The 138,250-nt window shown below is 38.0% G+C and overlaps 1 protein-coding gene across 2 annotated transcripts; it reads right to left on the bottom strand.

Moving 5' to 3' along the window:
• Nucleotides 1–16,673: 16,673 nt before the first annotated feature.
• On the bottom strand, nucleotides 16,674–113,625 carry CHRM2 (cholinergic receptor muscarinic 2). Of its 2 annotated transcripts, none has more exons than XM_065742705.1 (2): nucleotides 113,305–113,625; nucleotides 16,674–18,427 (listed from the first exon to the last, which is right to left on the bottom strand). In XM_065742705.1, exon 2 carries the CDS (start codon nucleotides 18,386–18,388, stop codon nucleotides 16,991–16,993), a length of 1,398 nt encoding a protein of 465 aa, XP_065598777.1. In that variant the 5' UTR covers nucleotides 18,389–18,427; nucleotides 113,305–113,625; the 3' UTR covers nucleotides 16,674–16,990. The 2 variants fall into 2 exon arrangements, with proteins under 2 accessions (XP_065598777.1, XP_065598778.1); XM_065742706.1 differs by lacking the exon at nucleotides 113,305–113,625 and adding an exon at nucleotides 34,619–34,674.
• Between the last annotated feature and the right edge of the window lie 24,625 nt (nucleotides 113,626–138,250).

Below are 138,250 nucleotides of genomic sequence, written 5' to 3'. Positions count from 1 at the left end.
CAAAACTGCATGTTATTTGGTGTCTGACTTGCATTCAGTTGTCATAACAGCATATGAAAATATATACAAAAATGCTATGAATAAATGATGGATGGAATTATGTTATGCAACATTTTAATTTTCGTTGATTTTTTCATTCCTGATGTTCAATTGCTTTTCTGACTTATGTCACTATGAGTATGATATTGAAAAAAAAAAAATCAGTTTTTTACATTAATACAAATTCCCGACAAATTTATGGATGAGATATATTCTCAAGTTGTTGCTCGACTCATATTTGGTTTGAGCTGAACATGAGACTTGAAGTTGTTTCACATGAACTGTTGTCCTGATGAAAATCAGAATAAATAAAAAATAAAAAGTATAGTGCTCCCTATCAACGTTCTACATTTTTATCCCATTTCTTATTTAAATGCTTTGCTTTGAGGCAGTAGTATTCACAACCATTAACTCATTATGTCATCAACAGTTTGTGGCCACTTTTAGCCACTGAGGATGATTTTGAGGTAGTGACCTAGAGATGAAATGTACTTCATCTCATTAGAAGATAATCAGCACTTTCTGGCTCCCTGAGGAATTACTTTTTCATGATTAGACCAAAAACTTAATGAAAAATGAAACCCTTAGAAGAGACAACTTAGAACAATAGGCAGAAGTTAATATAGCATGAAATAGCCCATGCAACTGAAAAGATTTTAAACCACAGTCTCAGGGCTTATCCTGGCAAATGAAGACCTGCATGGATATTTTTATCAGTGTATTCATTCTTTATATTCATCACAGTCACAGCTTATGTTCAGTGTAACAGGAAGAGCAGCAGCATGTATGGAATGAAATCTACATCTATTAGATTTTTTTTTTGTCCTTCCTGCACAAAATTAGATGTAGTTGAGGGAGAGAATAGAAAAAGTGCAGAAAAACTACAACCTGCCATTTCTCACCTTTTGGGGCTTTGTCAAATTATCCCTTTGCAATCAGATTAGTGGTTTCCTTTGTAAGGCTTGTCTCATTTTGAGTTTGTATTCATATAAAGTAATGCTACTGCAAAGTGACATTCCTAGCACAGTCAGTATGATGCATACTAATAGGGAGTGATTTAAAGGAGCTAACACATTGGGTACATCAGATGATGTAAGCAGAGCAGAGATGCTCATCCTTTTCCAGCTCTTGTTGCACCAGGCAGGAACATCAAGGACCGGAATGTATTTCTTCATTCCCTTCAGCTGAGGAGTCTATGTGCCAGTCATGACTGCTGCAACTGGGACAGGGAAAGAAGACGATTTTCCTATGTTTTTGGGAACTTCATCTCAAAGGTGTCCCTGCTGTGTTGAAGGACATACAAGGCTATACATTGTGTCATTAGCAGTAGCTGTTATAAAATGAATGTGCTCCCAGAAGAACGTTGACCAAATATGCTCTTGAATTTGTTTTCTTCCTTTGTGCAGTTTTCAACTTTGCATAACAGATGTCTTGCCTTTCCTTCAGTTTCTAAGTTTTATTCCAGAATTCTGTAGGGGAAAAAAAAAATCACTGAATTTTCCTACCAACCTTATTATTTTGTAATCATATAACACAAACCTTCTCAGCATTATCTGTAATCCACCAGTTAGAGGACATTTGTGCATCCTTCTTTAAATTATATATATATTTTTCATCTATCATGGAAATGATGCCAAATAAACCAGTGGAAACTTTTAGCATCTTTACTTTTCCCTGTTTAGCTACTTTAGCTGAAGACTCAACCTCCTGTTGTAACTCAGGCAATTATTGTCAGTGTTTTAGCCCTTGTCTAAAAAAGACAAGCTGGGCAAAATACCCAAGAGTATCTCAATTTATGCCTAAGAATGTGGCTTTTACAGATGGTAGCTCTTGCTTTCTTGGGCTACTGGTATTCCTCTGGAGCTATTAGTCTTCCCATCTATAAAGGATGATGACCTATGTCTTCTATGTTTTGACTGCTTTGACCTTGCTCTGTAATCTTTTCTGAGGCTGAGGTTTTGTCAGGAAGAATTTTAAAAGGCAACATATCCATTGTACCCGTCGTGCTCAGAAAATGATTTGGTGCAGCAGCCACCAAAACATTTCCATGTATGAATATTGCTGCTGTGCTATATAGATCCAATTTGCCCTGTTCAGCTCCATTCCTGAGCATTTTCCAACAGCAGGTGAAATCATAGCAGTGATTATGATGGAAGGCAAAAAAAAGCCCTAGGGCTCTAAACTACTATGAATTAGCTCAAGAGCTTTTTGAGGCATTCTTTCTTACCTCTTTCCCTACTATGTTGCTTCACATTTTTAAGACGAAAGCTTTGCTTTCATAGTGATTTATTCAGCACTTTCACCATGCTGTTAATGAGAGTGTGAAACTCAGAGAATTAGCTTAGACAACATAGAGAAAGGAAAGAAAGAAAGAATGAGAGAAGGAGGAGGAGAAAAGAAAGAATGAAATGAAGGAAGGAAATGAAGGAAGGAAAGGAAGGAAGGAATTCAGATGGAATTCGGAAGGAAGGAATTTGGAAGGAAGGAAGGAAAGGAAGGGAAGGAAGGAAAGGAAGGAAAGGAAGGAAAGGAAAGAAAGGAAGGAAAGGAAGAAAGGAAGGAACGAATTCGGAAGGAAGGAATTCGAAAAGAATTTGGAAGGAATTTGGAAGGAATTCGGAAGGAAGGAATTCGGAAGGAAGGAATTCGGAAGGAATTCGGAAGGAAGGAAGGAATTTGGAAGGAAGGAAGGAATTCGGAAGGAATTCGGAAGGAAGGAAGGAAGGAAGGAATTCGGAAGGAAGGAAGGAATTCGGAAGGAAGGAAGGAAGGAAGGAATTCGGAAGGAATTCGGAAGGAAGGAAGGAAGGAAGGAATTCGGAAGGAAGGAATTCAGAAGGAAGGAATTCGGAAGGAAGGAATTCGGAAGGAAGGAAGGAAGGAAGGAAATTAGGAAGGAAGGAAGGAAGGAAGGAAGGAAGGAAGGAAGGAAGGAAGGAAGGAATTCGGAAGGAAGGAATTCGGAAGGAAGGAATTCGGAAGGAAGGAAGGAAGGAAGGAATTCGGAAGGAAGGAATTCGGAAGGAAGGAAGGAAGGAATTCGGAAGGAAGGAAGGAATTCGGAAGGAAGGAAGGAAGGAAGGAAGGAAGGAAGGAATTCGGAAGGAAGGAAGGAATTCGGAAGGAATTCGGAAGGAAGGAAGGAATTCGGAAGGAAGGAATTCGGAAGGAAGGAATTCGGAAGGAAGGAATTCGGAAGGAAGGAAGGAATTCGGAAGGAATTCGGAAGGAATTCGGAAGGAAGGAAGGAAGGAAGGAAGGAAGGAAGGAAGGAAGGAAGGAAGGAAGGAAGGAAGGAAGGAAGGAAGGAAGGAAGGAAGGAAGGAAGGAAGGAAGGAAGGAAGGAAGGAAGGAAGGAAGGAAGGAAGGAAGGAAGGAAGGAAGGAAGGAAGGAAGGAAGGAAGGAAGGAATTCGGAAGGAATTCGGAAGGAAGGAATTCGGAAGGAATTCGGAAGGAATTCGGAAGGAAGGAAGGAAGGAAGGAAGGAAGGAAGGAAGGAAGGAAGGAAGGAAGGAAGGAAGGAAGGAAGGAAGGAAGGAAGGAAGGAAGGAAGGAAGGAAGGAAGGAAGGAAGGAAGGAAGGAAGGAAGGAAGGAAGGAAGGAGGAAGGAAGGAGGAAGGAAGGAAGGAAGGAAGGAAGGAAGGAAGGAAGGAAGGAAGGAAGGAATTCGAAGGAAGGAATTCGGAAGGAAGGAATTCGGAAGGAAGGAATTCGGAAGGAAGGAATTCGGAAGGAAGGAATTCGGAAGGAAGGAATTCGGAAGGAAGGAATTCGGAAGGAAGGAAGGAAGGAAGGAAGGAAGGAAGGAAGGAAGGAAGGAAGGAAGGAAGGAAGGAAGGAAGGAAGGAAGGAAGGAAGGAAGGAAGGAAGGAAGGAAGGAAGGAAGGAAGGAAGGAAGGAAGGAAGGAAGGAAGGAAGGAAGGAAGGAAGGAAGGAAGGAAGGAAGGAAGGAAGGAAGGAAGGAAGGAAGGAAGAAGGAAGGAAGGAAGGAAGGAAGGAAGGAAGGAAGGAAGGAAGGAAGGAAGGAAGGAAGGAAGGAAGGAAGGAAGAAGAAGGAAGGAAGGAAGGAAGGAAGGAAGGAAGGAAGGAAGGAAGGAAAGAAGGAAGGAAGGAAGGAAGGAAGGAAGGAAGGAAGGAAGGAAGGAAGGAAGGAAGGAAGGAAGGAAGGAAGGAAGGAAGGAAGGAAGGAAGGAAGGAAGGAAGGAAGGAAGGAAGGAAGGAAGGAAGGAAGGAAGGAAGGAAGGAAGGAAGGAAGGAAGGAAGGAAGGAAGGAAGGAAGGAATTCGGAAGGAAGGAAGGAAGGAAGGAAGGAAGGAAGGAAGGAAGGAAGGAAGGAAGGAAGGAAGGAAGGAATTCGGAAGGAATTCGGAAGGAATTCGGAAGGAATTCGGAAGGAATTCGGAAGGAATTCGGAAGGAATTCGGAAGGAATTCGGAAGGAAGGAAGGAAGGAAGGAATTCGGAAGGAAGGAAGGAATTCGGAAGGAAGGAAGGAATTCGGAAGGAAGGAAGGAAGGAAGGAAGGAAGGAAGGAAGGAAGGAAGGAAGGAAGGAAGGAAGGAAGGAAGGAAGGAAGGAAGGAAGGAAGGAAGGAAGGAAGGAAGGAAAGAAGGAAGGAAGGAAAGGAAGGAAGGAAGGAAGGAAGGAAGGAAGGAAGGAAGGAAGGAAGGAAGGAGGAAGGAAGGAAGGAAGGAAGGAAGGAAGGAAGGAAGGAAGGAAGGAAGGAAGGAAGGAAGGAAGGAAGAAGGAAGGAAGGAAGGAAGGAAGGAAGGAAGGAAGGAAGGAAGGAAGGAAGGAAGGAAGGAAGGAAGGAAGGAAGGAAGGAAGGAAGGAAGGAAGGAAGGAAGGAAGGAAGGAAGGAAGGAAGGAAGGAAGGAAGGAAGGAAGAAGGAAGGAAGGAAGGAAGGAAGGAAGGAAGGAAGGAAGGAAGGAAGGAAGGAAGGAAGGAAGGAAGGAAGGAAGGAAGGAAGGAAGGAAGGAAGGAAGGAAGGAAGGAAGGAAGGAAGGAAGGAAGGAAGGAAGGAAGGAAGGAAGGAAGGAAGGAAGGAAGGAAGGAAGGAAGGAAGGAAGGAAGGAAGGAAGGAAGGAAGGAAGGAAGGAAGGAAGGAAGGAAGGAAGGAAGGAAGGAAGGAAGGAAGGAAGGAAGGAAGGAAGGAAGGAAGGAAGGAAGGAAGGAAGGAAGGAAGGAAGGAAGGAAGGAAGGAAGGAAGGAAGGAAGGAAGGAAGGAAGGAAGGAAGGAAGGAAGGAAGGAAGGAAGGAAGGAAGGAAGGAAGGAAGGAAGGAAGGAAGGAAGGAAGGAAGGAAGGAAGGAAGGAAGGAAGGAAGGAAGGAAGGAAGGAAGGAAGGAAGGAAGGAAGGAAGGAAGGAAGGAAGGAAGGAAGGAAGGAAGGAAGGAAGGAAGGAAGGAAGGAAGGAAGGAAGGAAGGAAGGAAGGAAGGAAGGAAGGAAGAGGAAGGAAGGAAGGAAGGAAGAAGGAAGGAAGGAAGGAAGGAAGGAAGGAAGGAAGGAAGGAAGGAAGGAAGGAAGGAAGGAAGGAAGGAAGGAAGGAAGGAAGGAAGGAAGGAAGGAAGGAAGGAAGGAAGGAAGGAAGAAGGAAGGAAGGAAGGAAGGAAGGAAGGAAGGAAGGAAGGAAGGAAGGAAGGAAGGAAGGAAGGAAGGAAGGGGCAATAATTAAGGGCAGAAGCCTTTTTTATTCTCTCTCTATTTGTTTTATATCTTTCATGTTGGTTTTATTATTCCCCTTGCTTCTGTGTATTGGCATAAATGAAGCTGGCAAGCTCCAATGAGAAGGCAGTGAAGTCCATTTTCTGGGGCAGCCAAGAGGGCTGCCATGTCTAGACAGTGCTTACAGTGGCTGGCAAAGGGCCAGAAGCAGAGTTAATGGATTTACAAAATAGCAGCATTTCTCTGTATTGATTTCTCAGGGTATTTCCAGAAACCATGAAACAGTAGGTAGTTATTCTTCATAGTGTTTTCTACTAATAAAAGGCCTCATAGAGGATTACCAAATAAATGTGGAACTTAGTCTGAAATTCTCTGTTCAGAGAGGTGGAATCAAAAGCCAATAGGTATTACATTAGCCATAAGTACTACTGTCTGTATATAGGGGTTCAAGTGGAAATGTTCATTGTGTGTAAGTCTGATTCTGTTTTGTTTTTGTTTTTTAAATAAAAAGATGACATAGTTCACATCTCAGTCTTGAAACAATGAACCTGAGTGAGTGAATTCCACAATGAGATGAATAGCTTGATACCATGTAAATTCCCTCTCCCCATGTGTGATTGGCTCAGGCTACAGTTTTCAGATTATGTGTGTTCAGTGAAATGTGCCTGAAACTCCTGTAGAACACAAGAACTTTAACGTCAGTGTTCTGGATTTGCAGGTGTATAGATACTTTTAGGTCATGACCTGAAATGCTGATTGAGCACCTGGCAAAAGGGTTGTAGGCTTTCTGTAGTTTTAAGTGAATTAAAGCCTATGTACAAACAATAAAAAAAGGAATGCTGATTTTTTTTTTCTGAGTACTGCTTTCCAAAATAGATTGAGAATGACGTGGCTTATGGCTTATCATAGAATCACAGAATTGTAGGGGTCGGAAGGGATTTTTAGAGATCATCGAATCCAACCCCCCTGCCAAAGCAGCTCCCTAGGCCAGGTTGCACAGTTAGGTGTCCAGGCAGGTCATCTCCAGAGAAGGAGACTCCACAACCTCCCTTATCAGTCTGTGCCAGTGCTCTCTCACTGCACTGTGAAGAAGTTCCCACACACATTTGTGCAGAACTTTGTATGCCTCAGTTTGTGGCCATTTCCCCTTATCTTATAGCCACACACTGCAAAGAAGAGTCCAGCTTCATTCTTTTGCCACCCACACCATAGATATTTATAGATGTGGATCAAGAAACCTCTTCCATGTGTTGCAGCTGTCACCAACAGCACCTTGAGAGGCCCACCTGAAGCCAAATGTTGATGATTATAGGAAGGCATGAGAGAATTATTTGGATGATAGTGGTAGACTGACAAATTATGTATACGGTTCTGTGATGTGATGGTTAGAATTACAGGATTCTAAACCAGATGTCTGTTTGGGAAGTGATGAAATTGAAGAGATGGAAATGGATTAAAGTGATGGTTCAGGAGTGAATAGATGGTGGCTTGGGTAAAAAAATAGTTCAGATACCTTTTTTACTTTTTTTTTTTTTTTGTCTTGTGATCTTAATGATTGTCTTCTGACCAATGAAGGAGCTGTAATAATATCTTTCCACCTTGCAGCCCCTTTCAGAAGAGTATATAGTTTGAAGAGTGCAAGATATTTAAATACAAGACAAGTGAAGTAATATATTCAAACACAAACTTATTCGATTTTTTTAATAAAAACATCGGTGGAAAAAGTGTACTTTCTGGCTTTCATTGTGTAAAGATTACTAACAGCAAGGTGGTGAAATAGCTGAACATGGTCTGAAGGAATGACAGAACAATGGGCAGTGGAGGGAAGTCTTACACAGAAAGGGCAAAGATAGTGTCCCCAGAAGACAAAAACTGTAAGAATCCTCATATGTGGGTGTTGCGGTTAAAGGTGAAAATATGTGAGAAGCAAAATAATCAGAGGAGGTGAACTGAGGTGGGAAAAAAGATGTGGACAATACAAGGAGGAATTATATGGTTCTCCAGACATCTCAATCTCCACACTTGCCAAGAAGGCCAGGAAAAGAAAGTTAGAATTTTTGTTTCCCTTAATTACTACAATGTCCTGTTCTTGTGGCTACTGCAGGGAAACTATATTTTCTGCACTTATTGTCCCAGTTTTACATTTTATATGGTAGTTCACTCAGTAAAACCAAATGCCACATACAAAAACACTTTTATTATTGTTATAGTTTGCTGTTTAATGCAATGCTTCAACTAGGGATACAGCTTAGCAGAAGTACATACACATATATTGCATGTAATTTACTTGTGTAATTTCAAATGCATATCGCCTCATTCCTTCATGAGTTGTTTGGTGAAGCACCTTCTTCGTTTATTCTGCATAACATTTTTGAATGTTGCTGAATAAGACAGGTGTTCTTTTTCCAAATGGAGCATAACATTACAACAAAATTCCCAGTTAATTTGATTTTATCAAACTTTACTTTCACTGTATGAATATTGTGTATAATATGTATATATCTATACAGAATATATAAATATATATCTATAATTTATATATAATCAAATGGGTCAGCTTTACAATGCTAACCATAAACTTGTGCTTATCGTCTTTATGAGATCAAATGTACAGCATCAAGAATTTGACCAGTCCCCTACTTGTAAGAGCCACAGTTCTCAGTCCTACCATAGGATTTTTGATATATACATGTAATGCATTCCCTTCTTCTTTTCAGTATTTATTTTGAAGAAAAGAATGCAATTGTTTCACATAATATATATATAAACAGATAACAGATTTTCCATATCATTGTTAGAAAAAGTCTCAAGAAGAGATGAGGTTGTTCCTTGTACATAGAGCTTGAAGATAATTGGACATTCATTACAGATATATTTACATCATAACTTAATTTGAATAACACTACACATACTGTTTTTTTTTCTGTACATAGTCAAGATATGCTGCTGGTAATGTTAAAACACACTATCTAAAGGTATTTACAAACTGCTAAGCTCTAATTTACCAACCACCTCTACAGAGTGGCACCAGTGTTAAGGGAAAATTATTCAAAGATCCATTTATTAGCAACCATGGTACACTTTCCAGTGTAGTTTTTTTTATAGTTTTTTTTTTTTTTTTTAATACCGTTACAACTGTTTTGTACTTCAAAGAATGGCTATCTTTGGAGTAAAAGTGCAGGGACAGAACCAGTGGAGAAATAAATCCCTCCCCTACTCCAGCAGCCTACACAATACAGAAGAGGAGAAAAAAGGCAATTGAACATCGATCTGTCCTTCCCTTTAGAAATTCAGAGCATGCTAAGCCTATGCCCATGTTCTTTCTTCAGATCTGACAGATGAGCCAAACCAAAAGTAAATATTCAGTTATTCTTCCAAAAACTATTATAATAAACACCTTAAACACACAAGCTCACACATTATCCATAGCTGGTTTTCCCAGAGAGTCAGAGCACTTTGGGGAACCTAAAAGTGTTGCTATGTGCTTCTTTGCAAGTACTCTTGAACGCACACAAACAAAAAACAAAACAAAAGCCCCAAACAACAACAAATCTAATATACAGTAACTCATTATAAAAAGGTGGGAAAAAAAGTAGCAACCCAATGGAATTTTTCAGATTATGTAAAACTTGAAAGGGGAAAGAACACCCAATTTTTTCCCCCCCTTTATTTCATTAAATGTATAATGAAATCCCTCTAACAAATCTAACCAGTATACTAAAGGCCTGGGAGAAGTAATATGCTCATGTGACCCACTAGTTCTATAATGTAGAAAAAGAGGCCATAGCAAAGGAAGGAACAAAAATAACAGAGAAATAATTGTATTGGTTGAGGTGAATGATCGATGTCCACCTCAAACTTGTTATAATTACTTTCTTAATCATGGGTTTTCAGTGAATACTCTGCTGGTAAGTCTGGGAATAAAAGGGCAAACAAAGGAAGGGAAGACTGCTTTAACTTTGCCCAGGACATAAAATATATGTCTGCATGTTCTGCTTGAACCTCCGTTGTAAGGAGAACTCACTGGTTGCCATCATCCACTGTTGTTTCACATATGGACATAATAAAACTGGGGAGAGAGAAAAATGAATTCATTTCAAGTGATCAATTTTCTTCATTCCAAATTAAAACCAGTGAAGAAAGGATTTATGAATCTTCTTATTCCACATGGTGTTTTGGACTTCAGCAGAGGGGAGAAGACAGTATTTTTTTTGGATTTAAGGAGAATGAATACCAACATTCACAGTGCCTGAAAAGTGAGAAAAACTGCATACCTGTAACTAAAACACAGGTGACAGATACTTCTTAATAAAGTGAAGGAAGAAAAAAGCTTTTTGTCAAGCCTTTGACAAAAGAAGAAAGGCATGCAAAGAAACAAGAAAAGAAGCCACAGCAAATTAAGGACCATCTATTTGCTTCCCTTGGGGAAAGATTTTCTATAAATTAAAAAGATTTCTTAGAAGTGTAGAGCTGTTCATGGTTTTACAGGAAAACTAAATAGGATATTGTCTCCAGTGTGTGTCTCTGGACAAGTTTTATAAAGTATCTGTAGACCCAGGGGGCAAAAAATGCCTATGTCTTTTTAGCTGCTCAATTCCTATCATTTGCTGTCAGCTGTGAATACAGAGCCATCCAGGAGGAGAACTTTAAAAATATTGAAGGCTACTGGATTCTGAACACACTTCCTGTCAGTAAACACCTGCACTCAAAGGTCCAGAGCTTGTTTTCCAGTTGTTTTCTTTCCTAAGTTTGACTTCACACAGGAAACTCCCTCAACTCCATGAGGAGATGCAACATAAAAGTAGTGTGCATGTCCTGCCTCTGTTACAGATGGGATGGCTGGGAGCAACTGGTATACCCTGAGGTCTCAAAAATGAGTGGACTATTCTCACTCGAACCACATTTTCTAAAGAGGGTTCCTCTTGATTTATTTTCCTTCACCAGAAAACAAAAACAACAAAAGCAGACATAAAACTGAGAGCTGATGGATTTAGCTGTTACTTTTGTCTCTTTCAGGCTTCATGGATGACACACAACTGATCCCTGGAGTCCATTTGAACACTCTCATACTCATGGGCATTTGTAAGGCTGAAGAAGGGAAAAAAAAGAAATAGGGAAAAAAAGAGTTAAAGAAAGAGAGAAAAGGGGGAAGAAGGAAGGAAGGAAGGAATTTGGAAGGAAGGAAGGAAGGAAGGAAGGAAGGAAGGAAGGAAGGAAGGAAGGAAGGAAGGAAGGAAGGAAGGAAGGAAGGAAGGAAGGAAGGAAGGAAGGAAGGAAGGAAGGAAGGAAGGAAGGAAGGAAGGAAGGAAGGAAGGAAGGAAGGAAGGAAGGAAGGAAGGAAGGAAGGAAGGAAGGAAGGAAGGAAGGAAGGAAGGAAGGAAGGAAGGAAGGAAGGAAGGAAGGAAGGAAGGAAGGAAGGAAGGAAGGAAGGAAGGAAGGAAGGAAGGAAGGAAGGAAGGAAGGAAGGAAGGAAGGAAGGAAGGAATTAGGAAGGAAAATTTGACTCACGTATATGTGTTGGTTGATTTCAGACTATTTTTCATCAGGTAGCGTTAAAAAAAATGCTGTCTCCAAATGGACCCTCATGTTTTCTGATACATCAAATGAAAATTTCAAACATGACTGAAAGTTTTCCTCAGATTTTGTAATAATTGTAAAACAGACTTTTGAATGTTGCTTCAGATTCTTTCCTTATTTTTTTTAATAATATTTTAATAAAAATTTAATTTTAATATTTAGCCACAGGTAATCTTTAATACTCAGGAATGTGCCAGTAAGACTGACATATCACCAGGCTTTTGCCATCTCCTTAAAGAATGAAGTTAGGTTGGCCTGCGAGAAAGTATCACCCACCATGGGCTGCTAATTGGACATTCTTGCTGCAGCAGAGCTACTCTAAATGGCTGGGCCTTTTTGGTTTTATCTGTTTCTGGAAATGATTAAGAGGAAGAAGAGGAGAAAATGAGAAGTGCTCACTGCAGTATTTGTTCTCTGTGTTTGTTTTGGTGCTTTTTCATGAGTCACACATAGATTTTCCTGAACTTCTGTGTGAAACCAGTGTGACCAGTGTAGCACACTGTACAGAAGAGTTGCTGGGATCCTCTGTCTAAGCCTGGTGTGAAGACATGGCAGCACAAGAAGCAGGGCCATCATGGGCCATGAGGTGGTTGGGACGCAGGTGACAGTCAGAGAAGCCAGAAGAGGTATCCAAGAGAGTTCCTTTTCAAGATCAGCATCTGTATCTTGCAGAACTATCTTTCAGAAGGAGAGTGAAACCTAGTAAACATGATTTGGAACACAAAGCAAAGAAATGAGAGCTTAAGAGATGTTCAAAAGAGCAAAATATTATGTGGCCCTATGAGATTATGCTGTGTTTGGTCTTACTGATCCAGAAACCTGAGAAGCAGCCACGGTCTTAGGGCAGGCTCTGCTGTTCTTTCTACTTCCAGAACAGGATAGACAGTGTTATCAGTAAAGACTGTCTCTGCAACTCCCACCAGCTGCCAGTAAGCACAACATAGACACAATCTCATACAACATCTTGAATGTTAGATGATTATTTTCCATGTATATAAGCCATATTGGTGTCTGTCTTTGCTTTCTTGTGTGTACATGCATAGGTGTGTTGTTTGTTGCTTCACCCATTTTAACAGCTGTGAACATAGGTATGTATATGAAACAAGATGGAAACACACAGGATTATGTTCCTTGCAAACTTCTTAAATATGCAACAGCACACCAAAAATAATTTTATCTTTTAGGAACAAAAGTGTAGGTAACTTAAGGGAAAAGGTATAGAAAACTGTAAACAAGGCAGACTTTTTTTGTTGTTGTTTCATGGATACTGGATCCAAAAGAAATTCTTTCCTTAAGGTATGTTTAGCATTATGAAATCACATGATGAAAAGGTATAATTGTAACCAATAGCTTACACTTCTTAACCTAAAGGAATGTCTTCAGCTATTGGAGGAACTCATAATTTATGAAAAAGTGACAGCTTCAAAGAACAGAATAAAGCATGGGTGCCCAACCTTTTGTCTTCCCTGGGTCTGAATGAAGAGGAATTATCTTGGGCTTCACATAAGATAAATAATATAGTTAATGTAAATAGGTAGCAAAGAGATAGGTTTTATATATATATATATATATTTTCTTTTTTACTGAAACAAAAATAGAGCAACAAAAAATAAAACTAGTTGTGCATTTGACTTATTTTTTTTGTGTGTGTGTGTGAAAATAATGCATCAATGTCTGGTTTGATGGAAGTGTTTGCAGTTCCAAGTTTTCAAGGGGCTCATCAGTGATTTTTTATGAAATTTTGCTCTTCTTGCACTTCATCCTTGAGAATAGTTGTTCACAAATGTATATATTGCCAATAAGTGGTGACATGTATAGGGTATGACTGTGAAGTAAGGGATATTTTTCTCTGGTAAGACAGGCCTTACAAAAGTCTAGTAAAAGGACATCAAATTTTTTAGTTGAATTTTGATTGCAACTTTATACATTGCATTTCAAAATCTGTGGGTAATGTATTTGTTGACTGAAAATGGAGTCACAAATATACATAAAAATTGATTATATATTCTCTTGAGTCTTGAAACCTGTTCTCAAATTCCTTTATCAAGATGGAAATCAAGGCTGCCTATTTTTCATTGTTCAAAGGACTGTGTTCAGCCAAAGTATCAGAAATGTATAAAATTATTTGCCATGTCTTGAATTAGCACACTACTGTGCCTTCTCCTTGCCCTGGGTTCAACTGAGACAGCATTAATAGCATACTGATATTTGGTTGTTGCTAAATGATGGATGTGTGTCTGGTTCATGGCTGGTCTTCTCAGAAGGGAAGAGCCATGACCATGATAGTGTGGAGCAGGGACCAGGCTTCAATTTGAGCTCTTTTGGGGTTTATGTGGACATGCCTGGAATAAAGCATTTGAACATTTGAAGGAAAATTGAAGCCAAAAGATGAAATAATCATAGAATCATGAAAGTTGGAAAAGACCTACAAAATCATCAAGATCAACTGTCACCCCATTGTCACCGTACTCACCAAATCATGTCCCCTCAGTGCCACATCTACTCCTTTCTTGAAATCCTTCAGGGACAGTGACTCCATCACCTCCCTGGGTATCCTGTTCCAATGCATCACCACTCTTCTGGAGAAGAAATTGTTCCTAACGTTCTCCTGGCACAACTTAAGGTGAATGTTCATCCTGTCACTGTTACCCAGGAGAAGAGGTTGATCACAACCCACATTCATATAGTTGTTGAGAGTGATAAGGCCTTCCTGGAGCCTCCTCTTCTCCAGACTAAACAATCTCAGTTCTCTCAGCTACTTCTCTGAAGGCTTGTGCTCCAGACATTTTGCCAGGTTTGTTGCCAGCTTTCAGCTTTTCTGGATAAACTTCAGAGCCTTGATGACTTTCTTGTAGTTAGGGGCCCAAAACTAAACACTATACCTGAGGTTTGGACTCAAGTTATTAAACAAGATAGGCCTAATACTGAACCTCTGAAGAACACCACTAGTGACTGGTTGTCACATGGATTTAACTCCATTCACCGCCACTCTCTGGCCCAGGCTATCCAGCCAGTTTTTTATCCAGCAAAGATTAGTCCTATCCAAACCATGGGCTGCCAGCTACTGCAGGACATTACTGTAGAGACAGATTCAAAGGTTTTGCTGAAGTCTAGGCATATTACTTCCACAGCCTTAATCCACCAGATGGGTCACCTGGTCATAGATAGAGATGAGGTTGATCAAGCAGGACCTGCCTTTCATGAGCCCATGATGACTAGGTTTGAACCCCTGGTTGTTGTACATGTCACATGATTGCACTCAAGGTGAGGTCAGGGTGACAGGCCTCTAGTTCCCCACACTCTCCTTCTGGCCCTTCTTGTAGATAGGAAAAATACTGGCAAGACACCAATCATCTGATACACATTCTTTCCCATTTTGGATGTCTGTACTATTGATACCTAAAATACATGCTGAAATAAAGGAATGGGCGTGTTTCTTTTATCCAACTTTTCTAAAGAAGTAAGATTTAGAAAAAACTTTTTACTTGCATTTGTTTTTAACACTCTAGAAGAATTACATAGAAATGATCATGTAACTCTCTCCCCTGACCTGTCAAGACAAGTCTAGTGGATGTAACTTTGAAAGATTCACTCACTTTTACAGGACTTAGTAGTGAGTAACTGTTTCTTATCCGCAGGAAGATGAAACTTGTGGTAGTAAATATGATTCCATGTGAGTGAGGTTTGCAAAATTAGATTCTTGGCTGCATGGAAACGGATATATCAGGATGAAATCACTAGACGTATAAAATCAGTGAATGCATAGTAAGATATACTCATCCTAAATTTAATGTGGCCTTAATTTACTGCAGTTTAATTTTTCTCATATTTCCTTTCTACTAGAAACTTGTACTTTGAATCCTGAAAATTATCATATTGCTAAAGTGCTTTGACACTCTTCTCCAATAAGCTTGTCAAATGTAAAACTTAAGTCTGCAAGTTTAATATTCCCACAATCTTAAAGGCTTTTATTCAAAGTGCATTTTGGAAGACTCTAATACGGTAACATGAAATAATAGAATGGTTTAGTGTCTCATTTGGAAGGTGGCTTTCACTCCAGAAAACAGTCTTTTGAAAGACTATGCAGCAAACTGCTTTTTTGGTAATAAAATACGTAGGTTTACCTTCCATACTGTCTGGAAGTTAGAGTTATGGAGAAGGAGGCAACTAATATGCAAAATTCACAGACAGTTTCAGTTTTCAGTAATCTGACACTCTGTCCTATCCACACAGTGCTCAGTTGTGCTACAATATATACAAAATATTGAAATAGTGAATTCTTTGCCAGGCAGAAATATGGATTTGAGCTGGTGCAGAGTAGCAGATAATAATTCAACTTTGAGCATTGCAAGCCCACAATCTAGACTATTCTGGTATCTGACTTCATCTCAACCTTTTTGTTCGTGTTATCCCTTAGCACACAGTGAAAATATTGCCCCTATCTAGAACAAAACAAAAAGTAGCCAAAATCTTTTCTACAAAGTAAAGATCTTGTCAAGGGATCCTTGTTTCACGCTATGGGTTTAGACAGAGCATGATCTATGTGGGCACATCAGTTTCTCCCATTCTTTTCCTCAATTAGAAAATTGAGGATTTTGACTGATTAAGAGCATAGCCATTTAATATTAACTATTTGTTCTGTGGTGGCTCAGCTTATTACTTCATCTGCATATCTAACATTAAAAGGACGTAACCTCTATTTTCCAAATAATAAGCTCATTTTGAGTTTTCAGCTGAAGCTCTTCATTTGGCAAGCATGGTGGCTGATTTGATGAGACCTTTGAATTTACAATAAGTGCTGATATTCAGTCTTTGTGCCCTAGAAAGCTAAGGTATGAAAGTGAAGAAGAAGAGGGTGGAAGAAAAAAATAAATTAATGGGACATAAATTAATGACAAACAAAGTGCACAAAATTGTCTCAAATGCTTTGGCTTGTATGAATGCTGAAACAAATCTGGGATGTAGAAAGCTGGAAAGGCTATCTTTTTCTTCACTTTTATTTTGACTTAGTGGAGGGATCATGGGACAAAATCCCCCAGAAGGGGGTAAGTGGTGAACTGAGCCTGATACATGTTAGACAATGGTTACATGTTGAGCAAAAATACACTTTCATAAATGATGCAGGTTTGGAAATGAGATTGTCATAAAAGACATAAAATAAGTTTCATCATATTTTACATAACATTACGATTCTAACGACACAATAAAAAACTTTAGACAATCTTGAGCTTTGGAAACCTGCTATGATTTGGATTATGTAAAATGCTTTCAAACCCCTATGTCTCTTCCACATCATTATTTTTAGAGTTCCCTTTTTTTTTTTTCCCTAGATGAAGACATTTCAAACACACAGCGATGAAGTAGATTTGTTGACCAAAAAAACCCAAACAAATATAGATTGTAAAGCCCTTCTTCAGAATACTCTCAGAAAGTAAGGAACTGTGCCTTCAGTCCATATACTTGAATAACTCCTCAGAATTTATGGATGTTCTCAAGATTTACTGTCAGTGAATAAAAAAAAATGATCTTTAGTGTAGTTCTCAGGGGTGGAGTTGATGCTCCATCTCAATATTTTCTCTAATGTCTTTGATTGCACATTCCATAATAGAGCATAAAGTGCTATGGCATTGTTGTTTGTTTCTTTTATAATTAAGTTTGGAACTTCTTTGTGTTTTCCATTTTATTATTACATTTATTTAGTTATTTATTTACCTTGTTGCTCCTATATTCTTGTAATGGCACATAAGAAGGTGCTTAAATGTCTTCTTGAATGTGGCATTGCAAAGCGCATAACAAGCAGGGTTGATGGTACTATTGATGTAACAGAGCCAATAACCTATGGTCCATACAGTTCCAGGGATGCAAGATGCACAGAAGCTGTTGATGAGCACCATAACATTGTATGGGGTCCAGGTGATGATGAAGGCCAGGAGGATGGCTAAAATGGTCCTTGTCACTTTTTTCTCTCTAGAAGGTGGTGGTTTCTTTTTGGCTGGCTGCTTCGTCATCTTGACTATTTTCCGGGCTACACTGTTCTGTTTTTCATCCCCGTTGGTGCCTACAATCTCCACAGTAGTGTTGGTGGGAGCACAGCAATCACCTTTCTGGGACTTGGTTACTATTCTGATGCATGTCAGCTTGGAGTTCTCCACTTTCAGATGGTCTTGGGAGGCAGAAGTCTGGCTGGCATCTTTGGCAGCTTCATCCTCTTTTATATTGGAAGGGACCACACTCACTGAGGTGGAGTCATTGGAGCTGTCCTTGTCCCCTTGAACACAGTTTTCCATCACACTCTCTCCAGTGGTTTTTCCATTCTGAATTTTGTTATGTTCCAGCCCATCTGAACTAGTTTGGATGTTGTTATTGTTTGGTTTCACTATTTTACCTTGGACAAGGCTGGGGGAAACTGGATCCTGGTTTTGAGAAGCTTCCTTTTTCCCTTTTTTTATCCGACTCTTGCTGGCTCGAGAGATTTGCCAGTAAAGAACAGTCATGATTATAACAGGTAAATAGAAAGCTGCAATGGCAGTGCCAAAAGTGACAGCAGGATTGGAAAAAAATTGGATGTAGCAATCCTTGTCAGGGACAGTCCTTCCCCCTACAATGAACTGCCAGAAGAGAATTGCAGGGGCCCAAAGGATGAAGGAGAGAACCCATGCAGCTGCAATCATCATGCCTGCCATCTTAGTGGTTCGCTTTACAGGGTAAGTCAGAGGCTTTGTGACACAAAAGTATCTGTCAAAGCTGATGATAAGGAGGTTCATCACAGACGCGTTGCTGACCACATAGTCAAGAGCCAGCCAGAGGTCACATACCACAGGTCCTAAGGGCCAGTAGCCTATCACAGTGTAGAGGGTATATAGGTTCATGGAAAAGATGCCTATGATCAAGTCAGCGCAGGCCAAACTGAACAGGAAATAGTTGTTCACAGTCTGCAGGTGCCTGTTGACTTTGATTGACACCATGACCAAGATGTTCCCAATTATGGTAACTAAGCTGAGAGACCCCGCCACCAAGACGATGAAGACCACTTCAATAGTTTTATAGGGGCTCTCCAGAGCTATTACATTTTCAGATGAAGAGTTTATGTACGTTGAGTTATTCATTTCTGTGCTGCTAACAAGATACTCAATTATCACTTAAGCCTGCAGAGGAAAGAAAAAACATATACCATTATAAAATTAGTCCCTTTTCTTTTAGGAAATGGACTCCTGAAAGTTTACTTGGAAAGAATTTAAAGATAAATGATTCTTTATCAATTCATGCTAATGTAACCCCCTTTAAAATGTATAATATCCCCTTAGGAGTAACATAGCAATAAGATTCCCTTAAGCATATGATAAAGATACTAAATTTGAATCAAAATGTTGATTTTTTATTTTCTATCCTTTTCTGTCCTTGTCCAGCAACTATATGTTGATTCCTTCCATTCTAACATAAATATTGAGTTTATTTATTTCAACCCACCTTCAGATAAAACAATCAATTCATGGGAGTATGTCATTCTTATATCCCAAGGTGAAGAAATTATTTACCATGGGTTGGATTATGACAAAATGACGTATGTCTCCTTCTTTCCTTTGTGTTCCTGAAGGGTATGCTTCTGTAAAGTTTATGGGGCAAGTTTGTATCATCCCTCCCTCCTTCTACTTTTCTTAACTTTTTCTTTTTTTTTTCTTTCTTTCCTCTTATGCTAAGCTGAAGTCATCAAAAAAACAAGGCAGACCTGTTGAAGGCAATAGAATTGATAGGCTCTCCTCAGCTCTGTCTCTAGCTCTGTCTAATTAGATGTATAGAAATTAATATTTTTTCTTTTTCATTTCAGTGAAATCAAAACTTTTACAGGTTCTGTTGACTATTTTTGCACAGAAAATGTTAGGTTTTTGTGTTTTCTATATTGCATAGAACTATGACATAAGATACAAAAAGGGTAATATGGAAACTATAAAGAAATAAAAAGACAGAAATCAGTTCAGTTCAAATACAGCAACTCTTTTTTGCTCCATATACCTATCGGCAGTACTCAATAAACATTAATTAAAATACTAGCAATATACATTTGCTAGAAGACCAACAAACAGCACATGGTTTTGCCTTAAGGATATGTACTATCCTTTTGTGCATCCCCTGGAAATCAATAGAATGTGCTGGAATTGTAGAGCCAGTCTCTGAGCTCTCATTATTTATGAGCTGTGCTCAAGGGATTATTGAGGCATGAAGACCAGATGTGACAGAGAAGTTAGATTGTTTCTAATTGGAATATTTTCCTTCTTTTTTTTTTCTTTCCCCCCAGCTAAAAGGCACCACTTCTTTAAGACAGAGCTTTTATAATTGGAGATTCAGGTAAAGGAAGGTAGAAAAAATCAGTTATGTTTGAACCTTCTGTACTTCAAGGGTAACAAATCCTTCTCTGGCTCTTGTGACAAAATGCATACAAATATATAACCCATGTCACTTAAAGAGAGCAGTGCATTTTCATTGTCATTTCAGCGCTGTGTATTTTCTTTCAGATGCAGAAGGAAGGTGATGTCAAATGTCATCACAACAGCAAAAACCCTTATGACCTTCAAGAAAAATAAGTGAGTCTGTTTCTGTGAAGAAGTCAGGATGCTAAACCAGGGTGAAGGCTCTCTGTCTGAAGTGACTTTGTGATCTGGTAATTCTTCCTTAAAGAAATACATCTGGCAGAAGATGGGGCTCATCTTTTAAAAGATTTATTTACCATTTTTATGGTCAAGTACACACATGGATAAATAGAGGATTGTAAGGCTAGACATATTTTTTTTCTTACTAGCTGTTTACAGGTATATCCCTAAAATCCTTGGGATGAGTTTCAAGAAAAAAAGTTGTGAGAAGAAATGCTTTAATTAAGTATGTGTTTTTTATGGTAAGAATATACCATAGGGAGTATAATAGGCATTGTATTCTGTGGAAAACAAAACAACATAAAACAAAACAGAACAGAACAAAACAAAGAGAGATTAGCCCAGGAACCTTCAGTCTATTGGACTGTCATTTCAGCAATTTACTGTGTGCTTTTCACCCAGGGACCCCAGCTGAGCAGCTGACTGTCCAGCTGGGTATGTACAATATCAAATTTTTGTTACTTCTCCCAAGTAGAGTTATGAACATTCTTGACAGAATGAATTTTTGACGAGAAGATGAACTAACTCACAAAAATATATTGATTTTAAAAAAATTTCACATGAAAAACGTTTGTGATACAGGGCTCTGCAGCTTCCTCTGGTGACAAAGAGTTAGAGAAGGAGCAGGAAAGACCGGGAAAAGAAAGGAAGAGGGTGAATCTGAGAGGAAAGCATTATGCTTTACAATAAGAAAACAGATGTTTCTATACAATAACATTGTGACAAAGTGTTCAGATTTTTGTTTTTATTCCACTGGAGAACTGAAATTCATTTTAAAGCCTTGAAATTTGTGAAACCAAATTACTGCTTCCCAGCTAACTTTATTCCTAAGTATTTTCAGATGATTTTTTTTTCCATTTCCAGTGGAAATACTAGTAATTTCCCTGATTTTATTATCTGTGGAGTTGGGAGCTGAAAGAAACAAGAAAGCTAGTTTTACCTGTTAGGAATAGAATTTCACTGTGTTCTTTTGAATGAAAGCAAAGCAGAGGAGTCCCTTGCCCACTGATTTCCCATTGCACGAAGCTTTCCTTCTGTGAAAAAGCTGATAGTTCTGTATTGCAAGTTATATTTACTCCTGTGGCTCTCCTAGCTATGGAAAAACATGGGGGAGAATTCTGCTGTCACATATCTCAGTAAAATCTTCCTTTTCTTATATCAATGTGATTGCAACTTGAACCACATTTTCCTATGTGTATTGATAAGAAGGTACAGGAATGCAAAATTTTTCACTGAAATTGATGTATCTCATCACTGCTGATAATACTACTATTTTGACATATGAGCAGAAGTAGGGGTATTCCTGTTTTGTAATCTGAAACTCTGAATTTACTAGATTGTCTCCTGCTGGCCCCAGTAGGGTTTGTATCATGCTCATAGGGAGGTTTCTCTTCCTTACTGGGACCACTTACTCCATTAGAACAGGATTGCCTGTGGACTACTTTTATTTTCATCAAGCCACAGAGCCCATCTCTCTTGCTGGAGAGACAGTTGTTATGGGAACAAATGTTACTCATCAGGCAGATCTTTGGTCAGAGGCGTTTTAAGGTAATATGACCTCCCATTATGAGAAGTACCAGATCTTTCTCTTGAGAAAACAGAGATCTCTTCTGCAAGCCCGTGGGTATTTGTGTGAGTTGCACAATATGTCACTGATTCCCATGGGCTACCATAATTTATCCTTGTATATGAAGTGCATTCTTACTGAACAGAGAATAGCCAGAAAAGGCAAGAAATTTATCCTGCAACCTGAAAAACAGCTGAGTTCATTTTCTGAGGTATGTTTTAAAATATATGACTTTGTGAACTGTAAACATCGTAGTCACTGCATGGATAACGTACAAATCTGAGAAATAGAAATATAATATAAATATAATATTTAAAAAATGTTTTGATCTCTGGTAAGTCGCTAAGAATCATTTCCTGTGCAGTAGTTTTTCCTCAAGTTTCTTCTCAGTGCTGAAATTCATTATTTACCTTTTTGTTGATCATGTGTTGGGGGTAGAATGGGGAGATTATTTGGGCTACACAGTATGCGAACTTTTGGCATGGTTTGATGCCAGGTCTATTTGCAGTGGGTGGTAGCAGTCAGGCAGCAGCAGGGCACTTGTGGGTTGACCTGAACTATCACCACTCACAAAGAGAAACTCAACAGAGGCTGGAGTAAATTTTTACAGAGTGTGCTGGTAGCCATGGTGTGCTTCTCAATGTTCCAGGTATCTTCCTTGAACTTATTGGGAACAGCAAAACAGAGGTCTGGTGTGTAAATTTGTTCCTACAAACCATTTCATCGAAAAGTGGAATGAAAAATTATGTATTTGAGGGTATTCATCTTAGAAATAGGAGGTCTAGGGGAAGTGGTAAGGACTGGATATCAACCTTAGAATCATAATCTTCCAACAGAAGTTATCATTTACATTCTGCTGTTTCTATTTTCCATGTGCCTTGACAGGATCTGATTCCTTCAGAAATCATCACAATTTTTCACTAAGAACAAATCACTACCATCTGTCACAAAAGAGACTATGGAAATATTTACAAAAAAAAAAAAAAAAAAAAAGACTGATATGCCACACCTGTCAAATTTTGTTAAACAAATCCTTCATTTGTGTTGTATATATTGCCAAGTTAAATGTGGTAAGGATTTAATGGTTTCTTTAAATCCTCTGAAACTGTAGAAAGGTCAAGAGATGAAAGAGGAAGCAAAAATCTACACAAGGAATTCATACTGTTGATTTAAATGGGAATACCTAGCAATGTATGTGCATAGCTACTCTGAGTACTTTTCAGATTTCAACACTCAAACAAAACATACTTTCTAACTTTTATTTCTTTGATCCAGTTCCTCTCTCCTCTATAAACCTATGCAGAATTGATTTGATTTTTGCTGTAGCGAGAATTTTTCCTAAATTGAATTTGATGCTGAACTGCACTGGTTTTGATTCAAAGTTAATTCCTGGCACCATTTAATACCACACTGTGAAAAAAAGAGGAAAACAAAAACCCTAAAAGAGAGATGACAGAGCATGTCTGGGCTCTTGATTAAAAGAAAAAAAAACATTTTAGAAAACATTTCAAATATGAGATAACTAAAATCTTCACTGTATATGTTACCTTCTGCCATTTATCCAAAACTAAAACCATCTCTGCAAAATGCTACTGCATCTATGTGGTCTATTCTTCTTATTTTCATACATATTTTTTGTTCTCAATCAACATATGTCGTACAAAAATTACACTCTTTAGGACTGTCTGGATCTACTCTTGCCCATCTCTTCATTAAGAGTATCTGAGGGCAAAATAATCAGTTCCTGCTCAGGTCTTGTAATGGTGTCATAGAGTATTAACAAAAGCAAACTAGCACCATGCCACTAACAACTGAAATGAAGCAGTAATAAGAATAATGAAAGAAGCAGGGAATAGTGTATGAGTAGGTGACTGTCCTGTCATCAGCATAACTGTCTCAGTGCTATTGCTAGGACCTCAGGATTTGTACAGTTCTTAAACACATCTTGCTCATCTTGCTCACTGCTTTTCTCTTTGTCTAAAACGGATGAATATGCCATGAGCTCAACTAGCTTGTATTCAAAATTTCACAATTAAAAGTATGGGCAGTATATACAAAAATTCAATCTGTCTTGTTTCAGATAATAAAAGAAGCAGTTTTTCTCAAAGTTTTGGATTATTATGTATTTCTACTGAATAGGTACTCTTGTTTTTACTACTGTGCTGATAGTCTCTTACTAGCACACTCACTCTTTTTTTTCTGTATGTGTAGCTTTGGTTGTAGATATGACTTTATTTTTCAGGACTTAGCTTATCAAGAGAGCATTTGCATTCTGTCTTTGGGCAGCTGACATCACTCCAATTGAAACTCTGCTTCTGAATGAACTGTGCAAACTTGAAAAAATACACTTAATGGGCATAGTATTAAATATCTGATTTTTATTAAAGAAGAAGGATTTTTGCCTCCTGAACTAGAAGAGATGCTTTCACTCGTGTCTCCTTATTCTTGCTAGTATTTAATATAAATAATCTTTACTCATAAAGAAAGCAAATAACCAGGACTTGTGGCAAAGTCTTATGGTAAGGTTTTTTTCTGTGTTCTGGTGGAACCACAATGAAGTACACACATATGATACAGTTATATATTTAGTAAGAAGAGTGGGATATGGTAGGAATTCCTTCTAAGTCCCACCTACAATACCCTGCAGCTCATCATGGAAGAGTATTTACATACTAGAGGGAATTTGCAGAATGACAATTGAAAAAGACAGCACTTAAGAGACAGTAAAATTTCAGGTCCCTTTAGCTTTGGAAAGCTAAAAAGGGTAGAATAGCCTTTTGTTTTCTTTTGCAGGTAATCTGCATAGTTGGGGAATGGAAATGTAGTTTCTGCAATCAATATAATTGTATAAAGCATGAGAGAATGAAATAACTGAATATGAAATGTAAAAGGAAATGGTTATTAAGGGGAAAGGAAGAAGCTACTGCTGTTATCCTTGGTTGCTCAACATTGACTGGTTTATGTGGCATTTCACCTGACATTTACTCCAGCTGAAAGTACAGGATCCTGGAAAATGAGGCTAACACCTCAGTGCATCCAAATGGATGTCAGTCCTTCTCCTGTGTACATGTCCAAGGTGGAGTAAGAAATGGCAACATAAATGAAGAGAAAGAATAGGAAAACTTATTTGGAGCATTATAAATATTAATTACCAAGCTCCTTTACAGTATTAGATAAGGAAGAAAAAAGCCCTTCGAGACCTACCAGATGTCATATCAACTGAGGACAGGACAGATACTGTAGGAATCTCACAATATGTAATGCCGGTCTGTGTAAAAAGAGAAGATATTGTTGTGTCACAGTGATCCATGACTAAAAGTTATTTTTAGTCCCTCTCTGTACTGTATCCATGTATAGACTAATCTACATCCCCAGTGCACACTGCCAATTAAAAAAGTACTGGGGTTCTCAAGTTAAAGACAGAGTTCAGAGTATTTCTGCAGCTGCAGACAGCAACAGCTCTTTAACACAAATTTTAAATCTAAGGAGTACAGAGCTGAAACAGTGAAATATTCCTCAGAGACTTAGATATGCAATACTATATGTAATAAATGGGGAATTAGGCAAGAGCAATACAAGTTAAAAGATCTTAGGGATCTTAGGAGATTAGATATCTCAATTTATCAGATGAAATGATGCTTAGATTTCAGAAAATGTTACCCAAATTTCAATATTTTATGAATAAAGCATTTATGAAAGTCATGACTCCATCATCCCCTATTTAGAATCATCCGACAAGACTACACCTTGCTGTGTCCTTGTGTTAAGACTCGTCTCTTTAATCACTGACTAAGGAAGGAAAAATATCAAAGCATAACAAAAAAGCTTAAATCTAAGAAGTATGCCAATGTACCATGTGTCATATTAGCCAACTCTGACAGTGGAAATTGTGCAGTAGTTGCTGGTTACTGGCATCTTATAGCAGTGAGTCTCTCCTTTCCTGTTCTCCTAGGTTCTGGATATTTGGGTTCCACAGAAGTTGCAGGACTCAACTTGAAATATGAATAAAATAGAGTAGAATATGTACTACATGCATGCATGGGGAGAAATCTCTAACATGGACGGCTGGTCCAACATACATTAAATATCAACAAACATCTGCAAATATTAGAAAAAATACATTTTAAAATGTGATCCATGCATTTTCCTCATGTAATTTGTAACATAAGTTTTTTTTTTTAAGCAAGTGCCTTCATATTCTATTTAGTGAATGAAGAGAACCACTCACTTTCTGAAGCATCCTACTGTTCTCTGTGGAAGGCTGAACTAAATGGATAGGGTCTCCACCTAGAGGCACACAAAGGCAGTTGCCACTCAAAGCAGACGTTCCCAGCAGTATGATGGCCTCAAAAACTTCCTGGAGATTTGCTTGCAACTGAAGCATCTCTTAGGTGGAGGAGCACCACATTTTATTATAATTTAAATTTTATTAAAAATTACGTGTTATTATAATTAAGGAACATAACAATAATTTAATTAAATTGGGAAATCATTAGATTTTGATTTATTACTAGCAAATAGACTGACTACTGAGGTATTATTAGACTGTTCTTCACTGCACAGACACCCATGCTCAGGTCTGAGCAAGCAGTTTTAGTTATTACTTTGGTTATTTTTCAGTTCAAATTGTTGTTGCAAAGTAAGTTGTAAAAGGGTCAGAAGAGTGACTGGTGTCATCAAAAGACAACAAAACTGTGGTCTAGCTCACACCTCACACACATTTCATCAGTAGACCTATGCTTCTTTTCACTTGCAGAGGCTTGCTGGAAAATGGAGATAAAAGCAACAGAATGGAACAAGTCGCTTACTTTCCCCACCCTGTACTGTGCCACTGTAGTTGGAAGCTGACAGAAGTTCGTCACACAAGTCAAACTGAACAAGATAAGTTATATCAGACTCCAACTATCTTCTCCAAGCACTTTGTTAAAATATCCACCCCAGAACTCAGTCTAAAATTATATATATCTGCTGCCCTGATAAATGTTCCCTCGGCAGAAGAGTTATTTAAGCTTCTGTTAAGATTGAATTGAAGATCATTAGATTCCAGGATGTATAATCTGAAAGAACAGAGCTGTGATAGGTAAGTACTCCTTCTGCAGCCCAGTATAAATCGGAGGCACAGTACTTCATTATCCTCATATCAGCCATCATGCCTATGCTATTAAATAGAAAAACCTTTTGAGAGATACTCATAGTCTCCAGGTGACAGGTGATAAAGCTGGGGAAAGAGGATGGGGTTCAGAAGGCTGAGTGAAACCAGCTCATAATTTTGTCTGAATACCTGGGCTTAGTACATCTCTTATTTAAACTGTATACTTGTAGACTTAAAATATAAAAAAGGAAAACTTACACACAATTTTTTTCCTAGTTTAAATTCTATCTTTCTGTCAAAGCCCGAGAGAATGTTGTTGATGAAATAATAGTAAAGAGTTATAAGACAGTAGAGGGGGTCTTGGAAAGATCTACTGATTAAATCCTTCATCCTGCCAGTGAGTCCAGTAAAGACATTGTGACATTTCAGTGAATCTCTACAAATCCCTTCAAGTTGTGGATGTCCTTGTGGGACCCTGAATAAGTCCATGGAGACTCTCATTGTTCCTCAGAGATTTTGTAACACACAACTGTGTTGCTGACAGAATTAATAGCAAACTGTAGGCCTAAAGAGACTCCTCTTGTAGTTATAAATGAAACTCCTTTTCCCATGATTAGAGCTGGTGCTAGCCCACTGCCTTTCATCAAAGATTTCCTTATTGACTCACTTAAGATCTAGCACATTCACACTGGAAAATATCTTTACTCAGCAAATACTTTTCAGACATCTTATCAGGCCATTGTAGTCACTCTTTCGTGCAGTCTTGTAGAGCTTTACAATCAAATCCCTTCAATTTCTGTGTCCGCTAATCTGGGGTTATTTTTACACATATTCTGTTTTACTTAATCAATTGCCTTTGACACAGATTAGAAGTATAGAGTACAGATTAGAAGTATAGAGAAGAAAGCTGACTCAGATATAAAAGGATTTGGCCCAAATGGGACCAAATTCTTTGCAAGAATTTAAGCATATATTATACCTAAGTTCAAACTTGTTTCTAAGAGGACAACTAAATCCTTTTTTATGACTGTATTTCTGCAGATCAATTTAATGTAATTGTAGAGAAATAGTGAAAGAACTTTGTTAGTTTGTTACCTTATCAGAAAAGACTGGTACCTAAATTCCTCAAACAGAATCTACATTTCCAAGCCCATTTTGCAGTCTGAAAGACTTTTTTTCCTTTTTCAAAAGGTAGATATGAGATCCAAAGTATACACAAATTTGTGTTCCCTGTTTTTCTGGAAAGATATTAACAGCACTTACACTTTTAAGATGTTTTAAAATCTCAGATGGAGTGATTGCTATAGCTAATTATAAACATAACTAATTGCAGCTAATATGGTTCCGGTGAGTACATGATCATCTCCCCTTTTGTAGACAGAGAATCTTGAAAATTACATATTTCTTGCCAAAGCAGGTAATATTTATCTAGAGATATTTTTTTTCTGTGACATTTATATACATCTACTATGTTATTATAGGCTCTCTAAATCTGACTGTGTCACATTCCACTTAATGACTGCTACCTACTTTAATTGCACAAGCTGTAGCCCCAACTAATATAATTTTTATTCCACTGCAGGTTTAAAAAATCCATGTCTAATTCTGTCTCTGATGCATAGCTCCAGATATTGGTCTCAACACACTGCAGTTACACTTAACACGGTAAAATATCTTAGCTTTGCCTATGAATAATTCATCATGGCATTAAGAGAAACCCCTATCCTATGTTAAACAATAATGTAACATTTAACAAGGTTAACTTAATAGCAGGAAACTGGGGGACTCGTCTCTGACCATGTACCTTCTGTTAGAATTATATTTAACATCACTGGGCCAGGAAGACTGTAACGCATAAGCAAATGGTTTCAATCTCTTTACTTATTTTGTTTTTTAGAGAGATTTTGCAGAGCTTGAACACTTTGTATTCTGACCTCTCTTGCATGCTCATAAAATCTACAAAAACAAAAAAGAAAAGAAAAAATGTTTGAAATGCGAGCTTTTAAACATGCTAAATGGGATTATTTGAAATCAGAATTGTTAATAGCCTGAGGAGTAATACTGATATGGTACAGAAAAAAAGGTGGCGATCATTTTGTAAATAGATTTGTACTGTGAGGCATGAAAAGGCTATAGAGGAAAACATGGCTTCAGGTCATCCTCTCTGCCGTAGCAAGCAGTAGTCAATGATTGCTAAGCATGATAACTTATATCCCAACCTGCTGTCAAAGGAATTGCTTGAAAACAAGTAAGTAAAAAAAATAATTTGTTTTTCCACATAGGATATTGCAAATTGCTCTTATCACTTCTACAAGGAGGACTGAGATACAAAACTGCCACAGAGTCATGGTGATAAATATATTATGTCCCTTTAAAATCTAATTCTGATTCTAAAATGAGTTTAAAAAAAAACTAAAACACATACACATATACAAAGACTTCTGACACAAATAATTCGATTTTGAAATTCAAAGACTGTGTTTTATCTTACTGCATGATATATTCTACTTTCATGACAAAGGCACTGTATCATACTCACCAAGACTGTTACTAGAATGACATGACTTGTATGAAGTCAGCATTTACCTCATTTCTGATACTGAGGACCTCAAACTGTTTTTCTTAGTTTCCTGAAATTTTGTAATTGTGCTGTAGATTATTCACTCCCTTCATTTGGTAGACTTATCTGTTTCGTTTTTTTTTTTTCCATGTTTTGATCTATGCTTCCTCACCTTAGACCACAGCAAACATATCTGTGGAAGAAGAGTACTAATGCCTTTTATTTCCTGAGGTTTATTTTACCCTCATCTTCTACAATGTCACTTACATGGCCCAATTCCCTCTACCCAGTCCCATCTTTACCAAAAAACATTTAAATTGATACTTGTTGGTAAAGCAAGCTGATGGGAAGTGAAATACTATCTAGATAGGAGTGCTATCTAGTAAAGTACTTTGGGAATAATCTCCTCTATCAAACTGCAGAGTCTCTTGGTCTGAGATTAAATCCCTCCCACTGTGTTGTACCACTGCAGAATCTCTCAGTAGCAACTGCTGCACTGCAACGTGCCTCTCTGTAGCACAAATCCATCTGATGGGCGCCAGTGCATGCCTAAAGAAAGGCCTATCAGGAGATGTGGGGGGAGAGAAAAGGGAAAATAAATGAGTTGAAAGCAGGAAGAAGAAAATTATAGAAAAAAAAAAAGAGCTGAGTGTAAGACAGAGGTATGAATGAAGAAGAAAGGAAGTAAATGAGGAGAAAGCAAGGAAGAGTGACTGCAAGAGAAATGTACAGTTATGCAAGAGAATTCACCTAGGCTCTTTGAAAAATATAAATGTATTTCGACAACCTCTGGATGATAAGAGATTTTAACTTTTTGGTTCTCCCAAAATTTCCTATTTTTCTAGGAAACAATTTTCATCTGTTCTGCTAAAACTGAATTTTGTAACAATGAAGTGAATATTTCTTAAGATATCTTTGAACACTGGTGTACATTCTAACACACAAATATAGGATCAAAACCTCCTAAACAAAATCCCGTCAGTTTTGTCTGTTAAATTAGGTCAATTTACAGTTTATTTTGAACTGTTTCCTTGGAACAGTGGAACATTTTAGAAAAATAGCAAGGGTGTTTATAAAATTTTTTTGTAGATTAAAAAAAATGTTTTCTTTAATTGCTGACCCTTATTGTATGTTTTCATAAGAAATTCCTTATTGAGCCTATTTTCAGTGCCTGTATTATTCCATGACAGCCCATGGTGATGCTGGCTAGTAGTTCCTTATGTTTCTTGCATATTGAATAAAGTCTGAAAGAGTTGAGTGAATTGTAGATTCAAAATCTCATGATCAAGTATCATTCAAACATTTGATTTCTTAAATCCTGCTGCCATTTACTGAAATATGGCCTCCATAAACTCTTTGATGAAGTTGAAATGATTTTTAGATATGTATGTCCAGATAAAGCCTGTTTCATAGGAGCAGAAGCCATCACAAATTGCATTTCTTTTAGGATTTCTGTATCTTTGCCTGTGATCCCTAGTAAATAGTACAAAAATATAATGTAAAGAAGTAAACAGCAAAGGAGAAGTGCATCTGAACTTCAGAAACCCCTGGAGCCTGGAGTCCAGAACACCATGTCCCTGATATATCAGATGAGTTGGCAGAGGCACAGTTCAACATCATAGAACAGCTGCAGCTCTCTGTGGAGTCACGCCCTGAGGATTTCAATTGTCTTTGTATCTTCCCCAGCACCCTTCCCTCCTTGCTGTACTACTGCTGCCACTGCGTCTCCTCTCCTTAACAACACTTCTCCCTCAAATCTGAACTGTGGCTTATGGACTGAGATAGATGCACATCACTCTCCTCTTGCTCTTTCCTCTTTTGTTTTTTTTTCCTTTCTGCCTAGTGAAGCACCTTCAACCTCTCTTGTCTTTCTCATCTTGTTCTGCAGCCTCTTGCCATTCAGATCAGTCTCTCTGCTGTCATGTTTTCTTAGGTTAGACTGTTTTCATCATCTTCTCATCTTTCTTTATTTTCTTCCCAGTGCTCAGCTCTCGTTTCTATGAACACTTTCAAATACAAAAAGGCAAAAACATTCATGCAGTCTATAGTAACCTTCTAGAGGGGTCTAGCAGGAAGTGATCCTGAGATTGAACACTATTGTGCTGGCCTCTCACTCAAGATGAGTACTGAACTACTGTTCTACTGTATGTTTACAGAAACTATCCTAACCTTGATCAGCTTTTCTCCAAAGTTTGTAAGAAACTTCAGCTCTGGTTATTCCAAAATCATATGTCAGTTTTGCTCCCTATTTAATAATTAACATTAGAGCACAGTATCCTATATGCAATATTCTTTATGTAAGAATCACAGCGTCATTTCGATTGGAAAAAAGCACTAACATCATCTAGCCCAACCTTCTGCCTACCACCAATATTGCCCACTAAACCATGTCCCTCACTGCCACATCCACACATTTTTTGAACACCTCCAGGGATGGTGATTCCACCATCTCCTTGGGAGCCTGTTCCAGTACATCGCCACTCTTTTTGAGAAGAAATGTTTCCTTATTTCCAACCTGAACCTCCCATGGCACAACTTGAAACCATTCCCTCTCATCCTATTGCTGTCACCTGGGAGGTGACCCTCACCTCACCACAACCTCATTTCAGGTTGTTGTAGAGAGCCAAAAATTGTCAGGATGAGAAACACAGAAGATCTGTGAGTGGAGAATAGGCAGATATAGCCAGTCAGGACTGAGATGTTCTGCCAATCCATGTGTTTGTCTATGAGTCGAATCATATCCATCTGAGCAAAATGATTTTTAGTAAGTACAAAGAACATCATATTATGAATGTACATTAAAGGGACAACCATAAAATGGCAGAGAAGTGACAATATACAGTACTAGTAGTGATTGGGCTAAAAGGAACTTAAGGTGGTAACCTCACCTAATTTATGTGTATAAAATAAGTAATTATTTTATATATATAGAACATATGTGTATGTTCAGCAATTTCCTCAAAAGCAAATTATACCAACATAACTGCTGTGCTCATTAGCAGTGAGACTCCCAGGTGGGGAGGCACAATCTTAATGGGAAGAATGAGAGAGGCATCTCTATCTAGTTTTTCCTTGTGGAAGTTTTTGGTTCTCTGTTGCTCTCAGTCTGAGGCTGAACAAAGCCTCAGTAATGCCATGCTGATTTGCAGATGTCATGTACCACAGTCATATATGCCTTGTGATAATCTTTGAGAAGTCTATGGCTCAAAGGCACATTTCACAGCTTCTTGCTCTCAGTCACTCACACTATAAGCCTGTGACTTCAAAGGAACATCTGAAAGGAAATGTTTGGAGGAAAAAAGAGAAAGATTTTCTGCTTGTATCTTCCCTCCCCTCCTTTTTTCTTTTTTTTCTTTTTTTCTTTTTTTTTCCCTCTGGCTCATGATATAACAGGCTTAGGATACTTTTGTGTAACTGTTTCTCAGTAGTGCTTATTTTAACTTCTTACTTTACAGAGAATGCAAAAAGAAATTGACAGTCAGGGAGAAAGGAGCTGCATGATCCCAATACACAAGTTGTCATTGGGCTTCTCAAAGTACTGCTAGATAAGTTCCCATGTTTAAGAGATTGCCTTTGGACAAGCTTGGATGATGTCCAAAATAGTGAGTCCCAGGCTTTTTCACTTCAGGATTCTCATTACTGGAATAAAAAAAATCATGTAATGCTCCCTGCTGCATATTCAGCCGTAAAATAATTGAAAAAAGTCTGTGAGAGTGGGTGCTTCCAGCCTATAAGCAACACCACTAACATTTTTAAAGATGTTATCTATAACACTGATGATCTCCACACAGAGCTCCTAATGAGTGACTTTCATGAAGTGTCTGAAGTATATCTCTTAGGGTGGAGGCATTATGTTATAAATACAGTAGGATAAGGTTTTCTAATATTTTTAATACAGTTTTAAGTTTGAGGGGTTTTTTTTTGTTTGTTTTAGTCTGTGATACACAATGCAGTGACATCAAATGGTTGATGCACAAAATGACACTGAACGGTTAAAACAGAGACACTCTTGTTTGTAGGGAGACATAATGGAGAGGTTTACAGTCAGGTTAATGTTTAACCTCTTAGTCTTTTTGATGTTATAGTTGGAGAATGCCCTTTAAATTTAATTATCTGCTTCTTTACATTTGCTGTTTCACAAATGAGCCTTTAAAAATGCCAGTCACCTCTCTTTACAGACATCTATAATAATTCTGTACTACTCATAATGATGTTGGTCGTCCTAAGTAAATGCCACTCAGCCCACCATGCCACAGACAGAATCATTTATTCTCTTAATTGTTTGAGGTTTGCATATCTCAGATCATGTAGTCCAAGGGTTAATGTTCTTTCTCCTTTCCCCCTCCATATGTTAAAAATATTTCAAATCTTAACGTATTATGATTTTTCATTTCTATGATGAGTCTTTCAGTGAAACAAGTAGTAAAAATGTCAGTAGCTAATCAGCGATGTGTTACATTGTCCAGAGGAAATAATTGTTCCAGAAAAAAGGTATAAAATAAAAACTCATATTATGCATTTGTTAATGCTTTGGCAAATAGAAATCTAAGAAAGTAACAGTATGGATTCTACATAAGGTACAAAGTATCTTTTCTTTAGCCAGCTGTTGCCAATCCAATTTCCATATTGTCATAATGTTTTCTCAAACGCTTGGAAGAGCAAGTTTAAATTTTTTTACTTTTTCCATAGGGGATTGTGAGGGTCCGCTGTGTTTATAAACGTGAAAACAGTATTGGTTTAATTATGTGATAAGGATAGACCCTGTAGGAATAGATGGCAAGGAAGTATTTATCAACATAGAATCTAACTCCCTGTTTCCAGCTAACTATCCAGGCTGACTGTCATCATCAGTGGAGAATGAAAGAACAACTAGGTAAAAAAACAGATAACTTCCTAATTCCCATACTCCTTCTTACAAGAATGAAATGGTCCTTCTCACAAGAATGATATGCCTCTTGGGGGTCTGGAACAGAAAGAAATGTGAGTACTGATACCATTGCTTTTTTTTATTTGAATTGGTGTTCTTATGGTTCTAAGACCTCACACAAAAGATGTCCCATGTAACCACACAAGGCTGGAAACAGTCAGAGGACAAAAAATGTAAGAGATGTGGAAAAAACAGCACAATTCCTTACTCACATGTTATACAGAAGTGCATTAGTTCTTTCTTTTATTATGTTCAAGGCAGGTATTGCAAATATGGAATCCACTAAGATCAAAGGTATCATATTTTTAATGAATTATCTATGTAGATAAGGTTTCTTCCACAAAAATGTATCTCCAAATAACACTATTATTCTGAGTAATAAGATAAATATATTTTCTAGCTACTCCTAGTGGGTCTTGTCATTGACTATGTTTGTAGCCTATGCTTTTGCTACTTTTGCACAATCTGTTGGTAAAAAAAATATGGTAACATATATAACGATTAATTTCAACTACCAATTTGTCAAAGACAAAGACAACTCTTACACTGCTCCTGGGAGAATCTCTCTGTGCTTCCTTGTTGTCTTCACAGGTGAAGGAGGTTTGTTGCTTAACATCAATATACTGGCTCAATTCTCCAGATACTGAGAAACAGATGCAATTTACCCTGAACTAAGTAGAGCCAATATGCTTTAAACTTCCATGTAAATACGGACTTCAAACACAAACAGAAATTCAAGTTTTGGACATTATATTGATTTTTTCATAGTCCTGTTGGCCACGGCTTGCAATACATTCTGTTCTTTCAATACTGGGAAACGGTAATGTTAGAGAACAAGCAAATAGTGAACCAGTGTATTCTGATGAAAAGAGTGTACAGTATTTGGCTAAGAGTAGACAACATACTAAAAAGAGTAAAAACTCATGGATCTTTTGGAATCTTCTGTGGTCAGAAAGTGGTTCAATCTAACTGCGTTTGTTACTTCAGCATAAAAGTCAAGCTTATATTTTGCATGTGGATGGGTGAGGCAGAAGTTTTTGTTTTACAAAGCTGATTGCAGGAAGTGGCAAGAAGTATTTGAGATTCTACTCTCTGAAAATGAAGCTTACAACATTTTTCAGACTTACAAGCAAACTTACAAAGGATTAATCATTTTTATTAACTGATCACAGTTAGGACGCTCACATATAACTGTCTTAAGCCTTTGCATTCAAGACCACTCACAGGAATATGGCATTTCTTGCTTGTGGACAACCGTAACACACTCTTTAGGGCTTCTCCCAGTTCATCCCCTTGGATCCCAAGAAAGAAAAGTGGAAAGTGTCCTGGGAGAAAAGCTAGATGAAATCCTTAATTTCATCTAGAACTTTAAAGAACAACTTGAATTATAGCTTGTCATGAATAACGTATGTTTGTCTCCCTCTATCCAGGCAGGTTAAAATGAAGACTGAAGTTTAAGAAGTGTTTTGAAACCTTGGAAAATTTTTCAATTTTTTTTTTTTTTTTTTTTACTATGGAAGAATCAGTCCACATGGTCTTGCCTCACCAGTCTGAGTGGTTAAGCATGTTCTTACTCTGACAGGACTATTTCCTTCAGAATGAGACACTGGTGATAGAAGTCAAATGCTTGCTGCTGACATTTTCCAAACTTATAGAAGACTTTTCTGTTTACCACACCAGGGCTGACAGTAGCTCTAACAAAGTGTTCCTGTCCCCTTCCCCCTTCCCCCTTCCCCCTTCCCCCTTCCAACTTCCCTTCCCTTCCCTTCCCTTCCCTCCCTTCCTTCCAAATTCCTTCCAAATTCCTTCCTTCCTCCCTTCCTTCCAAATTCCTTCCTTCCTTCCTTCCTTCCTTCCTTCCTTCCTTCCTTCCTTCCTTCCTTCCTTCCTTCCTTCCTTCCTTCCTTCCTTCCTTCCTTCCTTCCTTCCTCCCTTCCTTCCAAATTCCTTCCTTCCTTCCTTCCTTCCTTCCTTCCTTCCTTCCTTCCTTCCTTCCTTCCTTCCTTCCTTCCTTCCTTCCTTCCTTCCTTCCTTCCTTCCTTCCTTCCTTCCTTCCTTCCTTCCTTCCTTCCTTCCTTCCTTCCTTCCTTCCTTCCTTCCTTCCTTCCTTCCTTCCTTCCTTCCTTCCTTCCTTCCTTCCTTCCTTCCTTCCTTCCTTCCTTCCTTCCTTCCTTCCTTCCTTCCTTCCTTCCTTCCTTCCTTCCTTCCTTCCTTCCTTCCTTCCTTCCTTCCTTCCTTCCTTCCTTCCTTCCTTCCTTCCTTCCTTCCTTCCTTCCTTCCTTCCTTCCTTCCTTCCTTCCTTCCTTCCTTCCTTCCTTCCTTCCTTCCTTCCTTCCTTCCTTCCTTCCTTCCTTCCTTCCTTCCTTCCTTCCTTCCTTCCTTCCTTCCTTCCTTCCTTCCTTCCTTCCTTCCTTCCTTCCTTCCTTCCTTCCTTCCTTCCTTCCTTCCTTCCTTCCTTCCTTCCTTCCTTCCTTCCTTCCTTCCTTCCTTCCTTCCTTCCTTCCTTCCTTCCTTCCTTCCTTCCTTCCTTCCTTCCTTCCTTCCTTCCTTCCTTCCTTCCTTCCTTCCTTCCTTCCTTCCTTCCTTCCTTCCTTCCTTCCTTCCTTCCTTCCTTCCTTCCTTCCTTCCTTCCTTCCTTCCTTCCTTCCTTCCTTCCTTCCTTCCTTCCTTCCTTCCTTCCTTCCTTCCTTCCTTCCTTCCTTCCTTCCTTCCTTCCTTCCTTCCTTCCTCCCTTCCTCCCTTCCTCCCTTCCTCCCTTCCTCCCTTCCTCCCTTCCTCCCTTCCTCCCTTCCTCCCTTCCTCCCTTCCTCCCTTCCTCCCTTCCTCCCTTCCTCCCTTCCTCCCTTCCTCCCTTCCTCCCTTCCTCCCTTCCCTCCCTTCCCTCCCTTCCCTCCCTTCCCTCCCTTCCCTCCCTTCCCTCCCTTCCCTCCCTTCCCTCCCTTCCCTCCCTTCCCTCCCTTCCCTCCCTCCCTCCCTCCCTCCCTCCCTCCCTCCTTCTCTATTCTGCAACAGACTGAAAATCAGAAACCCATGATGCTGGCAAAATATGTTCTTTCTATCTGTGCATGTATGAAATGCATATTTTTGTTGCAGTATTTCATATCATTTTTGTCCTTTACTGGATTTATTTCTTGATATAGTTTATCTGTAATGTATTCTATTAGTGTTTATCTGTCTTCTTGTCATTATGTATATGAGGAGTCTTGGATGTTAGACAAATGACAGTAAATCCAATATGATACAAATTATACAGGCTAATGAACAATAACCTGTGTTTCCATTAGAAAATGCATGCCTGTTGAGTATGCAGCATCTCTGATACGTTTTTCTATGTTGTTTGTTTTTCAGATTCACAGAATCTATAAGCCTTTTCTGTACCTAGCAGAGTTCTCTATCTGTGAAAAAAAATGAACAGATGATATTTGCTTGTGTTAGATTCATTTAGTCTAATCTGTATAGATGCCATTTTTTTTGTACAGGTTTATATCCTTAAGAATGAATTAAATATGAGAGTACTCATGAAAACAGCAGCCATCAGGAGAATGTTACTCAATTTTCATGAAGTGAGTTGTGAATTTCCACGCATCTGCATAGACAATGAGGCCTGTCTCAGAGAGCGCCGAGAACAGGGGTCCACAGTATAGGCTACATTACTCATCCAAACTCCAATTTCAGTCTAAAGTACCGTGGCAAATTGCTCTAAAAAAAAATCAATAGGTCAAAAGCCCTGTGCATACCAATGACAAATCTTCTGTTGCTCTTGGTAGGTTTAGAACTTTACTGAAAAAAAAAAAAAAAAAGAAAAAAGAAATAAAACATCACTGACATCTGGGACAAGTCCCAGTTCATTTTTTTATTGGGTCCATAATCATATCCCTGTGTTCCCTACTGTAAAATATCCCAGGATTGTGTTTACTATTCATCGCTCAGGAGTAGTAGCCCCTTTGTAACATTCATTGCTTCCAACCAAGTGTTTCCTTCTTCCAGAAGACTGCACTCCTTTTTCTCTCCTTTGTATAAGGTCACGCAAACCTACCTAGGGCTCTGACAATTGCCAAGCAGTTGTCACACAGAACTGCATGCAAAACAAATCTGCAAAGTAGAATACTGAGATGAGATTTGGATTCTAATGTGCTCCTGTGTAACCCAAATCTGTAGATGCAGTCTGTTTTGTAGGCTTTTTCTCAATTCTTCCCTGTTTTTATGCACCTGCTGAAGATCATCCATCAGGCAACTGTATTTTGTTTATAGTCAAATGGATTTCTGTGCAATAATCAGTTTAAGTTGTAAAGTGGGATCTTTAGCTAAAAAAGCTCTTTGTAAATGACAGAAAACATCATAACAAAGGTCATAGAAATTAGATCATGAACATGCATGATAAGCTGCAGAACACCTAAGGAATAAAGTATCATCTTTATCATTCACCTTTTCTATGGAGATGATAGATAATGAACATTCCTTTATAAACTGGATATTAAGACTAAGGAAATAGCTGCAAGGAGCAGAGCTACTGGAATAAAACAGAGGTTGTTCTGGTGAAGATAGGGTCATCATACTGCAAATAAGGGGGAAAAATGATATGACTATCATGGATGTTTCTCTGAATAAAAATAATTTTTAAAAAGCCTCATCATCATGTTATTTATCTCTTGATACTGAGTGAATTAGACGAAATAATAACAGAAAACCACAGTGAACTGCTCCACATCCTCCTTCCCCCTGAAAGTAAGGTAAATAAATACTCCTTGTAATATGCAGATTGCTCCAAAAGTAATGTCTCCTATTTATTTCCATGGAAACTACAATATATACAAAGAGCACAATAAGAATATTTGATAGAGCAAATTCACAGATATAAAACACTATTTTTGGACATAGTCATCACCATTAGCTGTGCATTTTTGACAGCAGCGAACAAGATCCTGCATGCTGGGCTCATAAATACTGGCTTCACCAGTGGAAGTGAGCCACTGTAACTGTTGCCACTGCTGAACTGCACCACCCATAAAATATGTTTGTGGTCTCCATAAGGGCTCAGCAAGTATTAATGAATGTTAGTGGGTGAATCTTTTTCTGCCTGGAGGAATTTAGTTCCTCACCTTTTCTTCATCATCTCTTCAACGTCTTTATCAGTGACATAGACAGTGGGATTGAGCTTACTGTCATCAAACCTGCAGACACTAAGGTGAGTGGTCCAGCTGACACAATAGAAGGGAGGGCTGGAGAACTTCTCATGAAGAAAGCTTGAGGGTGTTAGATTTGTTTAGCTTGGAGAAGAGAAGGCTTTGGGGAGACTTCATTGCAGCCTTCCAGCACTTGAAGGGAGCATACAAGCAGGAGGGGAATCAACTTTTTACGTGGTCTGATAGTGACAGAAGAGGAGAAAATGGCTTTAAACTAAAAGAGGGTAGTTATAGGTTGCCCAGAGATGCCATGGATACCCCATCCCTGAAGGCATTCAATCCAGATTGAATGGGATTCTGGGCAGCCTTATCTAGTGGCTGAGAACCCTGCCCATGGCAAGAGAGTTGGAACAAAATGATGTTTAAAGTCCCCTCCAATCTAAGACATTATATGATTCTATCATTCATATGCGCTTCCATGACAGGCACCATTTGTTAGATTGCTCCTGTGCTTTTTGTGCACTAGGCAACAAAATGTAACAGAATATCCTTGGGAAGGTTCAACCTCTACTGCCATACCACCACCATATATCTCTGATGTCACAGGCCAACATAATAATATAGAAGGTATTACTTTTGAATCAGCCCTTGTAGAAACATTATTACGAGATTCTGAATTGTCTTTAGCTCTTTTTTGCCACTTCTGTAGAGAAAGGTAATAGAAAAGCTGCCAGGAAACTAAAAATTCTCTCCCTGTTGAAAAATCTCTGGGTGGCTTAGACTCAACATTTAAAAACACTTAAAAATGTGATTAACTTCAAGGTTTCACAGGTGGCCACTTCTAATAGTTTATCAGAAAGGGCACTAATTAAAGTCCTCTCTGTGTAAAAAGAAAAGCAAAAGGGAGTTATATGTTTCACTCTTTCTCCAAAAAATCAATGGAAACAACAGGAAATTTCTAAGGTGCCTGATGGATTGGAGACGGGTTCTTAAAGTTCAGTCTCTGAACATATACTGAGTAGATGTAATGCAATATTTCCAGCAGTAACAGCACTCTGCCCTGAAAGATGCAGAGGGAAAGAATCACTACTGGAGGAAATATGGTGTTTCCTCCAACTTATGTTGTTCTGTGCCACTTTTGGGGAGTTACCAATGCAGTGTTGGGGGCTGCAATTAGACACTGATTCAACAGTAGTGTATCAGGTTGCACAGAAGTGTTTTAAAACCTTCATCTGTGGAGTTTTTCAAGACAAAATGAATATAAATCCTGAGCAACCTGATCTGAGCTTGATAATGAGTTTGCTTTGAGCATGAACTTGGAACAGAGGCTTTTGGAGACTCCTTCTATTTGAACTGTTTGGAGCTTCTGTAGTTATGCGATGCCTTGAAATTCACTGTTACAAAGGGTCAGGGAAGCAGGAACTTATTTGTTCTTATTTAATAAGTAGTCAGATAATATGAACAAAGCCTACATGACTGTGCATAAAACAGTTTGGGAATGTGGTGAAAGTATACTAGTGAGGAAAAGGAGTCAGCATAATGCAGATCCTCTGCTTCTTACTCAGAAGAAACCTATAGAAGTCAAGGCTCCCATTGAATTTGAGTTATGTGTGAACAAACTGCCATCAGGTTTGCTCAGGGGGACTCACTGGCCTGTAGCCTCCGTTACAAGATGCATGCTAATTCCTTGGGGCTGGAACTAGGAGGTTATCCAATAGAATCAGAAAGAATGCCTGTGTGTCCTGAGTAAAAAGTCTTTAAACATAGATTAATCTAGCCACAGGTTTGCCCTTAACCCTTTCTTCTTTCTTTGACCTACCACAGATTAACATAATAAAGCAAGCTCCACTATCTCCAAAACAAGAACTTGCTTACATATAAGCTAGAGAAACTGATATTTTAACAGTCCAAGTTTATACAAAAAATACTAGTTAATGGTATCACAAGGAGGTAACTCTCTCAAACTCCCCATCTGTATCGTATGATGTGAACGTTTTCCCTTTCCTCCCTTTTGCTTTTACCAGTAGCAATAGCAGCTACTAATAGGGCTCTCTGATCCCAATCCTACAGGCCTTGAATCTTCTCCTCTTTAAGTATAATGGCCTTTATGTGAATGTAGTCTGCAATGATCGTTATACTTAGTTCTGTTTTCCCTTACAAAAACTCAGTACAGAATCAACAGAAATACTGGCTTCATATAGTGCTCCCAATTTTCATTTATCATTGAATTGGATGACAGAATAACAATTCAATCAAATTAAATTATAGTCCAAAACCAATACTGATATCCAATGAATAGTTACCTCCAGAGTTAATCCAACTCTGATAACACCAAGGGTAGATCAGTATTCTCTGTCTACTTCTTTTTTTTTTTAAGCTATCCAAATAGTATCAGAAGTATAACTTGCAAAATACTTGCATATGAAAGAACTTGCAGGATGCATCAAGGCAGAACTACTAGAAGAGATGATGACATTATAGACAGTGCCACAAAACTTTGATGGAACAAGAGTTTTACAGTAAAAAGCAAAGACAGATTGAGTTTGTCTGGAGTCAATTTCCAACACTGAAAAATGTGGGTGAAATGCATCACATCTGACAATAAAGGTACACATGTCACCCAAATACTACTGGTTATGGCAATATGTTCTTCTATTTCATTCTTCTATCTTTACATTTTGTTTTTTTTTTTCTCCTGCTCCAAGTATATCTTGCAACAGGGCATGAGGGATATCTCACTCGAAGTTGCACAGAGCCGGATAGAATACACACTATAGCCAGTACATTGCATGCAGTTAGTTTTGCATTCTTGTCTGTTTTGAAGCAGGACACCAAGTGAAATGTGCATAGGTTGGTTTTATTTCTAGCTCTGTGGTATACAGAGCATTTTCTCGCTGAGATCTTGTGAGATTTTTGAGCCTGTTATTGATGGCAGATATTTTTGTTTGCACAGACACTAAAGGAGGGAAAAAATGATGATCAAAAATAAAGGAAAAAGCAAGGCATGAGAGGGCAGAAAGATAAGAAGATTCGTTGAATACAATGGAGCTGAGGTAAAAACTGGATCAAAGTCTCGAAATGATACCATGAAGTTAATGTGAACCTGGCAGAACTGGCCCAAGCAAGGCTTAAATAATAAGTGCTTCTTGCATATCATTCCCACTCTCCTTCATTTTTATGAGCTGAATGTAAGTTAACCCTTATTCCTTATTGCTATATTCAGTGAAACAGTGAATAAGGAAGTGTTGAAGTCCAGCTATCCTAACAAGAACTGGCAAGGGCCTGACAGGTTTGTGGTGTTTTTCCAAAAAGAAAAGCAACAAAGCCTAAGAAGCCTCCAGCTGCTATCACCTTCCTCTCTTCAGTTTCTATGTTATTGCCTCATCTGTCATGACATGGGAGACATTGGTAATTTGATAAATGGACTGCAAAGTAGTTGACGTTCACTGTAGCCTCATTAAGCACTCTTGCATCTTCAGACAATGTACAGTTTTGTAACTTCTGAAGAAATTTAATTCCTGATGAATCACAACAAAGGGAATTCGGCTCCCTGCAGGGTTGTCTCTTTCCTCTCTTGCGAGGGAAAAACTAGGCCAGTGACATGAGTGATTAATTCACTGGAATATGGAATCTCATCTAGTTTGCTTTTAAAGACGAACTTCTATCCCAGAGCCAAAATCTAGAATCTCTTAGCTTTTCTCTGTTTTAGATGCCTATCCTGCTTAGGTACTTTTGAAAGTGCCATTAAAATACAATGTACATCTTTAGTCATATGTAATTCAATAAAACCTGGTCCTGAGCCTGAAAATAAATACAGTGCTATCAACAGAACTGCTTACAAGCAGAGTCTAATTTCAGATGATCCCATAGGACTTGTGTAAACCATAGTATCTACAAAAGTGTAAAGTTTTCTAGAGTAGTATCTTCCAGTCAATAAGTACTGGGAAATATCAAACGGAGGATAGTATGGATAAAAAACAGACTGGAATATTATTCTCCTTTTTTTGTTCAAATGCTAACTGAAGGCTTCTACACATGACTGTATATTGTTGGTTTATTCTCTTTTAAGCATTTTAATTCATCTTCAAACCATGGACTGGGCAAAAAATATTAGCATTCAACTTCTGAATACTGAGAAAAGATTATTTCTGAGCATTTGCAGAATTAGGCTACTTAATTATTAAGGTTTCATTTTGAGGATCCATTTGAATATTATTGTAATAACAGGTGCTCACAAACCCAGAGAAGGTTTTATTCTCTGATGACAGCACATTTCAGATTCTGTTTTAGGTCAGCTCCTGATTTATCCAGAGTCCTCATTACTTTATGCCTTTCCAATACTATTTTCATAAGTGCTCCATAAGATGATAGCTCTGATGAAAACAAGGATTAAAATATTTTTTATTGCATGTTCACCAGTAATTCTGTATGATGTACAGGTGTTTTAAAATGCAGTTTCTTCTTAAAGTCTTTTAAATTCTCTTCCAGTCCTTGTCAAAATTGCTAATAAGTTTTTAGCTAAATCTTATATTTCACTAAAGAGTTTTGAAATTGCATGAGATATTCATATGAAGAAGAAAAAAGAAAAGCATCAAGGCAATTGATAGGATATATACATCAAGAACATACAACCAATCTTTTAAGAAAATGCCAGTGCCTGAATCTTTTTGCTGAAGAATCGTACAAGTGTTGCCAGTTTGAATGTTCCATTTATGAAAATATAATGTTTCACTGTTTCAGTCTTGAAAAAGGTAAAGGTCATTGCTTCCAGATGAGATACATTCTTTCAAAGATAGACAGCTGCAAATAGAGGTGGTTTCAGCCAACAGCCATGGTGTGAGTGGATCATGCCATACACTCCCACACACCACAGGAGACTTACAGACTTTGCACTTCAAAAAATTAGTCTTGCATTTTCTACACTATCTTGGATTTACCAGATCTCATTTATTTTGAGAAGGTGGTCTGTGCAGGGCAGTTTCTATGGAAAAAAGTGTCTTTCTTTAGCACTGAATATTATCTACAGCCACAGCTTGTCCCAGTGATTTGCCTTCCTACAGCATCTTGTGCACACTTTCCTGTCTTGCTTATGTACTTTTGTCACTGAATTGTTTGCTCATAAATCATATTTGGTGGGAGTGGTCTAGAGTACAATGGAATGTATTTCTTACCAGTGTGCATTCCTTCACTAACTTCCTGACAAAATTAAATCTTCAGACATTATTCATAGTGTATGTATCAAGCAGTCACGGGTGATCAGACTGGAACAAAAGATGGAGGCAGAAACCTGCTGGACGGAATGTGAAGAATGATTATGCCTCTATGGTTAAGAGAGAGCTTTGAATTGATTCACTGGCAGATCTGCAGGAAAGAGTCTGAACTTTCTGAAGGAGGGGAACACAGGTAAAGAGGCAAAGCACAATTATGTTTGGATGAAAGGTGAAAGAAATAGTAAGGATAATGCTGGACATCAGAAAAGAAGTAGGAATGTTGTAGAAGATGAAGAGATGTAGAAGTATAATAGAAGACAAAGAAATGAAAGAAGGAAAAAAAAAGTGGAAAGAAAAGCACAGTAAATTACAGCTGAAAAATAGAGGAGGACCTTGTGATACACAGAACAGAGGAAATAGGTAGGTAAGAGTGCAACAAAGCTGTGACCTGGATTTTTGAACTGTTAGTGCTTCATGACTAGTTTGTATTGCAAGAAGGATATGCTGCTATTTCTAAGGCTACATGTATCAAGTATGATGCTTGCAGTGAAGAGGGAATCAAGAAGTAAATTTTCATCATTATTCATTCACAGCATTTGCTGTCCTCTACAAAAATACTGCAAAGCATAATGCACTTCATAGAAGGAGAACAAAAAATATCTCAAAGAATTTCCGCTCTTCTTGATCAAATGTTATATGTTATGACAGCAATTGTTTAGTAGTTTTTAACATGAATACCAGCTAGAATGTCATCACAAACACCTCTCTTTTGCTTTATAAAATCCAGCAAGGAATCTTGTTACAGAAAAACTCACATGAATATCTATACTTCCTAACCCACTGATTCATCTATTTTCATAACTGATCCTCTGATGACATTAGAAAGAAAACTGCTGAAAATATTCCAAACACATTTGCTTCCCCAAAGATTGTTTTATACACACGACGGTGATTTCCACCCTTTGTACCACCAAGCTGTGCACCATCTCTCTCTGTTCTGTCATTTGCCATCCTCCCTGGATATCTCATTTAGGGTTTGAAGACTCCACAGGGCTGTGTTCAAAGTAATATTCTATGTTTTTTTCATGGACTTTTTTTTCTACTTACAAGAAAAGTCTTCCCTTCTGGAGCAAACTTCAGAAACACATTCTGCCTGGTATTGCTTTTTCACTGGGTCTCTACTTGCAGTTTCTTAGATATTCAATAAATGAAAGGGAAAGTTTTGAGACTTGAATAGTTGTGGTGCTTAAAAGATTTTTAAGAATTTTCTTGTCAAATGTTTCGTGTTTTTTGGTTTTGGAACATTTGTCATCATGCCACTCCTATTCAAACACTGTCTCCACCTTTTACATAAACAAGTAAACTGAGAACCAGATATCTGAGATCAAACACTTGTAATTCTAACTCATTCATGAGCACATGGCAGCAGCACTCAGCAGTGAAAATATTGTTCTCTGATAACTGCCCCACTCCTTTAAACTTTAGCCACATGTCTGGTGAAAAACTACAGGGTTTCAGTAGGCTTTTCAGGTACTGTGTAAGCAGGGGCTCTACCATCCCTTGCTCTCCTGCTATCTATTACTCATCAGTCTGCTAGACTGTGCTGAAGTCTACTAGATGAAACTCTTTAACGTATTCATCATTTATCATTCATTTTTTATACTACTTGATGAGTGAGAAGGATTTTAAGCAGCTTGTGTCATCATCACGTTTTTTACCTATGGCAACCACAGGTCCTATTTGTGCTATGCTTATTCACATATTTGATGTATTTTTAGGGTTTCAAGATTAGCTCAAGTCTATAATCATTTCATATTATATATTCTAAAACTATTTGATCACTTCCTGAAAGGCAAATTGTTACACTCTTGCTCTGAAACCTTCTGTTTGATACTTGGATTATTTCATTTTTAAACAACTTCATAAATACTTGAAATATCACTTTAAAGTGTATCTTAAATGGAAAAGGTGACATCTTTAAGGAAGTCATCTTTATTGAAATACTTCTTTAGCAGCCTCACATGATTGCATGACAGAGATTGCTCTGTTTTATTACTGGGATCAGTGTATCACCAACTTAAGAAGGAACAGAAATTGTATCAAGAAGTGAAAAAAAGGAAAAGGATGGATGCTGGATCAACAGCCTCCACAGTTTCTGGTTCCATGACAACACCTATGACTATCCACTATGCACAAGAATGATCAGAATAATTTCTTCTAGCACAATTCCATGGGAAATATCAGAGAAATTCAATCATTCCCCTCTATTATTATTTTTTTCCCCCAGTATGGTAGACTTTGGGATCAAAAGCCCATTCTGGATTGTCCCGACTGTGATGTGCTATGCTGATCATGTGCCTTCTAGTATGATTCATATTTTTCAGTGGTATGGTAATTCCTATCTTCAGAAAAATCCAAGCATAATTATCTAGTGATAATCTGTGTCCACTGTTACTGTCAGTAGCACGCATTGACTGGCATAAAATTGGAAACATTTGTAATGGAATAATGCTTATTAAGGGTTTTTACCTGTAATGAGCATCTGACAAGCATCTAGGACTTCTGGACTCTGACCTGATCAAGTCAGTGTACCTCGTTCAGGTGACTTGCATTTCTTGTTTGCCAGAACTGCATACAGATTTTTAACAATGGCATTGACATTGCTTTCAGATAGGAACATATAGGGCAGGATACTGCAAATGAGATGTGGGATGCATGGTAACCATGATAACTGTTTTATGGACATTTTTAGCCTTGTGAAGTGTGAGAAATATGTAGTTCCTTTTTGAGACATTTTATGAACCTATTCAGGATTCTCCATTCAGGAATGATACAATTAAATTGTAGAAAGTAAACAAATGAAGAGTCAGATGATGCGGAAGTCAATGAGAGGACAAATCAGGAAAAAGTCCTTGTTCATGGTTAGGAATAGAAGCCATGTATGTGGAACAGTATGATTACAGGGGAATACAGACTCTAGTATGTCAGCATACTGTTCAGTAGCTGTCTGCCAGCAAGAGTTACTGGTCAATTACTGCAGAATAAAAGAAAAATGGGAGGGGTTTCATACCAAGACTGGCTGATGTTAAATTATGTTAGCAGCGTTAACATTAGCAGCGTTATCTTCAGCTTTATAGTGAATGAAGGTAGAGAGGGCCCTTCACAGTGATTTGTCTTTTCAGAGTAGTCAGCCCCCTAAAGCCTTTATCTCCTCTGTCTTAGGCTCCTAATCCAAGGATCTCAGCTGAGTGTCTATGGATCTAAAGCATGAATCTTCAGCATGACCAAAAAAAGAAAAAAGAAAAAAGAACGGTGTTGTCTAGTTTCTGCTATCCAGTTTAATTTTATAGTATTTCAATTTCTCATCTTTGTTTCACTCCACTTCACAACTTAGTGTGCAACCTCATGTGGAGAAAGTTGACATTCAATCAGATATGCCATAAATATTTTGGAATGAGCAAGGTAAACTGCATGGCAATGGAACTGGCCAGCTAGCCTCCCTTATGAAATGCTTTTCATTATGTTCAGCTGCCAGGATCATTTCCCTAATGCAGCCCATTTCTCTTGTGCTGGGTTACAAATAAAATCTGCATACACACATGCTCTCTTGGGGTTTATAATAGGCCTAGCAATGGATTCATGGCAAATACAGTGTTACAAAACTGCAAGGGGTTCTCTGTAATTTATCCTTCCAAGTTTTGGTTTTTATGTTATGAATGAGACAACTACCACTAAATGTTCTTCATACACATTGCCTTGGCATGTCAGGCAGCCATGCATCACTTGTTTGAGATGCTAAAACAATAGCAGCAGGACTTGGCAAGAAATAAAATCTGTGGTAAGATCTAAACATTATGCAGTGTTAACATAGTTAAGGATAGATATGGGAAAAAGGGTTACTGCTAAAGGAAGCAAAGTACATTTGCTGGTACTCCACTAGCATGACAAGTTTCACCTGGAAGAGATAAATGTATGTTTGCATGTTTTGTGAAGAGTGGAGAAAAAAAGAAATGAGAAAAGCACAACACCGTAGAGAATAATAATAGAAGTTTCTAAGAAAGCTATTGCTCAATTTCTCACCCTGAGCCAAACTGAGTCAAGAAGACAATGTATGGAGTGATGGCAGCCATCATACAAGTTCAGTATTTCCATCAGTAGCAAAGTGAATTTGTTCTCTACAGTCTTCTGACATGAAGAAAAAACTGCCTTCCAGCACTTACTAATACTAACCCATGACAAGCTCTACAAAGATGAATAAACCTTTCTCATTAAATATAGTTCAGAAAACCCAAATCAAATTGTATGTCTGATCTCAAATTCTAAAACACATATTTCTAAAACTTCAAGATATTTATATTTTCTAATCCAGGCACAATAGCAGGCAGAAGGTTTTTCCTTTTTACTACAGAATAAAGTTTTCTGGTTCTTGTTTCTTGAATCATGAAAGATTTCTTGCTAGAAAAGGTACAAATGCAGCTTACATTTCAAACCTTTTTGAATTTGAGATGTTCATTACCTCAAAATATGGTGATTGAATAGAGAAATAATTGATTTCACTAGAAGGAAAAGAGCTTCATCAAAATGTTTTCAAAAAGTACTGTAAGCAATTGTTTAAAATCTACATCATGTCCATACAGAATTAATATTTTTTCTCTAAAATCTCTTATTGAAATTTCTTTCATCTCTTCTGCATCTACCGAGTTTTTTTTTCAGTTGACCTAGTGAGTGATCAGAGACCAACACTTATTAATTTGGAGAAAAAATGCAATGAATGTGGTGATCACATGAAAAGCACACAGAGGTTAAACTGGACTCTTAGGTTTCACCACCTCTACAAACAGGAGGACTTGAGGGAAATTTGAAAGTACACAGTCATGAATGTGGTATAAACACATAGATGTTCATGCACTGTACATATAGTTGCAGAACTTGCTGGCACAAGAGTAGTTAGAGATTGAAAGTTTAAAAGTGTTAAAAAACAAAACAAAACAAAACAAAACAAAACAAACAAAACAAAACAAAACAAAACAAAACAAAACAAACAAAATGAACATATATACTCACAAAAGATATACCTAAAATGTTCATAATATAAGGTTATAGAGTGCAGGGGAAGGGAGCATGCTGGCTGCCTAATTCACCTGTGTGTAGATTTGAGGCTTTAGAATCATCCAATCATAAAATCACTAAGGTTGGAAAAGACCTCCAAGATCATCCAGTCCAACAGTCCACCTACCAACAATATTTCCCCACTAAACTTTGTCCCTTAGGATAATTTCTAAACAATCTGACTTACAAATATATATTTCTTCATTTATTCATTAATTCAGTCAGTCAGTCTTTTATTTTGATTATCTATCTATCTATCTATCTATCTATCTATCTATCTATCTATCTACCTACCTACTACCTACCCACCTACCTACCTACCTACCTACCTACCTACCTACCTCTCTATCTACCTATCTATCTATCTATCTATCTATCTATCTATCTATCTATCTATCTATCTATCTATCTATCTATTTTAAAGTAGTGACAACTGGTCAGCCTGGCATTTGTTTAGAAGTATCTGATAATTCATCAAGATTCTTTGAAACACTATAGGCCAGGACTAAACTGATACTACAAACTTTTTGAACAAATCCTATCTTCCCATATGTCATCACTGTTTGATTGGCACAAGTTGTGCTGGGGTCAGTCTTGAGCATGCACATCTTTCAACCATTAGATCTCCGAGAGATGTAATTCTCTTGAAAAAAATTTACACCCTCTATAAATTCTTTGGTGTTTTATGGACTTTACTTGGTCTTGCTCTGTGGATGAGGTAAGAAGGCTTGGAGGAGATAATGTACTGCTTTGTTGCTAAGCGTACTTACACTAACAGAAGTGTAATTATCCGGAGTGCTAAAAGGACATACCCTATCTATAATTTCAGGTAATGTTTTGCAATTTCAGAATATGAATCATGAATCATTCATTAACTGAATAATGCTTTAATCAGTTAACACTGATATTAAAATGTCCTTTGTTATTTTGTTATGTGAGGTCACCAATATTATTTTGTGTGTTATAATTATATTGAGTTTTATATGGAATTCTCACTAAAACAAAACACATTATTAGCTTTGGTTCAAACTGTTCATATACTTAGGAAAGAGAACGTGGAAATAGAGGAATCTTAAATGTGCAGCCTATGATATGTCCCATTTTTATATGAAGTACCACTCCTGTGCTCACAGGTCTGAGAGACAGAATGCTGAGATATCAAAGGATGAAAAAGAAGTTAGTGATACATTTGCTTGCTTGATGTTTTATATCCTCTTTTGCTGTAAATTGGCATGCTACTTTAAAGCTAGTAGGGTTTTGGTTACCACATAGAAAAAGGAAACAACCTGACTTTGAGCGGGTCTTCATTCCTCAGTCATTGCATTTCCAGGCTGCCTATCAATCAGTCAGTCACTACAAAATTCAAATAGTTGCAGTGTTTACTGGTTACTCCATCAGTGTTTCCAAAGATAATGCAGCCCCAGGATACATTCTGATCATGCAGTGTCAGCACAGAATAAAAGGGCTCAGGCAGGGGGACCCATTTTTTCAGAGATCTGAATAGGCATTTTTTCTACATTTAGTTTTCTTTCTTTCTTTCTTTCTTTCTTCTTCTTTCTTTCTTCTTTCTTCTTTCTTTCTTTCTTTCTTTCTTTCTTTCTTTCTTTCTTTCTTTCTTTCTTTCTTTCTTTCTTTCTTTCTTTCTTTCTTTCTTTCTTTCTTTCTTTCTTTCTTTCTTCTTTCTCTCTCTCCTCTTTCTCTCTTTCTCTCTTCTCATCTCTTTCTCTCTTCTTTCTCTCTTTCTCTCTTCTCTCTTTCTCTCTTTCTCTCTTTCTCTCTTTCTCTCTCTTCTCTCTTTCTCTCTTTCTCTCTTTTTCTCTCTTCTTTCTCGCTTTCTTTCTCTCTTTCTTTCTCTCTTTCTCTCTTTCTCTCTTTCTCTCTTTCTCTCTTTCTCTCTTTCTCTCTTTCTCTCTTTCTTTCTCTCTTTCTCTCTTTCTCTCTTTCTCTCTCTTTCTCTCTTTCTCCTTTCTCCCTTTCTCCCTTCTCCTCCTCCCTTTCTCCCTTCCTTTCTTCCTTCCTTTCTTTCTTTCTTTTCCAGAATATCCAAACAAAGAGTTAAGAAAATTCTCTCTTTTTTCACAGTCACATAGCTTACATTTTCTGGAGATTGTCATCCTGTGCTTTGTTAACAGCAAAATGAAGGCAAAACTTCAGCTTCTTGAGAGAGCACTAAGACAGCTTTAACTGCATAATAATTGATGCTTTTATGGAGTTCAGATCATTTATTGATATCAAACCACTTCAATGGCTTAATCCTTCCTCACACAAGATGGAGACAAATAATAGCTTGATAGACTTCACTATTCATGAATGCGGAGCAAGCAAGTCAGCATGACAATATTTTAATTATATTTTGTCAGAAGGATATTGAAACACAAAGTAGCAGTCTTCATTTACTACTTTCAGTTGGAGAATTTACACAAATCTAGATTTGTTTATTATTGAAAATTGCACTTGGGTCCAAAGAGTGGACATCCAGAAGCTAAGGAAGGGAACAGTGATTGGGAAATGTCTCAGAATGAATACTGTCAGAACACCATGGACACTAAAAGAGATTCGTTGCTTGTTATCAGGCTTGGAAAAGAAAAATGTCTTAGAAAATGTTACTATTATTTGGGGTGGGGGTGGGGGGACGGGAACTGATTCTTGTGTTTCATTAGCCCTTTGCTTTGTTCAAGTTTAATGTGGAAATATTTTGTGCAGTACCGGCAGGCACATGTCAGAGCAGTTAACTCAGTACAGCAAAACTTTCCATTGGTAGATGTTCTCCAAACATACTTTCTCTAAATATTCCTATCTTTCACAAAATACATTTCTAAAGGACAAGCATCTAAAGACACAAATAAACGGCACTTGATGGGGATTAAGAATGCAGAAACATGGCTTTTTGACAAAATTAAAAGATTTTGTAATAAATTAACTTTTTTGAGTTGAATGCAAGTTCTCTAAACTCAGACATTTTCTCATGATTCTATGATTCTAAAATTATTTTTGTTATGTGGTATAAAATTACACTTGCCAAGGGTTGTAAGACTTAGCGTATCTCCACTGAAAATGAAGTTATGATTTTACATTTGAGTGCTAACCTTTTACTTTTTATCTCCTAACAGTATGTCAAGGTATGTCCTATTACAATTCTTGGTAGCAAACTGAAGTATGCAATATAAACAATTATTTTATTTTATTTTATTTGCAATTTACGTTGTAGACTGCAGAGTTCTGATACTGCTAAGGTGGATTCTACTGAAGGAATAAAGATGAGAAGCATTTAAGTGGCCTTTGGTGCATGCTGGAAAAGGTCAATGGCTTGTTTGCCACCTTGGTTGGCAGTGAATGTCTCAGTGTGAGAATTAAATAAGGCTTTTCCTAAAAGTGCTTTGAATTTGCTTTTTTCTGTTGCCATTTAAAATCTATAATAAAATACTCTTGGCATTTATAGCAGTGCAGTCATGGTGGGACAGCAGCATGAAAATCTTGCCATCCTAAAAGCTCTCCACATACTTTGCTGACAATAGGATCATACCCCAGGTTTCCACTCAGGAAAACCAGTACCTTTTTCAACAATAATACATTTCCTCTAATCAGACAGTTTCCAAAACATAGGAATGGACACTCCATGCAAATTCATACAAATAAAATCCTTTTGTAAATCTTGCCAAGCTTTTAGAATCATTAAAAATCCCTGCAGTGAGAAGCTTCAATTTAATTAAATGCTGCGCAAAACTATATTTCTTTTCCCCTGTTGTACATTTGAGTCCTATTAAAGCATCCTGCATTACTGAACTCGAGGTAAACAGACATTTCTCTTTGGTGTTCTCTAAGCAGTTCATTTGCTTTTATAATATTATCATGACTGACACAGCTCTTTCCTTTTTAGACTAATCTCCCAGCATCTTCACTGTCTTCTTATGTTCCCACAATGACTTTAGACAGTAATGGCTCCCATTTCTGTATTATCTTCCCAAAGAAAATTGAAAGCAGAAATGAGAGGACTGAAACTGCTGTTGCTGAAACACTACACATCAGAATTTATTTATTTCCTCCCTCTTCTTGTTTCTAGTTTTTGCCCCCTACAAGATAAATTAGAGATCCTTGCCATTTTGTTTTACTTTTTTTCTCCCCTAGGAAAGTTACTTTGATTTCCAAATCTTCCAGTGTACATGTACAGTCTCAGGTGAAGTGGGTCTTTATTTACCATCCTGGAATATAATATAATTCATCTGGAGTACCTTGTAGTCACACATATACCATCTTAGGTAATCTAATCATTGTCACCCTGTAATTTTGCCAACTTAACATTTCTCTCTAGCCTATTGATTTTTTGGTTGCTAGCAATTGCAACTAAGAGCAACTAATCCAGGTGGCAGTCCACTCATGAATCTGACCTTACATATAGTCTTAAGAGTATGTTCTTTCTGTCGGCTTCCTGTCTCTTTGAGACATATTTTCATTGCATGAATGAGCTCTGAGGAGAGCTGAAGGATGGATGTTTAAAGTCCTTTGTTTATCCAGGATATACATAAATCAAGTCTTAATATGATGTGCAGATATTTTTGTACTTCAAAGCCTGAATGCTGTAAAACCACACAGTAGTCTGAATAACTTCTCAGACTGAGAAATAAGGAAAATTAAATTGTCTTCCTATGGGGAATATTTATAACTTGTTTTCAACCCACACTGATGAAATTTTGACATCTTAACTATTTTCACATAAAGGAAAGTAGAAAACAATCTCAATTTATAAATATTGCACTGCAAAATATTTAGTCCTTTGATCAAAGAGAAGAATAATAATCTCATTATATGTTTGATATTTGAAAATATCTGCAACATTTCTGACAAATGTAAGTGGCAGTGTTTTTTTGTTGTTGTTCATTTGTTTGTTTTAAATTGTACAGAAGACTTACTTAAAATGTTCTGGAAAAGTTCTGTAACTGTTACTATATGAAAACATTGTTTTCTTATTTTTTCTTTGATATTCTAATATTTTTAAGGAAAAAGTTTCTCCCTCCCTCAGAAATAAAGGGCAAGAAACCTCTGAGAGAGGACTTTTACTTGTTTTCCTGGTGGTATATAACACATCCATGCAAGGAACATTCTTACAGAGCACCAGGGAAGGGGCATTTGAAGAGATGTCAATTACAGAAAAGTGCAATGTCTTTCTACATTAACTCATAAATTCCCTTAATTTCATTTAGTTATTCATCTTAGGTTAGGGATTATTGATGACACTTTTCCTTAATTGTGTCTAGTTTTAATTTTCATTAAAATATTTCAGATAAATTATGATGGTGCTGTCTTTATTTGTTGTTATTGTTGTTAATTTAATGTTGGGGGATTAACTGAGAAGAAAATTGTGTTTAGACGTGGAAATGGAGTCTATTATTCTGGTAATTGGAACTAAGTTTTGGTTTTGAGTTCAGGAAAATATCTGTAATATATTTTTAAAAACAAACAAGCAAAAAAAAAAAAAAGTCGTAGGATTAGATTAAATGCTCTGATTACATTGGTTTACCTCACTGAGAAAGTTCTATGGCAAAATACGTGCAACGGACCACATTTCAAGAGGGATTCCTCTCATCTTGGCCACTGTGGTCACACACACAGCTCATCATGCTCTAGCACCTCAGTTCATACCTGCCTATCTGGAGGCATGGAGCAAAAGCATCTGAATCAGCTAACAGTGTGTATTAGTGTGCATTAAAAATCACACAAGTGTCAAGATGCTCTATGTCACTGCAGTCTAATCTTTCTCTAAGGAGAGTTTCTCCTTAGCATAAGACAACTCCAGCATTGTTACTGGCTGAAATCCCGCACACGCACAGCAGTCCCTTGCTTGAATTAAGCAGTGATTAAAATTTCTTTATTTTATTTTGCTTCTGTGCCAGTATACCAAATGTAGTGTCTGGTGTCTTGCATATCTAGATATGGAGATTTGCTACTTGCTGGCTGGCAGTCTGCTGTACTGCATCAGAGTTGAATTAGATGTTTTTTTTGCAGGCCTAGGCAAAAGGCTGAGCAGTGCTTATTTTCAAAGAAACAAGAGGGAATCCAGTCTCTTCCTGTTAATCCCTACACAGAGGATGTCACTAGCCAGTCTTTCCCTACAGTTTCAATGTTTGCAGCATGACCATTTTTGCCCAAGGGAGGCCAGCTCCAAAGGAATCAAGCTGCTTCTAAGGGTACGGGCACATGACTGGAGTCAATTAAGTTACTGAGACTTAACAAGTTGCCTCCAATCAGTTGATGAGCTATAACTCAATAAGGCACAGAGATTTTATTGCTTTTAATTGCATATCTCCATCTTTGGTAACCTGAGTTAACCCTGCACTAGCAACATTCCCTGAGAAAATACAATGGTATATACGAGGAGAGAGACATAAAAGGGAGGAGGGAGATTCATTGGTCCCAACTAGTGACACATTATTTATCTGGCTCATTGCTGCAATATTCCTTAAAGTCAGGGAAAATGGAGCCTCTAGGAGGTGTATTTGAGCATATAAATTAGGCAAGCTTACTTGATCACAAAAGCCATTAGAAGGAATAGCCAGTCAGTTCAGCTACAAATGCTTCCTCTGGACATAGTGCTTACACAAAACAAAATAGGGGTTTGGAAGACACTGACATGTACCTTCTTGACCAACAAGCGATAGACTTTTCCCCCATGATTTGCTGTTGATGCCAGCAATGGGTACAAACGTATATGTTCATAGATTCTGGTTTAATTTCACTATCCATATGCATATAACAAAAACTAGTACTTCAATCAAAAATTTTGTCTCTCTTAATTTTTTTCCTCTAAATGTGTTCTGTAAAAATATCTGTGAGGTTTCTTGCTAGCAGAGAATTTATCACTTATCTCTGAAGCAGTAGTCTTATGCTGATAACTAATGTAGGAATTAAGAGCTCCAGGTGAGGCATGAGGGTTACCTCACACTACTGAGTCAAGGAGGCCCTCTGACAAAATGAACAGGCATCAATTTTAGTCTTTTTGTGAAGAAATACAAAAATGTCACAATGGGGAAAAATGATCAGATGTTGGCCAGTTTTGTTTGTTTGTTTGTTTGTTTTCAACTGCAGTTATGGCACTTTTAGATGTTACCGATCTGTAAAGTAGAATACCATTAGAGGACATTTCATTTCAAAGTTAGCACCAACTTTTGATTCACTTTTCCATCTTCTGTGTTATCCAGCCCAATACTAGGGGTGTTTACCTTGTTTTCATCCTCCTTCATTGTTCGTGTAATAGGAGAGAATAAGTACAACGGTGCCTACCTAGGTAGAATATTGTTATATATTATGGTTTAGAAAATCACTTGTATACAAATACCTTCACTAATATCTGTTCTAAAAGTTCTTCTGTAGCTGCGTGGAACAGATTTGTTTAAATTCACACATCCTGCAGCCAAGTTAAAGGTGTTGGTGAAGGTTATGGCTGCCCAGGATGGATTAGAATTTTCGCAGCATCAGTGTAAGCATTTCTCTTCAAAGCTCTACTCACACAACATACTTCTGACTTCAAGTTACATAGGATATTCAAATATGGTTTTCTACTCATTATTTCTCATACAGCTTTTTGGCAAATAAGGAACCTGTTTCAAACAACCTATGCTTTCCAATGAAAACACATATTCTGGGGTAGTTAACGCTCAAAACAGGTTAGATCAAATACAAGTTGACAAGTTCACTGTATGGGAACTGCTGAATCACAGCCTGAACCACTGATGTGAGCACCAAGTCAGCCACAGGGGTACAGATGAAGGTGATATACCTGTGTGAGTGGAAGGGGTGGAGCCTGGCTCCACCTCTCCCAAACCCCACTTAAGGGCTGACCACCACCAGGGATGGATCTCTTCTTGGAGATCCCTCCTATGTGGAGTCCCCTGTGAGCCTTTGTCATCTTAAAGGTGAGCTATCTTCTTTTGCATATTATTTGTGTACTATCTGTATAGACCTACTCAAATATACTGTCATCTATGCTATTTTTTTAAGTACCATCCTTGGGAATTATTCATCTTATGTTCACTATTATTACTAGTGCAAAATTCATTGACTGAAATCCCAAGTCCCGAGTTTTTGTTATTTTCTACTCCTTTATAATAAATAATTGTATCTCTGAGAGCTTTGCAACCAGAGAATTTCCACCTTTAGCAGCACAGATAAAAGCTGTTGATATGCAAAAAAAAAAAAAAAAAAGTATTCCATCTCTGAATCAGAAATAAATTCACACCTTTTTTTACAATTAAAACTCAGGCTATATTTTCCTTTATGGAAATTTGCTTTATGAAAAACTTTGCAAGTTGGCCATCTGTTGGACTGCCCAACTTCTTAATTCCCAAATCCTTGCTTCTCCCAGTGTTTCCGTCTGTCTTACTTTCCTATAGTTCTACACAGTACACTGCAAAGGCTAAGAAAACATGAGATAACCTATTCACAGAAATTCAACAGTATGTCCTGAGGGGGAAGTTTACTTGGAGGTAGTAACTTCAGTTTTACCTCCAATACACATTTGTTTTTTTCTCTTCTTCCAAGCTAGGAGTAGATGCTGATTTTTTTATTATGTCTCTCCACATGTTATCCTTGCTCCACTTTTTAAATCTCAAGTGCTCTGAAGCAGATGTGAGAGCCTCAGGCTCACTTGGCCTCTGAGCCATAGAGAAATTCTAATTATACAAAATCAGATGTTATGAATCAGCAACAGGCATTGGAGGATGGAGGTGTGTTTCTAACAACAAGTACTAAACTTGTAAAGATTTCTAATTGAATTGCTAAAATCCCGCAAAGGATGGCTGGTACAATATAGTTCCCTCCAAAGATGTCTTTCTGCTCCTAGTGTTGCTCTCTTTAAAACCTGTTTACATTTTCCTGGCAGCAGTTCTATCCTCTAACTCTATTACTGAAGTTTCTCTTCAGCAGTTATTCAGATTAAGCAGTTTGATTAAAATTCTTTGCTAAGCTCTTGAGTTTTCAGCCATATAAATGGAGGGGTTATTGAGAGAATGAGAAACTACTGCAGTCTCCAACTATGTGTCCTGTGTCTCATCGTGATTATCAAGAGAGAAATGCAAATTCCTTATTCTAAATAGTGCACTTCAACACGTGAACTGTTTTTAGTCAAGGGCCATACTGAGAACAAATGTATGCTGCTCCCATTGTCTACAATCTATGCCTACAGTTTCACAGCATTAAATATAGTGACTCCTACCTCCTGGCACTAACCACTGTTCTGTTATGTGTTGTGGAGATCTGCTGGTTCTATGAATGTCCCTGTCATGTCAAATTCCTAACAAAAACCTGAGATTGATATAAAGACATTCAAACTCCAGAAGAGAACTCTATTACCTCTATAGTCTGACATTGTATCTGCAGTGTGTAGTATATACACATTATTTGCACTAATTTGCCTTTATAGTGATATGTCTACATGAAAATAGATTATATCTCAGCAGCATAACACTGTAACAAAGCCCTGGTGAGACAGGTTTTGTACTTGTTAACTCAGTTCACTCATACCCGCCCTTCAAGTATGATAGTGTGTGAACATACATGTGTATCTATGTGTATTTGTCTTTGTTTTTAGATGTAATGTTTTTTGAGTTAGGAAACTTGATTTGGAAAAAAATATGTTCATCTGGAACAATCCCTTTATGAAATACATTTAATTGCTATTACTCTGTTGGATCTGTTTGTTTGATACGGGACTATAATCTGTTTCCCCTATACTTCTCTTTTCCTCTCATTTAGGATGAGTGCAATTTTTTTCATATGCGACATACTCACATATCACCAGGAAAGGTGCCAGATAAGTGGATCAAAAGTTCTTTAATTTTTGATGCTTACATCTGAACAAAAAAGATATAGTTCAGAATTATTCCTTAATAGAAATTAAATGTACTTGGACACTGGTAAACAAATCCTACAGAAAATCTCATGAAAATTGCTTCTATTTTTACAGTAAACCAAGTTCATTTACAGAGTAGCTTCCCCTTTTGTTTAACACAATTTGAAATGGTACTGGCTTAATCCTTTGAAATTTTAACTACTTCTTGGCATTTAAGAATTATTTAACATAACTTGTGGAGAGAACAGTCATTATTTTGTTCTGTGAATATTTTTATGTATGGGTACATACCTAAAGGACAAATGTACACACAAACCAATTTTTTTTTGTAATTGAAAATGGATTTAGTTTGAGCTTCAGGTTAATACTAAGGTCATTTCTCATTTTAGTTTAACAGCTTATTTCCACTAATCAAACACAAATCTTAGCCTGAGCGAAAACCTAATCAGAATGTGAGCTTCTTCCTCAGTAAGAGTAACTTCCCTATGAGGTTTTTTTTCCCACAATTATTTGTTACGGATTGAGAAGGAATTGCAGTTCATTAGCATTCTCCTTCATTCACAATCACAACTTTATACAAATCTCAATTACTTATGGATAAAACAGTTTAAAGCCAAACATGATTCCAGTGGGAGTTTAAGCTAGATCTCCAGTGTATATAGACAGTACTCTTGTTCCAGTGAAAGTGAAAGAAGGCAGAGGACAAGTGTAGAAAGTGACATTGTCTAGAAACTAAATGATTGCATTGAAAGTGCTATTATCTTTTCAGAATCTAGTGGAAGGAAACAAGATGAGGAAGTGCAGAGTAACTGCAGAAGATTGTATGAAACACATCAAGAACCAGGGGAGTGCATTTATCAACATACTGCTTGTCTGAAGTGATGGTGGTACTTCTCAAATCAGTTTCGGGGCAGGTATTCCCTTCCTCCCTGTGGGATGAAATCTAGCACGAAAAGGATGTGTAAAGGATCAAAAAAGACAACAGTTAAGATCTACAAGACAAAATCATCAGCTCTTATAAAGCCGTATAACTTTTCTGGATTTAATCCCATTATAGCTCCTGAGCAACAATGATTTAGATTGGAAGGAAACTCTCTAGATCATCTTGTCCAAACCTCTACTTGAGGATCAGTTGGAACATGTCATCTAGGAACTTGTCTAGACAACTTTTGAATATCTCCAAGGAGGATATTCACACTTCTCCACAGCTTCTCTGAGCAACCTGTTCTGTTGCTTCCATTGCTTTCCCCCCTCAGAGAGTTTATCAACTACACAGAGATGGAAGAAAGTAAAAATGTAACTGTATGTAATATATCTTCCCAATTGCAAGTAAGTAAAGGATAAAGTTACATAGAGAGATTTTCCTCTTCACCATACAATCTCTGCAGGACAGTTAGTGAAAACAGAAGGGACATGATTACAGTACACTAATTTACATGATCAAATCACAGACAAGTTGTATTTTAGTTCTTGCACTTGGAGTCTCCTAAAGGACTTTCTGTGGCCGGAAGGCTGGCATAAAAGACATATGTTGTCTGTACTTTCTCCTTGAAGTGGAGAAGGAAGGTGACAGATGCAAAATCCCATTGCAGTTAATTTGCACTGAGGAATTCCCTTGGGGAATGAGCAGCAAGGACATGTCTTTTTCACTGATGGTGTAAAGTGAAATAAAAATAAGAAAACGTCTCTCAACTAATTTTTTCCAATGGAAAATGTATGAAATTGATGGAAGAGTATGGTTTTGAATACCATTTTAAACTTTAATCTAACACTCCTATCATGTAATTGGACATACTCTTTATTGTATTTTTTATGTCCTTGCTTCCAACTATGGAAGCAACATTTAATTTCTGAGAACATTTTCTTTAAAATCAAAAAATACCTGAGAACATTTTGTCAGTCAAAATCAACTAGAGTGAAGGGACCAGATGTTGCAAGGATTTTAGAAACTTCTTAGGCACATTTGCCTGTGCAAATTGATATTCTTCATTGCAGCTTTTCTTCAATTGAGATCACAGGGACATAGAGTTTAATTTCCACTGCATAGTACTTATTAGTATCTTTGTTGGTTTTGTCTCTTTAAATAAAAAAAAGCCTCTTCTCTGTAGTTCCTCTTTTAAATTTTTTCTTGGCTTCTCTTTACCCCTCTATTTTCAGTCATTGCCTCAAATTAACCAATGATGTCACTTCATTCATTGATAAATAACTTTGTTCACAGCTTTCTGAGATATCATTACTAAAAAGATATCATTACTGAAACCAAGTTGCATTTTGAGTATTTCTCTTCCATACAAGCTAGGTCCTGCCACAGTATCTTGTGCTGTAACATAGGGACTTATGGCAAAGAGAATGACTCTCTGAATTTTAGTTCACTTGCTTCCATTTACTATGCACAGGGCCTGTGCCAGGGATGTTATTTCACAACTGTCAGAAGAAAATCATTGTGTTTGATAGCAGTTTTGAAGTTCTTAATATTGTCTCTTATTCCTCACTGAAACCAAACTAAGGCTCTTAAAACATTCCTACAGAAATGAAACAGTACCAATTAGCTACTAACTGAACTAGATACATTTGATTCTGGAAGCAACACTATTTCATCAAACTGTCTGAACCACATACTTTGGAATTTGCTGGCAAAAGATGTGCAGACATTCTATGTAAAATAAGAGGTTCCATTTCCAGCATTCTCTTTAAAACATTAGCAGAGATTTGGAAATTTCAAAACTAAAGCACTTCAAGTGCTTATGGCCTGCATAACCTGCAGCAATACCCTGGGTGCATTCGACCAGTTGTATAGCAGTCTTGCTGCTGGGCACTCTGAAGGCCAGGTTGGGTCCACCAGATGAACACAGAAAAAAACACTGACTATATATTTTTCTGGACAACTTCCTAATTCGTATTTGCAGGGAAGTGATGAGCAATTCTGCTGTTCCCAGATGGCTTAGTTTGGAAGGTGAATTCCTCCCAAGAAGAACATGCAACTGCTCTGCAGTAGTTGCCATGAGAGATAACCCTGTGACACTGCTTGATTTAACTACCAGTATCACTGGAAATCTCTGTTAAACTGCCACTCCCAGGGGAGAAATAAAGAGGCCAGAAAGAAGAATGGAAATTTCCAAGCTCAACAGCACAGGTGAAATAATTACAGAGAATGTTAAAAAGATCTAATTAAATGAGGTTTGTTGGATGATTCATCCGAAGTCTACTCAGTGAAAATTTTACACTTAGAGGCATGGGACAATGCCAAAGTTAATCACCAGCATTGCTTGTCCATAATAAACATTACTTGCAGAGACATTTACAAGTCTATCTGCTTTTTGAAAATTAGGAAACTGTAGAGTACAATCAGAGAATAAAAATAAAAGCTCAGACCATGTGCATTTTATATTCAATACAAAAATTAATATTTTGCATTGCCACATGATACTAATGAAACTTTGAAGCTAATATGGCAGAAGGACATAATCTCCTACATAAGGCTTGCACTTTAAAGCACCTGAGGGCATACATTTACGCATAAGAAGTTTTATGGCACTTAACTAAAAGCCAAAAATGTTTCCATATCATTATACTGATTGTTCAAGATAAAAAATACTCAGCTGTTCTTCCATACTCTAGGATTTCTTGAAGACTATTTGTTGTCATCCATTTATGATCAGTGCCATGTTTATAGGGAACTAGCCAAAATAATTTGAATGATAAAAAATCAGCTCAATTTCAGTCAACATATTTGGTCAAAATTGACAAATGTGTTTCTTTGATTCTTTTCAGCATTAGAGAAATTGAGAAGTTGCATGCAACCCATATCGCTGACACATTCATGTTAATCTCATTATTCACAGCAATCTTCTAATTCATTTCTGGTTTAAAAAATCTTTAACATTTGAAATAATTATGCGCCTGCAGCTACTTAAGAGATATTTTGCAGGTTGTCTTGCCTTCAGAAAAATGAGTTTAATAATTGACATTTTTTTTTTGCATAATGTATGTTGATTTTAGAAGGATAATTATCATTCAATAAATGACTGTCCAAAATATTCATTTGACATTAAGAATCAAAGAACATAGGAATGTAAGAAGAAACAAAGAAGAACCTGTATAACACTATGACACAATTATCTGAAAAATTCTGAAAATATTTTAAGTCATTTTCAGTTACGAATGATTAAAGAGTTTAATTTAGTAGTTTGAATGTGCATAAGAATTAACAGAATTATTGTGTAAATACCTTGTTTAAAAATAAACAAATATAACATTCCAGCAACCCAACTTTTTATATTTTCAATAACATCAGAAATGTCCTTCCCTTCCCTTCCCTTCCCTTCCCTTCCCTTCCCTTCCCTTCCCTTCCCTTCCCTTCCCTTCCCTTCCCTTCCCTTCCCTTCCCTTCCCTTCCCTTCCCTTCCCTTCCCTTCCCTTCCCTTCCCTTCCCTTCCCTTCCCTTCCCTTCCCTTCCCTTCCCTTCCCTTCCCTTCCCTTCCCTTCCCTTCCCTTCCCTTCCCTCTATTTTATTTATTTACTTATTTATTTATTTTCATTGAAAATCCTAATGTAAGATGTCCATGTCAGTTTTTTTTTGTGTTAGTTGTGAGCCCTTTCAGACAATATATGGATAATAGAGGGTTGTAAGGATATAGGATGTATCTATAACTGACATGTATTAAATGCATGCACATGCAGTGGCTGACCACGATGAAGTTATATACAAAAACCAAGAAAGAAATCAGGAACAATCTGTAAGCTTTGTGCCACAGAGGATGATAAAGAAGGTATTACTATGGGAACATTTGATAACCAAAGATTCTTACATGGATTATGGTCCAGCACACTTTATTTTCTATGTATCCCTCTCAGTTACTGATTTGTTCCTAAAATTGAAGTTAACCAAGTTTAAACCATTAAAGTGTTAATAACATCTAAAGTTTCCAACATCTTTATTTTTTTTCCATTAACCATTAAAGTTGACCAAGTTTGAGTATATCAAAACAAGTTTATCCTTACAGATTCTAGCATAACCCTGACATTTCCTTCTGTTTTTAATATTCAGAGGGATTTCATCTGAACTGTTCATCCTTCCTGTCTGCATGTAGGAGGCTGAAGGCTACCTCTATGCAAAGCCCTGCACACTAAACCTCAGATGATAAAACAGTATTTGTGCTGCAGTGCACATACAATATATAAAGCTAAAGGTGGACGTACTTTATATAAAGCTAAAGAAACAGCCTTATATAGATAAGACTTCATTATAAGCATCTTTGCTTATAATGTCCTTAATAAATCCATTCCTTTCATTTAGGTGACTTCAAAAGTCATAAAAAAATGTGACTGCAGTTAATAAAAACTTTAAATAGAGAAAATAATTGCATTTTTAATGAATAACACCTAGATAAGGCAGCTTTTAGCCATTCCTTGAATGAACACATTGTATTGCATCATATCTGAGCCTAATGTTTGTGGTCACAGATTCCTTTCTCAGGAAAGATGGGTAATTAAATATCTAATTACATTGTTTTCTCTATACTTAGTATGCCCTGTCCTGACAGGAGAAGACTAATTTGTTTAAGCAAATGAAAGATATCTGTCCCAGCTAATTTATATTTGGCATCAGTGCTGTAGAATTCTTTCAAAGAAAACAGTCTTTCCTCTTGCCAGAGCCAGGTAGATGTGATGTGAGTGACAACCTGATTGTGGGTTAAGAATGAAATGGGTGAGGCTAAGATGCTACAATGAAAGCACAAGTGAGAAAATATCTTAGCAGTAACTAGTGTGCAGCAAATTCTCTGCACCACCAATGTCAATGTTTCAAGGCTACATGAAATTCAAGGTAAAAGACAGCTAGGATGAGCTAGATGTGGAATTTGCATTGCCCTTTCTTGGGAAATTGATTCTCAAAAAGAAAACAAGTTTAGGTTTACATCTGAGAGATTGTGAGTGAGATGAAATTGAATCTTATAGCTTATATTTTTTCTCCTCCCCTCTTCTTTGACAATAAATACGAGAGAAGTTTTTTTAAATTCCATTATGGCTTCTCTCTAGATGAGGCAACCTGACTCTCTGCCAAATCTTCTTTTGGCAGAATTCCATTATGCAGCTGAAGAAATCCACTGGTTGTATGAGCTGAAAGCTTGGATCAAAATCTCCAGTCACAAACAGATGTAATTGCAATTTCGGAGGTTTGCCTAGGGTGAGGGAGGTTATCAAAGTACAGCACTAGAAGTAATATTGCTGTTTTAGTTAGGAGTTTTAATATCTTCTGCCTATTATAGATAGTCAGGAGGAAAGAAGGATGCAACACTTTTAATTTCATGAACTAGGACAGGAAAAGGAGACCTTACCAGAGGGAGTGAGAAGGAGGGAAACATTAGCTATTTTGCTTAGAAATGGAAACTATAATTTTTAAAAACAGAAATGCTGTGTGCATGAGAAAGTCCTTTCATAAGGTCTACATATGTTGAAGTAAAGATTTGTGTGCTAAATTAAGCTGAAATGACAGCAATAATTTCAGCTGCACTACTAAGCAAATAAATCATTTATCTATAGCCTTTTCAATATCAAAATGCAATAAAGATGTTGGGTATCTGTAAATCTAAGGAGACAACTTGAAGAAAAATATAGTCTAGGTACTCCTTATTCTACTATTTTATTGTATTATGCCCATTAAAAGGAGAGAGATGGAAATAAGCAATAAATACTATCTGTGTTTGAAGATTTGAAACCAAGGTTTGTTGCAGGGAAATTTGGATGTGTTCTTTGCAAAGGTACTTTGAATGTTCTGTCTACAGGGCTGTGATGAGGCCTCTCAGTGTCACTAAGTGGCATGGTCTCTTGCACAAGCCTAGTGCCTCCCAGTAAGACAGCGTTGAAAATAACAATAATTTAGCCTCCAACTGAAAATTAGCTGAACTGTATGAGCAGCAGGGAAGAGAAAATTATAATCTGCCTGACTATTTAAGGAACTTGTGTGTTTAGAAAGGGCAGCGGTATGTCCACAGTTCTCCTAGAGTTTCAAAAGACTTTTGGGTTTACATTTTTCCATTACTGCAATGGGACTCATGGAAACGTTACTCAAGTTTTGCACAAGAATATAGCTAATTCCCAGCAGTTACTTTCTTTAAGCAAATGTGTTAGTTTAAAAGGATTTATAAGAAGACAGTGCAGCTAAGAGGAGGCTCCCAAAACGATTTAGCTGTCTCACACCTTACTCTTAGATCTACTCTCTGAACTCTCATAGATCTAAATTGTAGGCTGGGTTAGTTCTAGTGATTGATCATGCCCTGACTGAGGTGGAGTGTCCTCTCTAAAGTACTTGAGCTCAATAAATATTTTCTGGAGTAATTTATAGTATATCATATGATATAATCATAGAATAGATTAATTTGGGAGGGATCTTAAATTCCATCCATTTCCAAGCCCCTGCCATGGGCAGGGTTGTCACCCAGCAGATCAGGCTGCTCAGGACCTCATGCAACCTGACCTTGGTCCTCATCCAGTGATGGGAAATCCACAGCTTCTCTGGGCAGCCTGTGCCAGAGCATCACTACCTTCTGAGTAGTAAATTTCCCCCAGCACAACCTGGGGGGAAATGTAAATCTTACATCTTTTAGTTTAAAGATATTCACGCTTGTCCTTTCCCTCTCCTGCTTTTAAGCTCCCTTTAAGGAGGCTGCAATGAGTTCTCCCTGGAGCCTTCTCTTCTTCAAGCTAAGCAAACCCATGTCCCACAGCCTTTCTTTGTAAGAGAGGTGTTCCATCTCTCTGATCATCTGCATGACCCTCCTCTGGATCTGTTCCAATGGTTTAATGTCCTTGTGCTGGGGATCCCAGACCTGAACACAGTACTCAAAATGGGACCTTAAGAGGCCAGAGTAGAGGGAAAAGGTCACCTCCTTTGCTTTGCTGGATACTCCTTTTTTTAATTCAACCCAGCGTACAATTGCCATTTTGAGTTAAAGGTGCACAGACTCTTTTGTTTCAGCATGTTTAGAAGAAAAAAAATCATGCTTTTGATTAAATGAACCTCAGAATATATTTACCACCTATCATCTATAAATCTAGACAAAGAGATTGCATTTCCAAACTCTTTGTATGTAGATTACTCCAAAAGTTTTTTTCCCCCTGGAAACTACAGCAGATACAAAGAGCACAATAGTACTAGTTAATAGAGAAAATTATTGGTTATAGAACACCACTTTTCAACATAGTCAATACAATGAGCTGTGCCTTTTCAAGTAATGAACAAGACTGCATTTTTTTCTGCATGGTGGAATTTGGTTACACGCCTTTGCTTTAGATACACTTCCATGACATAAGCCATTCTCTCAGACTGTTGCCTGCTGCCATCTGTCGCATGGTAACAAAATGAAATGGAATATTGGTGGGAAGATTCAGCTTCTATTGCCACAGATCAACATCCTCCTCTGATGTTGTGAGCTAACATAATAAAACAGGAGGCATTACTTTGTAAGCAATCCTTGTATTTCTTCTTTGTACAGCGTTCTTTTATGTTTCAACTCATTCTTGTTGAAAACATCAGGGCAATGTTTTTAAAGAGGTTCTCATTTAATCTGTCTAGCCCAAGACCCAACAAACTTATCAAGATTATCACTTTAAATCAGCTGTATGATCCTTGCACTAACTGACTGATATTACTCTCTCAAAACTTGAAAGTATCTCTTGAAAGTATTTCTAGACAGGCAACTTAAGTAAAGGCCTGTGTCCTTGATAAATGTTTATTTGATTAAAATTCCTAAGGAAGGCTGTCCTCCAGTCTCTGCTCAAAGATAGGTTGTCTGCTTACTGATGGGGACATTCAACATAGCAAATGAACATTTCCATCCTTTCTGGCAAAGAGATTCAAAACAGAAAGAAATGATGATCTAAAGGACTGTATGGATATTATGGACTGCAAGTATATGTAGCACCATAGCAGTGAATCTTTTCATTATCTGGAATAGAAGAACTGAAAATTATAGGTTCATAGATTCATAGGTTCATTAGGTTGGAAAGGACGTACAAAATCATCTAGTCCAACCATCCTCCTATCACCATCCCTACCCACTGAACTACTAAATCAAATCCCTTAGCACCTCATCTAAACGCTTCTTGAACAGCGCTAGGGATGGTGCCTCAACCACCTCCCTAGGCAGGCCATTCCAGTGCCTGACCACTCTTTCAGAGAAAAAATGTTTCCTCAGGTCTAATCTAAATCTTCCCTGGCGCAACTTGTGGCCATTCCCTCTTGTCCTGTCATTATTTATCAGGGAGAAGAGGCCCACCCCCTCCTCACCACAACCCCCCTTCAAGAAGTGGTAGAGTGCAATAAGGTCTCCTCTGAGCCTCCTCTTCTCCAGACTAAACAATCCCACCTTCCTCAGCCTCTCCTCATAAGACTTGTGCTCCAGACCTCTCACCAGTTTTGTTGCCCTACTTTGAACACGCTCCAGGGCCTCAATGTCCTTCTTGTAGTGAGGGGCCTAAAACTGTACACAGTACTCGAGGTGCAGCCGCACCAGAGCTGAGTACAGGGGGATGATCACCTCTCTGCTCCTGCTGGCTACACTATTTCTAATACAGGCCAGGATGCCGTTGGCCTTCTTGGCCACCTGGGCACACTGCTGGCTCATGTTGAGCCGAGCATCAACCAACACCCCCAGGTCCTTTTCCTCTCTACATTCTTCAAGCCATTCTGCCCCAAGCCTATAGCATTGCATGGGGTTTTTGTGGCCAAAGTGCAGGACCCGGCACTTGGTCTTATTGAACCTCATCCCATTGAGCTCAGCCCAGCTGTTCAGCCTATCCAAATCCCTCTGAAGAGCCTCCCTACCCTCAGGCAGTTTGACACATCCTCCCAACTTGGTGTCATCTGCAAACTTACTGAGGGTACACTCAATCCCCTTGTCTAGGTCATCAATAAAGATATTAAACAAGATGGGCCCCAATACCGACCCCTGGGGGACACCACTCATAACAGGACGCCAGCTGGACTTAACTCCATTAACCACTACCCTCTGGGCACGGCCCTCCAGCCAGTTCTCCACCCAGAGAAGAGTGAACCTGTCCACACCACGGGCTGTCAGTTTCCTCATGAGAATACTGTGGGAGACCGTGTCGAAGGCCTTGCTGAAGTCCAGGTAGACTACATCAACAGCCTTTCTCTCATCTACCAGTCTGGTCACCCAGTCAAAGAAGGAGATGAGGTTGGACAAGCATGACCTGCCCTCTGTGAAACTGTGCTGGCTGGGTCTAATCCCCTGGTTGCCATGCACGTGTCGTGTGATCTCCCTCAAGATCATCTGCTCCATAACTTTCCCTGATACCGAGGTCAGGCTGACAGGCCTGTAGTTCCCCGGGTCTTTCTTACAGCCTTTCTTGTAAATGGGAGTCACATCGGCAAGCCTCCAATCTTGTGGGACCTCTCCAGATAACCAGAAATTCTGATAGATGGCAGAAAGTGGCTCGGCAATCACCTCTGCTAGCTCCCTCAGCACCCTTGGGTGGATCCCATCTGGTCCCATGGACTTGTGGCAGTTCAGATGGAGGAGCAGGTCTCTGACCATCTCTGCTTGGATCACAGGGGGTGCATTATGTGCTCCGTCCCGGACTTCCAGGTCAGGGCAAGTACCCTGTGGACAACTGCTCTGTCTATTAAAGACAGATGTGAAGAAGGTATTGAGAACCTCAGCCTTTTCCTTATCATCTGTGGTTACATACCCTGCCTCATCAAGTAAAGGAGAGAAATTTTCCTTAGTTTTTCTCTTGCTGTTAATATATTTGTAAAAGGATTTCCTGTTCTCCTTTACAGCAGTAGCCAGTCTAATTTCAAGCTGGGCTTTAGCATTTCTAACTTTCTGCCTGCAAATCTTGGCAAGTTCTCTGTAGTCTCCCCAAGTAGCCTGTCCCATCTTCCAGAGGACATAGATTCTTCTTTTCTCTTGGAGTCTCAACAAAAGTTCCCGGTTCATCCACACTGGTCTTTTTCTCCTCCAGCTCGACTTACGGGATTCCGGGACAGCCTGCTCCTGTGCCTTTAAGATTTCCATCTTGTCAACTTATGTTGCCCTTGACTTTGGGGACTGTGACTGGAGGAGGATTTTAACTGTTTTTTGTCATGAAGTGCTGCTAAGCATGCAAAATCTTTTTATGATGACAGTACATACACCACTAGTCAGAGGGCTTTGTTCCTCAGTCACCAGTCTAACAAAATTCTATACACACTGAACAACCTTGAAGAAGTGTCTTTTTTTTAGTTAAAAAAGTTAAAGTCACCTTAACAGTGTCTGCCCCTTGTAAACTTCTTTCATAGGATAAGTGAAAGGTTGCAACCAGACAAACTTTGGGGACATGACCACTTTTATTAAAATACTTATTAGTGTGGACCTGTGGTCTTAGAACCATATAGTCAGTATAAATCTACTTGCAACATAAAAACATTCTTGTTGAAAACATTCTCTATCTTCTATCAGGTTTGAACACAGGGTCTCCTACAAAAGGTGGAACATTATTTACTCTCAGGAAGTTTCTATGATGAATGAAATCTCATTGTGATATGATGAGGTCTCCATTTGTGCCTTGATTGATCCCCACCACAGGTACAGGTACTGAAATCCCTGGGGGTCTCTGTGGGTGCAGGTACTGAATTGCAGTGTGTAGTTATCCTGTACTGTCTGAATACTGATAGCTGAGTGCTTTTGCATTGTAGCACACTAAATACGTGCTATGAGCATATTCTCCATTACTGTCAAAGGACTGGAGCTTTCACATAAAAGAGAGAAGGCAATAGGAATTATGTGATGACAGAACTGAAAAAAAAGAGAGAGAAAGGAATGTAAAGGAGAAAGCGAGGAAAAAAGAAGAAAATGAAATACATGACAAAAGGTGAGAAAAGTTAAAAATTGGGAAAAATGGAAAATTAGGTATTCTACAGCTTTTATAGTCATAGCACAGATTTTCCTTGGGGGATTTATATGGCAATTCTAGTTGGTGAATTACCCCATGTTTAACGTTTCAGTCCATTTCTGGCAAAACTATTTCTGGAAGTAGTCTAAGACTAGTGATCCTCATTCTTTTCATGCGCAGGAAGAAAGTCTTCAACCTTTTGATAGAAACCTAATGATATTTTTTCCTTCTCTTTTTTTCAAAATAACAAAAATTAAAGACAAACATTGCTGTTGCTGATGCATAGTTAAATAACAGAGCTCTGTCATCTATCTCCACTTTCATCGGATCAACATTAGCTCTACCTCAGGAAAGGTATACAGTAGATCTTGATAGAAGATACTGATGGAAAAATGAAATAACATTAAAAGCTCACTTTCTCACTGTGCTTCAGGATGTTTCTGCTCATTCTGATGCTTTTAAATACAGTTGAGTGTAGTATCATTTTAATATCAGATAGTAATTCTAAGAGGAGACTGCATCCTTCCCCTAGAGCACTTAGTGATGTTATTTTCTGTCTGTAACTGATACTAGCCAGCATACAACATGAGAGTATGGCATTACACCATGCCACCGTGACACTGCGTTGCATCACCAACCCAGAACTGAGATGCAGCTTGATGGTGTTATATTTTCCTTAGTTCTCAGAATTACTTTCTAAAAGTTTTGGTTATAAATAGACCTGGTATTCTGTCTTATCACCTCCACAGCCTGAGTTGAAAGATTGCATCTGATGATCACACTGGAATGAGACTTACTGCACACTCCCAACCTCCTAAAGCACACCACATCAGTGCCACCAAGGCACTGTGTTGTGCCAGCTGTGTGAGAAGTTGAATGTAAGGTAAATGAACAATAGATTGCATTTTTTTCTATTTCCATTCATATCACACACTCTATCTGCACCTTAATTTTGCATGTAATGCTCTAGAAGAGGTAATATCAAGCAGCTCTCCAAAGTGAAGGAAGATGTGGTGTTGTTAAAGTACCCAAAGCAGATTCCTATGAAATATTGTTCTCCTCAGAAGCTCCATCTGACTTAAATTGGAGTACTTGCAAATAGACTAGGGAAAAACAAAAGACTGCAAATAAGAATAACACTTCTGTGATAAAAACATTTTTTCACGTGTCCTGGTGTGTACACTTTAACAAAGGATCAAGAGGATGGGAGGAACTACTTTCCTGTTAGCTATGAAATCTGATGCTGTAATAAAGACTTATATCATGGGATTACCATTAAGGAACAATCTAAATACTTTCATTGGAGGGTCATTTTCAATAGCTGGTTCTCAGGAGGTTTGGAACAAGAAGAGGAGAAAAACAATATCAGTTTTCAAGTCAGAAGAACAATGGTTGGAATATAAAGACACAGTGAAGAGGGGGAAACAAATATATTAGGAGAGATTTGATCAGTAAATAACCATAATGAGGTTTGAGTCATTGTCATTGTTCATGACTAAAAGAAAGGTCTAAAATGATGTCTGCATCCGCGTATATTTACATACATTTGTGGTGGTATTAATTTCATCCAACTGTTACAAAGAATTAATTTCACTGCTTCATAAGCCTAGATGACTAGGATGAATATCAGTATGATAAAGTAGAACTCATCCTGACTATATCAAGAAATGGACTAGTATAACTACACGAAGGGAACAGGATGAAACAAAGAAAACAAAAACTATGTATTCTTAGAGCATCCCTTGAACCAAACTGGGAAAGGTGTATGCACCTTGCAGTGCAGAGAGCTCTCCTACATTTGATGCATTTTAAAATTTTGTTTAGTGTTTTAGATGGTGAAAAATCATTTACAGTGTTTACCAATGTTAGCAAGTGTGTAACAATGATAAGCACTTAGAATAAGGATCAGAATTTATAGAGATCCAATGGACTGAAAAAAAAATCTGAAATCAATAATATAAGATATAATAAAGACAAGAATTAAGTGTTACACAGAGAAAATGAAAATAGAAAATGGGGAATAATGGCTCTAATGGAGAAGAAGATCGGAATACTAGGAAGAACTAAGGAGCTGTGTTACTATGAAAATATGAATTTTGTTCTAGCTGTATATGTGGTGGTGGTGGTGACTGTTAAAGTGAGGAGAACAACAGTGACAAAATACTGTGGGGGTATGATCAAGTTCGTTATTCATGTTGACGTATTTTGGGTAAGTTCATTGTTGCATCATTTTGATCTTCTAAAAATGAACTTTAATGAATCAATGTCATTGAAAAAGTCTGCACAAGGATCCCTGCAGCTTATGGGATATTATCTTGGTCACAGCAAATCACTGTTGTATTGATTGTAATGGAACTGTGTCATGTAACAGTTGCTGAGTTCAGCATAAGATCTGGCTGAATATACAAGGCCATTTTGACTTTACATTTCTCCTTTCAGTCATTTGTCTTTAGATACAATCAAGAAGTACAAGCATTCATCTACTTACTGTTTTAAATCAAGTCCCAATGTACTTTTACTTGTATCCCTTAATATTTTTGCCATGATAACATATAGAGCTTAGGGAACTAAAGGGTAAAGGAAATAATGTAAAACTTCCTGCACAAATCCTTGGAATCTAAAGACAAGTGTTAATTCCAGTACTTGTAAAATGCCACAGGGCATGACAAAATGAATGATCTCAGAATAAAGCAAAATCCTCCAGTAATTTATTTTTTTAAGATTCAATTTTTTTGGCCAATAAAACATCTAAAATCATATGCATACAGGTATCACATTCAAATATATATCCTTTTTGGAAAGGTTATCAGAAGCATTAGGAATTCAAAGCCATTTTTTTTACAGCAGGAGAGAAACTATGAGCTCCAGAAATTGTCAGTATGCATACAATAAAGCTGTTAGTGAAAATTAACTACACTATAAAATAAAATCTGTCTGGTTTTGTGGAACAAAACTCACCTACTATGAATTATGCAGAAAAATCATTTTGTAAATTTTAATAATTCTTCAGTATTTTTATTATAGCCTAAAAACACATGGAGAAAATATAGCCTGAGGTAAGCTTTAGCTAATTCAAGAGGAGGAATTGATAAAAATGGAAATATGCAGACCACTGGCCCAAATGAATAGCATTAAAAAAAAAAATCTGCAACTTTCAGTAGTCATTTTCTCATGACTCAGAGATTTTGTATCTTTCCTCAGAAAAAAAAGAAAAAAGAAAAAAGAAATCTCATTCTTGGGTAGATTTATTTTAAAATTAATACGTTACTAAAATAAAATAATTATGCAGTACTTAATAATTTGAAAGATAATCCTTTGAAACATGTGAGTTTTATACATAGGTAAATTAAATTATACCTGATAAAAAATGCAAATGAAATGCATCATAGTTCTTTTTATAAAATTATGAGTTAGGAAACAAATTAAAAAAGCACGAGCATTACCCTTTCTTCCATCTTTGAAAGATCAGTTTCCACGTTAAACATTTCAGAGGCACAGAGATCACTAAGTTAGAAAGGAGGACCAAGATCACCAACAGCACTATCTCAGTGGGACATCAGTTATCTGCTTATTTCTGAGTGTAATTTCCTTGTGGAGCTTTAATGTCCAGGTAATTAAGTTGTCTGGAGCTGAGCTGGAACTATCTGTTGCTTCAGCATCCAGTACATGGGAAATTTTTGTTTGAACTTTGAATGGAAAAATAAACAAACAAACGAACAAAAATTAATACCTAGTAGCATCTTGTAGCATCTCTGTACCTCACAACACAGACTGAGTATGAGCAATAGTTGTGCAGGGGGTTTGGATATTTTCCTGGCTCACAGCCCCAGATCACAGACACTCTCAAAAGCAGTAGTTACTAAAATGCTTTCCACTGTGCATAAAAGTTTTTTGCAGATATGCTTTGCCTTGATAATAGAATTCCTGCTGAAATCAACAAATCACCTCCAAAAAACTTCAACAGAACAATCTAAAGTCTTCACAAGGTGGCAAAAGAGAAGAGCCAGCACAATATCTCCTGTTCAGTTACTAAGGTAAAGTTGTATATCCTGCACATCACCAGAACAACTGTTCCTCTGACAATATCCTATGGAAACTATCATACCGAATTTAAGATGCAGTAGAAAATATTTCCCCTCACCTGTTTCTAATAGCCATCCTCACAGTTTCTTCTCAAATTTTAAGCAGTAAGGCAGGACAAATCTTCTTCAGGAACCCATATGCATCACCTAGCTGGGTACCATTTTGTATTAATAACCATGTAAGAGAAACTTCTCATAGCAAATTGGGAATAAAATTCCTATGCTACATACACCAGTTTACTTTGTCCACTCAGTCAGTGAGCACTGATTTCTCTAAGGTGAAAAATAAAAGCTTTTTGGAAGTTAATTAGTTTTCTTCTCCACTCCTATCAAAATCCATTGTTTTCTGAAGCAAGGAGGGCACTTTCAGATGACAGCAGGGACAGTTAGTTAGAAACAACAGCATAAACAAATTGCAGGCATGCAGGCCCTATTATTTCGTTACATTAGGAAGCCCCAGGCAGTCATTCTGTCCATGAACCAATTAGATTTCAGTTGCGAAGCTTCTCACTACAATCAAGAGACACTACAATCGTAACACAACTGTGTTATGAAAGTCTTGGCACTTATTAAACAGTAAATATATTATTCATTTTCTTTGACATTAGCAAAGGCACTTAAAGCACACAGATTTATTTGGCTATTATCAGGTAAAATGTCAATCCTCTAGCCTGTGATTAGAAAGCTTTCAAGCAAAGGATTACATATGCAAGACAGAACTCATGGTGGAAATTAGATGGCAGACAGCTCTGGAAACAAAACAAAGTAATAATGGGTCTTTTCCTCCTCACTTCAAACATTGGTAATAACTACAAAATCCATGTAATAAAAGTAACATGAGGGGAGTTCTAGTCAATGTTTACTGGTTTATGTGGATTTGCATACCATGTTTGCTCAGCATACAAGTAAAAAGGCAATCTGAGTGTCTCCAAGCCCTACAAACTTAGCCTCACTTCTAAAAGTTCCCATAATAGAAGTGCAGTGACTAAGATGTAGCTGGTAACTTTGCTGATGATGCATGCATCAGAACAGAACATAGCTCATTCTTTCAGATTGCAATAGCTCTGCATTGCTAACAATAGAAATTCTTGGTTTGGTCAGTACACAAAGCAGAAATCTTCAAGGACATTAACAAGGATCAAAAAAATGCCTATTTCACACTTCAAACTACTTAGTGCTGACGTGCTATTATTTAGAAATGGTATTGCTTCATCACAGCACATCAAAAGCACTGAGGAATCCTTGTAATAAAAATCGTTGAAACAGAGAAGCAAGAAACCTCCTCCTGTACAACTTCAGGAAGGCAGCAAGCATGAATGGACAGGTATCATCTCAAAGGGCAAATTTAGTGCAGGATCTCTTCTGTCACCTTCAAAACCTTCAAAACCTTCATAACCTTCAAAAGAGTAATCTGTGTCATGGATGCTATAATATGCAGTAGAAAGAAATATGTGTGATGATTACAGTTGCTCTCTGAGCAGAAAACACTTGAGAGAGCAAAGAAATGGTTACATCCCTCATGAAACTATGGAAAGAAAGACAGAGTAATAATCCATCTAGTGAATATATTCTGTTCCTATCGAAAAATGACTGCTCATCAAAAAATGACTTCTCATCTCACTGAAGCTTTTCAAAAAACTATTAATGATCTTATCCAATAAAGTAATATTAAGCAACAAATAGAATTTTAATCTTCTCAAGAGATCCAGCTGGTGGAAGAAGTCATTGCTGAGAAGTCATCTTTATGTATGTTTTTTCTTTCCCTTCTGAAAATGATAATAATAATCCAGCAGGAAAAAAAAATCTTTATAAATCAGATGCACAATCTAGTACTGTCAGATCCTGCACTTGTAACATGAGTCATGTATTTGCTCTTCCCCCACCCCACTCTTCAAATCGTAGCTCTGAACTAGGTAATAATAGCATCTAGTATTTTGAAAGAAACTTTCAAGTCCTCATTCTGCTGCATCAAAGCATTCCAACATCTGGAAGGAACTGATCAGAACTGAATGCTTTATTTTAAAAGATGCTTGGTGAGTGACCATCTTCAACAAGACTGATTTTGGGAGGTTCCTGGGCTGAGGAAAAGCTGTTTTTATATATGATGTCTGTAAAGAGGAATTTAAAAAGAACCATCCAATACTAAGTAAATCTTTAATGCTTATGTGAAGGTTTCTGTGTTATCTCACATTTACGAAGTTATGTGAAGGTTTCTGTGTTATCTCACATTTACGAAGTGGCTTGTGATTCCAATGAAGAAAGACAACAAACCTTACTGTGGTGCTAGTGGCATAACTAAAAGCCTATACCTTACCTGCCAGAAGATGACAAGATTTCAGTCATCTCTACACCTTTTCCTCTCCATCTTTCTACAAGAAAAAGAGGAAAGAGAAAAAGGGAATTCTAACCCCTATTAAGGTTCATTATGCTGGAAAGATTTAGGAGCATTCTTCTTGCCATAATAAATTGTTGTAGTCTGATGGAGTATTTTTACTTTGTGGCGTACACAGCCAGTTTTGGACCAGTTTCAAATTGTTGGTGTATTGTTTATTCAGCAATACCAGAATGGAAAGGATGGATTTATAAACTTTATAAAATCAGCAGGTTGAAAAGGGCAACTTGATTAGTCATTTTTAGTATGCCTTACACTTTGCAAAATAAACACACCAGCTGGAACTATATAGCTTGCTCACAAATATCCATATGCCATGATATCTCATAAACTATGAAAATAGTAATCTTTTTTTCCCCTTTGAATCAAAATGTAATTACTTTTTAAGTATGATTGCAATTTTAAAAGATCATTGTAATGAAATGGAGAGCAAACGGAGCTAAAGCTACAGCTATAACGTGAATATCAGCTGTCATGTTGCATTGTAATTCACCATCAGTCTAAAAATAAAAAAATCATAAATAAGAGGAAAAAAAAGACTTAAGCCCATAAAATTTAGAACAGAGTTTCTTAACATAATACATTTTCTTCTTCAGAAGACAAGAGGAAACAATTTTTGCACACTCTCAAATAGATCTGTACAGAGAGATACAGACGGATCTGAGCCCCTCTGCCTCAGTAAGATCATACTCCTCTCTGAAGTTGTTTGAGAAAAGTGAGACATTAGTGTTTCAACATTATTTTCAAAGCATCGAGGATCTGCTTGAGTATAATCAATTCATGCAGTCAGAATTTAACACACTACCACAATGTTCTTTTGAATAAATGTGAGCACTTATTTGTTCTTGATTAATACTCAACTTAATAACAATAATCTTGGGACTGGTAGATACTTTGGAGTCTAATTTTCTTTTATGACATTAGGTCAGCAGCAAAAACTTGACACTCTGTGTGCTTTTTTGCTCTCCATCTGCCACTGGCAAGTGAAACTACTGGAGATTGCTTTGGAGAGGGCTCTTACCTCTCTGTCAACTCAGCAGTATGCTAATTCAACACTTGATAATGCCTACATCTCCATGGTTATCAGCTCCCTCCTCTTCCCAAACATTACCATGAGCTTTAAGGGCTCAGGTAAAGGAATAAAAGAAATAGACGCTCAGCTGTGGGTCACATACCAATGTATGACACAAAGAATAGCCTTAGCGAAACAGAGAGCAAGGCAGCTTACAATTCAATGTAACTCACAACCATATCACAGTCAACATCATATATTATAAATGTCCTGCTCATCTCTGAAAGTCATTTTTCTTTTTTTTTCTTTCTTTCTTGCTCTTTCTCTCTTCCCTCCTCTTTTTTTTCTTTTTTTCCCTAAAGAAAAGTGGATAACCTTATGAAAAACAAAGAAATCAGCAAAAAATCCATTGCTTTTAAATTGTTCGTTAATGGCAGCCCAGATATATTTAAATTGCAGTTCAGTGCAGCATGCATAAGAATTCATCCTGTATTGTAGAGTTCTTGCTCATGTTTATTCTCCTCCTCTGCTACTCAATCCTTCAGATAGAAATGCTGTATAATGAATACAAAATATAAATGATTCCAGTAAGCATAGCTTAGGCTTTACCACTGACTATTCCTGAGAGAAAAAGTGGTTTGCTGGAGTTCCAATGTACTTGCCTCCTTGAAGTGACTTAGTGCTCCCAGTCACAACTTGTGAGTAACTCAACAGCACTAAGGTGCCTGAACAGCTGTCTTCTGTTCTTAACTAATTACGTTCTTACTGCATTAAATTTTCCTTTCTCAGGTGAACAATCTAGGAATCAATAATGAATGATATCAATGCAGATAAATATTTTCTATCAAGCAGAAGACATGATCTTCCATAGGTATGTCTACACAGCCAAATGAAAAGAAGTTTCAAACGTGGATGTAACGTTACCCATAACTTCAAAGCTTTCCATCCATGCTGGCTTTTATAACATAGAGGTCCATATTATCCATGGAAAAAGCTGTACTTCATTCATCTCCTGATGATGTGGGAGTGTAGTATGCTCAACTTCACCACAGCCTAGTCTGCCTATGTCACTTAAATGAGGGTTTGGGTCTATGCAGAGGCTGGGACTTCGGACTTTGGACTCATTCATAAATTACTCTAAATCTATTATTAACCTAAAATCATAGATTATCCTCAATCAAGAGCTTCTAACATCCTTAAAGTTAATCACTGTGGATGGAAGGCAGGTACGAGTTTGAGAACAGACCTGTATCCATTACTTTTTAATAGTGTAGGCATACCCTTTTCAGAACATGCCTGATCAGTTTGCTTTAGATAGCTATCCAAAAAATATTTAAATTCTGTCACAAAGGACACCATTTGCCCATTCAGCTTCTTTCTTTGACAGTGAATGGAAATTTACAGCACTCAGAATAAAAAGAAAGAAACTCCATTGCAGAAACAAGTGCTCACTGGCACACACATATACACACACCCGCTAACATCCTGGAAATTCCTTTAGCTTTATATCAACTGTATATGTATATTTATTGTACATTAATCCTCAACAGAGAGTTTGTCTGATCCTTCTTGACAATTGTGGAAGGCTTTTACTTTTCTCCATGAGTGATTTCCTCCAAAGTGAGTGCAAACAGTGCAGACAGAACTGCTCCAGAGGTAGACAGAGAAAATAACCTGGTAGCTGAGAAGATGTTATTGACTTCCGCTGCTTGTGAACAGCTCAACAGCATGGAGTCCTCCAGGTTGGTGTATCTCTATAATCTTGACCCACCTGGAGATCCATGGTGTCGAACCATGAACTTATGTAGACACTACTGCCTTCAGTGGGTTGGGGAGTTCCACTTCATCCTCAGTGTGATGAACAGTCCAGGACTTGCTGATTTCCTTTCCATTTCTTCCATGACAGACAAGATCCTTTGTTTCTTTTACTAACTCTCTTCAACCATTGTACATTTTAATTTACATGGTGACATATGCCTTTCATTTAAGCATATAATACGTAGTATTCACTTTGCACCTTCCATACTCATTAACTTCTCTGTCATTTGGAAAATCAAGGCAGAGACTCCCAGAAGAAACTGCAAAATCTCTAATTCTTTTCACTTCTTAACCATCTTGGGTTGAATTTGAAGGATGACTGTTCTGTTTCACAGGGATGGTGAAGCAAGTAGGAAATAATTATGAAAGTCATTCTTGGTTGGCCAAGAAGGCTTTATTAAAGAGGGAGACTTCATAGTTTGTCTCAGAGACTGTCAGATTCTGGAGTGCCTGCTTTTGTGCTGTGCAAGAATCTTTCTAAACACAAATCATGTATTTATTTCCTAGGAAGATTAGATACTATGACAAAGTTATGATGATCATCCAGTATAATCTATTGTCATTGTTAAATGTGCAAGAACAGCATCACAAATTGTTCTTTTGTTCCAATGTCTGTACTTAGTTTTTGTGTCTCTAATGAGACCACTCTCGCAGGGTATGGCTATTATTTTCCAGCTTTCTGTCTTTCCCATTTCTTTCCTACTGATTGGTTTTGATGTATAAATAATAAATAGCCAGCATGATAGCTATATAAGCTTTATAAAAAAACTATTAAGAAATCTTCTTCCTGTAAAGGTTTAGATAAATTAATTCCACTGAAAGAGCAAATTTAAGCTGACTGCTTGACATTAATTAGCTTAGCTTTAAAAAAAAACCCTGCAAAGAATTATATGAATTTTACAACATTCTATGCATTTTACAGATGGGTATGCTGAGGTTCACAGAGAAACTAAATGCCACATTGTTCTTTTATGTGAACAACTGACCTATGTGTTGACTAAATTTTGTGGTGATATACTCTTGGCACGAACCTTTAACTTGCTCCACTGGGAAGAGATAGCAGAACACTTTGAACAGATGATTATCTGTTTTGGAACTCATCACCCAACTGATTTGCAGCCTAAGTTTGTTAATTTTTTTCAGGCTCTTTGCAAAAGTAATCTTTTTAAACTGAGATTGTCTGTTTTCTTATGGGTGAAGGGTAATTCTTAAATATATAAATATGTATATGTATATATAAAACACCCCAAGGTATAGATCGTGAATAATGGTGCATCCAGATATATTAACACAGCTATCTTCTGAAGTTATGGATGCAGGTCTGGAGAGATAAACCCTGAGAGGAAGGCTTAGAACAAATTGTGCTTAGACAGGTCAACTACGTGTTGAAAAAAACAGGCACTACTGAAAAGCCCTAATACCTAGAAGTTGGCAGATAGATTGGCCATTCATTATTTTGACCTGAATCATCTTTTTTTTTTTTTTTTTTTTAATTATTATCTTCCTCTTTGGTGTGAACAAAATGCTCATCTTTCTCTATTGACACATAAAGACAACATGACAATATTCTGTGGTGGATAGAGAAGTGGAAACAAGATTCCTTACACACGCCTCATGAATCTGTCAAAAGGAAAAACACACACAGCCAGATCACTCTATAAAAGATTGGAAAACTCAGGAAGGGGTGAAGAGGAAATACTGCATCCATTTAGGATCCTGATCAACATCAGAGCAAAAGTTATTATTTTCTTTTTTTTTTTCCTGAGCTATAAAAAAAAGTGTTGTGATAAAATTAAAGAACAAAAAACAAAAAACAAACAAAAAAAAACCCAAGAGGTAACATTTAGAATTGATAATGTGCTAAATGCAACTAAAAATGTAAAAAAATAAAAAGCACCACTGAAAACTATAGTGTGTCAATAAAGTACTACCTTAAGGTAGATAAATTAATGCTGCATTTTGTACTGTATCCCCATAAAGATACCTCAATTAATGTTTCAATGTATTTGATTTGAAGAAATATTCAGTTTCTACAAATGATGTGTTTGAACTTTGTTTTCTTTGATAACGTGTTGAAAAGACAAATTGAGGTAGGGTTTAAAGATCTTGGGGGTGGCGTCTGTTCTTGCTGCTTATTCTTCATTTGGAATTACAACACTATTTTTGACATTAGCTTCAGCTGCAGAGCAGGGGCAAACAACATATATAAGCAGAAAGAATGAACTCCTATTTTGTGCTTTCATTCACATTCCAATAGTAATCTTAAGTAAATATAAATGTAGCAATTCCAGTTATGGTAATGATATATACTTAGTCTATATACCTAATAGCACTTTACTTCCTGAGTTGCTGTACAGAAATATATGGGATTCCTTCTTGCTAAGTCATTCCTGCTCAAGTAGCTCATTAAAGATATATGGATTTCTGTCAAGTAAATCCCAAAATATTTGGGAATCTGATGTAGACAAGAGAACTTAGAATAAAAGAAAACGTGGCGGAAACTGACTGCAAGGTAAAATCCTGACACTATCTGATAGATAAACTAAATTACTACAGTGTGTGTTTCTGAAAGTTTCCTATAAAGCATTAGTAGTTTCTTGATCAGCTGATTATACAATGGCAGTGTAGATTTGTTTTTCTCTGTTCTCTTTCCAACAAGCATGAATTTGACCAACGTTTTTGTAAAGATTTTCTCAAATCATGTTCTTTAAGGAATGGTGAGTGAAAGACATAAAAATTGAATCTGTGTTCCCATTTTCCAGTCCTCTTTTCATTTTCACTTAGATCTGCTTCCTTCACTGCTCTTGCAGGACTGTAAACCTATATTTCAAAAACACTGCAGTGATGATTGACAGTAAGATACTATAGTACTGCAGAAAGGTAATGGTTGTTGCATTCAGTTACTCTCTCATGATTTTATCACCAAAATCACAAATTCCAGTGAAACAGCAGAGAAAGTTTGTTAAGCATTTTCTGACCGTTAACAAGACAGGTGACAGAAAATATTTATCTTTCATTTCTGCTGGAGTCAAATATTCTGGCTGCAATTTTCCTTCAGGATTTCTTCAGCACTCCTAACTACGTATAATAACTTCCGGTTTACTGATCACTGTCTGTCTCAAATATAGAAGAATTTGCTGCTATGAAGGAGGGGACAAAGCTCTTTTGTATATCTTGTAAGATAAACGAGTCTCTGAATGTCTTCCTTCTCAGAAGATTAATATGATTTTAAGGCAATTTGTTCCTTCAAAATATATTCATTCTGTTAGTGGTTTTTCTTTTGGAGTAGAGTGTTCAGGTATACTATTACGCCACTTCAAAATATTTTTGTCTGCACAAGTGTGATTCAGAAATTGAAGTGATGTGAAAGACTTTCTTCAAAGTAGGCTTTCTTTTATTCCTTTCTTACTCTTTTAAATGATTCTGTTTTGAATCTTTCTCTTCTAACATTACTATCATCTTCTAACATGAATAAAACTGCCCCCAGAGACAGGTAATATCATCAGCAGTTAATTACTAACAACCGTTCTTGACTCAGAAGTCTCTTCTCCCAAATGATAATTAGTTGGATTAAAGGAGATAGAGAATTGCTACCCTAACACAACTTGGGTAATTAAATTCCAATACTTAAAATTCTACCTGGTATTGCAATGGGATACCATGTTCTGTTTTCTATCCTTTGATAAAACATAATTCTTCTAAATACTCTGAACCAGATAGCACATTTCAGTCCAAAAGTCTATGGAATAAAAGGCAACAGGGAGTTTCCAAGATACCGCAGTCCAATAAATGAGTAAATATATGATTACTTGCTTAAGGTAAAACATGAAAATACAAGACATTTCCAGAAGCACCCTACTAAACATAATGGAGAATATAATGGAGTTTCTTGAACTGTTGAACTGTAACAGCTCCAACTGAAGGCTATGAAATCAAGAGATTCCCCAAATCTCTGACTTTCTATCAGCTTCATATGCTTTCCTAAAATACTGCTTTGAAGACTCCCTTGTAATTATTACTAGTTATATGAGGGAATGCAACAAGATAATAAAAAATAAATAATATCTGCCCATGTAAAAAGTCAGTCTCACTTCTGTTTGTAGGCTCCCTTTAAAGTAGTGGAACGCCAAAATGAGGTCTCCTGGGAACCTTTTATCCAGGCTGAAATGCAGCCCCCTCAGCCTTTCTTCATAGGAGAAGTACCCCAGCCCTTTGATCATCTTTGTGGCCTACCTCTGGACCCCCTTCAAAAAGTTTGAACTTATCTTGAGCTGGGGACCCCAGGCCTGGATGTTATACTGCAAGTGGGGCCTTATGAGGACAGAGCAGAGGGGAACAACCACCTCCCTTGCCCTGCTGGCCACCCCTCTTCAGATATAGCCCAGGATACAGTTAGTCTTCTGGGCTATAAGCACATGCGACTGGTTCTTGTCAAGCTTTTGATGCACCATGGGCGCCAAGTCCCCTGCAGGGCTGCTCTCAAGGAGTTCTCCCATTCTAAAAACAAATTTGTGACTGTCCTGACCCAAATGCAGCACCTTGCACTTGACCTTGTTGAATCTCAACAGCACTCTTCCAAGCTTGTCCAGGTCCCAAGAGGGTAAAGTTAGCCAGAATTTAGCAAACATGAAATATATACTGTGTACTATTGAACTAAAGAAGGGTTGCTGATGGTTATAATATTTAAAGGGCGTTTCTCTGTGCTGAGTCATAGTTTTTGCAGTATGTCAAAAATTAAATGTTCTTCCAAGGTCCAGTATTTTTCTGCAGAGATCAACATGCAGTTAAGATTTTTTTTTTTAAGTGACAACACAATCAATCATTTCAGATATTATTTTGACATTTTTCAATATCAAAAACTGAGCACTCAAACTGCTTGGGCCAAATACTGCCATAAGACCTCTTCCATCAAACAGTTATAAGCAATACTGAAATGTTTGGTGCAATTGTTTTAAATGCCTTAAAAGACTAAGCAGCTATATGGCAACACTGTGATAGAAAACAAGAAGTGAGAAGTAATTTTATCCAGGCTGAGATGGGTAATAAAAACTGCTCAATTGTGAAACAATTGGTTGTAATTTTGTGTTACAACAATTGGTTGTGACACAACAATCTACGTATCCATCAAAAGAAAGAGAAATTGGGCCTTGAAGTGTATTAGGTAGAGCAGTATTCTCAATAAACACCTGCTAAATGTTATCCACAGGAAAACCAGAGGCTTCAACCCTAGAGAGAGGAATTTGGTTGTAAAGAATAGAATACTTGTTCACATATAAGAGACAATCTTGTCCCAAGCTGTGGGTGGTCACTTTCTTTAGGGATTTCAATCAGAAAGCCCTTTGAAAAAAAGCTAAGAAACAAACAAAGAAATAAACAAACTCCTATCAGCTTTATCATTGTATATTGAAAACTACTAATCTGCAGGGGGTCAGTTAAAAAGCCTCTCAAGACTCTTTAAAGACTTCAGTTTCTGGTGTGAGAATCATGGGATGTTAAATCTTGATCATGAGGAACAAGGAAAACCCCTGTGTCCCTGACATTTTCATATCATTCACACACAAGATTTTTAACACTTAGCTCTGTCCTCAGTTGGCTAGTCGTTTACTGAATGTATGTGATTATTATATGGAAAATGTTCTAGTATGGCACAGGTAATTTTATGTACTAAAAGTCTGAACTTCAGTCTCAGTATAGACACATGGTATTTTAACAAACTGTACTCTGTTATGCTATCAAAAACTTTGTTCTGATTGAAGCAACTATTTTTCATAAAGCTGTTATAGGAATACTATATTTTATTACTGTATTTAGGTGGGCCATCTATCCTCATGCCTAGAAGATAGATTTTCGCTGTAATGCAAAGGTGGAATAAGATCAGACAGGATTTCCACAGGATTCAAATCTGCTAAGAATTCAACTATTTTATGGAAAGATACGATCCTGCTTGTAGAGACTTTAATTAAATTAGTTGTATTGGATCTTTTTATTCTTATGCTACTTTTGATGTTGGATCAGTGTTTATCACTATTATTGTTGTTTAATTATTTATTAACAGAGCAAATAAGTATGATGCCTGAACAATATTGGTGAAAGCGAGGGGAAGGCAAGAGAGCACATCTGTCTTTTTTTTTTTTTTTTTTTTTTTTTTAAATCACAGCCCTGTGATTTTCCTGTTTAGCCAAGCTCAGGAAATAAGTTAATTTGCAGGAGGGCATGCTGCTTCACCAGTGTCTTAAATCTCCTAAAGTCTCTAAGTATGCTATATATCATTTCTGACAGGTGACAAGAAGAATACTTCAGAAACAGAGAGTGCGATGTTAACTAGAACAAAAGCAATAAACCAAGGGACAGTAGTCCTATTGAGTAAAAACAATATGCTGCTTACTACAGAGGGCATAGGATGAAAAATTGATGTGTAGAATAAGCTTTTTCCTCATTAGTGGTACTAGATATACTAAATAGAAAAGGAAACACTTATGTAAAGGGAAATTTGCTCTTTCAAATAAAATTATCTCCATCTCATTTATGGATGTCTCATTTATGGCTGGTGTTGTTTGAGCCTTAATTGAAAATCCAGCTTTGCTTTGACATGTTTTTTCTTTTGGTTTTCCTATTTTGTATTAATTTTGTCTAAATATAAAATGAAAAGACAGACAGGATGAGAAACGCTGTAGTTAGACAGATGATAAACTGATTAAAATGGAGAAAACAAAATTGCATTAAAGGACTGATGTGTTGCAGAACAAAAAAGCCAGAAGAAGAAAAAAAAGTAACACTGAAAGAAGCAGCAGTTTATTACTTTTTGCTTTCTGAAAATGATTATTCTTTTTTCCATTTGGAATATTAACATAATTTTCCTAGTTGGATGGAAACTGGATTTCCTCTCTGAAACTTCCAATGTATATGGTGTTTTAAAAAATTGCTGCTGTTCGTATCATAAGTAACTGGTTATCCAGGCTTTTCTACCATGTATGATACTACCAATAAACCTTATAAACAGCTCAGCTGGTTTTCAGTAACATAAAAATGAGAGCAGAGGTTCACAGTTTCTACGACTATGATGTTAGCTCCTAGAAATGCACTGCAGAATTAGTTAACATTTTGCATCTTGACACAAAACAAGTAAAAGATAGCAAGCAACCACAAGATATTAACACTGGAAAAAAAAAAAAAAAAGAAGAAGAAAAAACCCTCTAAAGTACTTTGATTACCCATGTTCTTGTGAGACTTTTTTGCTTTCCCAGACTTCAGCAATTTTCTGGACAGACACAAGCTTTTTTTGCTTCAATGAGTACCAGGATAGCACATCACACAGAAGCTCTTCCAACCTCTCAGCATCCAGTCTGTACATAAACTCAGGGTTGCCCTGTCCCAAATACAGAATTTGGCACATGCTCTTAATAAACTTCACACAGTGATTACCCAGCCCTTCAATTTCTCAAGATCTCTCTGCAAGACCTCTCTACCCTCAAGAGAGTCAACAGGTCCTCTCAGTTCAGTGTCACCTACAAGCTTAGTATACCTCTAAGTACCGTTTCCAAGTTGTTTATGAATACATTGGAGATAACTTCCCTTAAAATGAGTCCTGCAGAATCAGACTAGTGACTAGCTGCCAGTGGTGTAACGCCATTCAATATAACCATTTGAACCTGATCCATCAGCCAGTTTTTCACTCATTGTATAATTTTTTTTTCCCTAGCTGTATACTAGATATTTTGTCCAGAAGGATTTTGTAAGAAATGATATTGAAAGCTTTGATGAAATAGAAAAGGATTACTTCAGCTGACTTTTTTCAGACAACTAGTTGAGTTACCTTGTGGTGAAAGGAAATTTCCTTAAACAGGACTTTCCCTTCATGAACCCTTGTTGGTTGTGACCAATTACCGCGTTGTCTTTCAGGTATTTTTTAATAACTCCCAAAATGATCTCCATAATTTTACCTAGTGCTGAATAAAGACTGACAGACGTGGGAAACAAAGTAAAATTCTCCTAAGCTTTAATGAATCTTCCTTAGTAACACTTGAATAAAATCTATACATATATAAAGTGAGAAGAGAAAATGAGAAAGTAATAATAGTGAGCTAAGAGTTAGTGAGTTATTTCTTTTTTACTTTTGCTTTACAGAAAGCAAAGGCTAAAATAGATAAAAGCTGAAAAATTGTAACTATGTTTTTAATTTTCAAAGCATCTAGAGTCTTGAGAACTCCTCCTTCTATACCTCTACAGCTGGAAGATGTTTCTGCTCACTCCAGGAGGCAATGACCAGGGAGGAACCATACTGTCAGTTCACTCTGACAGTTCTGTCATGGCAAAGTCTGAGTAGGCAAGTCATTGTTTTAAGATAACAGTGGCACTCACAGAGGCATCATCAGATAGTTCTAACACATAAGGGCAGCCCAGGGAGCCTGAAAATAGCCTGGACTCAAAAGCTCTACTAAGGCAATGGCAATGTGCTGCAAATAGAGCAGACACACATATGCTCTCATTTCTTTTCTACTGCTCCAAGGCGACCTTTGAAGTCTCTCTGTATAATTTAGTGTCCACAGAAGAGTTGCAACTGCAGCCACCACTGGTAGAATGTTCTTTGGAGGTATAAGGGTGTTGAATCAGGCAAGAAATATTGATTATGTGGAATCTGATGTCCCTGGGATAATTACTGTTGCAGGTAGAGGACAATGCGATAAAGACAGATCACTTCTACATTCTTACATTCATAAACTTGTAAAAGAAATACAAATAAAATCTCCGTAGATCTATAAAGACTGTCACAACAGCACAACATCTGATGTACAAGAATTAGCTGTGCCATGGAGGTTAACAGCATCAGTGTGTTGGAGACTTGACTCTTTGCCAGAACCTAACTCTGAAAGTAATGCAAGATCATGGCATATGTAATGGACATAGTATAATATACAAAGGTAATGCATCTTTGCTGGGAACTGAAATAAACATACTACAGAGATATACGTTTCCTGGAGTAGCAGGACCTGTAAAACTGAAACCTGGAATGGTTGTACATAAAAGAGCCAGGAAATGAACTTTGTATTTTTCTTTCAAGAAAATGTATTAAAAGTAAATTAAAAATCAAGACTCAGAACCACAAACCAAATCCCAGCTACCTTTCTCAGTTTTAGAACTGCAAACCAAAGTCAGTTACATCACTTACGTCTCCTCATATGACATTCATAGCTTACAAAGGATCAGAGGACAGAATCGTCACACTTTTTTCCCCCCATCTTATTCGCTCTGCAAAATTGTTGCAGCTGAACTGGCATCCCCAGGGAACAAGAAATGAGGTAGGAAAGTGAAAATACAGTATGGGGAGGAAAAAGTAGCAAAATCCATGTTTGTGAGTATAAAACAAAGTCCCTGAAAAATGAAAGAAGGATGGAAAAGAAAAAGAAAGTTGTATTGTAGAAGGTAACTTGAGCATGTTATTCAAACTCAGAATGATATAAGCAGGAATCAATACAAGTTAGTGCTCACGGAGAACAGGAAAACAGTGTAATAAAGTTATGACTCCAAAACTCTGGAACCCCACCCCATCAAGTCCTATCTGGTTAGATATTCCGAACCCAGAAATCTCAAATTTTGAAAAAAGCTATTCCACGATGCCATTGCTTGGTAGGCAAAACTGACACAGGCCATCACAAACATCCTTCACAAGTACTTACTTCTTGTGTTGATATTAAAAGAAAGTTGATCAACTTTTCAACAGTGAAAAAAAGGAACAAGGGTTACTGACAAACACATATAACCATCTTTCCCAACCATATAAACTGCCCTATGGAAGACTGGAAAAAATATTTATGTTCAAAGTTAAACATGCAGTTTTCAAGTTCAGGAAGTATAGTTTTAGCAAGTCTTTTCTATAACAGATTGAGCTTACCCATATTAGACTATTCACACCAGCGTGCACACGAAAGGAAATTACCTATTGCATAGGAAATTATATCCCAAACGTAAATTGATCCAGACAAAATGAGTGCTTTACTCATCAACATATTAGGGTTTTGGATCATAATCTTATTCTTTAATGGCCTATATCACAGTACTAATGAACACATTTTTTTAAAAAATTACCATTTCTAATAAAAGACATATGACCTTATTATCTTCTGTTTTTCCTCTACTCATTTGATCTTTCATTGTCTTTGTTGTCTACACATACAGCTTCTAAGCTTTTGAGCAGACAGCAATTTCTCAAAATGATATTAATAACAGTGTTATTTTTAAAATGTTAAGAATGTAGAGAAATTAAAATCAAACATCTGTAGTGAGAAGGCAAAGAATGATAGAATGCATTGCTTTCAATTCCTAATATATATATATTTTTAAATCAAGGCAGTTATTTTGTACTGCAATTCTTTAACTAACAGAAAGTGAACTATATTATTGAGAAGTCTTTAAAAATAAATTAAGGATTAGCATTTCTGTGCTTCTGTATTTTCATCATTTATTACTTTTTAATACAAATAAATAAGTAATTAGCTGTTTAACTTTTATCTTCCTCTTAAGTGTTGCCTAGTGTTTATATATAAAAAATTAATGCATCTGAAAGGAAATAAAGCCTCTCTGCTTTAAAATACCTTCTTTCATTAGAGGCAGCAATAATTCTATAATACAATAATTAGTAAATGCAGTGTATAAAGAAAGACTATAACGACTGAAAAAGGAGACAGACTGTTCACAAAGAACTGAATTTGAAGTGGGAATCTACTTCCACTGTAGCATTAGCGTAGAGTCTTCAAAATGAATCAGGGAGGTAAAACAGGGATAAAAATGAACTAAAGTGATAAAACAATTAAGCTGGAGACTCAACAATGATAAGCTTGTATTTTACTTTTTATTTCCATTGAGAGAGAGAGAGAACACGTCTCATACATTATGTACTAGAAGACTGATGATTTTTTTTGGCTGCCATTGATTGTTGCCATAAGCTCTGAGTTAGACAGATCCATTCAGAGCAACTACCCTGTCAATGCCATATTGTCCTGAATTAACACTGTATTGCTGCCTTAAAGCATCAAAATTAGATTGTTATTGTCTCACACAACCTTTTTTTTTAATATTTAATCAAAAAATTGCCTTCCAAGACTAGCTAAGGAGTAAAAATATTGTGGCTAATAGGCCAGAGGAAAAAACTTCAGCATCAGTGCAAGCCAGCAGAGCTCTCTTTACTGTAGTGCCATCACAGCAATATGTAACTAATCTAGCTTGTCTGTTCATTACCAATCTTTACAGTGAACTATTACTAAATACTAGTTGATTTTCTCATGTTTATGAATGCACAGTAAGATTAGGCACTTTCTGTGAGTTTCTTTGAAGTGTCATTTGCAGCCTTCCTCCACAGATGTGCATTGGGTCATCCCCTTGCCATTTGGAGGTAGTGACTGTTAATAAAAATAAGTACCATTTTGGAGTAAGCTGTCCAGTTTTGCAGTCCTCACTTAAAGTGCTTCAGCAAACTCCTGCAGGTCTCCTACTGACACTCATGGAACCTTTGTGAGACGGTGAAAACTGCCAGCAGGAGAAAAACAGCCGCTGTATTTCAAGCTAAGGATGTTGAAGCTGCTTTAAAGGCTGCAGCGACTTGAGAAGTATAATCAGAAGCATTTTATTCTTTTCAGAGCATAGGAAGAATAAGCTTTGACACTAATTCGTGAGCTATACTGCAAATGTTGTTACAGTTATCAGCAAAAGCAGCTTCTTACTAACACATACAAAGATACTGTGCTAGTTGTTCAGGCAGCAGGTCTAATAATTACAACGCCTACTAATACAATGATCAAACATTGTTTTATATGTAAGTATTAAGATGAAAAATATCTTTTCCTTGTTTAACCCCCAAAAGGCAGTATGGAGATCTGTTCTCTTACAAAATAAGGAATAAAGAGTAGGCATCCAAACAGCCAGCATCATTTTTTTTTATTAAAAAATTTTTGCTCCAGGTATTTTTTTACTGCACTCTTGAAATATGAAACTCACAACAGTATGCTGCTGAAATCTTTCAGTTATGAAAAAGTAATAAGAATATTAGGAAACTGCTGGGAAAACACTGCTTTTTTTAACTGCTATGTCAGTTGAAAGATAGTTTTTAAACATTCATAACTACAATGTTTGGACAACTCATATAATTTGTTATGTCAAAATCTGACAGAATAAAGAAACAGTTTACTCTGAGAACTCACTGTGTGGAAGACCCCACCAGAGATCATCCTCCTTTTTGAAGTACTTGAGTTTGTTCCCACCTCCACATGGGTCACTAAGAGCTCCTGCGCAGCCCTCAACCTTCAATTTGCTGATTTACAGTAAAGATATCACAACTATAAAATTATATTTTATTCAAAAAATGTGAAGATCTGTAAATGTTAAATGCAAGTACAGTGAATAGACTTATAAAATGGATAGGTGGTATTTATTTCAGATCAAGCTCTGCATCACTCAAGATCTGGAAAATAAAATCAGTCTGTGACAGGCAATAACCTGTTCTGATGACACAATGGCCCTCATAATGAAGCTACAATCACTCTTCTGGATGTCCCACAGTCATGTTTCTTTCTTTTCCCTCTTGAGGAGCTGACACTTCCAATCTATTCTAATTTTCCTCATTCAAGGCTTTGATTTATGCTGCTTTGGCTATTGTGCATCGCGTTAGCTAAGGATTTGAGGCAGAGAGTAACAGCACTGACATGAGGGTGAGTTACAAGAATAATATCAGAGATTAAACAATTCTGATAGGTAACAGTTTAGCCTGTGCAGCTCTGCAATTCTACACAACACTTCTCTTTCAGTCCTGACTGACATGAACTACTACTGTTACTAATGAATTGCTGCTATTATTACTAATAATAAACATTATTAATTATTAAATCTTCATCAACATTATGGTCCAATTTGGAGAGTATGGTGCTTTCTTATGTTCTCTCATACATAGAAATAAGTTTTTGTAATATCTACTTTGCAGTGTACCAAATTAAGAATAGACTTTACAAATGATGTATTGTAATTCTCCTAACTGTGACAGCTGAGGCATTCTTCTGTCAGTTTACAGGTCAGTAGCAGCCCGTGTGTATTCCATGCTCCTTTTGGTCATTTGATTATAAGTCTAAGATTTTTTTAAAACACATATCTTCATGAAGACAGAGACCATTGAAGCCCTTACCAATGAGTGTAGTGTTTATACATGCTGACATAAGGTATTTATATTTCTTACTTCAAAGGAAAATCATGAGATTTGTCCATTAATCAGCTGTATTGTCTTAAGTGGAAGAATACCTCTTTGAACCCTGACATGGTAATTTGCATAAGCCAGGCATATAGATACTGATACCAGCAGCAATTTTAATCACAGTGTGTGTAACAATCAGCATACGTGGAGGTGATACTTATTTCCACATGGCTGATCAATGCTTCTTTAAAAAGCATAACAGTTTAGTTCAGTAACTGCCAAAAAACTTCATCTGACAACAGGAGCATAACTGAGTAAGATATTCCCTGTACACATTTTCAAATCTACTGCCCTGAATTTTCAGCATACATGAATAAATGTTATCTTTGAGGGAAGTGTTATAAAATGTAGCTAGGATAGATCAGGGGGGCCTGGAGCACAAGTCTTATGAGGAGCGGCTGAGGGAGCTGGGATTGTTTAGTCTGGAGAAGAGGAGGCTCAGAGGAGACCTTATTGCACTCTACCACTTCCTGAAGGGGGGTTGTGGTGAGGAGGGGGTAGGCCTCTTCTCCCTGATAAGTAATGACAGGACAAGAGGGAATGGCCACAAGTTGCGCCAGGGAAGATTTAGATTAGACCTCAGGAAGCATTTCTTTTCTGAAAGAGTGGTCAGGCACTGGAATGGCCTGCCTAGGGAGGTGGTTGAGGCACCATCCCTAGCGCTGTTCAAGAAGCGTTTAGATGAGGTGCTAAAGGACTTAATTTAGTAGTTGGGTAGAGATAGTGATAGGAGGATGGTTGGACTAGATGATCTTATAGGTCCTTTCCAACCTTATGAACTTATGAACTTATGAACTTATCACAGAAAATTTATCAGCTTTTTTGCTCAGACTGGATTCTGCTTTGTTCTGTTGGTGTTTTGTATCAGAACTGGCGACCCACACTCACAGGACATAGCAATTGATTTGGCAAATGTTTCTGACATTTCTTCAATAGTATGTGCTATTCAATATGAATAAAAGAACAGTAGCATCTGGCCCACAACGAGCTGAGGAGGCAGAAGTGCACGTAAATAAATAGTATACTAAAACATCAGAAATTCCATGAGACTGTAGTCCCTTTCGTTCACACTGCAGGTCCAAAGCTTTCAAGAGAGCGATGGAGTAAACAGGTGCTTACATGAAGGGAGTCATGAGACAAAAACTAACATCCTAGGGAAGCAAGGCCTGTTTGGGGATCAGATATATTGCCTTATAATTGTATTTAGGGCTGGACTTCTGGAGAAGGTTGAACCCACTATCAGCGCAGAACAACTTCTATCCAGTGTGATAGCAGTCCCAGTGTAAACAATGAAAACACCTTTAATAGTTGTTTCTAGTACTGTCCACCATTGCTCAAGAAACAGACATGACCCAGACCTGCACCTGCCTTAATTGATTAATTCTTTAAAAAGAGAAGTGCATTATGTGAAATAACAGTTTCTCTAGCCTTAACTTTTGTAACACGCCAATACTACATACAGAGATAATTGAACCAATGATCCTATTCTAAGTCATCATCAAGGCAACACTGATATGGAGTGAAACATCAAAGGTTTGTAATAATTATCTGATTTAGGAAAAGGGACAATAAATACAGTCTCTGCTGAAGAGCATATTACTGTTTTTTTCCTTTGTCCATTCTGATATCTCTGATCTAATATCTGTTCTCTCTACTATGCCACACTTCTGCCTTTTCTAGCGCAAAAGGGACCAGTTTCCAGCAAGCTTTTCTGCCTGCCCCACCATCTAGAGCACCTTTAACTTTTGTTTATAAATACCAAATCATTAAATTAAAGGTGGGAAGATAGGTCATATGAATTAAGTACACACATACAAAAAACACTAAATTCTTAATACTGAGCAGAAAATACTTAACAGAATCTCTTGACCTTGACATGTGCATTCAATCTGAAAATCAATATACAATTAACAGATTGAATAACGCCAAATAGTACTGTAGCCAAGATAGTTTATGGCGGGTATAGTTAGAAAGATTACCATGATGGCCATGATGGAAAGAGACAATCAAAACAAAGGAAAATGCTCACCCACGTCCTAGGCTCATGGCAGGAAACTCCAAAGGAGCAACCTCCAGAAGGAAATTCCTCCTGTGGTGGTCAGCCCGTAAATGGGGTCTAGCAGTGGTGGAGCCAGACTTCACCTCTTCTGCTCACACAGGTGAGTTATCTTCACCTGTGCTCCTCCAGCTGACTTAGTGCTCACCTCAGGTGATCAATCAGTGGTTCAGGCCATGATTCAACATTTCCCATACAATCAGACAGCTATGTTTAGCACACTTGCAGATAGACAATTCAAAACACAGAGAAAAAAATATGCATTTGACTAATTATTGACAATTAACAGATTGTTTAGCATTGTTTTATACTTTTTTCTTTGTTTCAGTGATCTGAAAATGGAAGATACCATGACCTATTTGATGGGAGCAGTGACCAGTTATCACTCAGGTCTGAGGGAATAACTGTTCTCAGAAAAGCTTGTCTTCACAGAACTGTTTTGAACTTAAAAAAAATTCCTCCATCTTTCAGGTTATGGATCATTTACTGCTATTTTCACACATAGGAGACTACCAATTATGTTCCCATAAAAAATATTTATTTTGACATTATATTCCATCATAACAAACCTGAACCTAGTTGCTTGCAAACAATTTTTTTTCAACGCAGATCCAAAGAATCACAGATATGTAATGGTTGGAAAGGGCCTCTGGAGATCATCTAGTCCAAAGCAGGTCACCTACAGTAAGGTTGTGCAGGAAAGCTTGTGCTGTGCTCACAACAATCTATTGTCAGCACTTGGTATAAAAAGCAAGCCTGACATAGAGGTTGTCTCCGATTCTTAGTGCATCCAAACATGAAGGCAAAAAAGTGTCTTGCTAAGTTTCAGAAAGTGTAAACAGTTCACAGAAGATAGATTATTGTGGAGATAGTAAACGTTTTTATTTTTGCAAATTATCACCTTTACAAAGAAAAGCCACTGAATGATGGAGGGTGATGGAAGCTCAGGCTGGTGCCCAAATATGTGAAATCATGGACTGTAAAGTCACTGAAAAAAGGGTTGTGACGTCAGTGAGAGATGACCGTGATCTCAGTAACCTTTGCTGTATAAATTTGGACACTGGCAAAGTTCAGTGGAGTAGTGCCTGGACTCCAGTCAATCGTATCTGCAAGACTTGGACCACTGAGTGAGGACTTAGTTGGATTGTGCTATTAGACTGCTGGCAGCAGATCTCAGCACCCATCCCACAGCATCGCCAGCATTTCCATGGCCATGCCTGGTGCAGCTGGGCCGGGCAGGGTGTGAAGAGGTGCATGGTGCAGTCCTTGGAATGGTTGGAATGAAGCAAAACATTACCTCTGAGTGTGACTTGGATTTTCAGGTGATCTCATAAACCATTGACTCAAAGATCTAAACAACAGATTACACCATTTGTCTGGGTTGTATCTTTTCAAAGAATAATGAGAAGTTCATGCTAAAAGGAAAAGGTGAATAAAGAGGGAGCAGTAAGAAAGAAAGAAACCTGAAGAATATTCTGTTTTCAGGTTAATTCCGAATGGAGATGAAAATTTTAATAAAAGAAAGAAATCTTAAGATAGACACTTTCTTCTCTCTTCTCCCTACCCTGCTCTCACTGTCTCAAATCAGGTTACTTGTTTTCAGAAAAAAATAAAAAATAAAAAGGAAAAGAAAAAGAAAAAAAAAAGTATTGGTCTCTTCAGTTAAAGACAGAATTATTAGATTTTTTAAAATAAAAATGCAAAGGTGCAGTAATATCGACAAAATATATTCTTGAAGAAATGCTTTGAAAATAATGATTTGATTTTCAGATTATTTCTCCAATTAAACCCTTCATTCCTCACTGTGTGTCAGATACCATAATGAACCATATATAAATAATAGTGAGATCAATTGAATGACATGATCTTCTCTAGCTTTGAGAATGTGAGACTTCTTAGGGACTTTTTTATTTTTTCCTTATATGGCTGTAGGTAGCAATTGCAAAAATAAGTACAATATATATATATATAGTTGTAGTTGTTTGTCATGGTTTTGTCTGAGATAAAGTTAATGTTTCTTATAAAGGCTTGTATGATGCTGTGGTGATTGATGCTTTGGATTTTTGATGAAAATACGGGTGATAACATATAAATAAATGAAATATTTCAGGGCAGTGCTTACACAGTGACAAGCAAAAAAACACCAAACTTGTATAAAGAAGGAGGAAAGGAGGGTGTTTGGAGTGACCTGGCTTTCCTGAAAGTTAATGAATATCTGGCTGACAATGGAAAGCAGCAAATGAATCCATTATGATTTGCTTGCATGCAGAGCTTTTTATTTAGCAAATAAACTATATCAACCCGAGTGCTCTCCCACTTTTACATAATTCTTTTCCCTGTCCACCTGAAGAGAGTGAGCAAGTGACTGTGAGGTCCCTGGGGTTAAATCATAGTAGTATTATACAAGAAGTCAGATATTCAAGAGCTGAGCTTGCACCCACCATCATGTAGGACTTCAGGACTGAAACTAAAACTGGGATTGCATGTACATCATTTTCTATAGGAATGCGAACAACTATGTTATCATGTAAATTTTCTTAGAATGTGCTCATTTAAGTAAATGCAAGCTTTGGTTTTCCTCACTGTGCAATTCACCTTGGAGTGCAAGCTCTCAGCAATTCTTCCTTTCTCCTCCACTATAAAGGAAAATCAGTGCAGTTCCCACTGTCTAGCTAAACAGCTCTACCCAACAAGGGACTGGTAGACAGGCTGGGAGCATGTTAACAACAGCACTGGAAGGAAACCTTGGGCAGTGGACCCGGGTAAACCTCACAAGGTTCAACAAATCCAAGTGCAAGATCTTGCTTCTGGATCGAGGCAACATCCACTTCCAGTACAAGATGGAGGATGAAAAAATTGAGCACAGCCCTGCTGAAAAACACCTGGGGGTATTGGTGGGGGTACTGGTGGATGGCAAGCTGGACATGAACCAGCAACTTGCCCTTGCAGCCCAGAAAGTCGACTATATCCTGGGCTGCATCAAAAAAAGAGTGGCCAGCACTGTGAGGGAAGTGATACTGCACCTCTACTCTGCGCTGGTGAGGCTTCACGTGGAGTACTGTGTCTAGATGTGAAGTCTGCAGTACAGGAGAGACATAAACCTGTTAGAGTGCATCCAGAGGATGGCCTCAAAAATGTCCCAAGGGACGGAACACCTTCCCTGCAAGGATAGGCTGAAAGAACTGGGGCATTCAGTCTGGAGAAAAGAAGGCTGAGAGGTGACCTGATAGTGGCCTTTCTGTATCTGAAGAGGAGCTACAAGAAAGAAGGGGACAGACTCTACAGCAGGGTGTGTTGTGACTGAACAGGAAGAAATGGCTTCAAGCTTAAACAGAGGAGATTTAGGTTAGTTATAAGGAAAAAATCTTTTATAGTGATGATGGTGAAGTGCTAAAACAGGTTGCCCAGAGATATGGTTGATGAACTGTACCTGGAGACTTTCAAAGTGAGGCTGGATCAGACCATGAGCAACCTGATCTGTCTGTGGTAAATTGTAGGGGAGTTGGACTAGGTCACCTTTAAAAGTCCCTTCCAGCTCTAAGGATGCTATGATTATATGATCAGATCATACTGGAGCAACTGAGTTCAGATGGGTTCCTGATGAGAAGCTGTCTTAATACCTCTCTTCTCCCTCCTTTTGTGTCTCTCTCCTAAACACTCATCAAGACTCAGCTTGCTAGGTCATGCTATCAGAGGAAGTTGTTGCCAACTGACAAGGACTGAATTAGACTCCTGAGGCTGTACTTTAAGCACCCAGAGGGGTCCACTGCAGAGCAACAGGAGGTCTGCACTCAGGATGCAAATTAATCCTCTCAGATCATGGCAGGGAAGTTTGTGTTGAGCAAAAGATAACAGTCTTTAAATTGCTTTTGCCTGTATGAACGAGATGAAGCTATGTACTCTTTTAGTATCCACAATGCAGTGCAGAGTGGAATGTGCACACTCTGAATGTCTGCCCTACACATGCCTAATCACTGCAGCAGAGTAGAATGGGTTAAACTAGGATGCAGAAAAGAGTTGGCATGACGACTGCAGAAGTCTTCTATGTGGCCTGTGCAGTAACTAATCATTACATAGTAAAGGATAATAATTATTTCTTAATGCTGCACTGCAGGAACTAGCTTCATAGAAGAGAGCAGTAGATTGAAAGGATGAGATGCTTGCAAGTGCAACAAAAAATGAATAAACTGGTGCAATTCCTACCACAGAAGTCCCAGTGGACCTTCAAAATAAGAAAAATGATTCCCCTTCAGTTAATTATTATCTGTTTTCTGTCTGTGTGCTCAGATACAAAAATTTCTTCCTTCCGGGATGTTGTGCTTTTATTTTTTTCTTGGATTCTGAAGCAGTAAGATGCAATACACTGAACACTGACAATGAGCTCTTTTTGTGAAATAAACATAATTCTTTAACAAAAACAAGCCAACAACAATAATAGCAAAACCAGGAGATTACTTCTGCATTTTCCTCTGTTTTCTTTCCTGTGTTAACATTGTCATAGGGTTAGTAAGCAATCCCTACGACAGCCAAATTTTCTCTCGAAGGAAAAGGATGAAGAAGTTTTTGTGGTTGTTCTTATCTACCTTAAGTGATATGCAACCAGGAATTTTTAGTACTCCCTCATGTCAAACTTAACAAAGCATCAAAAACATAGCAGAAAATTCAGGAAATGCATTTCTCTTTTGCTGTTATGCTGTAGGAATCTGTTTTCCTATCAACTTTAGCACAGAATCTCTACATCTTCAGCTGATATAGTTTGCTAAACTGCAGAGAAACTTGGCCACCATAGGAAGGCAAGTTCTCCTTTCCTTTTTCCCTTTTGTCTCCTTTCTTTCATTTTTCCCCCATTTATTTCTCTTCCCAATTTTCATATTTGAGATAAGGAAGGCCATCATCAATGGACTCCAAAAATAAATCTGAAAAAAAAAAACCAAAAAAAAAAAACTATCTCAACATTGCTTGTGCAAACTAGTTGTACTGTGAAGGAATTTATCATGTGCCTACCTGTATTGTATATTGGTTTACATAATTGATTTGATTTATAAACTTATCAACAAGCATGTTGAGGAAATCATCAAACTGAAATGGGTCAGGAAAAGTAAAAATATCAGATCGGGTGATAGATTATGGAAACAGATAACTCTTAGAGAGGAGTTTTAAATAGTTTTAAATTACTGGAAACAGTGTTTTCTCCATCTAGGCCTGGAAAAAGAAGGATGTATATTCCCAGGCCTGGCTTCTTTCCTTTATCTTTATTTTTTATTATTTTATTTTTGTGAAATGATTTGAAGAATGACAATGAAATATTTGTCCAGACCTAAAAAGTTGCCCACAAGTTTCTAAAACTTACAAAAACTTCCTCCAGAACAAAATGCATTGCTAATTTGTGTGGTGTGGGCATGGTTGTTCTTTGCCTTCAGTGTTTTTCAGTCATCTCTATGTATATAAAACAGCTCTGAAGCGTAGCCCTAGCAGAGCTACAGTATTTTATAGTCCTGTGGGCAGCAAGGAAATAAATTCAGTTCCAGAATGGAACCAAGCCCACGCTTTTCTTAAGAGATTTATTTTGTTTTGCTTGTTAAAGATTTTGGCTTAAAGTTAAAAATATTGTACCTAAACTTGGGTTTCTAAAGCTATAGCCAAACTCACACAGTAACAGCTAGATTTTTAAGCTAGTAAAGCACACAGAAATATTTTTTATGGTTGTTCAATGACAAATGTGGGGGCCTAAGCTATTATGAGCTTGGAAATCTAATCATAACCCTGCTGTTGTGTGGGTTTCTTAATAAAGAGAAATCTTGGCTTCTCTTCCCATTTCAAAGCTGTTCAGCTCACCTTTAATTTCATGCCTTTAAATTGGCACTTAGCGGCAGTATGGAGCAATCCCATATTGGTGAAAGAGCAATGTTTTCATTCCCACAGGACCATGACCATAGTTACAAAACTCTAACCTAAAATGTTTTGCAATGAAGCCCTGACCCATTATTTTTAGATATAAAAGATAGTAATAAAGGAGAGTTCATCTTCAGAAGTACCTCCTTCATTGTAGCCCTAATTTTCTGTTCTGTGATCTTTGTGGGTTTTTTTGTGGACTCACTCATTAAAAAATGTTGATACAGCACACGAAATGATGCAGGGTTTTGAGAAGGCTTATTTTGGATCTTTTAAGTGAAAATTAACAGGAAGAAATAATTTCTCTTTTGGCATTTGAGAGGTATTACCTCTTCTCTAATGAAGTAAAAAACTATATACATTCAACTGCTGAAGGAGACGTTCTCCTATTATGTTTGAGAGGATGGAAAAGTCTCTGTGCTTATCACTTCCTTTACAATTTTTGGTGTGTGAAAGCTGTTGGTTCCAGATTACTTACTGGAAACAGAAAAGTGATTGAGAAGAGAGATTAACAGAGCTGTAATACATTTTGCCTTTGCTAACCCACTGTTTCCCTATAAAGGCAATGTGTGTAAAGGGAACACAAAGACATCAAGCTTCAAGAATTGAGTCTGCAAGAAATTGATCACAGTCTGTTGTATCAGAGTTACAGACAGCATGGTAGGAAAGCACATTCTGTAGCTAGCATTCAGAACTGCCTGGTAACCACATGCACATTAAAATTCTCCAATTGTTACAATGGACAAATAAAAAAAGTCTTTGAATTAATTTGTAAGAGGTATTTCTAGGGATCCAGGGGTTAATTATACTAATCTTTAATGTGTCTTGTGTTTGTTTTGATAAGGGCCTAGCCAAGAAAGGCAATACATTTCTAGTGAGCAGCACAAGTAAAACAGTTGGAGAATTGTCTGATGGAGACATCTACCCTGAAAACTTCAAGTGATTCTTTGAATGCAAGAGCAGCTGTCACTAGCCATCTTTCTCACTGTCCTCTCTCAAAAGTAGCCAGCAGAAAAGAGCTGGAGAAAGGAAAAGGTGCACAGTGGAACCACTACAGCATGCTGTTACAGTGTTGAAACAGTTGGTGATCCTGTGGGTTTATTTTCATCACAAAGCTGTTGAAAATGTAGATGGGTGTATTTTAGGATTCTGTTCAGTTTTATCATTTATTTACTCATTTAGTTTTTTGAAATCTGTAAAATAATATAGGACAAAGAATACTACAGCTCAACCACGCTGCTTTTTAAACTCACAGCTGTTAAGATCCACCTGAGAACTTTCGGTCTTGTATTGTGAAAGAGCTTAAGTAGACTTTTATCCATCTTCTCCATTTATTTCACAAATGGTTAGACCTATATTTGTTCCTCATCAGTCACGTTATTTCAAGGACGACAAGTCCTAGTCTATTGAACATCTCTTTAAGTCTAGTAATTCTAATCATGTTTACCGCCTTCCTGTGTATCTTACCAAGTTCCTCTGTACCCCTGAGACAGTATCATAGGCAGAATATTTTATGTACTCCCTCCAGATGGAGGCTGCAGAGAAATGTTCTATGAACACTCAGGTTCATGGAACTATAACAGCAAGAACCCCCAGGTGTGAGTGAAAAGGATCTTGTTATCCACAGAAGAGAAATATTAGATCTGTGTTATAAGCTTATGATTTTTATAAGTGATGAGAAGAAACCAACTGTTTGAAAGAGGTGATATCATTACACTGTTTCTATGGATGCTCAGATTTGGGAAAGTTCATCAATGTATGCTGTTACATAACTGCTACCAAACTAAACAAATCTGAAGAAGGGCAGACAAAACGTGGAAGAATGCAGATGTTATTTCATACAATTCCCATCTGAGAATCTCAGGCACAGGAGGTTGCTGGTTTTGTCCATGGCCACATCAGTAATCTGCAGTGAAGCTAAGAATTCAGCATCATCACTATTGCCCAAAAGATGCAACAAATAAATTGTTCCTCCTCTCTTTTGTTATGCATCATTCACACTCCCCACTATAATTGTAGAAGAGTTTATAAAGAAAATAATGTGGACTATTTATTGTCAAGTTTGATATTCAGAAGAAGACAGATATTTTGCATTTCCTTCTGCTCCAAAGAAAGTAATATATAGTCTCCATGATAAAGAATGATAGAAAGTTAAAAGCTTTCTTCAGTCAAAAAGGCCAAATGGTTTTCTTCATCTTTGTTCATTTTGCTTTCCTGCTTCTAAGTTTGTATGTGTGTGTATAATATGAGGAATTTTTATTTTTTCACTTCACTGAATTGCATTGCAAAATGAATAATAACACTGAGATATTCCTTGCAGGGAACTGTTTCTGATGTCAAAATCTTTCAGTGAAGATCTCTACATTTACTCCCAGTGGATAAGATTGTGAAAATGGCTTGCAGACATCAAACAGACATTTTTAATGAGAATTTAGCAGTGAGCCCTTCATATGTTCTCTCCTTCTAGTGACAGCTAAGTGCACTGGCTATCATAAATGTCAAAAGCAGAAGGGTAACTAGTGTTACCATTCTTATTCTCTGCTTTTCTTTATATTTAAGAGCCTTTTTATGTTTGGCTAAAGGAAGAAACTTTAGAACCAGTGTGCCCCGTTCATATCTTCACTGATAGAGCTCAAGGTCAAGTATGAAGAGTTGTGGCATTGCCAAGTTAAATATAGCACTTTGTTTGGTGATGGTCTCTCTTCACGTCACTCATGTTCTGACAGCTTTCATCAGCTGAGAATTTGCTGTTAGAAAAGTGAAATTAGTGTGGGTGAAAGATTCCAGCAACAGATCAAGAGACCACTTTTCCGTTTAGTCTCAGCATGGAAAAGCAAATAGCAGGGAAGACATCTCACTGCTAGTTCTCCTCTCCTAAAATCTAGTATTCCCTTGCCACTGAAATTTGGAAATAAAACTCTCCTACTTGAACGACAGGTTAGAAAGCTGACATTACTTTAATGCAGTGCTGGGTACATAGGAAATCACTCCCTCCCAGCAAGTAAACATGCAATTGAAAGCATGCAGATTTTGTGCATTTTAACATATGAATGAATATTCATACTGTTTCTATGAAGTACTTTCCTATCCCTAGGATTGCTATACATATTGAAATTTTGTAGTACGCATGTGCTGCATTAATCTGGGGTTCTAGGAAGAGGTCTTTGGTTGTTGTAACCAGGCAAAAGTTCATATGTTACATAAGCCAGGTCCTATACAGAGTCTATTTACAAAACATATGACTGTTAAAAACTAAGTTTTTTTATTGAAATTTTGATTTTATTATGACACTTATTATCAGCCCTTGCAGGGTAGAGTTTACCTCCAACTCAAAGTTGGTGGAGTGTTTAAACTCTGCTTTTTTTGCTCCAAACGTCCTTACCTACAAACAAAAACTGTCCTAAGTCTCTGCTGAGGCATTTGAATTAATTGTTGTCAGCCTTGAATTTATGGACAGGTATCATCTCTATCATTCATACTGAACAATTTCAAAGCTTGGTGAGGATCACATTGTCCATATGCTTACTCCAAACCAAGATCAAGTTAAAGAGTTAATGCTCCAGTTCTGTGGAGTGCTGAATTTTTGGGTACCTGATTCTTATAAGAGAAGAAGAGCTACATACTCCAGAGGACTTTCCTGTTTACCACTCAGAGGGAAAGATAAAATTGCACGCAAGACCCAGGACTGCTTTTTTTTGCTGCTTGTCTGCAGCGTATGCTCCCCAGCCATCTCGGCTTCAGCTTTATATTAAGGCCTTCAATTTTGGACTCTCTCTTCCTCACTTTATTTGATTTATTAGCTCCAATTGCAATTATATTGTATTATATTGTGCTATCTTGCATTCCGATATCTTATTTAGTAAATTAGCTTTCTTCCTCAGATTGTTCCCACTATTTTGTTTTTAGGCCAATATTTTTCTCCTTTCCCTATTTCCCCCTTCCGCTTTCCCAGGGGGTGGGCCCATGGGTTCCCCACCCTATTAGTCACAGAACCAGGATGAATCAGCCCCATAAACCATTGACATACAGTCAATATTATATTGACTATATATATATATATATATATATATATATATATATATATATATATATATATAATATTGACTATATATATATATTGATTATATATATATATAATATAGACATACAGTCAGGCCACCAAATAGTAACGAACTAATTAATAGATTAAGAGTGACATTAAAACTGATAATAGTGAATGGCTTAATAAACAAAATAGAAAGAAAAGAAAAAGACGGAAGATGAGCAAGGAAAAGTAAAATCTATAGATTCAGATCAGCAGATATTAATAACCAGTTTCTGATTAAAGGAAGTCATGTAGAAAGCAAACTGAAAGACAAGAGAGGGGAAAAAATGTTTTTGTGAAATGTTTAGATCCAAGATGTTGTTTGAGCCAAGCAAAAAGCTTTACTTCAGTTCTGGCGGAGTCCTCAGCTAAAAGAGAGAGAAAAATTGTAATGAAAAATGAATAAAATATCATCTGTAAGTGAAGAGGTCTAAGGATGAATTGACAGGAGTTGGTGGAGGGGGAACACTGCAGGACATTTCTGAAGGATCTTAAATTCACTGAGTTTGGGAGAGAGCCAGTGGGGATCTATTGGACATTCAGGAGGTAATGAGAAAAAATAATGGTCAAAAGAACATGACAGAATTTCTAAATGATCTGTTGGGATAAGCTTCCACATGAACAATGCAATACAAATGTGCACACTGGACCTATTTTTTTTTCAAGACAAGAATGGACGTGAGCTGTCAGGATGTGAAATGTTGAAAAGGGAACAAACTGATAAACTAAACAGTAGCATGCCACAAGGTTCTCATGGTTATATATGTAAAGGTTTGGAAGGCATTTGAAAATGGAGTGGATGAACTGATAGCAAAAATACGCAAGCTGTCGCTGAAGTAAGATATGCTACAGAAGGACTGAAGTGTAACAATTAATGTACCTATCTTTAGGACAAGAGATCATGGGTATTATATAATGAAAAGTCTTATTTCAATTCCAGATAGATTTACTAAAGCTAATGAAAACTGGAATTACCTACGGGAGGTGAAAATACCAGTTTATTTTCAATGAAATATTGTATCTCCTATATATTATTTGAAACATCAAGTGAACAGACCAAGAAACAAACACAATAGATACATATATGTGAATATGTATCTTCTTAAGTTACTTGAGAAATTTCCTTAGAAAAAATTAAGTCATTGTAAAATTAGTAGTATATTATTATAACTTAGGAACTGGAATCTCGGAGAGAAAACGGAGACTACGTACAAATTGTAATTTTACACTCCAAAAGATTACAGAAGCTGGGCTGTCCATGACTTTATACCCAATATATCATTTTTACTGAAATTGCTGATGTTAGAAAAAGTAAGGACTGAAGCATTTCAGAGTATACCAATTATGCTGGGTGAGCTTGCACATTCTGATAGCAAATGGAAGTGTTAGCTTATTCAGAACAAACATGGATAGAGTAAAACAATAAGAAACTTTCTGATTGCGTAAGGAAGGATCTTGATGTAACTGCAAACAACTCACTAACAAAATCTCTTTAATCATGACAGTAGTCAAAAAAGTCAAAAAGTAAAAAAAATATATATATACAAATGGAATAAAAAATGCCAGTATGAAAACTATATGAGTGTATGGTTCTTTTCTGGAATATAGTGCCCATGTTACCTAATCCATCACAAAAATAGATGAAAGCACTGGTAGTTTTAGGCCATGCAAAGTGACTGGGAAGCTTGGAATTTTCTAAATGAGTGAAGTAAAGAGCTAGAAGGTTCCTGGTTGAGAAAACTAACGGCAATGAACTGAGTTCTCCTATTGGCATTTTCACATTGTATTACAGAGAGGTAATGATAACACTGAATGACAACTAATTAAAATAGATCAAATTTATTTGGAGTGTGATTTTCCCAAGAAAGTGTGTAATTAACCTACTGAACTCACTCCTGCATGCTATCACTGAAGTAGCAAGCTTACTAAGACTCAAAACTGCATTAGCTATGTATCTGTCTGGCAAGAATATCCGCAGTTTGTCTAGAACTGTCTAGATTTCCATTTGATGGGGAATGTGTGTATCAGTTTTCACTGGGAAGGGGTTTCAGAGCAGCAAGGAACCACAAATCGGTAGGTATTAAGAAAGCATCTAACTTAAGGACAACAAATTTATCTAAGATGGGATTTTCCACACCTTCGTCTGAAACATGTGGTAAAGGACATTGATAGAGACTGGACAAGACAAAACAACTACCCGATCCAACAATGATTATGTTCTAATGCTCCTTAACTGAATGACTGCTGCCTTTTTGAACAGAACAAAAATGAGTAGTGATAGCAAATAACACAACTGCCATTAATTATTCATGCTATTGTTCATGAAACTTTCGAGATGTATGAGTATTTTCATGAATAAATCATTGGTTACCCACTTGTACAAAATGACCTCAGAAATCAGTGGAATGAGCTTGTGGACATCATTCATGAACAAAATTGTGAATCATTTTCAATATATGACCTCTCTAGTTTCTAACTGACTAAATAGGAGATAGATTAGCAAAAAATAGACTTCAGTCTACTTAGTACTGCTATGCTAAGAGAAAATTTCTCAGGTAACAATGAAAATGCAACTGCTGACTGCAACAGAAACTTGTTTCTTATGGACAAATTGTGCTGTGTATTTTTTAATTCCAGCCTGGAATGGATTCTTAAAATGAAGGGTCTGATCTTCATAGTTTGCAGATCTCAACAAAAGAGATTTATAAGTTCAAACTACCTAAGAATCCCAACCCAGAAATTAGCAAGATAATTATCTTACATGACTACATTTATCTCCTTGGTTTCCAACACTAATTTTTGCAATAACTTTGAAGGGATCTCTCTCTCAAAACAAATTAACAAAGAGAAAAGTCCCATACCTGGCCACAGTTTATTCAGTGATTTCTAAGAGGGTGAGGAAAACCTTGGAAGATACTGGTTTACATAAATGTTCACCTCTCTGTGTTATGGCTTATGTTAGAGATCTATATTGTCAAGATTTTCAGAGGTGTTCGTTCCATCCAATTCCCAATGTCCATTATCTAATTTCATTTCCCTTTCAGCAGAGTCTGATGACTCAGAGCCATTCCATGAACAGCTGTCAAAACATAGGCATATTCTAATTACAACACTTACTATGTGTCCATGAGAGTTAAATCCTGAGCTCCATTGCACTAAAATAAAACAAAAGTAATTAAAGCTAAGTCAGTCACCTTTGATTTCCAAGAGTATAAATGTGATCAGAATCTAGCCCAAGCAGTCAATAGTGGAGTTAAGCAAGATGCTGAAATGCCCAGAATCCATGGAGCTACTTGTAAAAGGAAAACAGGCAGAAGGCTCTTAGCTAACTAGCTGGCCCAAAGTGATGGTACATTTCATTCCGTTATTGCCATTTTCTTAAAAATGAATATAAGAAGCACATGGACTACTGAAGTCCCACTGTGTATTTAAGTTTCAATGACAAGCATTCTTTAGGAAGGGCTTGATAGAAATGAGATAAAACTCACTTCACTCTGTCCCATCCTCTTGGGACTTAAAATTGTGTTATATGAGACATGTCTCTTTGAAACATCTGCTGATACATATCTTTCTGCACAGGGAATTGACAGTGTTAGATACAGGTAATGATATAGCTTTAAAGTTAAAATAATCAGCAGCTCCACAGCCTAAAAGCATTTAAGTGGAAACAAGCTCTGGGGCCATGGGAGAAGGATGCAGTCTTTTAATGCAATTTCAAGGATGCCCTCATCTTTTAATTCTGCATGTTTGTTTAGTGAGATGTAGAAATTCAGTGAGATAAGTGAATAAGCAATCCTCATTCTGTTTAGTTCAGAATGGGAATGTAACCTACTAGGCATAAGAGATTGGCATTCAGCTAGTGGGACAAGGACAGGTGAACAGAAAATTCCCAGCTTATCTTGGGCAGGTTGAACTCAGGAAATGCTGTGGAGATCCTGACAAAACTGAACACTGTCAAAATATAGAAACTGGTGAAGACAGAGGTGGAAGGTGCTAATTGTTTCATTTAGTGACAGCTTTTTTTGTAGTTCTCTGTGCTTGTTCCTCTGTGCAGCTTGGCTCCTAGAGAAGGGAATCCAGCCTCAGATTTAACAGGGCTTGAAATGCTACCATCCAGTGTAAGCATTTTTAAGGCTATAAGCATTTGTGAACAAGTTATCCCTGTCTTTCATACGAGCTGGATTTAAGTCCCTTCAGCTTTTTTAGACTGATTATTGTTACTCACTCATCCACCTATCCAGAGTCCATACAAGTTCAGGGCAGCACTTTTGCATGTGATTAATCCTTTTCCACATGTTCAAATTTCCAACCATTAACTGGAAGTTGCTGCAAGCTGTGAAGATCAAACTCAGAATAGTCCAAAATACGTGAATCAATGGTTCTGGCCCTAATTTCTTCCTATCAAATGCTTTATAATTTAATCCTCTTCGTGAAACCTTCGTGCTTGATAGAACCAGGGTCAGCTGAACCCCATTCTGCCTTTTTTTTTTTTTTATTTTATTTTTTAATTTTTATTTTTTTGCAGCTTTGGATTTAGAAGATGGGATAGAAGGCTGAAAATAGATACCGCGTGAAATGCCCTTGTTTTGTATCATTCCCTTTTCTCTGCCCTCTGTTATTTTTTTACCATGCTTCACATCCCCTGTGCCCGGGGATGCTCTCCTTTGCCTGCCTCTGGCACTAGAGGGCGCAGAAATCTGCGCGTTGAACTGGAAATTCAACTTGCCGTGGATTCCTACTTTCCTTTAAACTGCGCTCAACTTTCAAAGAGATTTTGATTTCAGAGGAAGGGAATCTGCTTCGTTATCGCTGGTTTGTGTGCATTTCCCATGTTGCACTGCTATGGAAACAGGACCAGAACATAACTCTTTTGCATGTAGGTCATGATATTACTGGAGCAGAGGAAGCCTGAGTGAATAGGTTAGTGGGTTATAGAAGCAAAATGGGGCAGAGTAATTATCTGTGATTATACTGACAGCAGTGGGGGGATCTAACAGTAGATCACCCCACAAGACTATTGAATTAGAGACCTGATTGATGGAAGATCCAAGCAACTGAGGGCCATGAAACACACAGACTCAGCCCAGAGGTGGAAAAAAACTAAATGACAGTTGTGCACAGGCAAAAACAAACAAACCAAGCTTTCATTCATAGATGCAGTTACTCAGCAATGACTGGTTTTCCCCTTCTGCAACTTGGCCTCCTTCTGAGGCAGTCATGGAACAGCAAAATGCCACCCCTTCCATCTCCTCAGGACACTCCTGACCATGGATGGTCCACATCTCCCCAAGCTCTGGCCAAGTTCAGAGTTGTAAGTGGCTCTGTGTTATTTCCTAAGAGCTTGGTTTTGGATGAGAAGATTGTGACCTTTTCTTTTTACTATTTCACTGTCCTTCCAAAACAACTGAAAAGGGACAAGCCCACCTTCCTATGTACTAAAACCTTTTCCCTCATAGACTACAATGCAGAAATCACTGAACACTTCAAGCTGGCACAAAGAAGGCAGCTCAGCAGGATTCAGGCTTGACAAGTTGGCAAACCTATGTTACGCCTTCTCACTCTCCAGATGCAAAAGCAAACAGAGCTGCTTTTGCAATCCAGAAGTCTAGCAAAAGAGAAGCTCAGCTAAAGTTATAATCAAAAAGAGCCTGAATGAGAGAGAGCAGACTCTGTGCAGCGTAACATGGTTTATATACGAGTCATTGAAAATGGCTGGTGTCATAAACTATGTAATTGAGGCTGGCATGTATTTAGACAGAGCTGAGATTGCAGGCAATGTAATACCATAAAAGCAGACAGAATGCCTACTCCTAATCTCCCCTGTTAACCTTCCTCATTGACAATCTCTTAAAAAAAAAACCTGCTAAAATTTTCTAACAAGCAAAGGTCGGCCCCTCTTTTTTATTTCCCTCACCCTTTTCTCTAATGCAAAATAACAATGTGCAAACACACTGATTAACACATAACTTGGGAGACGTACTTCTCCAGCTGAATTTTCAGCAAGAAGTACCCCCCTCCCCATCCTCCTGTTCCAGCTGAAGAAGAAAGAGATCGCCTAAAGGAACTTTAAGCACGTGAAGAAAAGATGGACAAAAAAAAAGAGCTTTTCTGGAGTGTGGGAAGAGTCCCCTGTGGATTCTCCACCGAAGGAGTGGAAGGATCACCCCGAGATGCCTGGAAAGGACCTATACCTCTGGCGGCTCTGCGGGATAGCGTCCCCACGGAAAGTGAAGGAGCGCTTGGGAGAAACTCATCAGTGGGGCAGGGCAGCAGCCCAGGGAAGCACTTTGGCCCTCCAGAGCCCCAGAAATGCCTGGACTTCGAGGGGTAGGGGGATGACGACGACCGAGACCACATTTCCCGGGCAGTCCGGGTGGCATTTTTATTTCTTCTGCCTGAGCAGCACCCTCTCGAGGCTGGCTCCTCCCGAGAGCAGGCACCCCGTGGCGGCAGCACGGAGCAGAGGGAACCCGGAGGAGCAGCCGGGACCGACTTAGCCTTCCCAGGAGATCGGTCGGGTCGTGGTAGCGGATAGCGCTGAGTCCGACCTTGGTGCATCCTCACTGCCTTCCCCGGTCCCACCGATGACCGGACCCCAGGGACACTGACCCATAGAAGCGAGGTCGGAACCAGGAAAACCCCCCCTCCTTCTCCTCCTCTGGCGGCACTCCACGTCCGCACTCCCCCTCCCAGAGACCTGAGGCCACGGAGATGGGCGCTGACCCGAAACAGGTGCACGGTCCCCAGGAGGGGTGCTGAGGGCGAGGAACCGCACTGATACGTAAGAATCCTCCTCCTCCTATTGCCCCCTGCAAGGGCAGGGATGCCCCAGCTCCGTTTCTGCCCTCCCCACTCCTAGGGCAGGCTCCGCTCCCAGCTCCCGAGGACATTTTGCAGAAACACTAGCAAACATGTCACAGTGAGATATGGGAAGAGTAGCTCGGGAGAAGTCCCTGTGTCGGAACGCAGCATTTACATTATTAAAAACAGACAAACAAACAAACAAAAACAAACAACTTGAGGAGTGCTCGGTAAATGTAAAGATTTCCCTAAATCAGGTTACCGCATCTCTCCTTCCTGGCTCTACCATTTAGCCTCGGTTCCGGGATGAGTATCACAGCGGTAACTCAGCAGAGGAAAGCTCTGCTGGGGCTTTGCCTTCTCTCCCTTCGCTCCTAGCCCGCACTGGTCATCACGATGGACCCTTTCAGCAAAAGTTTCCCCTTGTTTTGCTCTGCTCCTTCTATCAGGAGGCAAAACGTAAGCTCTTTTCTTGGACATTATTTTCTTGTCGGGAGCTTTCCTATGACAGCAGCATATGAAACTGTAGGTGCGGTGTGGAAGGGGAGGAGGGTGGAAGGCGAGAAAGAAAAGGGTGGGGGAAAAGGAGACTAAAATAAAGAGTGAAAGAACAAGAAAAAGGAAGGGGGAGAAAAAAAAAAAGAGAGAGAGAGGAAACGTCAATTAGAAAGCGAAGCTTTCCTACCTGTGATCCAATCACCAGAAGTTGCATCCCATCCCACGGCGAGCGGATCTCTGCGAGCGGCGGCTGCGGAGTGGCCCCGGCTCTGGCGGCAGAGACATGAGAGCTGCGAGCATCAGCGCCCGCAGGCAGCCGCTTTATCTTTCTCTTCCATATCTTCCAAGAGTAGGGGGGTTGGAGGGGGAGGGGAGGGGGGAAGACAGATTACTTGGTGCTATGTTAATGAGGGGAAAGAATAACAGTTGGGAAGCATTAAACGAGAGGTGGCATTGTCCGGGTTGATGGAGTTTTTGTCTCTCCCTCGCTCGCTCCCTCCCTTCCACATGCGCAGGCACACACACACCACACACACGCACAGCACTCTCACCGTGGCAGTGGCCCTTGGGAGTCTGCTTCAGCTCAGCCAAGTTCAGCTTTTAAATACGTATATATGTATGTACACACATATATACATAGAGCTATCACAGCCAGCTTAACGGTTTAAACAAAACTGGACAAATTAAAATAGCAGATACTGTGACTCGTAAGTGAGCTGATGATAATTCATATTTTCCCCAGCACTCCTAAGGAAATGAGGACAAGCTGCCACCTTCATGAGGGTTGCAGCTGGGAGGAGAATGGGGCGCTCAGGTGAGCATCTCACAGTGCTGGTGGCTGTGCGGCTGTGGGTCCCGCTGCTGCGTGCTCTGTGCGGGTGTGTGAGTGCCAAGTGGGCTTGATTAGCTGCAATGGGCAGGCAATTTCTGCAAAGAACGTTTACAATTTTCTTTCAATGTGACAGGATTAGTTGCTGTTGAAGGCTCTCCTCCAATAAGATCAGCACTGCTCTCTGATTTGGTGGCTTTGCTGAATAGAAATTACTGATTCTTGTTATCTCTCAACACACTCTCCCCTCTTCCTCATCAGACACTCCCCTCTTCCTCATCAGAAGTCTTTATCTACAATTTGCACATCTGATTTTTTTTGTGGTTACCTCTTCCCCATTTTTTTCAGCTCCCCACTTTATTTCTGGTTACTTTTTTCTTTTTTCTTTCTTTTTTTTTTTTTTCCCACAATTCTATGATAGCTCTTAAGTCCCAGTTGGTATATGGGAGGAGAAAGAGAGAAAAAGATCTGGGTTTTAGATTATTGCAGTCACCAGAGTCTCTGTGCACTGTGGGGAAAGTGTACTAAATCCAGTTTAGTTTCTTAAACTGATTATTGTGCTGAAATATTCATGGGATGTTGCTTCCCCAGCACAATGACAAACCAATTAGGGGAAATGGATACATTTTGTGAACAACAGTTAATTCTCCTTGGGTGTAAAACACTCCCTTTTAATTAATAGTCATTAGGTTGAGAAGTATTTACTTTGCTTAAGGGAAGTTGCAGATTCTGTGGAAATAATCTAGATCAAAACATCTTCACATTTGTTTTGTCTTTGCTCTGGACCAGAACGGATTTTTGGGCTGGGGTGATAGATTTTTTTTTTCCCTTAGACTCAGGACTGCTAGGGTGGCAAACAGGAGAAGGGAGTTCACCTGATGTATAGCATGAAGAGTGAGAGGGGAGAGGTGGAGAAAAAAGAGGAAAGAGGGGAGCACTCTGTGAAGGTGACCTCAGTTTCTGCCTGAGAGCTGCATGCCCTGCCTTCCTCACCACAATTCCCTTCTGGAAGGACCACTGGCTGCTCACTAACTCTTCCACAGCTCCCCTTCTCCTTCTCCCAGTTCACTTTGTAGAAGTTATTGTAACAGTTTTGCTCCAAGCAGAGAAGCTGTCTACTGTACTTACAGACATTTAGCTGCTGTTCCTGGATAGATTTCAACATTGGTTTTACCCTCCAAAAGAGTGGTATACCTTCAGGGTACCAGGATTCTGGAATTCTCTGCTGGGCCCCGGGGTGAGTGCATCTCCTGTCCTGCATGATGGGGCTAACCTACAGGCAGGGAGCTCTGAGATTTGAAGGCATTCATGTGTTACACAAGTCTGTGTTTCTCTACCTGAGATCACTTTCACAAGGCATGCTTGTTGGATCTCTTGTAACTCTTCAGGACCCCCAGGGCAGCTGGGTCCTGTGCATCTTTATTTATTTTCCTGGCCATGCAGAACATTTTGCTTGGTTTTCACAGGAGAGTTAATAGATAGCTGTCTGGTCACCTCAGATGAGGTTCCAGAAATGGAAACAAGATTTAGCACCGAAAGGTCTGAAGCAAGCTGTGGGCATGCTGTGGTCCTGTGAAGCTGCTTCTCTGGAACAGAGAACAGCCACCCCAAAGCAAAACCTCCCCCTAAGACTCCCATGAAGACAGACCTTGGCACTTGAATGAATATTTTAACATTCATTAATCAACAACAGCAGCAGCTTTAAAAGGGAAAATGCCCACCCCCTCTTCCCCTTATTATTATTGTTATTATTATTATTGCCTCCCAGGAATATCTTGAGTGTTTGATTAAGGACGCTGATTTCCGGAGATTTAATTAGAGCTCAGTAGCAGCCTGCATGGATCAGTCCTTCCCAAAGTGAAGGGGAGGGAGGGGGCAACGCCGCTCGGCAACAAGCAGCCCGGCAGCACTTTTTGGGTGCTTGGCAGTAAGGGAGTGGGGGGAGGCAAGCTTTATCCCTGCCAGCCTCCAGCACTCCGCTGCTTTCCACGGTGCAGCAGCCAGGCAGGAGGCGGCTGAGGCTCGGCTTTACCCGGCTGCAGGGGGCTCCCCAATGCCGCTCTGCTCGGCACTCGGCTGCGGAACTGCAGGGCATTCCCGCCACGCAAGACTGCCACGCCGGGGAGCATCCCCCTTCCCCGTACTTATCCCCACACCGTGATTTCCCAAGGAAATATGAGGTCGATAATGGAAAGCCTGCAATAGCTCCCTCCCTTGCCTTGTCTGCAGCCCGCCCGGGGAGAAGAGAGATTTCAGCTCCCCTGGAAAAGCGCTGTGTGCGCAGAGCTGCCTTCCTGCGTCCGCAGAGCAGTGCTCGTAATCAATCTCAGCCGCTACATCTTGATGGCACCCGGCAACTCCGTGGTAAGCAGCGCCTTTTGAGTTTGACAGAGCCTCTGTTATTAGCAGCTCCTCTCTTTAAAGCGCTACGTGTTAGACACACCTCCTAAGGGAAAATAAAAATAAAAATAAAAATGTTTCTCCTAAGCTTAAGGCATTTAAACTGCACACCCCACCCCGTTTATGTGCATCTACAGTGTGATAAACAACTGTAGAGATAAATCCATTGGGAAATCACAGAACAAAGTGTTTAACCCTTCACTCATAGGAAAAAAAAAAAAAAAAAAGAAGAAGTGCATGAGGATGAAAATATTTACCAATGATGATTTTCACCTCATGCAGAGGAGTAGAGAGATGCTCCCAGGGAGAGGAAGTTGAGATAACAACTTTCAGCAAGACTTCCAAAAGAAATTACTTCCGTATCCAATGCTGCCAAGTGATGTCTAGTGAGACTTAGCTGCAGACTGTTTCCTTCCTTTATCTTCGCATCTTCCATATATCACCTTCTCTCTGGCACGGAGCTGCCCTGTTGGGGTGAGCTCTGAAAGTACAAGCCCAGAGTGTTTTATAGCTTGGATGATCAAGGGGTGGACAGGGAGGAGGGGTGGCCCTGTTGACCATTTCCATGATGATCTTTGCTGTTATACTCAGGGTTGTGGTACCTCTTCTGTTCAACCCCTTCATGCACCCAGGGTCAACAGAAACATCTGTAGGGTTCCCTCAATGGCCAGAAAAGTTACTAGTGGGTTTGGGACAAAATGCCAAGGTAAGTCCTCCCAGTGCTTTCACAATGCCCCTCCCTCAGCAACCCCAGTGCCTGCTTCATCCCTTTGCTGGAGAATTGGTTAAGGGGTTACAAGAGAAGGGCAGACCCCAGGAAAAAGTGCTGGCTTCCCTTCCAATCCCCTGAGGAACTCACATCCATCTGGTACAGGGACAAAGGAGAGCATCCCCTTTTCCATCCCCAGCTGCAGAGACTGAAACGCCTGATTTTCACTCAGAGGTCTAGTCCTCTCCCCAGTTCCTGCTGAAGGCAGGCACATCTCCTCCTGGGGGAAAGGAGTGGCTCTGGGAGCATAGTTCTCTGCTTTCTGCTCCCTTAGGCAAGCAGTCACAACCACATGTATTCCAAGGCACCTCTCTCCTTGGAGATTTTGCATGTGTTTTAGGTCCACAGGACTGGGATGACCAACAAAAAGCTTTAATTTCTCTGTAGGAAGTTCCTGAAAATAAGGATTTGCCCTCAGGTTAGTGAAGGTGCAAAGTGTGAGCTGGGAACCCAGTGCTCACCTAGCAGAACTAGGCACATCACTCCTGGCAGGAGAATGCTGCCACAAAACCTGCCTTTGGGCCCTTGTTATACTAGCAGGATCTGTCACACTCTTCCACTACTGTTTAGCCCTCTCCGGGGAATCCACACTCACTTACCTCCAGCATTACAACAGACAGATAACTTTAATGATTTTGCATAAGGGAGGCAGGCATTTGACAGATGACAGGCAAATACTGGAGAGAATGAGACAATGGACCAGAAGATGATACTATCAGTGCAAACCACAGAGAGTGAAAAGAGAAGTAACAGATACAAACCAACACAACAGCAAACAAGGCTCTGTGCAAACAAATAATTAATAGACATTTACCAGCGGATATTAAATGAGTTAAACAAACGGATGGTCAAGCCTTTAATAGAAAAATGCATGTAATCACTTAACCGTGCCCAGAGTAGTGTGCCCATAAAAGTATTATAAAACACAGAATCTGATGAGGGATGGCGCTGAAATATTGACAAATCTCAGCTTCCACCTTGCTAGTGCTAGGGATCAAGGAACATCTTGATTTCTCCTTCTCAGGTGAAATCTCTGAGCCCTCCAACACAGACAGCAAAGAGATGCATTGTTTTTACTGGCCAGCAACATTAACCACTGCCTTTCTAGCAAAAACTACCAAACATCAATTATTTCCCTTGTTTTTCTACATGGCCCCTTTTCATCTGAAAGCAGAACATACTAAGAATTATTTAAATCAAACCACAATGATGAAATTGAAATTCCCAGCAGGCTGAGATGAGGGTCAGTCTAATGATCAAAGCCAAACTGATTTCCTCTTGTGCAGAGCAGATATGTGGTGAACTGGACAAATCAAACCTACTGTTTTATTAAGGATAAACACAGTATCTGGAAGAACATCCCACTAGGCACTGTAAAGCTGAGGAGGCATTTTCAATGCAAACATGCACATAGTATGTCTACCAATAAAGCACCAGAAAATGCAGATCTGCACTTCTGTGTGTAGGACTAATTTCTATTTGCAAATGTTGCAGGGTTCCAGGTGAGTGAGTAACTATAAAGTTGGACAGACCTGAAAGCTGTTTTAAAGCAATCTACAAAATATATTTGCTGATAACCTTTGTAGTCTTTGTCCAGTCTTGGAAAGACAGCTACTAAAAATAAAGACTCCCGGTAGAGCATATGTTTACTAATGACAGAAATATAACCGAGTGCCTACAGGAGTGTGACTTTCAGGAGAAAGCAAAAGAAGAAAGTACTTGAAGGTATATGGCCTTGATTTATGTGATCAGGGTGTTGAATAATGTGAAAAAGGAATCAAGCATTGGTATTATTATGTTTTTAAGAGGATATGTATTATAGCTGTGATATAAGATTCTTAAAAGGCCAATATTTAAATTAAATTCTCTCCAAAGTGTTTGTGTGTGTGAGGGGGTGAAGGGGGGGGATTCCATCGCAGAAAAGTTTTTCTTAATGTTGCACATAGAAGAAAAGAACATTTTTGACCCGAACCTCTGGGCATTTTATATCGAAGTTCCTCCAATCGCGAAAAAAAATGAAAACACAGTAAAGCAGATCTAAGGGAGTCTCTGGAGGAGCGCAGGGCAACCTCATGCAGCACCCTGGAGAGCAGCCGGCCCGCCTTGGGATGTCTGCTGGTGTTTATGTGGCGTGCCTGCGTGCCCGCTGGTGTGTATGTGAGAACACACACATCTACGAGCATAGGTGTGAGCGTGATTGCAACTTTAAGTAAGTGCAAACCAATAATCAACTTCACATCTGGTGTCTTGTTCTTTGAGGCCACATCTGTTGTTTTTAATGCATCCCTTGGAAGGTGACTGCAGCAAACCAGAGAGGGCTGGATCTGTGCACTGCATATACCCATTCGCTGTACTCAGTGGCTTTAAATGAGGAAGGTTTCATCATGCCCTTTACAAGTGTAAGGGAAGATAGAACACACCCTGAAGAACAGAGTAATATGAAACTTGGGATTATGAATAACTCATTTCCATCCAGGCTTCAAGCAAATAGCTATGTTATCACAAAAATGTCTGTGGAACTTTTCTGCACAGATTCTCAGCCACTAGAAACCTACCCACTTCACTCCCACTATACACAGGGCTAAAGTCTGGTCATAGGAAGTCAGGTGTTAGGGAAGTCACGTGTTTTTTTATTTTATTTTAATTACCCAGGAAAAGACCAGGGAGGATTTCTAATGTCAGCTTTTCTCAGGGAAACTAAATCCTTGTCAGCTTTATGTGCAGAGCTTCAGGTACTCCAGAGGAACACTGAGGACTGTTGGGTTAGTGGAGGTTTAAAGAGGGCCACTGTTCTGTTGGAAATATTTTCACACAAATATTACTTAATGAACAGATTTATGAATGCATCTTCACCAGGCATGGTGTCAAGGGCTCTTCTGCTCTGTAAACACTTCAAGCCCATGAACCAAGACCTCCTTCAGGGTAACTCTGTAGGCACTTCCTCTTGGTACTAGTGATTTTGTCATAAAGCTTGTTCAAAGTCACTGGTACTACTCACCCAAGCCCACATATAGAGTGAATTACTGTCTTTCAAAGCTTAGGTATCTTGATACAGAATTACTAAATTTCACTTTCCTACATATATATATATGTATATATATATATAATTCTAATTCTGTAGGCAGCTTGAATCAGTTCTGATAGAAACTAAAGCAGGAAAATGAATATGATTCTTCTGGGGGTGTGGCAGTTGCAGTCCACACTCTCTGTGTTCCCAGTAAGAATTTTGCCTTGAGATGCTCATTTTCTCTAACTTTCTGCTCCTGAAACTGTTCTCTTCGTGTTTAGTTACACTTACTGAAGCAGTGACTTTACAGGAGAAGCATTCGAAACTTCATTGCCTGTTTAAATTACTTAAGATTGTGACACGTACCTAGCTGAGATGAGAATTCAGACAGTAATAATAATACTAAAGTTTATTTAAAGCAGATATAACAAGAACAATTCATTAACTATCCTGGATATCACCTTCTCCTTCTTAGTGCCGAGTGAACTGTTGATTTGAATCGGAATTACAAAAATCTCATTTGTTATATATGCTGGGGCAAACACCACTCATTGTGGTCAGGAACAATACCACTGAGTATTATGCTTCTCCTTTCTTCCAGTGGTAGTAACACAAGTTACACACTCACCAGGGCTTTGCACTGCACTGGGTCTTGCACCTTCAGAGACAGAAGGTATCCTATAATTAGGCACAATATTGTCTAATTAGCTGTCGTATGGATCAAGGCTTACTGGCTTAGGTAGAACTATGTCATTGAAAATATCTGCTTTTAGTACCTGAACTGATATTTCCTCAGTCACTGTAGACCACTGTGTGATGTGTCAGATCTCTAAGGGTCAGGCTGGACATTTCTGCATCATATTCCATTGTCTTCTGTAGAAGTGGTTTTAGAAATACATCTTGAATTTCTTTCCTTTAGTCTTCAAACTGAGTTTCATATTTGTTGTCTCTACAATATTTACTTCCTCTGCTTTACAGCTGGTATTTCTTTTGAAGTCTTTGATGTTGTTCATACTCATAGAACTAGGGAAGTAAAGAAATCCTAATCTGCAATCTGGCAACATTAGCAGCCTTTCTCCAACCATGGGCAGAATTAGGTATTTCTATAGAAATAACAAAGTAGTTGCTCCCATTAGTGTGAAATAATCTGCTTCCTCCATGAAGTCTCCTTCTAAACAAGAATTACAGATGCATGATCTACATAGCTTTTCTCGTCTCCTCTACTGTTCATCTTAGCATTCATTACTACAACTTAGAATATTGATGGTATGCCTAGAAATGATCTTTGTGAATTTTTTCAGTCTCAAGTTCATCCTTGACTTGAGAACTACAGTGCAATTATGTCTTCTACAGTTCAATTAACTTTGTGAAAAATGCATTTTCTTTTATCAGTTTCGAAGATGATACCTTTAATTCACATATGATGGCCTCCATCATGCTTCTGTATCTCAAGTGGCGAGAACAATTTTCCATCTACATATTGGGTTTATTCATTAAGTCTTTATTCATGTTATTTTCTCATTCTTGCTTTTCCTCTCTGAAGCTAAGAACTCTATCTCTCTCTCTCTTTTTTTTTTTTCCTTTTCCTCCACAATGTTTAGCTGAAGATCTCTGGTTCTTTGTGAATTTATTTATTTATTTTTAATTCATCATGGCAGTTATTTTTCCCTCCCTGATCCTCCTCTACTTCTTCAGCATCTTTCCCAAGACAAAGTCATTTTATAGCATGCATAATTCCAGATGAAATCACACCACTCAAATAGATGGCCTGTATAATGTTCTAATATGATTGTCCTATTTCATAAATCAGTGTAAACTTCATTGTTTAAGCTCCTTCTGCCTTTGCTTTACTGAACACTAAGTGCATCCTCACAAACTTATCCAGAATTATAACGATGCTACTGGTGTGTTTAACTGAAATACTTCAGCAAATTATATCAGCTTTTTTTTATTTTTTTTTCCCTTTTCCAGCATCTACTGCCTTGTATTTATCATCACTGAACTTCATTTGCAATGCTGGTGCTCAGCCAATGAGCTTATTAAATGTATTCATATTTCCTTACTTTTTCTATTGTTTCCACTCCAACATAAAACCTCTTTTCAATTCATGTAACTGTTTTTCAGCCTCCTTTGTCAGGACTAATTTATAAACATTTTCATTCCTAATAGTTAAGTGCTATGTTCTTTCATTTCCTTTACTCTACTGTATTATTCCTCTTACCTGCTAATCTGTTGAAAATAAGTAAATAAATAATACATACATACATACACAAAACCCTCCACCAAATACAGTTACTCAGACTTTCCTACTTCTAGTATTTTCAATGAAGTTGTATATATTTGACATCTGTGTATATACAGCATCTCAATCTTCACTTTGAGAATCAAAATAAGATCGTTATTTTCACATATTTAGCAACTCATGTCTTTAATATTAAGTATTCCTTCTGTGTGTATATTTCTGGGGTCAGTATTGAACTATAATCAGCAATGTATTCCCATAAAAGTTTTAAATCCTTCCATATTATTTTCTTTCTTCATCTTCATCATCATAGAAAGTATATTCCTAATCATCCTGGAGAATTTATTATTTTTTACTGAAAACTGAACACTATTCCTATTCTTAGGCTGAAACATATGCTATGTTTCTTAGGCTGAAACATGCCTAAGAAACATAGCATATGAAGCCATAATTTGTTTCCTTATATTATTTTAAGATATTTCCCATCAATAGGATACATTTAATAGTGATAAATTTAGGAAAAAATGAAAATCTCAGATGCAATTTTTCTCAGCAGATACAGAATAAACAGTGGCTGTTCGTAAATTAATATCTTCTATTTAATCATGTTGGCCTGTGACACTGGAGGCGGGTGTGGATTGTATGTCAGTAGAGGCTGAATCTTTCTCCTAATATTCTGTTAAATGTTGTTGCCATGTGACAGCTGAGAGCAGAGGGGCAGTCTGACAAAATGGCATCTGACATGGAAGGGAGTATGAAGAAAAGGTGCTGTAACTGAATTCCTCTGTGCAGAAAAAATGGCATCCAGTGACTTTCATTGACATTTATTAAACATTTGTGGAGATCAAATAGTGGATTCGAGCACAGTGAGGTGGTGGGTGGTGTGTTAAAGCAGTGATGACAGTGGTGTGAAAGACAAGCCGCATTCTGGACAGCCATGCAGTCTTTTATCAGCACAGCATGCGGATTCTTGTTCATCATGGGAGAAAATGCATAATAAATGGTGATGAGTATATTGAAAAATAGTGTTTAATAGCTGGGAATTTACTTTATCAAATCATGTTCTTGTGCTCTTTGTTGTCAATTCCATGGAAAAAATAGGAAGTATTACTTTCAGAGTAACCAATGTATTGTCCTTCTGGCACTGCTTGCATACCATACTTCTTGAAATTATTTATTTTGATAATTCTGTGCAGTGACCTACTGACTGAACTATTTTGTATGGAAAGGAACATTCTTGAGAAGATATGAAAACAGCTTTGTAGTTCATGTTGGTATTAAATCAAGCATAAGCAGCCTCTTTAATATGCCTTTTAAATTAGAAGGAGCAAGTTCTCAGTTGAGGTACTATATTGCTGCAAAGATTATTAACAGCAATGAATCTTACATGGCCAAGAAAACCAAATGAGCTTTGGAGAACTCTAGAAATGTGCATTTCAGGAACATTTCTAATGTTTGGTGACTGAGCAAGACTATAGATCAGAATGTGTTAATCTTATACAGAATTAGAGATCTGGATCTAATAGTGCCTTTTTCTTGTATTAACTTTCTGAATAAGGAATAGATAAAATCTACTTCTTTAAATATGCTCTTTCACCTTCTAAGTTGTCAGTGTAGGATTCTGCTAGGTAAAAACAGTGTCTTTTCAACAAATAATCTTTTCTACCAGCAGTATCAAATTACCATAATTTATACACTTCCCTGCTCTTTCCTAAGAACAATTCCTTATTGCACCATTTGTACAGACTACAGAAAATGTAGCGAAAAATTTTATAAGCCCTTGAAGGAGTAGAAAGTACAGGGTATTTTTTGTTTGTATATTTGCTGTCATTATGGAGAGAGTCTTTTTTGGGAATTATCTCCTTTGACCTCTCAGGAATTTACCAAAGATTGTGGGAGTCCGATGATTTTCCTGCTGACTAGAAGCTAGCTAATATTATAGCTATCTATAAAAAAGACATTGGAGAAGACCCAGGAAACATCAGATCTCTTAGTCTCATCTCAGTTTCTAGAAACATTAGAAAAAGACTTTCCTAAAGATTATTGAAAGTCAGGACCTACAAGATCATCTAGCCCAACCATCCTCCTATCACCATCCCTACCCACTGTGCTACTAAATCATATATCTTAGCACATCACCTAGACGCTTCTTGAACAGCTCTAGGGATGGTGACTCCACCATTTCCCTAGGCAGGCCATTCCAGTGTATGATGACTCTTTCAGAGAAAAAAAAAATTTCCTCATATCCAATCTAAATCTTCCCTGGTGCAACTTGTGGCCATTGCCTTTCATCTTGTCATTAGTTATCTGTGAGAAAAGGGTAACCCCTCTGTCACCACTACGTCCTTTGAGGAAGTTGTAGACCATGATGAGGTCTCTCCTGAGCCTCCTTTTCTCCAGACTAAACAATCCCAGCTCCCTCAGCCGCTCCTCATAAGACTTGTGCTCCGGACCCCTCACCAGTTTTGTTGCTCTTCTCTGAACAAATTCCAGGGCCTCAATGTCCTTCTTGTAGTGAGGGGCCCAAAACTGAACACAGTACTAGAGGTGAAGCTGCACCAGAGCCGAGTGCAGGGGGATGATCACCTCCCTGCTCCTGATGGTCATGATATTTCTAATGCAGACAAGGATGCCATTGGCCTACTTGGCCACCTGGGCACACTGTAGGCTCATGTTCAGCCAAGCATCAACCAGCACACCCAGGTCCTTTTCCTCTATACAATCTTCAAGCCATTATACACCAAATCTGTAGCATTGCACGGGGTTATTGTGGCCAAAGTGCAGGACCTGGCACTTGGCCTTCATCAAGGTAAAATTCTATCTTAGTAATCTGATCTCCTTCTTTGATAAGATCACTTTCTTGGAGGGTGAATGGAAGGTAGTAGATATAACCTTTCTGGATTTTAGTAAGGTCTTTGATATCATCATCTTCATGGCATAATTCTGGGCAAACTGACCATTTGTAGGACAAACAGGTTCACACTATTCTGTGTGTTGAACTGGCCCAAAAGCAGAGCACAAAGTGTTCTAATTACTAGAACTACACCTGGCAACTACCAAGGCTCAGTTCTGTGGCCAGTCTTGTTCAATATTTTCAGCAGTGTTTGGATACAGGAATATAATGCATAATCATCTAGTTTGCTGATGGCAGTGAAGTGGGAGGTGCTGTTGATTCCCTGGATGGATAAGAGGCCTTGGAGCAGGATCCAGATACATTAGAGCACTGAGCAATCATCAGTGCCATGAACTTCAACAAAGGAAAATGTTGTGTACCACAACTGGGATAGATTAGTGCCAGGCACAGCTACAAACAGTGGTGTGCGGCTAATGAGCAGCTCTGCAGAAAGGAATCTGGGAGTGCCGGTGACAACAGGCTCAACATGAGTCAGCAGTATGTCCTGGCAGACAAAAAAGAGTAAACAGTATTTGGGATGCATTAAACACAACATGACCAGCTGGTCAGAGGAGCTGATTATTCTACTATGTTTAACATTGCTACAGGCTCACCTTGAATATTATGTATAGTTGTGATCTCTGCAATATATAAAGGAAGTTAAGATCCTTGAAAATCTGCAGAGGAGAGCATCAAAGTTGATAAAAGGGCTGGAAGGCACATTTTATGAGGAGAGGCTGAGGACACTTTTCTATACTGGAAAAGAGAAGGCTGAGAGGCAACCTTATTACTCTCTGTAAGATTACTTCTGAGGAGGGAAATGGAGAAGTATCAGACTTTTCTTGGTAATCAAAGACATGATAAAGAGCTGCACCACTGGAAGTCCAGACGGGACATCAGAAAAAGAATCCTTTACAGTGATGATGGTTAAATGCTGGAAGAGGTTTTCTATAGAGACAGTTGGTGTCTCAAAACTGACAGTTTTTAACAAATGCTTGGTCAGTAACCTCAATAATATGATTTAACTTTTGGTTAGCTCTGACTCGGGCAATTGCACTAGAAGATCTCTAAAGTGCCCTCACAATAGAACTATTTTGAGTGTTCTTTATAAAAACTTCAAGATTTTATACGGCTTTTTACCTGCGTTACAGCTAAACAAAATATGTTGGAGAACTTAGACCAGAATCTCTTCACTTCCAGATAATAATGATAATAAAGAAAACTATGCATGTTCATATACATATACATATGCATTTATAGTATGGACAGAACAGAAATTTACTTTTCATCATTCTAAGCCTTCTGGACTTTTGAAGGATAAGTTGGAACGTCTAATCCTAAAAAAAATTTCCATTTTGTTCCATGTTATCTTGAAGACTTCATGGCCCTGGGTCTTTCAGTAGGAGTCTAAGACCTAATATTCATGGAGGATCGCTCAGTCACTGTGTAACTGTAAATTTAGTGAGAAACCAAAGGAAGAACACATTGTGCTCAATCTTTCTGTTTTGTTTTGTTTTTATATATCTCTAGAATAGGCTTCAGCCTCTGTATGTGTCCGTGGAAAAGGATTTGGTGCTTTTGATAGATCACTTCTGATTATGTCTACGTGATTACTAGCTACTCAAGCTGTAGCAAACACAATATGTAGAGAGACAGCTGAGATCTAGCTATTTGGTGATGTACTTTACACCTTGGTTTCAAATCATCCAGACTTTGCATAAAAGACCTGAACTTTTAAACCAGAAATGACTATGAGCAGGAAAGTGACTGAATTCACTTATTCCTCTGTGTTTTTGTGTATACATATATATGTATGTATTTATATATTAATTAGAATTGAGCAAAAATGAAGTTGTTATTAGATGGCACTGTACATCCAAGATTGCTACCACTATCTACCTTGAAAACATACACAAATAAACATGCTCTTCAATATTTATCCTCTATGCAATGCTTCCATTGTATCTAAACTGTAGACATGGATAAGGACAGTAAAAATAAGAGGTGAAGAAATGAACACTTGCAGTAATTCTTATTATTTATCTTCAGGTGTGTAAGTCTGATAAATACATATAAATGTATTTATATAAATTCTGATGTGTATGTATAAGCATATAAATATATATGTATGTATTTATATAAATATAGATATTCTAGTACTCCTTACTTAAACAAATTAGAAACTGAGGTTCAGAATTGGCACTCCGATTCCACAGCAGGCAAAACAATATATCAAGAAGTGGATGAGAAATGGGATTTGTGTAAAGTGCATATGATCTGCTTAACCACAACACCTCTATAGAAGATAAATATTTGCCTTCACTAAACCATACAAATATTGTCTGTTGCTTGGTCCCCTGCATAGTGTAATCAGAGTAATTACCACAAAATGAAAGTGCATTATCTTTGTTCTTGACTCCAAAAATATGGGTAATTAATACCCCAGAAAAGAAAGATCAAAAACAGTTGCTATTTTGACATAATTTATTTCCAGGAGAAAGAAAATACTCAATGGCCTAAACTAAAAGTGAAGTATTTGCTACCCTTAATTTTATGGTGATCAGCTAAGTGACATCTTCTTAGCTTCTTTGGTCCTGAGGTTACAGAGAAAGTTAAATAATCTTCTTATCTGTAGGTCCATTTCCTCTTATGTTGCATGATGAACTTAAGTGTAGGATGTTTTGTAACAAATCAATTTTTTGTTGCCTGAACACTTTGTACTTTTTTATCTGTTATGAGATTTATATCATCTCTTGTCTAAATGCAGCGAGTTTAGATGACCTCTTTACTGAGTAGTGCTTTTGTCTGGGTATCTTTTACTTAAGCACCTGTCATTTGTGATATGAAGACCTCTCTGATTAAGCACATAAGCCAGGAGAACTACATCACAGGCTTTGTTAGAGTCTCAAGCTCCTCATGCCTCTTTGGATGTATGAAGAACCAAGATCCTCTTGTCCCTAGGAGAAAGTTCTCAAAAGTAGGTTCAAGCATGGTTTTAAAGAACTATGCTAGAATGAACTAATTTATCCTGTTTGAGTTAAATAATGGATAGCTGTTATTTGCATCTCCACTGTACTGGACATGGAAACCTGGTAAGTAATATTTGTTCCTAATTTTAATCCACTAGGCCATAAAATGTCTCAAAATAGCAGGCACATTTGCTCTGAGAACCACAGTCAACAGGCAGATGACTGGTGCTAATGACTGTACTACGTCCTTGACCTTGTTAGTGCAGTATGTACTGCCTTTTACCACTGCTAGACAGGCCATACAATACTTAGGCAAGAGCTACAAGGCAATTCAGAGTCAAAATATCTAGCTGATGCACTGAATAAGGATATCTTTGCCACAAACACTGCTGAGGGAAAGTGGTAATTCTGGGAATAGCAGCACAACACAGAGCACTAATCGCAGTGATAAAGCACTCTGTGCTTCTATGCGAGTATTTGGGGGGCAGAGGCAGAGCTCACCACTGCTTTCCAACAGAGAAAGCCTATTTGTGAACATGTTCAGACCTATTCAGTCTGCTCTTCTTGTTGTATAATTACTGTTTACCTCCCTGAGTTACATCCTCTTTAATAGGCAGTATCATTACAATGGCTTTCTCTCATATACAGTGAAAGGCAGCAAGAAACAATCACCCATTGTTTTTATTAGGATTAGTTCAGCTCTGGGAGATCAGTAACAGAGCTATTGTTTTGTTCTCTGCCAAATCTATTTATACACTGTCATAGGGAACATTTTCCCTTGTTACTTTCTTCCATTATTGCTGAATGCCTAGTGTCTAGTCAATAAGATACTAAAACAGAAGTTTTTAAACTTCTGTATTTTATACACTCTAAATAAATAACCAGATAAAAATCCTAATGGAGCTGAAAATATAAGACTAGTGAGATTAGCTTTTCATAGCCATAATTTCTGAATTCCTTAGAAACAGCCAAAGTACTTCCATGGGGACTGTGGACCAGCAGCTGGAAAACAGAGGAAAAAGATGAGTTTTCTGTACCTTCAGTCTAGAGTCAAGTAAAACTTTGGATATTATCTGAGCAGGAGGTCTTTGGAACCTGAGAAGGCTGTTCTGACTGCATTTACGTAAGATTATGGTTGCAAAACATATCTTGTAGAAGACAGCAGATGCAGTCTGACAAACTAAAAGAGAGATAAACAATTTTTTTTTGCAAAAAGAACTTTTTTAAACTGTCAAGAGCAGATTTCAATGTCTCAATGTAGACAATGAACTGTAACACAATATATAAAATTATATTTCTTATTAAAGGGTAATGGTATCCCTTCAGGACTTGGAACTTTAAGAAAAAGTCCAGTTATTCCAGTCCAATTATGGAAATTCCTCAAGAAAAATATAGTGCAAATTTAATGTACATGTACATATAATGCTTTAAATGTTTACAAGACTACACTTGATTAATGTAGTACATAGTAGTCCATAATTTTTCCTTTTTTTTTTTTTCCCCAGATTTATAGATCTCAGGGGGAAAATAGTAACCAAGAAATAAGTCAGTGATTGCTTCACCCTCAGAAGATGTCTTTTGTGTCATGGTGGAATAGATTTGTGAAAAAGACATTTTTTATTGTTCCTCTTTCAGCATACATTGAATATATAAAAGTGTCACTTGCATTTGTTTTTCAGAAAGAGTTGACACTGCAAGATTAAATATGACTGCATCTCAATGGTATTTAAAAAGTGATTTAGATACTCAATTGTTGTTTATATTTGAAGTCAAATTCAGGTGAATATTTCTAGTCTCATTTAATAATGGCTTCAGAGGAACAAATGGATAATTGAGGTGCCTTTGGGTAAAATCACTGGGGCATGCATGTATAACTTCAGGTGTCTGCATGAGGAAGGAGAGATTGATCCATTTCTTTCTCTATTTTCATCTAATAGTAAGTGTATTTTAAGTCTTCAGGTCTTCTACACACTTTCTGTTTCTGGATTGCTCTTGAACTTTTCAGCAGACATTTCTTAAGTTGGACCTTGTCTGAAGTTCCCTTGTGAATTTCCGAAGGATGGTAAAATATCCACAGGAAAGCAGTGCAGACAGTATTAACTCTCCTCTTAAGGTGAAAGGAAGAAGTAGCTAGGACACGCAGCAACTGGAATGCTGTCACAGCTGTAGGATATTTTCTCAGGCTCTTATAAACATGTTATTGCTGTTAAAAAATACCACTTGACATACTAGATATTTCTACGTTAAGTTTTCTTTGTGCCATATCCAATTCAGACACTACAGCAACTCAGATCAGTGAAGAGGAAAGACAAAAATGTATTCCTAATATAAATGCCTCTTCAACTGCCAGTAAGGTCTTCCCTTCTCATCTTCTAAGATGACTCAGAAAGCATTATGCAAGTCCATAGTAACCTAGTATGATGCTCTCACTCACTGGAACAACTATGGATTTGGACTGATTTAGATTACCCGCTGCTTACCTCTCATGGATTACATAGAAGTACAAAAAGGAAAATAATGAATTAAAAAACAAGCAAAAGCAAAGCAAGACAAAAGAAAGAAAGAAAGAAACAAAACAAAACAAAAATACATCTACAGAGTATTCTTCTAGAATTTCCAAACTAAAATAGTACTTAATTGAATCTAATAAACTTAAGTTACTTTCTTTCATCTTTCTAAAATACAAAAGATACAACTTCTTACAAATGAGGGGAAATAATGAACAATGAGTAATTGAAGAGGAAAGTAGTTTCCATATTTGATATATCATCTTTATTTTCATCTGTGGTAGAGCTGAATGTACACTATTTAACAGAGCTTCATGACCTACTGCCTTCTCCCTTTGTGTTAGCAAGTGTTAGCAAATTTAAAATGCTGAAGTGTAAACAGTGATTTATTAGGTCCAGAAGTCAACCCTTAGAAAAGAAAATGTATCAATCAGTCACAAGTTCTTCTCAAGGAATGCTGATCCTAGGGGCATATTCTTGATGGATTAACTGCTGCTGGCAATGGTGAATTGGTACAGAGACCTCCAGGGAAGAATGATATTACCCAGACTCTCAGAGCAATTCTAGGCCATGGAACAGAGATACAGGTTTCTATCTGGAAATTACTGGTTCCAGCTAGGATACCTAAAATCTGTGTTTGAGAAAACTATATCAACCGCTATCATTTCAATGATAGTACATCTTACATCAGTTCAGCAAACTTTGCTTTTGCATATGCAGACCAGAGGCAACTTGGACGTTTCTTGAACACAGCAACCACAGTTATGATTGGATCTGGAAAATCTTTAGTGTCCTTTTCCCCAGGAGCAATATGCTTTAATTTCAGGGAGCCAGAGGAGTCTTAAATAGTATTTACTTCACTTAATTAGATGTACCAGTAGAAAATTCCATGACACCTCATGAGGAATCAATAGGAACAACTTTGAAAATGGTTTGTTGGTTAAAAGAAGTAAAGATGTTGTCCATACCTACTGTGCCTTTCTAATTAATCTTGACATGAATGCACACAGCTATGATTAGGTTGTGCTACAAGTTACAGCTGTTTCCTGGGAACTCCAGAAAATACATCTATATCTTATCCAAAATGCAACAGGTCAAAGCACAGCTTCTTTGTGAGTAAACTTACTCATAGAAAGAAAGTAGAGGAGAATTATTTAAGTTTCAATTATTTCTAATATATTAGATTCTTATCTACTGAATATTCTCAAAGTCTTACTGAGAGTGAGGGTCAAGCTTCTGAAAGATGTACAAAAGGGGATATCAATTTAAAAAACACATATCTGTATGTATGAGGAAACATGTTGGGTCATTTTCTTTTATCTTTGAAAATAGAATCCAAAATTAAAATAAAATAAAGCAATTTTATCATAAAGGAACAAAGACAAATCTGTGCAGATTGATTTCTCTACTAATTACACTGGTTTTGCACCAGGAAGCACCACTTATTTTCAAGAAATTATTTTCAGTTATAACTAATGCAAATGAAGAAAGAATCACACTCTTTGTTCCAACAAGATTGTAATAAGAGCTGAATACTTGCCATACAAAATATTTTATCTCTGTTCAAACAAATTCCTAGGACACAATTTGTTCCATTTTAGATTCTCCTTAATTGCATCCATCGTTACTTTGATTTGCTAGAACATTTTTGCTAAACCTAAACATTTTATACAGGTCCACAAAAATAATATCTAACATGCAGTATTGTATAATGAAACTTCATACTTACCCTTTTGAAAATTTTTTCATATTGCATTTTCATAAGGGGAGATGAATCCTATTCATGTTCAAAACATGCCCAGAAATGAAACTAAAGGGAAAACTCATTATGTTCAGAGACAGAAAAAAAAAAAAAGAGAGCTAATCTGCTTAAAAATTAATATCATTGTTTTCTTTTCCTTTTTTGTTTTGTTTCGTTTCATTTTCTTTTATTTTGCAGGTAAAAGGCAAAAGTACAGTACAGCAGCAATGACAGACCTGCAACACATGTTTGAGACGTCTGGTCAAAAAGGTCAAATCCTGTCTAAGTTAATGAGAGTTTCAAAAGTGCCATTCAGTTACATCAGCAACTTTGGATAGGTTTTTATCCACAATCATGGGAAAGACAGTTCATTTTTATGTTTTGTAGTAAGATTAATTTTTATTCTGTTTACAAACGGGAAGAAGTTTTTCTTTCAAACCATGATGAGCTCAGTAGTGTTTTTGTTCCTTTGTTTTGTATAAATCTATTTTGGAATGTTACAAAAGCAATTTATTTCTAATCTCACAGAATATCATCCATATTAGGAGGACTAAACATTTATAAAATCTTTTCAGCATTGACATTTTTAGTCTCATTTGTTCAGTGTAATGTTGCAAAGTTTTCATGTAATATGACTCACATTTCTGGAGAAATAGAGCCACCATGAAAAGATACTGAATATAGTACTGTGAAAAATATGAACATGCCACATATTTAGAATCTTTTTTTTTTTTTAATCCAGCCTCTACTTGAAATTTCCAGATATACTTTCTAAAGGAAAATAATTTATTGTAAATCTCTGTGTAATATGATAAAAGCTAATCAGTATTCATTTTACTGAATTTACTCCTGGATCTGTCTGGAAAACAGACTACAACCTCCTATTATTTGCAGCACTCACCAAGTAGTTTCTAGCAGTAAATTCTAGTATATGATGTCTTCGCACATAGCTGTATATATTTATAGAATCAGAATCACCATGTTTGGAAAGACCTCTAGTCCAAACAACCATCTTATCACCAATATTTCCCATTAAACAATGTACTTCAGTGCAACATCTACATGTTTCTAAAACACCCCCAGAGATGTTGAATCCATCACCTCCCCAATTAGCCCATTCCAGCACCTGACCACTCTTTTAGCATTGAAGTCTTTCCTAAGGTCCAGCTTGAATTTCCCATGGTGCAACTTGATGCCATGCTCTCTAGTCCAACTGCTGGTTTCACAGGAGAAGAGGTCAACCCCCACCTCATCACAACCTCCTTTTAGGTCACTGTGAAGTGTGATAAGGTCTCCCTTGAGCCTCCTTTTCTGCAGACCAATCCCAGTTCCCTCAGCTACTCCCCAAAAGATTTGTGCTCCAAACCCCTCACCAGCTTCATTGTCCTTCTCCAAGCATGCACCAGGTGCATGTGAGGGGCCAGTATTTGAGGAGTGGCCACACCAATTTTGAGTACAGAGGGATCATCCCTTCCCTACTCATTCTGGCAACACTATTTCTTATGCAAGCCAGGATGCCATTCGCCTTCTTGTCCACCTGGGCACACTGCTGCCTCATGTTCAGCTGAGCATTGACCAACAACCCCAGTACCATCTCCTCTATATGTTCTTCCAGCCACTCTGAACCAAGACCGTAACATTGCCTGAGGTTGTTGTGGCCAAAGCTCAGGACCAGGCACTTGATCTTGCTGAACTTCACCCCACTGACCTCAGCCTACCTATCTAGCCTTTCCAGATCCCTCTGGAGGGCCTTTCTACTCCCAGGCAGATGCACACTTTCTCCCAACTTTTTGTCATCTGAAAATTTACTGAGGGTACACTCAATCCTCTCATCCAGATCATCAATAAAGATATTGAAGAGGACAGGCCCCAGTGCTGAGCCCTGGGGAACACCACTTGTGGCCAGTCACTAGCTGTATATAACTGCATTTACCACCACTCTCTGGGCCTAGCCATCCAGACAGTTCTCTACTCAGCAAAGAGTGTATTGGCCCAAGCCATGGTCTGCCTGGAGAATACTGTGGGAGACAGTGTCAAAAGTTTTGCTGAAGTGTAAGTAGACTATATCAACAGCCACTTGTTTCACTATGTCAATATATCACTTGTTTTTTATCAGATGCATACAAGAGGTGAATCCACATCCTCCTCACAAATTCCAATGCTTTTCCTGAGGAACTAAGATTGTTGTTAGTATAGAAAAAAATAGAAACACATTATTAACTTAATGTTGTATCATGTAAAAAGTAGGCTCTTAAGAATGACTTCTTAGAGGGCAGAAGAATGCTATCGAAATGCATAAAGTCGAGTCATGCCTATAATGCTGAAGAAATGGGAGTCAGTGTGGACGCTGGTTCAAATAAGCTGCATGCTAGAAAGAGCATCTCTGTGTTACAAGAATAGTATGCAGTAGCATTGCTGATGAAGAGCACAGAGACCATGAGATTTCCATCCTGTAGTCATTTTAGATCTCAGTTAAGAGATAAAAAGGAATAAAATATTGAGTAGGAATATATGTCAAAACACCAGATCTGTGTGATCACACACAGTGTCTGTGTGATATTTGGTTCTAGAGCCAAATGCTGTCTAGGCTCAGTGCCAGTGATCTACTGTAGTGATTCATTATTAGTATGTATGCCCAGGGTAAATGAAAACTTACTACGGCTGTGACCATATTGATTGAAGGCCTAGTCTGCTGATGTAATGACTTACTCCCAGGAGTTTTATATCAGTCTGTTAAAACTAGCTTCCTGGAGATGTTACTAATACTCTGTTATATATCTTAGGCCCATGTAGACATGTAACCATCTGTCTGCTTGATGAAGCACATAAGTTTTCAATAGAATTATCTAATCTGATACTGGCCCTGACAGTTTACATGTAGTTTAAGATCTGATAACTAGTTACAATGCAGCGTGTTATAAACTGATCTATGTTCTTGCAGGTATCTCATGCCCATGAGTGATACTGTAATGTCTTTTGTTTATTTTTTTTTTACTCCTTTATTTAAAAAGGCATATGTAAACCTACATAAAAAAATGTTGAAGCAAGTATCCAAAGCATCAGGAAAATAGGAAGTATTTGAAGAAAGTATTTCAACTCTGCTATTTTTATTTGGTTTGCAAAAGACACATCTAGAACACCATCATCTTCTAGTAGGCAAATAACTCTATAGAAAAACTATTTAAGAGAAAATTGCTAATAATTAATAGTATGCTTCAGAGTGCTCAGGTTCCAGATGTGGACATAATGGTATTTAAGGTTAAGTTTATTATGACAGTAACTAAATCTGAATATTACTATTCTTTACATATACAAAAAATGCTGTCATTGATAAAACATGGGCAGAAGACATTAGTTGCCTCAACTTTGCAGTCTACATATCTTTACTGGACGGGTTGCTCATAAATAAACACAGATTACTTTGAGGAACTTATCTATTTCTGGGGTGGTGATTGGTCATTTGTTAAAAATTGCAGAACACAGAAATAATTTATAAATGTGCAACATAGTTATGAAATATGTAAAAATTACAGAAATACAAGACAGTAATATGAAAGAAGGCGATGGTCACAAGTACGTAAGTTCTGATTTATTTGCAAATTTAGTTCACATATTTGAAAAAGTTAAATTTATAAAAACCTAAAGAATATCTCTGAGGCCATGTTTCCAGAGAAAGTGGATTATGAAAGAATCACAGAATCACAGAATTGTAGGGGTTGGAAGGGATGTCTAGAGACCATCTAACCCAACCCTCCTACCAAAGCAGGCTCCCTAGACCAGATTGCACAGGTAGGCGGGTCTTGAATATTGTCAGAGAAGAAGACTCCACAACCTTCCTGGGCAACCTGTTTCAGCGCTGTGTCATCCTTACTATGAAGAAGTTTCTACGCATATTTGTGTGGAACTTCCTATGTATCAGTTTGTGACAATCTCCACTTGTTCTATCACCACACGGTGCTGAAAAGAGTCCAACTTCATTCCTTTGTCTCCCACTCCTTAGATATTTATAGTCGTGGTTCAGATCCCCTCTGATTCTTCTTTTTTCAAGGCTGAACAGATCCAGGTATCTCATCCTTTCCTCATCAGAGAGGTGTTCTACACTCTTTATCATCTTTGTATCCCTCTGCTAGACTCTTTCAAGGAGCCCAGAACTGGACACAGTGCTCCAGATGAGGCCTCACCAGGACAGAGTAGAGGGAGAGGATCACCTCCCTTGTCCTGCTGGCCATGCTCTTTTTAATGCATCCCAGAATGCCATTGGCCCTCTTGGCCATGAAAGCACACTGCTGGCTCATGGTCAACCTGTCGTCCACCAGGACACCCAGGTCCCTCTCTTCAGAGCTCCTCTCCAGTAGGTCATTCCCCAGCCTGTATTGGTGCATGCAATTATTCCTCCCTAGGTGCAAGACTCTACACTCGTTCTGTTAAACCTCATCTGGTTCCTTTCTGCCCAACTGTCCAGTCTGTCCAGGTCTCACTGAATGGCAACACATTCTTCTGGTGTGTCAGCCATTCCTCCCAGCTTTGTATCATCTACAAACTTGCTGAGGGTGGACTCTATCCCCTCATCAAGGTCACTGATGAAAATGTTGAACAGGACTGGACCCAGCACCGACCCCTGAGGAACACCACTAAGTACAGGCCTCCAACTGGACACTGACCATAATCCTCTGAGCTCTACCAGTTCTCAACCCACCTCACTGTTCACTCATCTATTCCACACTTCCTCAGCTTTGTTATAAGGATGCTGTGGGAGATAGTGTCAAATGCCTTGCTGAAATCAAGGTAGACTACATTCACTACTCTCCACACATCCACCCAACCAGTTGTGACATCATAGAAGGCTACCAGTTTTGTTGAGCACGACCTCCCCTTGGTGAACCCATGCTGACTACCCCTGATAACTCTCTTCCAACTGCCTGGAGATGGCATCCAGAACAAGCTTTTCCATCACCTTTCTAGAGACGGAGGTGAGGCTGACTAGCCTGTAGTTCACTGGATCCTTCTTGCCCTTTTTGAAGATCGGAGTAACACTGGCTATTCTCCAACCTTCAGGCACCTCTCCCAGTGGTGAATGGAGAGAACTTTCTCAGCAAATACTGTTCTTGAACATTTAATGGCTACAGCTTTGCATTCAGATTTTCCCCTTCAAAAAATGTATTTTGCACTTTTGCTTTCAGTAAATACTCATTGTATTACATATGGCTTGTCACTAGATGACTTTGTCCATTTTGTCAGTAAGTTTCTTGGAAAACGCATTATGAAACATGTGGAAAGATTGGCTCTGATGTTTTCTCGGTTCTAATAAATCTCCCAGTTTGGAAATGGAAATCACTCAAATACGGAAACAAAAAAACTAGCAAAACCAGAACAAAAAAGGAAGTGTAAGTTTTAAAGGTATGGAAACATTGTTGCCCTTTCCAGGAGTTAGTGGCCTACGGATCCAGCCCCTCTAGGGTCTGTGCACCCGACCCGCCTGGCTGGGGCCAAATGACTGCACTTCACACCAATGTGAACAGCAAATGGCGTTTGTTGTTAGCAACAGCGGCCTTATATAAGTTAGGATCGCGCGTGCGCATTACTACTCCTAAGTGACTCAGCATTTTATTTTCTAAAACTTTCTAGAAGCAACTTTGCAAAAGCGGGGAAGTGTCTCTTCTTGCGATATCTTGCTCTTTGCCTGTAACATCTCCCCCCCCCTTTTTGCCAAAGCAAGTCTAATGCAACTCAAGAGGACCCTATCGTGTACATCCTGAAATCCATACATTGCGCCTAT

Source organism: Cyrtonyx montezumae, unplaced genomic scaffold (assembly GCF_038088225.1).
Source record: "Cyrtonyx montezumae isolate F1298 unplaced genomic scaffold, pur_monq_1.0 scaffold_3, whole genome shotgun sequence".
In the NCBI taxonomy this organism is placed as follows: domain Eukaryota; kingdom Metazoa; phylum Chordata; class Aves; order Galliformes; family Odontophoridae; genus Cyrtonyx; species Cyrtonyx montezumae.
The sequence above is the reverse complement of the archived record's forward strand: the minus strand, read 5'-3'. Positions and strand labels throughout refer to the sequence as shown.

Excerpts from the sequence above, each read along its gene's own strand:
- CHRM2 (XM_065742705.1), bottom strand. The coding sequence starts at position 18,388 with ATGAATAACTCAACGTACATAAACTCTTCATCTGAAAATGTAATAGCT.